The sequence below is a fragment of the Pseudopipra pipra genome, chromosome 3, assembly GCF_036250125.1.
Source record: "Pseudopipra pipra isolate bDixPip1 chromosome 3, bDixPip1.hap1, whole genome shotgun sequence".
Lineage (NCBI taxonomy): Eukaryota > Metazoa > Chordata > Aves > Passeriformes > Pipridae > Pseudopipra > Pseudopipra pipra.
The window spans coordinates 103,141,263-103,285,441 of NC_087551.1; the positions used below are offsets into that span (position 1 = coordinate 103,141,263).

At 35.8% G+C, this 144,179-nt stretch overlaps 1 long non-coding RNA gene across 1 annotated transcript; it reads left to right on the forward strand.

Annotated features, from left to right (window-relative positions):
- The first annotated feature begins 138,919 nt into the window (after positions 1-138,919).
- On the forward strand, positions 138,920-141,381 carry LOC135410633 (uncharacterized). The gene is made up of 3 exons (XR_010428804.1): positions 138,920-139,047; positions 140,487-140,668; positions 141,280-141,381. It is a non-coding gene; the product is annotated as an uncharacterized LOC135410633 (long non-coding RNA).
- Positions 141,382-144,179: the final 2,798 nt, after the last annotated feature.

The following is a 144,179-nucleotide window of genomic DNA, read 5'->3' on the forward strand; positions in this document are numbered from 1 at the left end:
TTAGAGTGGCCCATGTGTGCTGTTAGAGCAGTTCTGTTACAGTCTCTTTCCTACTGCTCCCAACCCCTTCTCTTGGTACATGTCTGTGAAGAGAGGAAAGCAGCATTTCTTCAGAATTTCAAAGTACAAGGGGAAAAATATGATGTTTCCTAGGAAAATGGAAACATTAAAGCTGGAGTTTTGTGATTTTGATTGTGGTCAAAGCAAATGTTTGCAGAAGTGGTCAAGCTCTGTTTCTTTGCTCCTAGGTCACATTTGCCAATGTCTAAGTTTTTGAAATTAAAACAGTTAGAGAAATTAGATTTCTCTAATTATCTGGGAAAAGAAGCTTTGTGTCTTTGTCCTGCCAGATGCCAGATACAAGACTTGCAAAGCAGGTTGTCCTTGATTTTATGAGTAAAATTTCGCATTGTGCTGCTATTGCATTTACATTCCAATGCGTATATCCTTTGCAGCTTTTTTTTTAACTGAAAATTTTATGTATGGTGTAAGTAACACTAAATATGTGTGTTCTTCTGACACTATGGACAGACATTAACATGTATTCACATTTATTTCAGAACTGCTACCCTCCCTTGAGTCACTGGTAATATTCATAGTGTTTTATTAACATTCCCTGCCTGTTGTCTACATTAGAGTACACAGCAAAGATATGATTTATCTTCAGATAAGATGCATATGTTTATCTGATGACATTCATATCTTGTAAAAGTTCTTGCTACTTGCAAAAAAGTCAGGTATTATATATTTTTCTCACATTTCAGGGGAGCTAAGGCCAAAATTCTCATCACCCTACTCCAAAACCAAAAAATACTATCTTCACTGTAGGTTCTATAGCTGCAATAGATAGCAGACCAGCTCTGAAAAAGTCACTAGAGATTACTGCACACCACCATAATAAAATACAGGCTGTTAAAGTAATGACATTTTCTGTCACTCCTCATTATGACTGTTCTCTACTTACTGCATTCTCATAGGTACTCTGATCCTGCTAGAAACCTGTAACTTTTTTGACATGCTCATGAGTAATATATACAGCTATACTGACACTGTTCCTGTTCAAAAAATCTCATGTCTTGTCTGTATATTATAGTAAGTACTGTGAGAAAAGCTAGTTTTGAATTTAATGAACTTTAATCACATCTAGGGCTGGTAGGATTACAAAACCATGACAATATATAGGTTAAGAAATTGACCCTCTTTCCTCAGAACAGGTGTATTGATGAGTTGCAAAGACTCTGCTCTGTGACTTCGTGCTGCTTTGTACCCTCTTGGCCTACCCTTGGAAATGTAAACAATCTCACTTTAAATATATGAGACGGGTCACTAAACTTTACTGATTAATGCTTCTTCCACTGTTCAAAATTATATTTAAATCTCAGAGTTGAAACTTTCTAGGCCTGCATACTTGACAGTAATTAATGCTTTTATTCTGTAGAAGTCCCAGTCTACAAAGTTACTCTAGGCCTAAGGTGAATTTTCTGGGGATAGACATTTAAAGAGACCTTAAGTTTTACATTAATGTTGTAGGTTTGGGGGTTATGGGTAATTTCTATTAGAAGTTCACGATCATAACTTAGATTCAGTCAAGCTAGTGAAATATCTCCATTGTAACTTAATCTGGAAATGTACTGTGCTAGCAAAGGGTGGTGAGAAGCAAAAGGTGCAAATATGACCTTGGACATACAGAGGGTGCAGCACCTCGTAACATAATTAAGATTCCTTGGCTTCAACACATCAGATGAATTGAAATGTGGAGATCTGTTTTACCTTGGTTGATTACAAGAGAAATTTATGGCTATGGTACAAATTCAGTGAAATTAATTCCACTATGCTGATCTGGGGAAAAGGGGAAAGAAGGGGAAAATAAGTTACAGTACTACCCTAATTAGAATGCAAAAATAATGCTTACCATGAACATGTTAAATACTGTTGATGATAAGAAGAAAAATAATAGAATACAAGTATCCATAGTGTTGATAAGTTACTACTACAGCCTGGTGTGCTTTGATATGTGCCTTTAAATTTATGTTGCAGTGATGGATGCACGTGCTCGAATGGGAGCTTGTGGATATACTTACCTAAAACATAAAATGTTTCTGCAGTATTTCATGGCACCCTTAAGGGATTCTCTCTTCTTCCATTAGGATATTTAATTAATGCAAATTAAATATATACTGTAAGTAGATGAATGTACAACTCCTGCTGAAGTCTGTCAGGAAATCTGAATGTGAAATGAGATCTGACCTTCTAGAATAAACACTGTCAAAGAACAATGAAATGCAACTTTGGAAATTAAGGTACAAAAGTTAAAATCCCTACCAATTTGGTTATCTGACATTATTATTTTAAGGTTAATGCAGTGTGAAACAGAATACAGGACAACTATTTATACAATGTAAGCATTAAAAACCCCCCGTGCCTCTTCCCCTCTTTGCCCCCAATCCACATTAAGCTAATTTTAAGGCAAACCATCATGGTTTCTCTTCACTCATGCAAATATTCAGCTCAATGAAAACTAAGTGGTATTTCTTGACAGGTAATCCTCAGGGAATTTTGAGCTGCAACTACTGCACAAAATGAATAAAACTACATTAATTTGTAGAATACATAATAAAGGCGAACAGAAAGTCATCAACTGATAGCTAGAAAAAACAACAGCTAGTGTATCTATTTTTAATGTAGCTGGCCAATAACTATTTTGTTCAGGATATAATCTTGATTCAAAGCATAATATTTAATAAACTATCTGATATATTAGATGTAATTTTGAACTTGAACTATCAAAACTATGTATTGGAACTTCTTGATTCAGATATACAATAACTTTAAAAGTGTCTGCAAATGTGTTTTCAATTTATGACACTTCTTTCTGTGTCCCAGTAGACTTCTATATATCGATAGTGAAACTATCACCTCTCTGCTTTCTAAATTTAAATGTTGTTTTGAATAATGATCTCTAGTTTCAGAACATCAGAAGTAGCATTTCAATAGATTTTCAGTGGAGATTTGGTTTAAGCTGACCATGATATTGAAAATGTCTTTTGTCTTGTCCTTTCCATCATCAAGCCACAATTTCCTGGGTGGCTCCCTGAAGGTGTGGGAGCATGCAGCTGCAGATGAAAATGTCACACAACATAATCAACAGATATAGTCTGACAGTAGAGAAAAATTAATCTTAAAGCCAGCTGCTACCAATAGAAAACTCTGCTCTCTTTTTGTAGGATTAGTTTTGTGGATTTTTGAACTGGGTTAACTTAAGGGCAGATGAATGACTTAGCACAGGGAATGAAGCATTACATTTGCACATTTAACAACATGCCAAATATCAAATAAAAAAACCCACATATCAGATCTGATGAAATGCAGCATCAAAGTTCTCACTAATTCTCTGGTACCATGTCAGTCTAAGAAAATAAAGCTTTATCTATCATCCTCTGTCTTGGAACCTTTATTACTGTAGAATATCTAGAGCTTCAAGAGAAGATTAATTTTAAGACAAAAAAGCACAGTATAGTCTAGGAAGTCTCCAGAAGATATAAATGCAATATCTCATAAGGTAAAAAGGTATGGAAGCTCTTGAATATTTGCATTGAATTTTTCAGATGTCTTTTTTTCAGAATCAATTTAATCTGACACATAAACATAATGAACACTAAGCTGGGATAGTTTTAACTACAACCCCCTCCTCCTCCCTCGCCCCCCCAAAAAACCAACCAAAAAAACTCTCCCAAAAACCCAAAGAAACCTCAAACAAAACCCAAACAAAACCAAATCAAAACAAAATGTCACTCCCCTGCAAAAAAACAAACAATCCCCCAAAAACCCCCAAAACAAAACAAACAAAAAACCTACAAAAAAATCCCCCAAAAACCCAACAACAGAAAACAAATCCTCAAACAAGGTAAAGAACATCAAATAATGTCAACAAGTATAATTTAACCAGCTATTAAACAGATTATAATTATTATGTTCTTCTCTCTTAATTCTGACCTTTTAAAATAAAGACTAAATGAAGAAACAAAGACAATATTTGAAATTGATCCCTGTTGCTACTAGATACGGTTCTACTGAAGCCAATGAAGCTGTGCCTGCAATGAATTTGACTTGGAGTGCAGTTATTTTCTTACAGCACAGTGTAATTTTTGTCTGTTTGCTTGTGCTTATTTTGTTTTAATTTCCTCTCTTGTTGTTATAGATTTTATTTTTAAATAAACTCTGCTCTTTATAGGGACATTTGGTTGTTCTGGCTGGCAATGTGTCCCAATAATGATGATTTTACTTTATCAGCTTCAAGTTCTGGAGTAGAATATTAATATTAGCGAATAACAGCGTGCATACAAGACAGCATAATGAAGAGGGATGGTGTGAGGACAAGCAGCACACTATAATGAGCCCCTAAACCAAAAAATATATACTACTGCTTTAACAAGGGATGTATGTATGGCTGATTCAAGAAGATATGATCAATTAATAAGTCTTTGTAATAACAGAGTGCACAGAAATGGGAAATCTAGCAACACTTTTGAGCCTACTTTAAAAGAGAAAGACATTCTGCAGAGAAATATCATAGGTTCCCTCCTTATATAGCTCAGAAAATGTCATTAATCTCCAGCTCGTGAGAAAAACACATAGAGAGATATGTATATGCATATATAAAAGTTATACATGTTGATATGCAGTGATGATAATAAAGTTATAATCATTAATTTTAGCAATCCACATAATACTCCAGTAACCAAATAGCATTTTGACACCTTCAGTTACTGAAATAGGTCAGGGCAGAAATGTATAACTTTACTTAAATAAGGTGATAATGAAGTTTCTTGAACTGCACAGTAGCAATGAGCTACTTCACACAGCAGCCATGCCTGCTCCTTCTGTGGGGAATGGGCTATGGAGTTTTATGTGGCATGATGGTAGAACGCTTCAGGGGCTGTGTAAAGGGGGAATGTTAAAGAGTAGATGATTTTAAACTATTAGCTCTCTAAATCAGTCATGAAAATGTCAGTAAAGAGGTCGTAGAAAAAATTACAGAGAAAACTTTTAAATTGCCATGCTTTATTTTCTGTTTACAGGAAAATAACAAGTTTTGAAGGAGCAAAATTAAAACTTTGAGTAGCATGACCTTAACTTGTTTGGTTTGTTGATTTTTATAAATAAAACAAAGAATTATCTCATCCCATCACTTGGGGTTTTGTCATTGTTATATTTAATTTGCTAAGTATCTTTGCACTGTAAGTACTAAAGACAGCTTTAAATAGTGAAGAGTTATAAGCAAACCTGGTTGGATGCAGTACATCTGGGTGCTGCAGAAAAATCTCTATTTAACACTTACCACAGAGTATATGTCATGCTTTTGTTTTTCTGCTCTGGCATTTAGAATAAATATTATGTTTATTAACTAGTACAACATTTAGGACTATGGATGAATGCTTGTGCTACCCATGCTGAAAGCATCAGTAGCCAAAAAAGGGTTTAGTCCATTTCATATGTGACATAAATTTGTAGTTTTGTTTCAGAATTCAGTCTTAAGCTACTGGTATCATGAAGACGTGCTATTACCATAATTATTCTACCTGAAAATATGTCTTAATTCTCTGTAGAAACTTCAGCAGCATCCTGCTGACTTTGTTAGAATCTGCTTTTGGTTACAAAGCTGGTTGAGTTAGAGCTTTTTATTAAATCACTAGAAAGAAATGACTGCCCAGTGAGGAAATTTAGAAGAGTTTCTGATTTTTTACATATATTTAGATAATAAAAAGGGTAGAAATATTATCAAGACTCTTACTGAAGTGAGCGAGTGAGCTAGAGTGTGTCACCTGCATATACTGCCCGATGAACAAAGTGATTGGAGCAGAACATTTTTTGTGGTTTTTGCAACTCATTCAACACACATTTCTTCTCCTATACTTCCTTCTACTGTGTTTCAGAGACCACTTCAAATGGTAAGCCATCATTTAAAATAGTTGATATGCTTTGAGGTCTGTAATATGAAGTAAGAGAAATCAGCCAAAAAGCATTCTGTAAATTTGAAGATCTGCAGAAATAAGGTTCTTGGAATGAACTGTTTGGCCCTGGTGTTTCCTTCCACCTTGTAGGTTTTCTCCCTTGCTTTTGTGTCTGGTGAAGGCCAAACGGAGCCTTTTATAAGGGTAGGAATGCATGAAAATGGCAATATAAACTGTCTTGATATTTGGCATGCAGATTGCATAGGTAACATTGTCCTTGATTCCTGTTCTGCTTTCATTCTCTGCTTCTTTAATTTGGAAGAACAATTAATTTATTGAGAAATATATTTTATGCTTAGTGAATTTTATGGAAAATACTTTTTATTACAGAAAAGCATTTCTGTCCATGCTGAAATTAATTAACAACCAGTAAATTTTCTCATTAGTTGCATCTCTATATTTTTGTAATTTAGATTATCTTTAATGTTATATAGGGAACTGTTTACAATATGTTTTGAATTTATTTGTAAAACAAAAAGAAAACAACTTATAAATCCTAGATGTATCAGTGAAAAAAATCTGATTTCAAATTGCCTAAGCTACTCTCAATGACTACGAATATCAGATGTTATCAGTAAAATACCCAAATGTCAGATAGTCTTTCTCCTCAAAGGAGTTTAGCAAGCTGCCACTATTTCTTTAAAATTATTTCTGATCTGTATGGTATAATGGCATTGTTTGAGCTGTAGTTTCAGGCCACATTTTTGGCACAGTGAGATCAGAGCTGACTTTTTTTTTTAGTTATTTTATATGTGTGGTCTTGTCTTCTTCAAGAGCATTATTTAACTGACTTGGTTTTTTTTTTCCCTTTTGATTGTACTCCCTGTTAACTTTCCTTAGCATTTCTTTGAGCTTGTGGAACAATTTCAGTCACATTGAACAAAGTATGAAGTGATCTTAAAGACAGTAAATTCCTCTGTGCTAGAGTTAAAAAGACCTTAATGAGTGCTGCTGGGAAGCAGAGGTTGCTGCTCTCACTTAGCAGAATACTGGACATCAGAGTCCATAGCACAGATTCACAAGAGATGAGGTTTCTGAGTTTTGAACTAATCCTTGGGGTCTAATTGCATGAAATTAATGGGCCTGCCTGTGCTATAAACGCCTCTCCTTGACCAACAGAATATGTGAGTTTTAAAGACAATTTTCTTTTCTGATTTGAAAATTTGACCAAAAATAACAACTTGCTGAAATTTCTGTCTTAATGATAATAGAGTTTGAGATTAATGAAGGTTTCTGAAATACTAACTGTATTTTTATATGTCCGTAGAAACGGAAAGCAACAACACAACTCCTTTGACAGACATGCTAAGGAGTTAAGTAACATGAGAGAACTCATGCTAGAACTATAGAGTCAAGTCTACGCTAGATGGCACTTGAGGCTCCAGTTATTCAGGGTAGGTTGAATTGCAGCAGCTGGAGTTTTAGTTCTTAACATTTTTTGAGTCTGTTTGACACGAGTCATTAGTAATTTTAAAATGAGATTTAATAATTCTCACACAAGTAGTATGATAGTGGGGAATAAATATTTCATGTTGTAACAGATATTAAAAACATTTTGGCATCCTACATATGCCTCTGGAGTAGCTCTGTAGCATCCTTATGGAAGTTCTTCAGTGTATTCTAGAAAAACTATTGCTTAAGTAGCATTCATAATTGCCCTCAGGCAATTTTCACACACTTTCCAGATTACTCTCATATCACCTCTTGTTAGCTGCAGGTGATTTAAACAAACAGCCTTGGAATGTGTACACGGAGCACAGCTGGAGCAGTGATAATGTCTTTCAGATTGAAAGCTTGGCTCGTACTAATGTCATCTTGGAAGTACACATTTAAACAAGAAAGGTTGCTTTGCTGGCATCTGAAAGTATCTGAATTTAAAATATTCTTTTTTTCTCTCTCTTTATTTGATTGGAAGGCATGTTAGCTTTTCTCCTACTTTTTCCACTGCCATATTTTCTGTTGTGGTACTGCCCCAGTAGTATGCCAGCTGCTTATCCTGGAGTGAAGGGACAGGGTGTTTTCTCCAGATTTGCTCTCCAGTACTGACAAACTCCTTCTTTTGACACACATACATGCACAAGCTCCTTATAATTCTAATGCATTACTACAAGACATAGTGAAAGGTAATGTTGTAAATGCAATTGCTGAGTCTGTGATGACAAGTTAAATCAGAAAATGTAGGTTTTGCCCAGTGAAGGTAGGGTGCTGCGGATAACCCTTAGAATGGGCAGGTCTGGTGTTCTGCTGAATGAGGGACATGGTGGAGCAAACCCTCTCTTTCTTCAGGAGATGCTCTTTCTGTAGGTGATTGTTACCTCTTTCATATTTTCACCAAATGTGTGATCTTTAATACATGTGAGATATACATACTTCATAACATCCTATAATAGGATAGGGTAGAGTTTATGAATCTCTCCAGGTTGTACTCCTTTAGTGACCAGTGATTGATGGTTGTTGATCTGTGTCTGCAGGGCTGGGGCTCTGTATGCCCATCCTCTGGAGGCCCCTGCTGTGCTCTCTGCTTGTGCTCTGCATGATACCTGTCATGCAGACTTATTGCATGCACGTTCAAATTGAGACAGACCTGTCCCCTGCTTTCCTTTATCTTAAGCCTACTGTGGGTGTCCTTGTGCATGCTTCATGGCAGAACAGATTCATTTTCCACGGAACTGGCTCTTAGCAGTGCTGAGTTCGATTCCACAGGAAATTAATGACAGTGTTAAGCACTTAGAGATTCCAAAATATCACATCCCACATATGATGAGCAGTTGTGCAAAGGTAGTTATGCTTAGCAAGAGGAATAAGCAGCCTTCAAGGTGAAGAACTGCACTGTGTAGATGACTCTTAAAGCAAAATTTCTAATGGTGAGCTAGATCAAGCTTTCCGTGGAGCATTAAATCTTCTTTATTAATAAAGAAATCAATTATCACACTCCAGTAATTTACCATTAACATTCGTTCTGCATCACTTAAAATGTTGAACAGCCATAATCATAAGCAAAGGATGGAAACAAAGAAAAACTGTCCCCTAATTCCCTAAATAGTGTTTTAATTAAATATGCCACAAAAGGATAGCATTCACATAACAAAAAGTGTAACATAAATCTCAAGGTCCTTAGCTGTTGCCTTAGACATTAACATTTTACTAGTTATTGTTGACATAACTTCAATTTGTCAGGCTCATGTTTTTAAAATGCACCTTTTATGTGACTCTAGATAAGGATTTAGCCAGTATAATAGTCTCCCAAGATGTGCCCCATAGCCTCTGCCAGGGTGGAAGCAATCTTCATGCTGTGCTTTAATATACAGAGCACACTTCAGCTGGTTAGTATTCCTGAAGATGAGCATGTTAATATAGTGTTCTTCAGAAACAATACACATCTCACCAAGACATCACAGCATGCTTTCAAATTGGAAAGGGGCAGGATTCTTACGAGGCGATGAGACAAAAGGGTAAAGTGTGCCTATGTGCCAGCGCATGTCTTACGTCAGAGCCACAGGCAGGAATAAATGGTTAGAAATGAATATGAGAGGTTATAGCTATTAATTCTTTAAAGTATGCTTTATCCATCTAGGTTGGAAGAGAAAATCATGTTTTAATGCCCATTCATTAATAATAAAGTACAGTAAGATCCTTTTAGATTTTTATGCTGGACTAAGCAAGCTCAATGTTTTGCCAGTAAGAAAACTTTGCTAATGTTCAAAGTCTTCACTGGTGGTTTCAGACCATTAGTCTTTCAAAATACTGCCCTGTGCTTGCTCGACAATTCTTCATCTTCTTGGTATTCACATCTCCTTTTTGTTAAACACTTATGAAAGCTTATGCAATGCTGAATTTTCTAAGCATGGTTTGATTAGACCAAGGTCATATGAAGCTGTCATTTTCTTAAGCATTTTACCAGAACAAAGTTTGCATCAATGACATTTTCTTGTTTTGTTCTAAATAAATGATGACAAGACTCTCTAGCTGGCCTGCTGCTCAGGGTTAGCAGATGCTCTTTGTTGTATAGCTTTGTTTCCTAGTGTAACCAATGGCAGGATGTTTGGGTGTAGACTGGGTGCAGTTTGCATCCTTATTTCCGGAACAGATCATCACAAACATTTTTCAGGACTCTTACCCTCTATTCTATAAAACATTCTCAGAAAGTATGGTGACCTTAAATCATATGTAGATAAATTAGAATAAAGAGTGAATTTTCCTTTTATGTGTCACAGCTTCCACTTTCACAAGCACAACCACAGCAAATAACATCCAGTATGTATTGCCAAAGATGGATTTTTGTTTGGGATGTGGCAATAGAAACCTTGGAAACTTGGGAAAGACTTGGTGTTAGTTGGTATGTTTGGAAAAAAAATTTTGAACGTTTTTAGAGTGAAATTAGGCAAAGCACATAGAAACATTCAGTCTTGCTGTTAACAGGAAGATTTCTACAGAAAACAGTGAATAACACCAGCACAGGGCTTGACTCAGTGTTTTGGACTTTGATCTCCAAGTTCAGTGTGGTCTTTCACTCAGTAATATGCAAGCCCCTAATTACTGTAAAAGTCTCTGGCCTCAAAAGGGGGATTTTAAACTATTTATGCCAATTCAGATAATCTAAGAAGAAAACAAATTAAAAACTCTTGAAGAACTTGAATTAACATAAACATACTCTAAAGAGACTTGATGTTTTTTCACAGTGGAGACACACTGCTGAATTGCATAATAATATAGGAGTTCTAAATAGATTTACTCTTCTCATGCCAGAGGATTTACTGGAATAAAGCTTTGTACTGAGAGTAATATGATAATTAAAGTGTTGTGAATTGTGGTGCAGGACAGCTATGGTTTTGCACTATATTTCTGTGATTTAATTCCACCAAATTATACATATGATTCATACACATGTATTAAAGAAGGATGGAAAGAAGCTGAGCAAAAGCGTTCAAGCTTCTTTGTCTTGCAATGACAGCATGAGATGCCTAACGTGGGAGTACAGCCCCTATAATTTGCTCACACGGTAGGTACAAAGAGAGAGAGGCTTTTGCCAAAGGTGATTCAGTGGTTAAGTGAAGAGAATTCCAGTCTGGATGTGACTCTCTCTGTTCCATAGTGGAGGATCCTGGGTCAGTCTGCTTCTGATTTAAAAGGCTGGGTATGATGACTGCTTCAAAGAGAAGTTTGTCCAGACCTTACAAGATGTAGTTTTTGTTGGGTTTTTATGATTGGTTGGTTGGTTGGTTTTTGATTTCTTTTGGTTAGTTTGGGTTTTGATAGTTTCCTGAGGGAAACTTTTCTTTTTTAACTAAATTGTAGGAAGTATCCCTCAGAATCACCACAGGAAAATTTGTTTGTCCTTTATACAGAGTGGGTAAAAGCTTTCAGTGTTAGAAAAAGCCTCTGGAACTGAATTTACTTTCTATCCCAATCCCATTCATATTTAGCTTATCAGCTATTGAGATTCCTATTGTGATCACCTGCTCCCATAAATTACGTATAATTATAACACACTATGGAACAAGGAAGAATAAAGTTTACTGTCACCAAAAGTTTTTTGATCAATCAGTTTGTGGCAACTAGCCTCATCCCTGTCACCTTCTGACATTTGCATATGTGTAACAGTTGAATGCAGGTTTAAATATTTGTATTTATTCTTATACTTTTTTATCATCTTATGTATACTTCTAGTTTATTCTCAGACTAGAAAATAATTTATTTTTTAACAAGATGAAAATTCAAATCAGTAATTGTAAAATGTTATTTTTAAACATGTATGTATGCAGGGTCAAGGAAGTGTTCACTCCCCTGCATTTGGCACTGGTGAGGCCACACCTTGAGTTCTGTGTCCAGTTTTGGGCTCCTCTCTTCAAGAAAGACACTGAGGTGTTGGAGAGAGTCCAGAGAAGGGCAACAGAGCTGGCGAAAGGTCTAGAGAGTCAGTCCTCTGAGGAGCAGCTGAGGGAGCTGGGATCATTTATCACGGGGAAAAGGAGGCTTGGGAGAGACCTTATTTCTCTCTACAACTACCTGAAAGGAGGTTGTAGCCGGGTGGGGGTCAGATTCTTCTCCCAGGCAGTTAGCAACAGGATAAGAGGAAATAGCCTCAAGTTGCTGCAGGGAAGGTTTAGATTGGACACTAGAAGAACTTCCTTTATTGAACGGGTTATCAAGTGTTGGAACAGGCTGCCCGGGGAAGTGGTAAAGTCACCATCCCTGGAGGTGTTCAAGAAATGACTAGGCATGGCACTTAGTGCTATGGTTAATTTTATGGTAGTGTTTGCTCAAAGCTTGGACTCAGTGATCTTGGAGGTCTTTTCCAGCCTTAATGATTCTATTATTCTATGATTTTATGCTGGAAACTAGTGACACTTTTGCTCTTGGAGTGTATTCTGACAAGGACTAAAGTTGCTTTTGAATTGATGTCCATTCACTAATTTCAAATAACATAACTTTAATCTTTGAATGAAAAGTATTATGGAAACAAATAAAATCCTTAATACTTTCATGTTATTATCATAGCAAGGAGACTTTTGATATCTGTGTAATAATAAGTTTTCTTCTGCCATCAGACTCTTAAATATTTGGGGAAAAACACATGAAAAGTGATACAGGTGTAATGCAACTCTAAGTAAATCAATAGTGGGCTTTGTGAAAGATTTCACGTGAACAAGATATAAACAAGCATCCCAGGGTTACTAAATTAGATTGTCATCATCAATTTTATCACGAGGGAATCAATCTCAGGTTTAAAGGAAAAACACAGACTGTTTATGAACATTTAAATCTGTATTTAGCTTGGCCTATGGTTGAGTTTAGAGGCTCTTTACATGCCAGAGGAAGGCAGTAGTGCTCCCTGAAATGCAACAAAAATAGGTAAAGCCAAAACACAGCATTGGCACTAAACTAGGCTGGCATATTCTAGGGCACTAGACATATATATGTAGACAAGAATCAAGGATTAGAAAGATTCCATCTCTATAGGATTAGATCAACAATCTACCTAAATTCAGTGAAGAGGCAGTTGAATAGACCTTAGAAATCCCTGAAAAATCAACCTGGAAAAACTCTTCAGTTCTAGGTCAATATTCTTTCTGGTGAAGAAGAAGTTAATCAATCAAGAACTGAGAAAATACTAGTCCCTCTAATCTTCCTTTGGTGTATAGAATTTGATAGCTAATAGCTATTTCTTTAGTCTGGGTTGCCAAGCTGCCTCACTGAGCTCCTCTATAAATTCTGTGGGTTTTGCTTCATTTCAAATATGCCTCGCTATATGTCTTGTAGGAGGAAAAGAGTGAAATACTTGGTGAAATTAAGGGATAGAGGGTTGGGTTTTGGTGGTTTTTTTTTTGTTTCTTTTGTTTTTCACTTTTCTGTCTAAGTGAAGGCTTTAATCCTAGAGCAGTGTGTTGAGGGATTTGGTATAATGGCAGCTATTTTTAAGGACTATAAATCATGGACTGGGAAAGACTAGTAATCTTGAGGAAGCAGAAATAAATGTCTTGAAAAAAGCCTTACTATTGCCTCTGTACAAGGTCAACAATAAAAGAAAATGGTGAGCAGATATCTTCTCTCTTGGGTGCTATTCCAGGAGCACACTGATATTATTAATGCAATATTGCCTATCAGCAATTGTTCTGGGGAAAATTCCATGAAAAATCCTAACAAAACTTTTGCATTTCTTCACCAGAAATACGAGTCAGAGGCCCAGAGTCCAAAAGGTTCCTGAATATCATAATACATCAACAATTAACTATCAGTTCTCTGTGTGTGATCCCTGGGTTGTAAATGGAGGTCCTTTAGTTACTATTTCTAAGTTCAGAAAGCGTATTGGTCAACAATCTTGAGACTTCTGGGGGCAGTTGTTAGAAGAATTTGTCAAAATGATCTTGTGAAACAAAACCCTTGAAATTATTGAGCCAAAGCAACTTAGTAGAAGAGTTTCCCACCAATTTCCACTTTGATGCTTTCACGCCTATTTGTACAGTTTCTTAAAAAATCAATGGTTTGCATTCTTGAAGTTGTAGAACAGGAAGGTGCTCTTCTGTAAGAACTTATGCTGCCTTGTTTTCTCTTGCTTTCATCTATGAGCTTGTTTGTCTTCTTCTTGTTCAATGTATAAAGCTAATGCAGGGGAGAAGACTGGATTTCTATTACCTAGCTCTCAATTTTTACAAGAATTGCAGCAAATGAGGAACCAGATTTAAAGGTTAGCTCCACCCAGTAACTTTACGATATATTGACAAATTTGAATGTGTCAGACAAACTAAACAACTAAACTATGCCATAAGTGTGGCTTCCTTGAAAATGAAAAATCAGTCAGAAGAAGAGAAAATTGCATGTAGACCTCATAGCAATATCCAAAGAGGGCATACAAGGAAGCCGGAGAGAGACACTTCATCAGGAACTGTAGAGATAGAACAAGGGGGAATGGATTCAGACGGAAAGAGGGGAAATTTACGTTAAATATATGGAAGAAATTCTTTACTATGAGGATGGTGAGACACTGAAACAGGTTTCCCAGAGAAGTTGTGGATGCCCGATCCCTGGTAATGTTCAAGGCTGGGTTGGATGAGGCATTGAGCAACCTCCCCTAGAGGGAGGTGTCCCTGCCCATGGCAGAAGAGTTGAAATTAGTTGATCTTTAAGCTCCCTTCTATGATATAGGTGTTTTATAACAATGGAACTATGCTGAGAATAGAAAGAGATGGAAGGAAATAATTATATCATGTTTTATTATTTATTTCCCTCTAGGGTCTGATTTAGGTCTGGCAAGATCAATTTGTGAAGATATTTTAACCTTCTCTTTCTGAAGTTTGAGTTTTATTTTCTTTCCCTAGTGATTCCCTAAAGAAAAATCCAAAGAAATGACAGACTTTTTTTATTCTCTTGTATAGAAGTTAAATTTTACAGTGAGACATTTACATGACTCTCTTTGGACTAGCTTTTTTGAATTTCTTTAGATGTGCTTCAGTGGATTTTGTGTATTATGAAATTTATAGAGATTGCAAAATCTCTCAAAATATTTATCAACTTCCAGTTGACATAAACTGTTTCAGGCCATGAACCCAATTTGATTTTGAGGAATTCAAATAAGATGATCAGGTTAATGAGTAGTACGATGGCTTCCAGCCATTCTAGAAGAGACAGATCACAAAGGTCTAAGTTGGGGTTCAGTGGTCACTTTGGTCTTCAGAAGTGAATTGTGGCTCTGATGGGTCCTGGTTTGAGGGTGGGGAAGGACCATTTCTTGATGTTTCCTCAATATGTGATTAAAGGACAAGGTTTATCTTTCCTCCTGTGCTCCTTCCAAACAAACTCAATGACTACTCTAAATAGGTTCCAAAGATAAGAACTTGGTTTTAATTAATAACTATATACTAGCTTCCCCTACTCTCTAATGGTAACAAAACTGCTTAAGGGTTCTGAACAATATAAATCAAGATTTTATAATTAATTTCAGTTATGTCTTTGGATATGTATATGTCATATAAGCAAAACTGTGCTGCTGCACTCCATTTAGTTAAATGAGGAATGTCCACTTCCAAAAAAGAATGATTATTTCTGATGTTGCTTTGCCAGTTTTATAAAACCAAGTTTACAACTTTGGACTCTTGAGTTTTTCTTTTTCTCAGCACAATTCTTAATTTCTAAGAAAACGTATGAAGTAAATGGAAATCAAAATAAGGTATTATGAGAAAGATGATCAAAATGTAATAATGAAAAAACAATAGTAGTAATAGCAGTACATGATGATAGGTATTCTGATTTACAAGATGAAATTACATAGAATCATAGAATTGTTTAGGTTGGAAAAGACCTTTAAGATCATTGAGTTCATCCACTAACCAGTCCACCACTAAACCATATTCCTAAATGCCACATCTACATGTCTTTTAAATACCTCCAAGGGATGGTGATTCAACTACTTCTCTGGGCAGCCTGTTCCAATATGCCTGACAACCCTTTTGGTAAAGAAATTGTTCCCAATATCCAATCTAGATTTCCTCTGGTGTAAATTTGAGGCCATTTCCTCTTCCCCTTGTGCTATTGCATGTTACCCGGGAGAAGAGATTGACCCCCACCTTGCTACAACTTTCTTTCTGGTGATTGTAGGGTCTAAGTACTGGCGTAGAATAGGAACTGATAATTAAATGACAATGTGAAAAGGGATAGAATAACCCCTGGCTAGCTGCTCTTAGAACAGTTCTTCCAAGTCCAGCTTTAACAAATAAGGTCCAATTGAACGCCCATTAGGCTTTTTAAAATTCTGAATTCATAAAGAATGCATCTTGTTTTTACGACCATGTCTCAATGAGCCACGACCTTTAACAACGTATTACATCATGAAAAAACCTCATCTGTCTAGTAACAATTTGAAATAATATTAATTTCACTCATAGTCTTTTTTTCTTAAAAGAGGCTGACGGCTACCAGCTGCTATACCTTGACTGTAAAGACAGTCAGAGCCATTATTAAACCTTAGGTATGCCAATCAGCTTCTTGAAGGCTTAAAAAAGCCCAGAAATAATGAAGCTTCTTTGTTCCATAAAAGCATCTGGTGGTAGCAGTAGGGAAGAAGGATCCCACTCTGAAGAACTATAATGCAGGGCAATATGACTATGTTTCTGATTGTTAGTGAGGGATTAGCTTGTCAGCTAGAAATGGTGGACATGCAGGTACTGAACATGGATATCTGCAAATGACCAAAAAGGATGCAAAGAGACAGGGCTTTGTGGGCAGATAATAGTTTGAGAAGCAGATGTGAATAATTCAGAGCTGTAGAGCTGCTTGCCTCTATTCATAATGTGTTTGGGGAAATAGTACTTTGTGTTTTCTTTAAATAAATAAAGTTACATGAAACTGTACATTTGACTGATATCTGCAATATTCTCATTCTAATTGGAATAAACTTTCAAGGCCCCAAATTACAACCAATGGGCTTAGGTCAGAGGAGCAATGGCATTTTTTTTTGCTGCATTTGCATTTCATATAATGTACCAGTACTGAAAGGATTGATTTTTATTTCTTTTAGAATGAAATTATATGAGCCTAAATAATTTTTTTCTTATTGAGGCTACCAATACAAACTTATGGTAATGAAGCTGCACAAGTGTACTAAAATATTTTTTGTTGAGGATTGAAATCCTCTCTCTGCCTACCTCTCCAGGATGAAAAATCATCAAAAGTGCTGGGGATTTGCCCTGCTACTTCTCTTACTTTTTCAACTTTGAAATGTGTGCCTGCCAAGTGAATTGAAGAAGTGAATACGTTTTGTAAGCTGTCATTCTGTATAGAGATTTACAGCTTTCCATTTCTATTTAGAATTAAAGAATGATGGTATAGCCCTTTCCTGAAAAGTCCAATAAAACTAAAGTGATGCGCGCAGTTTATAATGAGAACTAAATGGAGCTTTCAAAATCACTAGTAGCTATGCATCCCTGTCAAGCTGTCATTTATCACACAATCAAGCTTCGAACAGAAACTAAGCCTCAAAATGGCATTGCAGAAATACATTCTTGAAGCCTTGCAGAAAAGTTTTCAGAAGAACAATGTCAAAAATGCTTTATTTCATTTGCTTTTTGAAACTGAATAGTTACTATCTCATGTGCAAATATTTCTTGGACAAATATTGAAAGTCATAGCTTCTACTCTACATATGAATTTTAATTAATTTTTAAATTATATTTTCCAATGTTTAAGATATTTTAATTTATATAGCTCAACATCAGTAATCAAAGAGCTTTTAAAGCTATTTTTACGTATTTTCATGTATTTTGTAGTAAAAAGGCCATTTTTACTTCTTATACAACAGTAAAAAATTCTGGTTTTACATAATCATATTGGTTAAAAAGGACCTCTGCAAGTCTTCTAGTCTAACTGGCCTCTTGAAGCAGAACTATCACGAACATTAGCCCATGACTTTGTTTAGGTGCATCTTGGAACCTGCAAGGATAGAAATTCTACTTCTTCTAAGTCAAAGTGCTGCACCACACTCCTGGTGAAGACACTTTCTCTGAAATCCAATCTGAATGTCATTAACTGTAGAGTATGGCTGTTGGTCTATGCTGTTGCATCTGCCACTCCATCATGTGTGATTCCTTTCAAGTAGCTGTAGGTTCCTCTTAGGAGGACCTTAGTCCCTCTGTCACCAGATTGTGCTAGCCCAGCTACAACCTCTTTCCTCATGCTCTTGATCCCTTACATAGTGCCTTCCAGTGGACCTTCTCTAGTTTCTCCACATCCAATGGAAGTAGAACAGTTTGTTTGTTATTTTTTTTCTAACGCAGCTCAGTAGAAGGTTTTTCTTATGGAATGAGAACAGACTTTGCTTTCCTTATCTTCAACATCGTGTCCACAGTGGTGTCAGCAGGATGCTCCTCTCAGCCTGCACTCTTGAGTGGAGTTATCCACAGGCACAGAAGTGGAAGAACCACCTTACTGAACCTCACAAAGCTCCCTTTGGCCCAGTCCCCGTGTCCAGAGTGGAAGTTCAGCCCTATGTGTTGTCAACCACTTTCCCCTCATTTGGTATATTCTCTCTAAAATTTTTCATGTCTATTATTATCCAAATCACTGATGACAACATCAAAGAGTGCAGGAGTCAGTATTGGTCTCTTTGGTACCCTGTGCATCACCAGCCATCAGCAACCAATTGTCACTATCTCTATAGGGCCTAACACTGTAGCGAACACCTAGTGTTCTCTGGTCCTTTTGAGATTCAGATAGCTTAATAGGAAACTTACTTTCAGTTTATAAGAATACTTTAAAAAATCTTCTGAAAGGACACTAGTGGCAGAACCCCAGTAGTGACAAAAATATTTCAGGATTTGGTTCTTTTTAGGTTGAAAAATTAAACCACATTTCCATGTAGTTTTACTAACTTCTCATTAAACAAAAGATTTTTCTTCAAAAAAACCCCATTCTAAATAATAATACCTTTAAGGCTGCCAAAGTATTCTAGAGACTTCAAGAAAAGCATCAGGAGTTTTAAAAGTTTGCAAGGAAAACATATTTTTTGTTGTTTTTACTTTCTTCTTTCAGGCATGCTATTGTCACTGCTGCCCACAACTACTTCTGCCTGCAGTTTGACTGACTTAGTCATCTTGACTTATGATTTGTCGGACATCTTAAAGTAACCTAAATTGCAGGAACAAAATTGTTTCCACAAAATTATAACCAACACAAGAAAAGAGCAAATCAAGGTCATCTTGTCCTTTTCATCCTAAAAAGCATTGTTGTATTTATAAGTATTAACTAGCTTTTTGTGTAAATAATGTGTATGAATTTTACACTTGCATTTACAAGCTGAATGTTCAAAGGCAACTACAAACTGTTTAAACACAGTAGGACATAGTAAAATTCAGCACAAAGAGATTTATAGTGATTTCTATGATGGAGACTGTAATATGAATATGTTCTGTAAAGGTTGAAAAACAGGAAAGAAGTTAGGTTTTCATCCTTCTTACAAAGTCACTTCTCTTCTTACACTCCAGATACTGCAAAATTCCAGATCTAGAAATCTCTTTTGACTTCCTTAGAGAAGTTTCGTTGCCCTCACAGAGGAAGATGGTTTAACTGGTGACTCTTAGAGGAGTCAAACTGCTTACTGTGATGTCTCTGGGTGATTCTGACCTCTCTTGTTTGGGCCCCTACTTGAAAAAGTATATAGAGATGTTATACGCAAGTGTGACCTTCTGTAGAAATACACCTGTAGAGTATTCACTATCATCTTCTGTCTGTATCTCTGTTCTGCAACTTTTTAGTAGTCATCATTGATACATGAATACGACTTGGGATCCTGAATAATTTATTCACCTGTACAAATGTACTGCTTAGTCCTCAACTTGCATCACAGTGGAAATGTGTTACCTAAACATCTAAAAATGGCAACACAACTTGAATGAAGTAAGCAGTAGCTTAGATCTTCTCTTTTCGCTGAATAGATTGATGTCCCTGGAAGCTGGAACAAACAGTGCAATTCAGCAAGGCCTTTAATGTGTTCTGTGGTGCTTAAGGTCCCTGTGCTACTGGCAAAGGTATTAACAAGAATGAGCTTTCAAGTTCACTGCCACCTGGACTTGCACCTGGCATCTCTGTAGGCAATGATCCAGAGGGTTCTGTGTGTTTTAAAACAACGGGCATTGCTTCCATATATAGCACACAGATATTTCTTCTTTTAACAGCTAAACTCCACTGGCCAACTTCAGCCGTTTTTTGCTTGCCTTTAAAGATGATAGAGTGATGTTAGGGTAGTAGAGACAAAATAATGGAAAAACCAAGCAAAGGAACACTTCAGAAGTGTTTCAAATCCCTTTTGCTCCCTCTCTCGCTTAATTCTGGTGGGAAAAAATAAACCTTTAGAAGGAAGTTCATACATATCTTTCTTTTCCTATTTTTTTATATAAACCATTGACTAGCTAGCAGTTGGCTAAGCTCTTGACAAAGTGATATAATCTTTCTAAAATAAACACTGGCAGTGTACCAGCTGCAAATATTTCTATGTTCAGTTCAGAGATAGGAAATGCAAGCATGGGCAGATATGGCTTGGTCCAAATATTGCTGCATTTTTCACTTAATTAAAAGAATATGTAAGGATCCCTATTCTTTCTGCTGCTTCCAAGTCATATCCAAATCTGCAGGAAGACCCACTCTCATATAAGAAATTGAAGTAGATGTTAACCTTGTGCAATTTTTGATTTGTACCTCACTGCTGCCTTTCCCAACACCTAACCAATGTGTTGGCCTGAGGCATCACAAATATTATATTCATGGTACTGAGAGATGCTTTCTTCCCAGAAAGGTGAGAAATCTAATTGCCAGGTAATGATACAAGTTCTATTAACTGTCTCTTACACTTTTTATGCCAGAATGTCATTTACCTACACTTTAGTGTTTTTGCTCCCATGTATTGAAGGAATGGCATGGGGTATTTTTTAAATTATTGCTTTCTAAGTCTCTGGTTTTGCCTATTTGTTTCTTTGCCCTGTGCATGCTCTCTCTCCTACCTTCCTCATTTGGATTCCTGTAGATACAGAAAATTTTTTGGATGTGAGTGAAGAAATATTAACCACATTTTTTGCAACATACTTGTATATTTGCATCTCCTGTATGCCTCATTTGAGGAAAGCATGGTATTCTATTAGCCCAGACAGTCAAACTTGTCTCCTGTGTCAGCAGCGTAAAGATGGTTGGCATGGCCCAGAAGAACTGTGGTAACATTTTTAGTTCAAAATATGATATATGTGTGCAACAGATAGCTTTTTAAAAACACTAAGCAAGAACACAGGGGAAAAAAATACCCCTATATATGAACAAAATATAGAAATGACTGACTAGTATTAAAAAGAGCAAATAATTCAGCATAAATTAATAGTGAGATCCTGAATAAGAATGTGCAGTTCTGATAGTAACTTCTCCAACAGCTTCTGGCACAAGACAAAGTAGAGAAAATATTGTATCTGTATGGAAAGCACAAAGGGAATAAATACAAAGATAATTCATAGAGAGGCACAAAGCAAAAATGAGGATAAAGAGGGCAAGACATCAAAATCTGTGTAGAAGAAAATTTAAAAGTATGAAGTAGTGATGACAGTATGCAAATGGAAAGTTTTGAAGGTATGGAGAAAACTGTAATGGAAAATGCCCTACCTCTAGGTTAATTATAGCTTAAAGACAATTATGTCAGAGCAGGCAGACAAGAAAAGAAGGAAAGCAATTTATCACATTGGGGACAAAAGCAATTAGTTGAAGGATAAGATTTTGAAAAAATGTAAATAGTGCAGAAAAATAAAACCTTTGTAGAGTGTGCAGTAGCACAAAGTATAAGGACAAGTTAGCAGAATAAAAACAAATAAGTAATTGAAAGCCAAATAGAGAGCAGTGTGCAGATGATTGCTCTAGCCTGAAACAGCTTTCTCAGTTCTATTCAAGAAGCACACCACAACTAAGCAGAGCCAAATTATAATTTAACTAAGAACATATTACCCATAGAAGGAAGTATATAAGAGGTAGCAGAGCAAGGAAAATGCATAGCCTGAAATTTCAGGTGCTGCAGAAAGTGAAGGCACTCATTCTTTCAGCTAAAATGAGTGAACTCATGAAATACTGACACTAAACTCAGGACAAATGATTCTCATGATAGACAACTGAGGCAGAACAAAAGCATTCAGAATAGCCAGTGTGCTGTGGTAGCCTGTCAGCAGAACTGCTGTACCATTCACTTGTGACTTAGACACCCTCCAGCCACATTATACCTAGAGAAGGATGTAATGCTTCAGCAACCACAGCACCTTTCCTGAAGTGTTCGGAGAAGTACAGGGTGGGGAAGTGAAAAAAAAAAAGGCCCCCCTGAGAAAGGAAGTAATGAAGCAAACTGGTAAAGAAAAGGACATTGTTCTAGTCAGAATCTTCACATTAGTGAACAGCAAGATAACCTTTAAGAAACCAGTGCAGCTATGTTTCCTTAAACTTAGGCAACTTGGATATTAAGAAGTTCCACTACCAATTATTTACAATGCAAAAATATAACTCAAAAAACAAACACATTTACTCTATCCCAGCTGAAAACAGGACAATAATTATTTCCAAAGGTAGATATTGACAAATAACACTGTATGTGGTAAGCAATTATCTGATAGGCATGTTTGAATGTATCCATTTACAAATGTTGAGAATACTATTTGCAGTTTTTTAAGATAACTGATTTCAAAACGTGTCAGTCACCTCACAAACATGTGGTAAATCAATATTCAGCAGATGTTTCAAAAATAAAATGTTTATAGCATTACCCTGGAGTGTTGCTGCTATAACAGGTAGTGACGAAATATTCCTTACCATATGGAAATGTTATGATGTAAATGAAGGATTATTCATACATTATAGTGCAGTGAAATGAGCCTTGGGCCCTTCCTCCTCCAAAGACTGCTTGGCAGCTTCTGTATGAGGCTCCGTATCGCCAGCAGAAAAAAAATAAATGCAAATTAGTAGGCTCTAGCTATGCTGTTCCCTTGAAAAGAGCTTTAAAACAAAGATGTTCATAAATGAAACATGCTCCTGCAGAGGATTCTCAGAAAATTCCACTAGAGTTTCATGACCAGTTGTTTCTATCCTGTCCCAAGGTGGAAAAATATGCAGTGGCCAAAACTCAGTGCATATGGCAGGACAATGAGGGTTACAGAAGGTATTAAAGGGGCAGGTACTATCACCTCCAAGAGGATCCTTTAGAAACAAATCATACTTTTCAAATTAGCTTTATGGAATATGTCCTCATTCAGAAAACATTGCAATGGATTAATTTGCCCACTAAACAATACATAAATAGCCTTACGTACCACCTAGTTATGGAAGTTTGTGAAATGAATTGTTCTACTGAACTTCATTTGGGACAACACCAGCCATGAGTCAATTGATGAGCCGTAGAAATCCAAGAGGAGATCTGAAGAATGTGAGAGGGCAACAAGGCACTTGCAAGGTATATAGAGCAGGAAAGGTAAGTAGTGAAAGCTAAAGAAATAAAGTTTCGATAAACTGTAGTTTCTATTCTTTCTGTGGACTAAGAAGTCACCTCTTCACAGTGTTTTGTGCACAAAGCACTGAGCTTGGTAAGTGGATGACATAGCATCTTTGTTTTCCTCTCCAGTCCCACATCCAGGTCATCTCCAAAATGTGCTCTACAGCTGTTGGCATCTGTAAAAATGTGAAATTTCTCCTTGAAAATTTCTCCTTGACAATTTCTCCTTGTTCTTCCAGAAGCTTCCTACCAAATGTTATGTCACACAAGCCAACGATTTATTTTGCACTATTTTTAACAACATTTTCTTAAAGATTAGGTTGTCTGTTTGTCTGTCAGACTCCAGATGAGACCCAAAGGACAGAAAGAGAGATAATACTGAGAGAAAAAAGATAGCCAGGAACTATGAGAGAGTTTGAGAGAGTAGAAGCAGCATGGATAAAGGTGAGATTTTCAAGGAAAAGGGAGAAGATGGTGTTATTGCTGAGTAACAGTATATAGAAATTTTGAAAAACAAAACAAAAGCCCAGACTTTATTATTGCCTCCCCCACAGATGACGCAGTGCAGCAGCTATTAGTTAACACTGCCTCACAGTTGTACTCCTCAACTTAGGCCATGACTAACTATTTACAAGAATAAACTTTAACTCCTTTTCATGGAAAACTATTATCTGGGAAAAAATGCCAAAGATTAACAAAAGCCTCATGATCTAGGGGCTATCACATACTGGTATACCATGACTACCATATTCTTCCCAGATTAGCATTTGTACTTTTCTTTGATTATAATCTTTGATTATAATGAAACCAATCTACTCTTCATCAGGAACTGTGATGAGGACAAGGAGTAAGGGGTACAAATTGAAAGAGGGGAAATTTAGTTTAGATTTAGGAATTAAATGTTCACATGAACCTGTGAAGGTGGTGAGACACTGGACACTGGAACAGGTTGCCCAAGGAGTGTTCAAGAACAGGTTTGATAAGGCCTTGATCAACCTGGTCTAGTGGGAGATTTCCCTGCCCATGGTAGGGAAGGTTGATGATCTCTAAGGTCCCTTCCAACCCATAACATTCTATGATTCCATGATTCTATTCTAAATTGCAAATTTACTTAAGCAAGGAGTCTTTTCAGTATGAAACTGCCTTTGTATTCTTCAATGGCTAAATGATACTTAATTTCTTTGAAATTATAAGTGTGTATGTTTTTTTATCACCAGTACTATTCTTTCAAACTTTAGTACGTGGATAATTTTTTTCCCTAATTTTCTGTGTCTGGTTTGGTCATGATAACATCTTGGATTATAAACATTTATATCAGTAATTTAATATTTTATTAATAAATTTATATTAGTACTTAAATCTATATGAAATGTTCAAAGTTTTCTGTATTCGAGCCCTGCTTCTCACACCTGATTACATGTTTATCTAATGTGCATTATGACCTGGTATATACATTGTCAGGCCTTCAATCTGTGGCATTAAAGTCACAGGAACTTTATAATTTATTTCAGAGGAAGTTCTTATACATTACCTCTTCAGTGGTAGAAAAACAAATTCTGAATGTGTAACAGCACAGCTCCACCAGTGTTAAAGTAGACCTGATCACTTTCTCTGACTCATGGGTCTGATCAAAAAGGCAACCTCAAAGCAAATCTCTACATAATACCTAAATTTTTTTCAACAAGACTTTATACGCATATCCAATGATTTGCCTTTATAAGGAAAAAAAAAAGCTACTGTGATATAGGTTTGCTAAAAATAAATAAAAAGATCTTGTGAAATGACAAGGGAGATAACTACGAAGTCTTCTCATAGCTGATAGTTGTAAAAGTTCTACATTGGAAATAAATAGGAGTTCATCAAAGCTGAAATACCATTTCCTGTTTCTTTTCTTCATTCTGAAGCTAAAAATATGAGGCCATGCTCACCTAGCAATTACTTTCTATGTTCAGAGTAGAGAAAATGCATTCTTGAGACTACCTGTCCTCCCACACTTTTATTATTTTTCTCTTTCTTCATAACCTAAATGCTTGTACACTTCAAAGCTTTGTCTCAGTCTTGTAAGAAATGCAGGAAGTCAGGTCACCAAAATCTGTTTATGTATGAATTAAGCAGGTGAAATTTAGTACATTTTCCGCAGAAAATTCCTGCTTATAACACTTTATCATGTTTTAATTTCACTTCATGATAGTCAGTCTATCCAACCATCCCATGGTGATCAAATTTTATGCCAATTCTTTTATTTTTTATCAGTCCGTACTTCCCTTTGAGGTTGATAGGGTTTTCTGCACTAAAGATTCTTTTCTAGCAATATTATTCTGAAAGAATTCATTATCTCTTTTTTATTTTATTCCTTGTATTTTTAAGGGGCTAATGTCAGCTAATAAATGATAGACAACTAAAGCTTCTTTTTCACAGCATTAATATATTTTTCTAATATAGTTATAAAAATCTTAATGAACTTAAAATGAAATTTTTATTCTACCTGTTAACATAATTATTTAATGTTTCATTGGGTTATGTCCAAGTAATCAGTGACCAGTCGAGGAAACATTTTGAAGTGGTCACTGGTTTTTTTTCTGCATTTCATGAAAACTCTTGGGAAAGAAACCAAAAATAAATAAATGGTTCTGTTTTTCTTTAGTTTTATAGATGCACATGCACCTGAAATCATGCATAAAAAAGTCCAGAAAAGTCAAAACCACAATGCAACTTTTTTATGTGATATCACATGGATGTGGGGGCCTACAGGAGAGTTGGAGAGGTAATTTCACAAGGACATGGGGGAATGGCTTTAAATGGATAGAGAGTAGGTTTACATAAGATATTAGGAACAAATTCTTTACTGGGAGAGAGGTGAGACAGTGGAACAGTTTGCCCAGAGAAGTTGTGGATGCCCCGTCCATGGAAGTGTTCATGGCCAGATTGGAAGGGGCTTTGAGCATCTTGATCTGGTGGAAAGTGTTTCTACTCATGGTAGAGGGGAGTTGGAACTAGATGAACTTTTCCATTCTACCAACTACCCCAAGATAGGATTATCCTTGGCAAATGTTTTTCAGTTTGTTTTAAAGACCAGTGATGACAAAAGCCACACAGCATTTTCAGGTAGGTCATGTCAGACTTTTGTTGTTGTTACAACAAGACAATTATCCTGACTTCTAATTTAAATCTTTTTTTTCTTTGTAATTTAAGCTTTCTACTACAAGCATGGATAAGAGATTATAATTTCCTATTTGGAGTTGCTTTTAACAGACTATAACTTAGGGAGTCCTTCAAGCATTGAATTAATTGATATTGTAGAATGAATTCTTTCCACTAAAAATCAACATTTTCCGATGCAAATTAGTTTAATAAATAAAATCATAGTTGGGTGAAATTATTTAATACATTACATAGTTCTTTAGCTCATAGCATATAGCTTCATATGTTGTAGATAGAGCCCTTGAGATAATTGCAGCAATACTAAGCCAGAATAATAAGGGAAAGAGAATGTGGCATTAAAAAATCAGTTCATATTATATCATATTATATTTAAAAATCATTTTGTCACCAGGTTACAAGAAATGCAAAGTATTATATTAATAAAAAAATCAAAATTATGAGGAACAAATTTGTTCATAACTGGGTAGTAAAGATGGGTTGAGCAGAACATCAGGAATCAAGAGTTTCCAAATGTCAAACCAACCTCTGAACTGGTAATAGGAAGAGTAGCCTAGCCTTCCTGGTCCAGTGATTTTTTTTTTCTATTTCCCTCTTAGTGTCTTCTTGTTGCTATTATTATAATTTTTTTTGTCATTATTGTTGTAATATATTCAGTCATAGCTATCAATGGATTCTTAATTTTTTAAGATGTGCAGTAGATGTGAAATAGATCTGCAATTCACATATTATTCTCACCAATTATTACTAAGTACACTCTTTGTTACTGACTGTACATCATGCTGGCATATTTCCCCAAATATAAGATGTATATGGTTAATTAGAGAGCTCCACTGAGATAAAAATTCACAATTTGAAAATTCACATTATTTATTTGAAATTATTTGTTTAACTGACAATTCATGGACTGGCAATCATTGAAGATTATAGAAGAACCAGTAACATGAATTAGTGTGGCAAAATAATAAGAAGAAAGAAGATTTAGATTAAGATTTTCACCATTTCTGTCCTTTTGAGTAATTTGTAATTTTGCATGTCGCTGACACAGTTCATGATGTATAATTTTACCAGAAGCAGAAGCAGGAATCCATACAATCTCAATTCATTTAAGCTTCACAATGACTCACTGACATTGACCATATCATCTCCCAAACAAAAGTCAAGCAGATACTTAATTAAAAAGAATTCTTATATTTATTATTTGATGGGGCAGCATTATAGAAAGCTTTCATTCAGCTTCCTCACCAGGTGAATTTCACTCTACTGTGATCAGGGCAGAAGTTTTTGGCTTGCTCAGACTGAAAATGAAGTGTTTGGAGGGGTAGTTGGCAAATAACGGCAGCAGGATGCAAAAATACCCACTGTCTAATGTCCTTTCATGGGTTTGTTAATATAATAGGGGAAGAAAAAGGGAGAATATAGCACAGTTTAGTACACACTACCATTTATTTCCTTATCACAGTAGGGATACTGCTGATCTGTAATAAGATTTGACACTTCTTTTTATTAGTCACCTAGAAAAATTTGACTTTGGGCGCTCCTGGCCACCCGTACTACTTGCGAAGAGAAGTCTCCAGTTGAGAGACTTGAGGCTGTGTGGTTTGAATCAGTGACAAAGCCATACTGGCAGTCCCACAGCAGTGGTAGAGCCAGACTGGGAGCAGGCAGGAGGAGCTGAAGAGAAGGAGGGGAGAAGGGGATAGTGACAGTCCCAGGAAGTGAGAGGCCAAAAGTTGGGCAAGTGAAGTCAAGTGCTGAATCCAGTGATCCATTTTTAATATTCCTTCTATGACCATTCAGTTAGGCCCCAAGTATGTGTGTGGGGGGAGAGATTTGCTCATAAATACTTAAAAATCTATTTGTTTGATAGAAATTAATTTCCTTGCAGCTACAACACTGAAAAACGTGCAGCTGTCACTACCTCAAAACTTCCTACACTCTGTAAGGCTATTCTGTCACAGCCATTATTGTACCTTGTCTTCCTATATTATATCGAATCTTTCAAAACTCAAGATTTATGTGATTTCATGTGGTATAAGGTGCTATATATGTTAGCAATTTTAAAGTATATGTTTTAGACAATCTTTCTACAAGGACTTCAGAGGGGAAAAAATGTATGTTCTGCAAAACCAAACATCCTAAAAACCCCCACAAACAACATATTAAGTGAGGATTTATATAGCCCATATTTCTTGTTATATATTGTTCCTTGATATTAAAGTAATTATGCTGTTAACAATTAAAACAAACATAAAATTGTTTAGAAGCCAGTGAAAGCTCTGCAGGTACAGCAATTAATGATTTCTGCAGTATATTTACCTGTCATAAATGCTCATAGCACAAGGATGAATTAAAGACATATTTTAATCAGAATTAAAAATAGACAAAACAGCTTGACACTTTGCTCTCCTCCAACTGTGAGTTTAACTTTGAGAAATATAATAATCCAATGTCAAATATTTTACAAATCTACAAAAACATGGGTATGCTCCTATTCTTATCAATTTATAATTAATATTCATAGTGGAGGAAAAAGTGAATTTTTTCACAGTGGCAGGAAACTCATTTTAGTTGAAAGTTTTGTTTTTCCATTGAGTGCAGTGGATAAGTTTCATACTAGATATCAATAAAAAATGAGATACAAAAGTGCACTAAAGAACAATGTTCTTGGAATAACTCCTGTTCCTCCTTTTGAAACAAAACTAATTCTACTTTTAAATTATTATTTAAATTTCAAATGTACTGTTCTCAGTGTCATTTTATCTACTTAGAAATCTCAGCAAGATAGTTTTATTTGCTCTTTTTGCCCTCTTATAGTGGAATTTAGTTTGCAGCAGCCACTTAGGTACCTATTATCCATTAGCTTTCTAGTCTTTCTTTCTGAAGATGTTATAAAGAAAGTGTGTCTTATTTGATTTCATCTTAAAACGCTTGCTTAAAATACATCGGATGGGTGCCTGTGACAACAGTGAAAGATGACACAACTGTAGATGCTTCATTTTGATAGAGCTACAATTAGTCTACGTGAATCTCATTTTGTGTCATCCTTTAAGACAGAGTTTCTCTATGGCTGAGTACAGCAGACAAATGAACATGCAGAAAATAAAACTTTACATTGAAAATCCCTCCCAGTCCTCCCTTTGGCAGTCTGGCAGTACAACACAACCCAATTCAGTTCTCAGATGAACAACCTCTTTCTTTTTTTTTATTCTGCTTTGCTCTGTAGTAATGCTGACTCGGAAAGGGATTTTTAGGAAAAAAGTGTTTCCACTGTATGTGCCCACAATTCGGCAAAGAGATCCAGAAAGAGAAAAACAACGGTATAAAATGTCTCTCCTTTCCATAACACTACAAAACTCCATGTTAAAAAGTAGTTTATTTTTAAAAACAAGAAAGAAAGCCCTTGGCTCAGTTTTGCAAAAACCTTGATGAAATTACATGCAGGGTAAAATTCTAAGGGGCAGTAGAATTTAGGGGGATGAGAAGCAGGAAGTGCATAGGAGCAAGGGTAGGTCTCGCTGTTTATCGTCCAAATAGATGAAGAAGTAATGGCACTGAGTGTTGTCATGGTTTCTTACACTTTAAAAGAGAAGCTGCAGGCTACACATGAAAATAGACTGAGCTTCTAGTTTCTTTACTAGTTACTTTAGTATATTTATTTTTGTGCCTTTATTGAATATTTATTTTTAATCTGTATCAATTTTACCCATGTACCTCATCTTCTCTAATACTGACAGATACAGAGCAGATCAGTACAGCATGCTTAGCTATTTTTACCTGTTATCTGGCCCTATATAATGTAATCACTGAGCAAAGAAGCACAAGTTTCAGACTCTGTATGAGAAATACACATGCATAACATGCACAGTGGTAACATTAAAATGTGGTATTAGGAACTTAATGGACGATAAAAAATGAAATTATTTAAGCTACCACACCAACCTTCAGCAGGCTGTTTATTTTATAAATGTATCCAAACACTAAAGTGACATCAAGTAGGATGTGAATTCTTGTGGAAAGGGGTGTTCGTTGAAAATGCACAGTCAAGTTTCCCTGAAATATAGTGGAGCATTTTTCAATGTGTAGCTCACAGTTAAAGGCACAGATTTGTACCAGCAAAGCTTTAAGAAGTCCAAAAACATGAGCACTGCTAATCTTCCAAATTGACGCTGCTGTGAAACTGATCTCCAGAGGAGTTCCAAGCTAACAAATAAAATTTGCCAGGATTGATACTAGTTGTTCTTTCCAGATCTCCCTGAGTTGATGCACCTGCCTTTACAGTGAAGCCAATGAAAAACAATCCATGCATAGCACTGTGGAAAGTCAGTGTGCCATCCTGTAAACATCAGCTATGCTAAGCCAAAATCAATGTAAACCTTCCTTTTGGGGAATAGGAAGATATATGAAAACTCTACTCCACTATCTCCACTATGTCTATCAATAAGTGGTCTTAGAGAAGTTGTACCTGGCACTGAAAAAGAGAACAGAAAATATCTTGTACTGCAAGCCCCACTGTGACTATTTTCATCACACGCATTCACACTGCCACGTGAATCTTGAGTTTTGAAAGATTCGATATAATATAGGAAGACAAGGTACAATAATGGCTGTGACAGAATAGCCTTACAGAGTGTAGGAAGTTTTGAGGTAGTGACAGCTGCACGTTTTTCAGTGTTGTAGCTGCAAGGAAATTAATTTCTATCAAACAAATAGATTTTTAAGTATTTATGAGCAAATCTCTCCCCCCACACACATACTTGGGGCCTAACTGAATGGTCATAGAAGGAATATTAAAAAAAAATAAAAAAAAGAAGGAAGTTAAATAAGAACAAGATATAAGTATTACATAAGTATAAGGAAAACAACCTAATTTCTCTTGCACAAGTCATTGTGACATGTAGAGGCTGGATTGTCTGTCCTAGGCTCACTGGTGAATATCTGACACTGTGCACAGTACCTTCCACTCAGAACTGACAAATCTTTTCCCCCCATGTTCCACCACTGTAACAATACCAGATCACAACAAATATCAGTGAGTCTGAGCCACCTGATCTAGTGAAAGGTGCTCCTGCCCACAGCAGGGGAAAAGAACAAGATGGTCTTTAAAATTCCCTCCCAACGCAAACCACACCATGATTCTGTTCTATGACTTGAAGAATCACTACACAGTGACTGAATGACAATGGGAGAAGAGGGTTATCTATAATGAGTACTGCAGGGCTGGTGGGTGCTACAGGGTACACATACAACAAGGCTCTGTCTTTTTGTCTTACTTTTAATCAACTGGGTCCAGTCAAATGCATTTGAGCAGCATCTGCAAAAGCCCCTTGGGTCTCCCAGGCTTTGTAAGACCATCTTAGCTTCAGGATAAGAGACTAAGAGAATGAGGTTCCCAATGTCATGTATCTCAGTCCATTTAATTTCATGTAGTCCAAATCACTCCAACGGGTTACTTTCTTTTGGGGATAATAAGAGCAAATTTTTTTAAATTAAAATGAATCCTTGTTTCTCTTCTAGTGAAAACGGTCCATTGTAAATGAATAAATACAAATATGTTCTTCTCCATGGACTGGTTGTGCATATGTTTAGTTAATACATTACATTTTTAGGCAGGTTTACCTAAGAATATCACAAAATTAATTGTTGAAGTATATTCTGTCTTACCTTTTTCTCCATTTATTAACCTTGTATTCCAATTTTGACTTGAAATCAATCCTTTTGCCATATAAGTTCTGCATAAAGAGATTTTGACTACAGCAAATGGTCACTGAAGTACACAGGAGCTTTTGAAATCTCCACCATGGGAGGTCTTTAGGAACAGGTTCAGCAAACATCTGTCATATACTGATCCTGCCATGAACTAGAGGAATAATCATATAACCTCTTGAGGCTGCTTCTAGGCAATGAGTCTGTTTTATATGTGATTAGGTGTACTCCATGCATGAATTGTGTCAAAACTGTCAACACTACCTGAATTATTTCTTAATAGGAATATAATGTGTGCAAGCAGAATTTAGAAAATGGACAAAAAAAATTATGTCTATATCTTCTTTGTTTCTTTCTTTCTGTTCAGAAAGGAATTCTGCAATTGTGCTACATGGAAAACTCATTCCAAGGGGTTGGAGAATTCTGCAATTTTTCAGCATCTGGTTGGGGTCATGTTTGCCCCATCTGTCTCTGATTTCTGAGGATAAAACAACTGTTCAGTAATAACTAATTTGTTTCTCTATGTTATACTTGTGCTAAGATGGCTCATTTAGAACAAGACATTTTCAGAGTAGATTTCAAGAAAAAGTATTCCTAAATATTTTGCCGTTATTATTTACAATCTTGAAAATAAGTATTTCTTTCATGTGACTGTTTGGGTATTTCTATGCCCTGGTGTCAGCAGTAAAAAGCTATATCTCATCAGTCAATCAACTGGCACCAACTGGCACCTGGCTGTAATAAGGGTCTTTTGTAAAAAAGTTTATTAATATAATAGTAATATTTTTCCACCTGTGACTCTCAACACATGATCATGAGACAGCATCTGCATCTGCAGCCTATATAGAGCGAAATTAATGCTTAGAGAGAAGTAACTTTTTTAAAGTCACCAAGCAGACTTGCAGCAGAATTGGGAATAGGACCAGATTTCCCAGAGTCCCACTCTAGTATCTGATTTTGACAGCTATGCTCCTTCCCTTGATTTTCCCTTCCCTCCCTACCTTCCCCCCCTCCCCGTTTCCTTTTCAGACATACAGTTCTCAGTCTTTTAGATTTATACTGCAAAATGTAGACAGTAACACAGGAACTTGGATTCTGCTTCACTCTTTTTGTAAGAAATAATCTTGTATTAAAGCAAATATAAAGTAAAAGAAGAACATAAAAAATAAGTACTGTATTGATACATATATTTCACTGTTTGATAGAGATAACTGTCTATAATTGCCTGAAAATAAAATTATTTGCTTGCTGTTTTTTGAGTTCCATATTTCTTTCTTATGTCCTAAAATGTTCTTTGGCTCGCTAGTGTGGGCAGAAAAATGAATCAGATAGATTTCTAAAAGAAAATTAGACGAACTGCCCAAACTGTTATTCATGTAAAAATATTATAGTAAAAACCTTGCTTTTCACTATGTTATAAACTGCAGTGCTTCTGTTTATCTTCAGCAGAAAAATATAATTTCACGGTATGCTTCTGTAAATATTACTTCGGATTGAAAATTTATTATTATCTGGTGTGAGATAGAAAATTATCATTTTATTTTAAGCTCTTGTTCAGTTTGTGTATGAAAGTATGCTGTCAAGCCTGATAAATGTTTCTTTATTTTAATTTCTTAAAAGAAAAGTGTAGATGTAAATTTCATTTCCTTTCTGTGGGATTGCCTTTTTTTTTTTTCCTAAGGTTTATAGAAGACTAATGATGTCAATAGATTTTATCATATGTGGGATATTGAGAATTGTTGAAATGTACAGCAATACTCAGCCTTCAGTGCACATTTTTCAGTAAGAGCCTTTTAATGCTTTTTATGGTGACATTTTTTTAAAGAATTTACCCCTGTAATGTATTGTGAGATTACAAAATTTCATTTAATTAGCCCTTTTCTACCAAATGAAATTTAATTATAAGTTAAGTATAAAACAATCACCTTTAATTTTCAAAATAGATTGGGGGATATACCCCAAGAAAGTCAGAAAGCTCTTGTTCTATTGCAGGGTGGCTAGGTTTTTCCTATATGTAGCATTCAGAACCACGTGTTCCCCCACCTGCTGACTGGGAGAGGTTACCCCTCTCCCATTGATTCGTCTGTGTGGTTCACAGTTCTTTGTTTGTGGGTTTTTTGTTTGTTTTCTCCCCAATGGTATTTCTCTAAATTTACACTGAATTTCAAATAATATATTTTAAACTATTTACATAAATGACATTTGTTTATTTAAGCAAAATATAAACTGCATATACATATTTTGATGTCTTTCTGTATTATGCTTGAAATATGTATATGAAGATATCTAATTAGAAGCTATTTCCTTTAAAATTAATCAAACAAACAAAACAAGAATATATAAATATCAAATGAAGAGCAGGTTCAGGCCTTCAACATTCATGTTTGTGCGAGTGCTGGAGATTTTTTGGGGGTAGACATTTCTCTTTGCCTGTTCTGGGCAGTGTGGTTAGATTTGCATTTTGTGTTTATATATTTAGATCTTCCAAGTACATGCTCAGCCTTCTACAGACTCAGCCTGCCCATGGGAACTGAGCAGAAAACGTATTAGGAAGTAAAATTGTCCTGGATTTGGCTTGTTTTTATAGTAAGGCAGGTATAGTAAACTGACTTAATAGATTGTCTTTGGGCTCACATATCTGAAATATAGGGCCTTACCCTTCACTGTGCTGAAATGTGTATTTCTTAGTGATTCTGTGAGAAAAGAATTTACTGTTTGTTCAGCCCTGAGGTTCTAAGCAATCACCTGCCTAATCTGGTCTACCTGAGGTAATTCCAGGAAGCAGTTACAAGGGTATATAAGTACAACATTCTGTCAGGAAATACTCTAAATGTGAACATAACTGTCTGTTGGAAATCGAAGGAAAAAAGAAAGGTTTAACACCGTACATATAAACACTTCATTTTTTTTAAATTTGTTTTGCTTAGGGTAATAATTTGCAACTGCTTGAAAGCTAGAAATAACAACTTGGGAGAGGATAGGATAGTGCAGATGGTACATTCAGGAAAACCAGTTTAAACTCAAAAAAGACTTCAGTTGACTGACTTTAAGAGAAGCTCAATCAATAAGGTCAGTCTGAGCAGTGAAATACTCACCAGATGAAAACAAAGGAAACTCTCCCTCCTAAACTTGGGCCAGGCAAATCCCTTAAAAAATAGACGAAATGGGATGAATAGGTGCATTTGAGGTCCTATGATTTTGTGAGGTTGTATGAGAGAAGTGAAACTCTCTTGTGGCCCAAGAAGTTTAGAAAAAGTTGACTTTGATCTGCTAAGTCAGAATGATTAGATAGGATCAGTAAGGACAAGGACTGGAATGGCAAAACTTTCATTGTATTTGAACTACTGTTCTTCCAAAAGAGCAGTCAGTGCAGTATGTGCACACACATGCACACCTTTGAGGTTCTGTAGGTGGGAGTCACAAGGTTAGTGGATTACCAGTCCAACTGAAAACAAAAAAAGCTAGTAGACTCTTAAAAATGCAAATCAGGATCCCTCACCCTCAAGAAACATATAAATAGACAAAGATACATCAGTCCCTGACAGTGTTTCAGCTATATTGTTGCTGCAGTCAGCATGAACACTTAGTCAGTTGTTAGTCTTCTAACCCTACCCACAAAAAAATTTCTGTGGAGCTTTAGTGATGCTTTCAGTCTTGATTAACTGGCACAGTATGGAGCCAGGTGAGAACCAGTCTTCTTCATTACTTGGTTAGTTCTGCTTTGCAATAAGGAAACCTAATAAATGAACATGGTGTAATAGTTCTCTCCCTTCTCACAATTTCACCCTTGGCCAGGAGAAACAAATTGACCCTTTATTTATTATGGTCAATAGTCTGAGTGGCCCAGAAAAAAACTTCATGGGCATTCTTCAACAAAATATGCATTCCCATGGATTTTATAGTTCTTACTCAGCAATATAGGGTTGTTTTTTTTCAGAATAGTTGAAGTGGATGTTTTTTTCAGCTAAACCTCCAAAAAGACCACCTGTTCTAAGGATTTTACATGTTGTCATATCCAAAGCCACTTTGTTGGACTACAAAGCAGCTGAAGTTGGAAAGTGCCTGACTTCCTCTAGTCTGACCCTTCTCTGAACATAGGATCAGCTAAAACAGGCTGCCCAGGACTGCATTCAGTCAGATTTTAAGTAATTCCAAGGAGGAAGGCTCCGCAAATTCCCTAGCCAACCTGTTCCAATGTCCAATAACCCTTAAATAGGAAAGTTTTTTTTCTCTCACATTTAAAGAGAATTTCCTATATTTCAGGGTTGATTATTCTTTCTTTTCTTGGACACCACAGATCATGATTATTATCCTAAATATATTTTCTGTTCAGCTATTGATAGCAGAAAAAAATAAAGCAGAAGGAAACTCTGAAGGAATAATAAAATAAAAATATAATAAAATGAAAATATAATAAAATGAAAATATAATAAAAAATAAAACAGAAGGAAAACATATTGGGTTAAGTGAAACAGTTGCTTTCTAGATAGCAAAACTTACTCATATCATTTGTACAGACATGACAGGGTGCGCTCTCATCCTGTTTAAGCAGCAAGACTGTGCTCTGCAAAGTGTTTCTCTTTCCAAAGGCTGCATGACAAATTTCTTATCAAACTGAAAACTTTTAAAAATATATTGATTCATATTAAAACTTTATTCCTTCAAGCACCTTGTTAAAAATATCAGCTGATTCCTAGCACAGAGAAGTAGAATTTCCTACAGATTATTTTTCTGCATTTTTATATCCCTTCACATTTTTTTCTGTCACTTCCATAAGATATGCACTTTCAGTTTCCACCTAGAACAAGTATTTTTTTGTTCTACTTTAATTTTTAGCTTCACTTTTCACATTTTATGAATTATCAGACTTTTAGAGATGCCTTACTAGGTGTACTTGGCATGATTTGCATAGGAGTTCTAGTTTTGACAACCTTTTTTTATTTGTTCCTTTTTTTTCTTTTTACCTTTTCATTAAGTGGAGAATCTTTCTGCAAAATCTCATATAAAGATTATTCCAGATTTTCATAAAACTCTGTAAAATTATAATGATGTTGTCATAAAAGTCCCTTCATATATAGCTTCAACATTCACAATTTTTAATTGGAACTCACAACCTAAGCATCCAATGTGCAACATTTTTGAGCACTGTGGAAAAGAAAATATGATATGTAAACATAAAATTCAATTCTCACACTCATAAGGTTATTGCTAAAGTCTTTACTGTCTTATCTCTCCAACATAAAACATACTGTGTCTGTCACCCTCCTGCAGTCTAAAGTCTTAAACCTCGAGAATTTCAGCAGCATCCTAGGAAACATGGTTAACTTTTCCATCATTGGAAAGGCTGAAGAAATTATTGCTCAGTTCCCCATATGAGATGTGGGGAGCCTTCGAGGTTATGTGTAACACAGCAAAGGCAAACCTTGATGCATGTCTTGTATCAACCAGCTTGCATGGAAATCATAAAAATCAAACTTCTCATGTTTAAAAAGACTTATAACCCTCATCGTCAGAAGTTAGAGGCAAAGGCACCAATTTTTATTAGTCTGTACTTTAATATAACCATTATTCTCTGCAGTTTAGTGCACATATTACTAAATGCAGAGCTTATAATATTATACAGTACTGATTCACAGAAATTGCTTTTCCGTCACTGAAATGTGCTTTCATTAGGTATTTGAAGGATAAGAGCAGTTTGCCTTTAATCTATAGAAGTACAATCTTTACATAGTCAAATGACATTGGGTGTAGGGTATGTTTTCATTTTCAGGAAAATAAATCTTTAATTCCACACTCTTCATGAGAATTTTGGCACTGAATTTAGTGTAGTTATAATTTTACTTTCATTTTTAACTTCCTCTTTTCTCAGGTACTACTCTGTCTTGGGGTTTTTGCCTGAATCTGACTTTTAATGGCTGGACTAAAAGCCAAAATTGGCCTTTTGCAGTTTCTGATAAAAAGCAGAAAATAAATTTAAATTAATATTTTAGAATAAATAAAAGTAAATAAATAAATTGACAAATGAAAACAACAGATACCAAGACCACTGCAGCTAATTGTATGAAGTGAAAAATATCCTTGAGAAGAAAACCAGTAATTTTATTCTGGCTTGCTTGGAATATGCTCTCAGACTTTTGTCAGTACTTGTGAGTAGTCATATTCTTGCAGATGATTGAGAAGATGAAGGTATAATAAAAGTAATTAAGATTGAATAATCTATAAGGAACTAAAAGGTGAAGGTTCTAACATTTTACAGTTATCATAATGTGTCATCTTTGGAATTAAGGTTTTATGCTAGGCAAAATCTTTTGACAAAATATTAATCTGCTTCTCCATATTCATCTTGCCTCAAATACTCCTTGAAATTTAGCTGACAAAATTATTCATTACTTCTCATTTTAAAATGCTGCATGTTGCCTCTAGGGCTGCTAAGCAGCCACTCAACGTAAGTCAGAGAGATAACGTATTTTAGTGGTATATGAAGACATTTCTCATCAGCTTCAAAATAAGCTTGCTGTTTTAAGGAAGGTGTGTTTAGATTACATTGTGATGCATTTTAATTTGCCTCTTACAACAAAAATTATAGGTGATCTAACCTGAAAAATATAATTTCCCTTTTTGAAAAAAATAACATTAAAAACATCTTACATAAAGAAATACTCAAGTTTTAGTTTGACCCTGGCTGACACCAGGTGCCCACCAAAGTTGCTTTGTCACTGCCCTCCTCAGCTGGGCAAGGGAGAGAAAATATAACTAAAGCCTCATGGGTCAAGATAAGGGCAGGGAGAGATCACTCACCAGTGACTGTCATGGACAAAAAAGACTCCACTTAGGGAAATTGAATTTATTGCCAATGAAATCAGAGTAGAATAACAAGTAAAACAAAATTTTAAAAACATCTTCCCTTCACCCCTCCCTTCCCTGATGTCAATTTTGCTCCTGATTTCTCTCCCTGCTCCCCTCCAGCAGCACAGGGGTGAGAGGAATTGGGGTTGCCATCAGTTTATCACGTTTCAGCTGCTCCTTTCTCTTCAGGGGGAAGACTCCTCACATTTTTCCACTGCTCTAGTGTGGGTCCCTTCCATGGTGTACAGTCCTTCAGGAAGACTGCTCCAGCATTGGTCCCCTGCTGGGTCACAAGTCCTGCCAGCAAACCTGCTCCAGTGTGGGCTCCTCCCTCCATGGGGCCCCAGGTCCTGCCAGAAGCCTGCCTCAGTGTGGGCTTCCCATGGGATCTCAACCTCCTTCAGGCATCCCTCTGCTCCAGGGAAAACTCAGTACACTTATATACACAAATTATGTACATAAACACTTCATTAAGTAGCAATTAATGACACAATTGCAGCACATGACAACCCATAATGCCTAATGTCATGAATTTGACATTCACAGCATCACAATAAAGCAAAACAAAATTATGAAGTACATTTTCAGGTCCTAGTACTCACTAAACATAATTAGTAAAACAGAACAAAAGCAAAAGCATTCATCTTTGGAGAAGAAGATACTATCTAAAGAATTAGAGCTGCCATTTGTGCTTTATGTTAATTCTGTTATGCCATATACAGTGCATTATATCTATTATTATGATAGGAAGGAAATGTCTGCATGTCATGGGATTTGGATATGCTTTCAAGCCTGATATCTCTTTTACTCCAGTAAGTTAAATAAGCAGAAACATTAAATGCACATTTAAATACCATGCCACCAGAGTGCTTAATTACTGGACTTGATTTTCTGATGATGGATTAAGAATGAACTTCAGATATATAAAATGAGGTCCTCTGACCTGCTTTTAATGGGGTTTGAAGGAGATGACAAGTAACCAGGCTCATTACTTTGATGTCCATACCAAAAGCAACTTGCAGACGCACCAGATTAAGCTGGTGCTGTCCTTAAAACGATGAACTATTGAGCATTACACATGCCATGCATACTGCAGGTTATCAGTGAATTCTTATAGCATGTCCAGGCACAGAGCATGCAGGTTGACAGAGGCATCTGGGAGCAGCTTCAGATACTTCTGTGGTATTCAAGGTCCAAGCTGAGATATGATTCACTTCATTTCTGTGTGTTTATTTCTGGAGGATTGAAACATATCAGTATTTCTGCTATTTTTGGTTTACTTGTGTAATTAAAATATCTGCCAATTACATTTTAAGTAACCAAATGAGAAAAGTGCTTGTGGATATATATTATATATATATATATGTCCATATATAAGTGTAGAAAATTGAATGTCTTCTATGCAGAAACACTAACATACGGTTTTGATTACACAAACAGGAAGGAAAAATTTATGTTGAGAAGAAAGTAAATTAAAAAATTTGGAAGAGGGGGTGTGAAACATGTGGATTGTCAAGTTCATATGTAGTACTCTGTACCCACAGGATGATATTGCTTTGAGCAGTACTATAAAACATGAAAAATATGTGTGCCACAAAGAACTCCAGGAAACATACAGTCTCTTGCATAAAAAGTCACATTGCCCTCATTCCCAAATGAAGCAGGTTCTTTAATTACATTTCATCTGTCTACTATCTTCAAATGGGCTGGATGTGGAGAATTTCCTGACTTTTTTCAACCTTCAGAAAACAGCCAGTTCAACTGTTAGCACCTCTGTTTTCTGATGGAGAAATTACATGTCTACTGAGTCATGGAGAGACCATCTTGGGGTGTCCTCTCAGTGTGCATTTGAGGTTCACTTCTATATAATCTCAAGAAAACACTCTTCGGGTTATTTTTTCACCCTCTTTATTCTGCTTGTTGCATTTGAGCCTGCAGTTCTATGAATGTTTATTGTTAAATTCATAGAGTCATAGAATCATTGAATGGTTTGGATTGAAAGAGACTTTTAGGATCATCTAGTTCTAACCCTTCTGCCATGGACAGACCCACTTTCCACCAGGCTCGTTTGCTCAGAGCCCCATCCAACCTGACCTGGGACACTTGCAGGGATGGGGCAGCCACAGCTTGTCTGGGAAAAATGTTCTAGTGTCCCACCCTGCTCATATTGAAGAATTTCTTCCAATTATCTAATTTAATGTTACTTTAGAACCATTATCCCTTGTCCTTTCACTGCAATCCCTGAGAAACAGTCCCTCCCTGTTTTTCCTGTAGTCCTCCTTTAAGTGCTAGAAACCTGCTATAAGGTCTCCTCAGAGACTTCACTTCTCTACATTAAACAACCCCAGCTCTTTCAGACTCATAGAGGACATGCTCCAGATCCCTATCATCTTCATGACCCTCCTCTAGACCTGCTTGAGCAAGTCTATGTTTTTCTTATTCCGGGCACCCCAGAGCTGGATTCAGTATTCCAGGGTGGAATCCCATAAGAGCAGAGAGGCAGAGTCATCTCCCTCTGAACTCGCTGAACTTACTGTTTTTGATGGAGCCCAGGATGCAGTTGGCCATCTGGGTTGCAAGTGCATCTTCCAAGTCAGATTGAGTTTTTTACCCACGAGAACTCCCAAGTACTCTGCAGGACTGCTCTCAGTTCCACTCATTGCCCAGACTGTGTCTGAGATTGGGACAGCCCTAAACCAGGCATAGGACCTTGCACTTGGTCTAATTGAGCTTCATGAGGCTCATTCAGGCCCACCTCTCTAGTCTGCCAAGGTCTTTCTGGATATCATCCCTTCCCTCTAAAGTATCAGCCGCACCATTCATCTTGGTGTCGTCTGCAAACTTGCTGAGAGTGCATCCAATCCCACTGTCCATGTCCCCAACAAATCTGTATGGCTCTGTTGCCAGGAGAAAAGGCCCAAAACCATTGATTCTGTGTCTTGTCTGGTCCATCATATGACCTTACAAATAGATGTGCTGGCACGAGACATGTAAGGCATGATATGAAGGGCATGAAAATGGGAATGCACGATTATTGTTCTTCATAAAAGTCCTGCCTGCTGAACAGGAAACCATGGAATGCTGTGGTCCGAAGGGGGAGATGGGGCTGTGGCACAGCATGGGTTCAGGAAACCAGGTAGGGTGCAGGTAGAATACTTTATTGAAGTGTGCACGGGGTTCTTTATCAGCTCAGACGGGGAAAGGGCCAGAACATAGGATGGGGCATGAGACAGATAAACGGGGGAACAAATCAGGATAGGGGCACAGGCGAAAAGGGGGAGGAATCGGAGAAGGAAAGGGCAAGTGGTAACTGTCTCCTCTCTTCAGCTTCTTCAGCCTATCAGAGAGGGGAGCAGGGGAAGCAGGGAGCAGGCAAACTCATGGCAAGCCCGGGCATGTCCAGGCTGTGCACTGTGTAGTGTGAATACAATGAAACCACATAACAGTAAAGTCCATATAATAACTGTAAGGTCCATATGATAAAGTCTTGTCAATTGCTATATGTTTTTCTCCACACCTGGAACTCTTCGCATCCTGAATCTTGCCCCTTCACAATGGAATATAGGATGTCATTCATAAATTTTTCCCTACTTTCCTTCAGAACTTCTTGATGCTGTTATCTATGACTATTACCAGTACTGTGGGAATATATAAAAGTCCCTAAGGTATCATATAAAGGTATAGTAAAAGGAAATTCTGGATCCCAAAACTGACAGTCTTAATAGATGAGGCAGAGTGGAAACTAAGGCACAGACAGGGGATAAATAGCCTTCCTGAGGTCATCCTTAAAGACCATGACAAAGAAAATAATCACTGGTCTCAAGCCAGTGCCTCACCTGTTGAGCTATCAAACCCAGGTGGAAATACTTCCAGCTGTGTGAGGTAGGAATCTCCACTAGAAGTTCCCATTATTATTATCCTGTCATAGCAAGTGAAGTTCTTTCAAGTGTTAAAGTCATCCAACAAATACAGGTTTTTCATATTGCAGATTTTCTAAACTATTGAATTATTATTTTAGTAAGATGTATCATGTTCTAAATAGGTTAAAAGGGGAAAACTGTTACGTGTTACTTCCGAGTAGTCAGGTGTGTAATGTACTTGAAGTCCTTTCATTACGGTTACTAAAGTAAATTATCTACTCACATATAAAACAAACTTTATCCAGAAATATTATACTAAGCACCACACCAAGTAGTAAGAAGGCTCATGGAGTATCTGTTAGTTACCACGAATCTCTTTAATAGTGACTCAGGAAGCACAAGTGAGATTGAAAAATAAATTACTGAAGGCCAATGAAGTGGAACAATATTTAGAAAACGTGTACTCTATTTTGCAAAATATATCTGTCTTTTAGAGCTCATGTTTTTCTCCATTCATGCAAAAATAGCTTTTCAAGATACTTTTCCTTGTAATAAAGTTTTGAATGCAGCACATACATTTTTTTCCCTTATAAAAGATAATAAAACAAAACAGAACAAACCAAAACGTTATTCCATAGCATATTATCATGGCATATGAACTCTATACAGAATAAATGTAGATTTCAGAGGAGGTATTAGATGGATTGAAAATTACTATGTCATGTAGAGGAATAAAACAGCCATTGAGACACTGAGAAACATCTCATCTCACAAAAGCTTCTTGTTATTGACTTTTAAATGTGGAAGCCTTTTTCAAGGTTTATGGGCAACAAGGAACTTTCCAGCGGAAATTGGTGTAAGATTGGTTACATTGCATCTTGCAATCGAAATGTATTCCAATAAAATAATTGAACTAACATTATCCTCCAGCTAGATGCTTTCAGAAAATGTCCCTAGTTTGAACTGGTAATGAGTAGAATTATTGCTAGTCTTTCACAAGAAGGGTGATTCATGACAAAGCAGCTAGAAAGAAAGATTCAGTGTAAATGTGAAAGGTCAAAGTGAATGTCATAGAAATAGAAAACCGAAAAATTCTCTTCTGGCTAAATAATTTAAACTCAAATATTACTTATTGTGAAATGTACTGGGAAATCTATTACTTTTAAGATATAAAGATCTTGTTAAAATTACTTTGAAGTCTTTCCAAGACTAGGAAAATTTGTTCACACATCAAAGACTGCAGTTCTTAAAAGATAATTGTCACAACAAAATGTATTTACATCAAAGAAGAATAAAAGTACTTCCTTAGAACCATTTTCCCTATTCTCTGTTGTAGAACTACAGAATCATCAAATTAATAGTCCATGATCTTTTTTAATGAGCAGACTTTCTATCTATAGAAAACATTAGAGAATTGATTATTTGTTTTGTTTAAGTAATTTCCCTATGGGATGGATTTGCAAAATAATAGCAAAATTGAGAATATTAAAGAGAAGCTTCCCATTGCAGGAAAAAATATTCAACTGAGAATCTGATTACATATTAAGTGCTATTTACTTTTTTATTCATCACGTCTTGAACAGAAGTAATTAGGCAACACATAAGCAATTGGGAATCTTGCACAAAGCTGACTTCCCAGGACTAATTTTAAGATACTAATGGCAGAAAGAAAACTTCTTTTCTTTGTCTAAAAACCTTTTGTTCTCCAAGGACTCTGTAGGCACAATAACATCAGTTTAAGAATTACCTTCTTCACAACATGTAGTTTCCGAAGACCAACGATGCAGGGATGTGTCTAATTGGGTTCATCATGCAGTTGTGAACCTGATGGCTAGTACCTCCTACCTTGCTAAATAAGGATCCTGAGCTAAGTCAGCAGAAGTTCAGGCCTACAAGCCCTTACGTGGAATATATTTTTTATTTCAGTATCAAAGGCAGGGTGACCCAACTCAAATAATTTCGATGTCATTGAAAATTTTCATGTGCACCATATGCCTTTCATTAGTGAACGGAATACCTTACCTCAGGGATTGTAATGGGTGGAATACCTGTCTTCTATCTGCTCTTATTCACTGTATTATTTACTTCACTTCACTAGTCTTTGTTTTACTGTGACCCATAACTTTGTCTGTGCTAGTCAATTAAACAGAGCTGGGGCATGGATCTGGGCACTGAAGCATGGCTTGTATTTCATGTCAGCCCAGACACCACACTCAGTCAACATCCAGGAGCAGCCTGGGGGTCAGCAGGTACAACCTGGATATGACTTCTTCATTGTGATGCAAAAGATCCATTGTATGCACAGTGCCTAGTGCAACCAGCTGGCTGACTGTTTCACACCTGAAGTGTCTACTGAGGGTAGGTAGCTGTTTTGGAAGTACATGGTGATAGCACAAGAAGACTTTCAGGTAAGGTTGTATGATGCAAAAGTGATCCCACTTTTGAAGTTTTGGATGTTTTATGCTGATCTTAGCTTTTGAGAGGAGACAAACCAGTCTGCCACACTGGAAAGCAGCCAAAGGATACCACCCCAAAGGGATTTGCTGGAATTTCATAGATGTTGTGATTCTACTGCAATTTTCCTCCAGATCCTTCTGAATTAATTTTTTTTTCTTTCTTTAAAAAATATGCTTTCAAAAAATATGTTTCATATTTTCCCTTGCAAAAAAACCCCCAAACACTTTTTTTTAATCAATATACCTTTGTTTTTTAACAGCTTATAAAATTATAGTGTGATTTGTATATAATTCCCCACTACGGACTGAGGTTTTATGAAGAAAATGTAATAACATTTGGAGTCAAAATTACAGTTACTCACAGCAATGGGAAACCTGTATTTTTGATGTTCTAAATAACATCAGACTGACAGTTAAAAGCTTATATCTGGATCATACTACTAGAGACACATACAGAGCAAGATTGTCTGTGAAAACAACATCATCCATGCACTATGATATTCCTGATGTTCTGGTCACCATATAGCTGAGTTCAATTTCCATGGTTCAAAATAATCTCACCAACTAGAAATTACTAGAGTACATGATGGTTTGTTTCTTCTTCTTGCTGACACCAGTTGAAAACAGCTCTGATTCAGCTGCAATGTCCCACAGGGAGAAAACCACTACCTAGAGTTTCTGTTCTGGTAAGTTTGATTCACCTGAAATATTTCATGAAACTTGAGTCTTAAATGTACTATTTGGCTTTGATAAGGAACACCATGAGTCACTACATGCTTCAAAAAGTTTTGCATCAATTCAACATTCAGCTCTATTCTCCCTTCGTGGGGTTTTGCTTAATGGAGTTGCTTTCCAGGAATTGGATGTTTATGTTCTTCTCCACATCAAATTTTTGAAGCCAGGGAAAAAATTGCATGGTACATTTCAAATGAGGTAAAGCTCAGATTTTTTAGATGGACAAGAATCATTACCAGTATTGCCATAACAATAAACTTATATGCCATCAGTTTTGCAATATCTAGCAAAATCTCAGTGAAAATAAGGGAACAGTTTAACATGAATTTTATGCTTGTATAATGTATGACGGGTTTTTATGTACATTTGAATTACTGCTAAAATGATTAGTAAAGAAAATGTTCTTATTAAGTCTTACTCTTTTCAAATAAACATTACTACCCAGAATGTTGTACTACAGCTTGCTACAGACAGATTTTAAGGATGCTGAGCTTGTGTCTATAGACATTTTCAAACACTGTTTATTTGTTATGACTCCCAAGACACATTATTGTATTACTGAGTTCCTTTGAAACATTTTCCAAAAGCTATGTTTTTGAGCAGCTGAAATTTCACTGGATCATAAAGTTTTAGAGCTGCTTAATCACATTATCACTGGGCTGTTGCTCACTTGGAACATATTGAAGAAGGCAAATAAAACAGGAGTTAGGAGCATCCAAAAGGAGAAGAAGACAAACAAATTTGTGGATATTGTTTTCATGAAGGACTTCGATAACTCTGTGGCTGTTTTAGAGCTTGTCTAGTACAATTTGCTGCCTTTTTAATCATATTGGACTTTGAGCTACATTTTTACTTCAGATGAGTTAATTTTGTTCTCAATCAAGGTAAACTACATTGGGATAAGAAGCTCTTATTCAACTATCTTGGGAGAATTTGTTTAAATTCTCACCTTAAATTATGCTTGGTAGACAGTGATTTTTTCATGACAGGAAAATTTTCTTGTTTTTCAAGTTGATTGTATTTTACTCTTTGAAATAGCTGGAAAGTGCCACCTTGGACTTAGACACAGGAGAAGGAATCTTGTCAGTTATGTCCTCTGAAGAGAGAAAGTTCATTGAGGAAATATTTCTGAAAGATCAAACACAAAGCTGATGATTTGCTATGTTTGTTGTAATTTGAAGCATATGAACACTTAATATATCAGCTACAGTAGACACCGGCTGAAAGACAGAAACACTCCTCAGTGTGGGAAATTTTGGGTTAACACTGAATTAAATAAAATTAAAACATTTTTTTTACCTGTTCTTTCAATCAAGAATGCATGTGTTTAAAAGTATTGAGTCATTTGGGGTGTGTCACATACATCTCTCTCAGTGACACCATAGGTCTCTAAGGTACAGTACCACATTCCTGCCAGGTGGAGAAGCTCAGTTACCCTTCCCTTGAAATTACTTATGCCTGGGGTAGAGTTACGTGTGTGTGGTATCCAGTCTGTAGCTTGCTCTGCTTTCCTGCCAAGATGACCAGACAAGAAGCCATTCTGATCTAGAAGCCAGCAAGTTTCATTAGACTGTTATTTTTGTATTATTTTCCTTCTTGACAACATTTGCCAACTTGAGTATAGCTTCAGAAAGCAAGGCCTACACCTACATGGTAGTAAATTAACTTTAGGGCTGGAGTCTGTCAGGACCTTCTCTCTGCTGGTTTAGTCTTTTTGCCTCCAAACAGGATTTTTTCTTTCAAATTGCCTTGGGAAAAATATTCCCTACTCCTTTGAATTCTCCAACTGAATTTGGGAATAGTCTGGAAGAGTAAGAATTGGCCAAGGACAAAGCTGAATCAGGGACTGCTATGCCAATTTAATAAAATAGAATGTTCTACTGCCAAAGTCTTTACCAGGTACTGACTGCTTTACTGGTATAGGTACCTCTGTAGGTGAGTCCAAGCATGGAGATTAATTCTAACCAACAGTTAAACTGAGACTTAATTGCTCTTCAGTGTTGCAAAAAATGAACAAATTACCATTCCTAGCTCCTAACTGCATCCTTAAGTGACTCTATTACTTTAGAATTCTAGTTGTGAATTTCCAAGGTCATAAATGCAATGTTTACTAGAACAAAGAAAATAATATATTTTCCCAAGCCACACTTAGCAGCTTAGTCAATGAAACATCCTTTTTCCTATTAACCTAAGAGGGCTTGACTCAGGAACTCAGATCTATTTAATTAGTTTCAAATTACAAACTAAAAATCAATAGTTATTTTCAAAAGATAAATATCCTTTTGAAATATGCCAAGACACTTCTCTCAGTAACTTTGCTCAAACAGGAAAAAGCGGTCAGGCTCTCCAATTTCATGCAGTAACATTCCTTTTCTAGCAGTTATTAAATATTTCAGACAAGCAGGCTGATTATCTGCATGTTCATAGGTGATTTAGTACTTCCCAAGGAAAAAGCAAAGCACCACAAACATTGTGACCTCTCAAAATCAGGTAAAATAAAATTGTTTCCACTTGACTACTTGAGTAGATTAAAGAGGGTAATGGCTAAAAGCAGACATGAAAATAAAACAAATGTTCATCCATAGTGAAAAATAAAATAAATATTTACCATAAGTTTATTATTTTTTTCTTCTTATAGTGCAAATCCAATTAAAATTCATTATTGTACAAAATCTGATTATGCTTTGTATGTTCATTACATCTAAAAATTACAAGCCACACTGTATAGGTAACAGTAATATAGCATTAATAATGCAAATATTACTTAAGATTACAGTTGAGAATAGTAACTGTGGGTTATGAGTGCAAGAACAAAACTCTAAAGCTGAAAAAAGATGGAAGCAGAAGAAGCACTGTAAACACTGCCTCTCTCAAAAGCATTATGAACGCCATGCATGATTTCTGTCAAGAACAAGCAGTGACCTAAAACAGAACATTGGTTACATCTAACAATAAATTACTTAAAAGTTGTTGTAACAGAAATACTGAAAACTGCAATAACCTTATTACAATCCAAAAAAAAAAGATGATGCTAATAAGGAAAATAAAACAAAACCCACTAGGAAAAGCCCTCAGGGAATGGCAATTCCTTTTTTCTGAATGGCTGTGTGGGACTCAGGTTTTGGGAGTGAACCTAGGAAGAACTACCACGGCAGGATGGAAGGATTTGAAGCTGGAGAAAGGGGGATGCAAAAATTGAGCTTCAGTAAGCATTACTGAGAATGAATATCTAGGCTGTTTTCCTAAAAATATTATCTAAAGTAGAGAAAAAAATTAAGAGGAAAAAATTAAATTAAATTATTCCAGAATCATATTTTAGTAGTTTAGTCTTCTGTTTCATAACTTTTCTTTCAATTTTATGATATTTTTCATGTTTAAAATGAATTCAGAAGAATGTGAAGTAGTCTTAGTACACCAGGGTTGACACATTAAGAAAAAATTATGTACACCAACGAATCCTCTGTGTGCCTGCAGTACAGAGAAATTTTAAAAATGTTAGGAGTCAGAGTTGATTTCTGCTGGGTTACTCACTAGTAAATGTCTTGGGGAACTATTTTTACATTCTTGGGAGAGTGAAATAGTCTTTTCTTGCAAGTGTCAGCTAGTTCCTCTCTCTGGAAAGAGATAAGAGGTAGAACAGCACATGGCTTTTGTTAATCCCATACTTGGAAAAAAAAGCCGCATAAGCAACTCAGAAGTTTATGGTTGTTTATTCTGTTGGCCTTCTTAACCTGTTACTTTTTCATCAGTAAAATCTTGTTGTTTTTATGGCAGACATTCTAATCTACTCTTACAGATGTTCTCCAGCAACAGAATGCCTAAATCACCAAATAGTATAAAGCAATGCATCAATTATCACAGTATTTCATATTTAGTTTCAAGCTAAATTCTTAACATGCTGGCTAAGCTATTTAGCTAAGTAGTCATTAACTTTTTAAATTTTTTTCCAGCCTGAAAATGTACTTCTGCCATAACTTGTTTTATTTTATAGTAATGATAATGATGATATATCCTGGCTACCATCAAACATTCATCCATACTCCACATGGAAATACTTTAATTTACAGTAATTCAACTTCTCTAAATCCTCACTCTTCCTACATTATTATAAGTCATGAAAATACTCTTCCAATCCTATAAATCACCAAAATATTGTTATTCTGAGGCCTGGACAGTTCCCTCTAAACATGGTTGTACTCAGTTTGCATACATAATCTTTCAGTATCTAGTTACATATCTTCATGATAATCTCTGCTCTGGATATGCACTGACCATGCATGATTTCCTAGCTTGTTAGGATACTGAAAGAAAAAAAAAAAAAAAAGAAAAGAAAACAATCCATTGTATATTGACTGGAAATTAATTCTAATTGTGATCCAAGGTGAATATTAAAGAATGAGATTAACAAATTTAAGGTGGAAAGGACAATATTATTCAGGAGGCTAAGAAAAAATAAAGGCAGGTGAAAACAATAAAAAATAAAATAAAGACAAGGAAAAGCTTATAAAAGAGATAAATGGTAAATGAGAATACAAACAAGTGAAATTTTGTTTCTGACAACCTACACTCTGGAGGTAGCCACTTTATATTATCCACCGCACCTGACTAACAGTAACACCAGCAAGCCTTATGATTAGAGAGTGAGAAAGAAATGCTTAAAAATATTGCCCTTAGGAATGCCACAATAAATACAAAAGAAGGTATTTGTAGACTTTTATAAAAAACAAACCTTAAAACTTGCAATGAGTGATTTTTGTATGTTAACAGGTTTTCTCAGTTTACAGGAACAAATATGACCTTCTAATAAATTTATTTCTAATTTATTTCATTTTAAAGAACCATGATGCTTGAAACCCATGACTGAATACTTGACTTCTAAAGTAAGTGCAGGTTTGATTTCTAGCCCTCTAAAAATTTTGAAGACATATTTGAATTCCTAATTCTAACTCTAGCAGATGGCTATCAGCAGGATTAAAAAAAAAAACAAAACAAAACATAATGAGAAAATTGTCAGTAGTATATTAAAGGCAGAGTTGGAAAATTGAATCAATTGCTTAAAGGACCCCAGAGGTTTGCGAGAGAAGGGCAGAAAAATATGCTAAGGAAAAGTGATGTTTGATATGAGAATTAGAAACAGAAGAATAAGCTGATAGAAACAGGAACTGCTTATACCTATTGATATTACACTTGGGGAAAAAAACTTGTGTTAATCTGTAAAGCCACAACCATTAAGATAAAGAAAAAAAGGTTATTTGTTTGGACAAGCTCTAACCTAATTAGGGAAAGCATCTGAACTTTTTTTTATTTTTAATTCCTCAGAAATTTACAGGGCAAAGGAAGCATCTATATTTATCCCAGTAAAACAGATACTGCACACAAAGGGAAAGAAAGTGGCTGTGGGGTTGTTGTAGGTATTGAAGAAAGCTATCCTCCTGCAACCATTCAGATGGTTCCAACACGGTAGGTGATCATCCTAGAATGTATTTTAGAATTTCTGATAACTTCAACTTCTGCATGCATAAGATTTTATTTATTTTTCTGAGATTCAACTTTCCTAGCCTGTCTCACAGAGTGCATTTGTGCAGTTAAGCAAATGCCTCTAGCTGCATTACCTTCCTAATTAAAAAACCTGTGAGGGAAGGGAGAATGAAGATCATGGTCGAGGTCACACAGAAAATTTCTGCCTCAATTTACAACTTGTTTCTGCAGTATGTATGTTATTATAGCTATTATTATGAGAAAGACCAAAAATCAATGGGTTATTCTTGTGAACCAAAGACCCAGGCTGCACTGTACTTATCACAGGCACTCTGAAAAAGCAAAGTACTTAAAGACATAATTAACTTGGGATGAGTGGCCTGACTGACTTCAGTGCTGTACCTTCTCATGTGAAAAACTTGCTCAAGAGAAGTAAAGAGAAAACACTTGTTGACCTTGATGGAAATTTCTTTTCCCAATTCCTGTCACAGGGTATTAATAATATAAAGCAGACTAAAATTGCCCAAAGTATTTTTTAAAGAAATGATTAACATTAACTATCCACCTCATCCACTTCTATATGCTGCCATGGAAAGGTTAATTAAAATAGTCACAGTTGTTTTATTTGTAAGACAAGATCAAAGTGTTTAACTACATATGGACAAATTTTAAAAAGCGGATTTTACTTCTTGAAAGCTTATTAAACTATTACACTAGTTCTATTAGTCACATCTGTTGTCAAATGCATTGGAAAGTTTTCTCTTAAGACACATCTTTCTGCAAAATGTAGGAATTTCAGTATAAAGATAGTTGCTTTCCTCTGTGTATCATCTTTCTGATTCAGTTCCCTTTTGGTAGCATAATCTGGCTTTTTGTAGCATACATTCACACAAAGGGCTGGCTCCTCCAAACATTGAAACTGCTCAGCACTTCTGAAAACTAGACCCAAAAAGGGCTAAACAATATGTAAGAAATCACGACAGTCTTTTTATTGAGTAGAGATTGCTTATTTGAAAGGTTGATAGGAAGCTACAATAGCACATTTTGAGGCAAATAAGAGCTAATTACCCAGCCGCTCTTCACTTTTTCATTACAGAGGAATAAAATAAATGCTCCAATGAAAGTCTATTCACATGACTGAAAACCAGGGCTGAAATCCCAACCACAAAAATTCAGCAGCACACTTTCTTAGAAAATTATGGCTGGGATTTCATTATGGATTTAGAAATATTGCAGCTGTGAAAAAGTAAAAAATGTTAGGAAACTGTAGAGGGCTTATGGTTATGGCTCCAAGAACCTTGTAACCATAGTTTGCACAATTTCTTGTTTTCAGCTGTTGCAGATGCTTATTTTTTACCTCCATGCCACAAAAAAAGTAGGAAATCTTAGAACTCACAAGACCTTCTTAATTTTGATCTTGGAGCCCAAAATAGAATACAGGAGAAGAACAATATGTGAAGACAGTAGAATGCTCTTTGAATTTCCTTTAATGGTACTATAAGCTTTCTGCAGGAACTGTGGGACTGCTTTTTAAAAGTGCAGCATATGGCACCTTTTGATATAGAGAGGTTGAGCCACCATCAGACACAGTTAGCAGCTTCCCCTCAGACAGATGCACTCATAGTTTTTATTTCCTGCTCCCATACCTCCTGCAACATGAGGAACTGGATTGACTGGCAGGGTACCAACCCAGAAATCTGCTACTTAGAGCAGATGTAGTATCTTTCTTTATCTGAACTAGTTGACTGATGTCCTTTTATGAGTAACAGACAGAAATAGGTTGTCTTAGAACATGATTCATCTGACTTATTTTAGACATTTATTTTAGTGGAAAATGAATCACAAGCAAAGAGTGTTTATTTCTTTCCATTGACATTATCAAAAGACTAAACAACTAGTTCAGACACCAAAGTCTATATTTATCCTGATGAATCCTGTTCATGGAAGCAAAATAATCCCTGCAGGGGTTGAAATGAAAACCCATGGTTGGATTCAGGGAAAGAAGCAGAGTGTGAAAGTCATGAAAGCTCTAGAAAGAGTCAGCTGAGTATGGGTATTTTTGAATCCTGGGAAGAAATTTCATTCAATTTGGTTTGGATTGAAGTATAGATTTAAGTGGCACTAAGTGTGTCTGGAGGCTTTTTGCTGAATGATTGCTATTTAACAAAATTTTACAGTAGAATTTTCTTACAGATGGTAAATAAAACATGTTATTTTCCAAAGATCTTTCATGAATTTCACTTGTCTTTGTTCCTGAAAGCACAGGAATCTGCCTGTAATCCAGAAACAAGGTGACATATAGGCACCCTTCTGGCTGGATATAAATAAATTTGAAAGATTTCATTTCAAGACAATCAAGAACTATAAACTCAGCTGACTATGGGGAAGCACTTCTGGAAGGAGAATGCAAAATACAGAGAATGTAACTAGCTTCGGAGTGGTGACAGAAGATGAATGGACAGGTTAGAAAACAACACACACCAGTAAATCAAATTCTGATTGCAACCATTTCTATTCTTTCCAGACTCCTGAAACAATTATGTTGTGTTTCAACTCACTATAGCCTGAACTGTTATTGTTTTGATTAAGCCAGGCACCTGAAAGCTGCTCTGATGGTCTGAACAGGTAAAGCACTCTACTGTTTTCTTTCAGATACAGGTCTGTGTGTGTAGGGCTGAGACAAATTGCCTTGCGTCTCATTGGCTACACTTACAGTGAAGTTAAAAGGATGAGGGAGCAAGGCTGAGCGCTGCCACATGACTGACTAGATCATTAATTTCATAGCAGAATTCCTGTTGTAGTTTTGTCTTGGGTGAGGTAGCATGAATATAGATTAAGACTTTACCAGGGATCATTTCCATCACATATTTTGGACGATATCATCCTCTTATGGGAGGTAGAAGAAATTAACTGCTTTTGATGCAATGTAATTTATGCTGGTCCACATAATCTCAAGACCAGAGACAAAAAAAATCTGTTGTTTCCTACATGATTATCATCATCATGGTCGTGTTCAGTTTTCCTGGCTGGTGGTGGTGTGTATGTCTTTATATTTGTTTGGGCATTATAGGCTGGGGCTGTAAGTAGTCTAGAGAATATGCTTTCAGTTTTCCAGAATACCGAGTTTGAGTTGCTTGCAAAACATAGTCATGTATTTTTTTTACCTTAGAGGCCCAGAGGAACATCAAAATGAGCAACTGGGCTTTCTGTGGCTGAGGCTGATCGATTAATTCAATGTCTGCTTGTGTCTGCCTTGCACCAGTAAATATGCCAAGGATTAAATCTAGGTAATCAGTTATAGTTAGGCATTGGACATAAATCCGAACTGCTTTATGGACCTGAAATGACACTGACATTTTAAAAGATGTTTTATTAAAATTTTATGGTATTATTTCATTTATTATTTCTCCAATGGCACTTCTACATAAATAGCTACTTTTGTGACATTATGACTATGTACAACTGTGGGATCATAGGTAAACTTTACAGTACATTTATATCACAGGGACAGATTTTTTGAAGTCAGGAGCCTCGTAAAAAAACATGAGGTGTGCCTTTTTTTGATTTTATTTAGAAGTTTATAAGCCAGATCTAAAAATCTAAATCTGATAACTCATTAGATTGGTATTTGAGTCATTAGAACACCCAATTTACTTCCAGTGTGAAAATCTAGGTTCGAATGAGTCCCAACTTGTTTGCAAAACTGTAATTTTCCTCTCAGCTCAAATATATTGATATAGAATTACAGTTGATAATGTACATCTGTACTGCAGTGTAAATAAAGCTGTAAAGGGACTGTAGATCCAGAACATATTTTATTAATTTAAAACATAAGTATCATAAGCTCTTGGTTAAAGTTAAAAGTAAAAACAAACAAGTACTTGCAAATGACACTGATTATTCCATGTCTTGATTAATATTATTATGATTTGGATGTATTGGTTTTCCAGGTTGAGATTTTAATAGTAGTTTCTTTTTTATTATTATTATTTAGTTCACCGATGATGTCATTTCCAGACAGAATTACTGGTTTTCACTTATATAAAATTAGACAAATTTGAACAAAACATGTTCGTCCCTGTTCTTCACTGTGCCAGCAGCTGTTTCAAAGCTGTAAGTGCACTTCTTTGTGCTTATTTTTTTGGGCTTATACCACAGTGTTTGTGTATTTGTATGGTACTTAGATCCATGGTGCTGTGATCATGACTAATATGTTTTATTAGACCTTGAAAAAAAGGATCTATTCCCTTTTCATTCTGATAGTGCTTTTGAACTCTACCATGCAACTTAAGCAATGTATGTTTTGAGATCAGGAACAGAAGACATTTAATCAGGGGGTTTTGCGGTGAAACATAAAGTAAATTCTTAGTATATAGAATAGAATGTTTTATAGACAAATGGCATTTAGTCCGTACAATTAATTTCTTGCCTAAACTATATAATTATTTTTATTTTTCTTTTATTGGTATATCATGCAGTTTAATCAAAGATCATATAATATTACTATGCCTTTGCTTATTTTAATAATCTTCATATAAATAAAAATTCACCTTCAAGTAGAAGTAAGCCAAGCACTACATAATCCTTCTTATTCTCTTTTGAGAGCCAATGTTAGATAAAAAGTGGAGGTTAGAAGAAAGCAATACAAATCAAACACTTTTAAAACCTAGATGTTTGTAACTTAGTCCATCTTCTTGTTATCCTCCAAGAAAGAGTCAATAAGGCTGACTTTTAGTATTCATTTGTGCTTTATATGTATGTTTCTGGAAAAAAGTCATCTAAGCAGAAACCGATCATCTGTTCTTCAGTGTTTTTGCCAGTTTGTGAAAAATACAGTTCAGCTCCTGCAAAAAAAAAGTGTTGTTTTTTTAATTTTTCATTAGTTAATCAACTTTAATTAAAGAACAGGATATAGGACAGAAGAGCACTAGCTCTCTTGTTTTCCCAGTAGTCTAAATAAAATACTTCACACTGTCAAAGAAAGAAGAGTATTCGAAGTTTATACTAGGAATCTAGACAAAGAAATCTAGAAAAAATATCCCTTGTCTGGTGAAAAAAGTGGTTGCTGAATCGAAACAGTCGACTAGGAAAAAAAATTGGAAGGGAAATCTTCCACTAATAAGGCTATTTCTTATGTGATTCCTAAGGATAAGTTCCCAGTTTGTTGGTTTTTGGTTTTTTTTCTTTTCTTTGGTATCTTTATGAACAGAATATAGAGACAGGTTATACAAATGTCACAAAAACAGGTGGAAGAGGAAGCTAGACTTAGGATTTGTGCTTTAATTCAAACGAATACAAGGTCATGAACACAGAAGTGCGGAAAAGGTCATATTTGTAGCATAAGAGGTTTGACAATACTTTGAAAAAAAAATTACTTCAAGAGGGATGAAGCAGCAGAGTGTATTTTACATACATTATGTAAGATAACGTATGGAACATGTATTTTCAGCATGTGTATTTGTGCTCCTATTATTTCATGGATAAATTGGGAAACATCCAATACAAATTGGAAGGGGATTTTACCTTTGTATACACTGTGGAAATAATTATTTATTTAGTGTTCACTTTTGGTAACTGTACCTCAATAAAGGATTACTAACTACTAGAAATGGTTCTGAAAATAAAAGAAATATTAATAGATGAAGAAATATCTCTTATTAATGTATGCATTAGGAACTGTTAAAGGAGCCACCAGAGTCTGCTGGAAGGATTAAACCCAGAATTTTAGGAAAGATAAATTTCAGTGTAAAAATAGACATTTGATTTACCCATGGGTATAGTCTACTGTGTATTTTGTCTTGGCTTGACACATCTATAGCTTCTGCACTAGACAATGGGGATTGGTTGTTTATTTGGTGTTTTTTGTTTGTTTGTTTACTTTTTTAAGAATTAAAAATAAAATCTGGAATTCTTTACTAAGGTAAGATTCACTTTCATATTTTGTAACAATATAAAAGGGATTACCAAAAAACTTTGTGATTGGCATCATGATAAATAAATTTATGCACAGTAGGTCAGAATGGCCCCTCTTAAAGTTCCAACTGCTGTAAATGTTTAAATGCTCTAATAAAATGAGACAGAGTTTACACTGGAATGTAGAATTTTGCTTTAAATGAAGAAAAAAACAGAAGGGAAATATTTTTGGAGGTGAGGTCAATTCATAAGCTATGAATTTATTGTAGAGTCTTGAAAAGAAGGGCTAAATATCACCTTTTTTTGTTGTTCCAACTTCCTCTTTCTCTTTAGATTTACTTTTCTTCCCATCACATCCCCCAATCTCTCAGCTTGCCACGGCTTGTCATTATTTTTATTACCTATTGTCACTCACTTCCTCCTCCTCATTTCCACTTAGTGCTTAATAACCCTGTCATAACCTTGGAATAAAATATAGAATAGGAAAGTGAAAATACATCATTTTCACACTCCACAGTTTCTGCAGGTGCCGCCAACTTGGCCCCCTGAGGCTCACCATTCATGCTGCCCTCACAGCAATCAGCATCAAGATGATTCAGCAGAGCTGGACTGTGAGAAAATTCCTGTGTGAGGGCTTCCTGAGGAACAAGGTGATAATGCTATTATGTAGCAGCTGTGCAGCTGAACCTAAGAGCTTTCACGCTACAGCACCAAATGGAGCAATATTGAATTGTTTCATAATTGGCCCATATGTACTTCAAGTATTCCCGAATTCCAAGCAAGGTATTTGTATAAACTTATGATGCTGCTTGCTGTGGTCAGGCATTGTGTGTATATAACTTAACTAGCTCAACAGTTATCTATTTATATTTAAGTTACAGTTAAAAGTACTAATCATGGAACAGTACTCCACCAGATATTAATTTTCAAGTGGTGCAGACAAATAGGAATGGATTTGTAGAGCGATCAGTTGATACTGTGATCCCAGTGACTTCTGTGCATACATTTTAGAAGGTGTTTACTTCAGACAAATTCTGGCCCATTCATGTGGCCAACTGCCTGTGAGTTCAGTTCCATGGGATTTCATCCATGTTATGGCACTCAAGGGTCATTGTGTGATGTGAAGCAAAGCGTAAGAGGTGACCAGTGGTGACCAGAAGATCCACGTCAAAAGTGAGATAACTTGTGCAGGGCTATATTTATACTTAATTTTTTTGTAGAGAATGCCATATAAATTAGCTTATTACATATACTTTTTCATTTCCTTAAACTTGCTTTATGAACCAGATTTTATACCAGATTTTATACCCCAATGGTAACTTACATTCTCAACAACAGGGTTAAGTTTTGCAGTCTTTAAGTCATTGGCAAAGAAATTATACAGTTTTCAAATAACGCTTTTGAAATTTTGACCAGTGCTTTTTATAAATAAATGAAAAATCATTTAATGAAATAATACATCTTTCTGAAACATTTAACTGCTCTACCTCATATTCTCTGCAAGTCACTAAAATCACTGTGTTTGGAGCTGGAGAAGTTATCAGCCACCTATCTGTAAAAATTAATGTACAGTATCAGAGTTTATAGAAAATAAAGTAGTTAAATAAGTGTGTTTAAGTTCATTTAATTATCTCTACTTTTCTGTAGTATCATATTAAATGAGTACTAAAGGTTTTGGATTTAATTATTTAAGCTTTTCACAATTAAACGTATTTTACACTTTATGAGGTAGTGTAGTATATAGATACATGTTTCATTAAGGATGACTGAATTAATTTTTCATATATACAGTCATATGTTCAGATTCTTTAGGCTTTAATCATACTATAAAGGCAGAACCATGTAGGGTTAATTTTTTTTTTATGTCCTAAATATTGCAGAACACTTTTCTGTCAACACCAAGACTGATTACTGCCATAGACAGAAGTTCCTTTAAAGATCAGACATACCAGCATAAATAAACACTCAGTCTCTAGAAGAAAATTATAGTGCATCATGCAGATTGCATTTGTAATTATTCAGAATGCCTTTCCTTGTTGAGGAACCAAAACAAGTAATCCTAAAATAAAATACATGCATGGGATAATTTGCACTAGTTATAGATTATTTACCTGGGGAACACTTTGTTCAACTGTAATTATCTTCTGGAATACTTTATGAAGTAGTATCTTCTTCAAAAATGTAATGAAGTAAATTATAGGACTATCATTCATTAGGAGAATGAGAAATTCAGAATTACCGTATCTTAGATTGGCAATAATATGCAAAAGTACTAATTTGAAACCTAAGCATAAACATTTGCTTTTAAAGTGTTGTCCTGACTTCAGAGTGGCCAGGGGAGGTTTTGTGTTTCTGAATGGGTTATTCTTCTGCTGACAGAGCAGCAGCATGTTGACTGAACTTGTTCCAAGTCCTTTTCCCTTCTCTTTAGAACACACTTGTAATTCCTGTTACTGCTTCTAAAAAGAACAGATTGCAGGCATTTAGAGCCATTCAAAGGTTCTAGTAAAGCGCAGGTGGGTTTTACAATCTCCACTTAAGGTAACTAGTCTTGGTGATTTCTCTCTCAACATGACTTTAAAGCACGTCTTATTGCTACTCTCTTCACAGGTAGTGTGAACAGAGTGCTTAGGACTTGGAGTACAAGTTGCCTGTTATTACAGCCATGCTGTGTGAGAATTGGGCCAGTTAGTGTACTAGAAATTATACTGATGGAGAAGAAACCATATTGGTTATTTTGCTCCAGGGAGGGAGGAGAGGATGGAGAAGAAAAAAAGAATGGTCTTTGAAACAACAAGTGAGGTTGTAATGAAGATTATTGTCCAAATTCTCAACTTGATTGTCTTAAACAGAAAATCTATCAGATACGTCTGTAAGGATGCATTTTAGTGCCCTAAGTGACTGGAACTAGTATTTTCACAACTTAGACACCCCATTATTAAATAGAATCAAATGCACTGCACTAATGCATTTATCTGCTGAACTATGTGTGTTTATTCACTCTCTGACTACAGAAACTCCCTAAACTACTTCTCCTCTACAATGGTCTATCCATTCAAAAGAATCTAACATGGTTGAAGGACATGGTCTCAGACAAACCTATTACACAGACGGGAATAAAAATTCACTCTACTGACACATAGTTCAAAAAGGTAGGTAGAGTTGTCATCACGAAATTGAGTTGTCTTTTTCAGACATATTTTAATCTTCACCCTCTGTTCTTGTTAAGTATTTTCAGTTCAAACAAGGTTGTAATTATGATCTCATAATGAAAGGACCACTTAGAGGAATACTCATCATCATCATCATCATCATCATGGCTGGGCTTCGCGAACGAAGATTTGGGAAGGCTCTATCCACATTTGTTACAGGCATGTTGGTGACTTATGAGGCCAATATGAGATAGACATATCCGATTGCAAAAGGCACAGCAGAAAGACTCCTTAGATGGTGTATTCTGCAATACACGGTTCTTTCTGCGTTGCCTTTTCTCCTCGAGAGTGATCCTGAGTGTGCTCTCAAAGGCATCAGCAGCATTATAGATAGTGTGTCTCCAGGCCTCCCAATTTGAGGCCAGAGTAGACCAGTTATGGTGATCAATATGGCCAAGGCTGAGATGTTGTTTCAGGGAGTCCTTGAATCTTTTCTTCGGGGCTCCTCTCTTGTGGCAGCCAGTGGCAAGTTCACCATAAAGCAAGATCTTAAGGAGGCGGTGGTCCTTCATCCTTGAGACGTGTCCTGCCCATCGCAGCTGTGTTCTCACCAACATGGCCTCCATACTTGTGACTGCTGCTTGCTCTAGAACAGATGTATTGGTCACATAATCTGACCAGTGGATGTTTAAGAGGAATACTATACCTACCCTGAAAATCCTTTAAAAAATATTGGGCTTTCCTTCTAACAACTTTATGAATGTCTTGTTTGCTTTAAACAGTCCATTAGCAGAATGGATACTCTTATGACTCCTGGAATGTATTTTTAAAAATATGATTAAATTCCTGCAATATGAATGCATGCACTTGCACATAGCAGTGTTTGCAAGCATGTGTAAGCAACCCCTAAACTCATTTAAGATAATGTCACCAGGCAACTGATAAGTAAATGAAATGGAAATGCAAAGCCAAATGTCCACATCCTAAAGCCTTACAGGGATACTAAGCAAGTTCTAAATGTTTGTAAGGAGATCAGAGAGAGTGGACATAAATATATGCACTGAATCACGGGTACCAGAAGGTGGTGTGTCCTTGAGACATATGATGCTTCTTCTGATGAAAGTGAGACCTGCCATACCAAGGTTGCTCCAGGGCAGCTGTCGTGGGGGAGCCCTTTCCCTTCCTAAAGAGTTCTAGAAAAAAATGTATTACTCCAGCTGCTGAAAAAGGGTGCATTTACTCCCTCTTTTGTTTTGTCCTCTCCTGAAATATATCTTGGCTCTCATTATCTGATACAAACAAGTAAATTCAGCTACAGAAACTTCCTTGCTTAATGGTTTTAAAATACCAGGCATGTATAGCAGGGATAGAATATCTTGGGAAAACTGAAGAGTTTGCCACATACTCTGTAAATGTATCTTCTTTCATTTTATTTGTTTATTTTTCATGTTGACATGTTTACTTATTTTTCAGCTGTTGGTAGCTGACACTCTCAGAGTTTGGGTGCCAGGCTTTCTGTAGTGGGACACAAGAATGACTTCTCCTAAGCCAAATTTAATTGATTTCATAGAGACTTACTCCTTTTGGTAGCTCTGCTGGAGAGAGCCAGAAAGGTCTGGTTCTCACCAGTAAGGAGAACCAAAAAAACCACATATACGTAGATCAACTGAAGAGGAAATTAGCTCTGCAAAACCACCTTAATAAACTGCATGTGAAACTAGAAATCTAGGCATAGGATTGTTTAGTAAGTAACTTATTTAGACATTTCAGCACTCAGCAGAGAACCTCTGAACATGGTAGAGTTGAGTGGGTCTGAATTCAGTCCCTTTGCTTATCTTGCAAATGAACAGCGTCGTTCATGTGCCTGTAATATGCCAGTTTAACCATCTGTAAAAAACAAGCAAACATAACAAGTCTTGCCCATGACTTGTTAGTAATTTCACCATTTTGGAAATGGGAGATCTGGAGTCCAATTTACCATGGGGAAAAAACTTCGCAAGTCTTGTGTTTTAGATGAAATTAGCATCAAAATGATATATTGATTTATTAATGGTAGACACTTAGCTAGCAGTAGATGAGTCATACACTGAGGATCAATATCAATAATACAACAGATAAACTACAACAATGGGTGCTTAAAAACTTTGTAAACAATTGGAAATCTCTGAACATCCTTTAAGGATAATGACAGAAAATTCTAATTACCTCCACAATCACACACACACACACGTACATATAGTGTGTAGGGTAAAGAGCACACACAGCTTTCCTCTTCCCTACTTACACAATCTCTAATAGCAGATATAGCCACTTAAAGCCTTGTGACACTTGGTTCTCTGCTCTTTAGTTTATACCAGGACAACTACCATCCAGATGGACCCTTTGTGTTGGAACCAGACAGACGATGCCTAAACAGGGCTTAATAGCTCATGTGCAATAGACCAAAATAGTCCTGAAGTGAGATTTTTTCATGACTCTGCTCTACAGAGACAAAGAAACTCAAAATTTCTGGCACTGCAGTTCAGTGCCAGACAGGTATTCCTTTGTGTACATAATATTCATCAGACTGTTTTAGGGCATGAATTCCTCACCATATGCAAATATTAGGCACCACACTGCAGAGCTAAACGTCCTGTGCAGTGCTCATTTAGCTGAGCTGTGGCAACCACAGAGGGTCAGAGATAGGCTCTACCTGTGCCTTGTGTGTGCCAGGGCAGTAGGATCCTCATCCTCAGCCCTCTACTTGGCACCTTTATGCATTATCAGACATAACTTGGTCTTGTGCACAGAGCTTGATAGTAGCTTTTATTACATCTAGAGCAATTTTGATTTTAATTCAACCAAATAACCTTTCTTTTCTTTGAAAAATCTCATTAATAATGGCATTATTTGTCATACATACTAAAGTTTAATTGCATTGTGTAAAGCCCCACAGTGCTTACATTAAACTGATTTTAATCTAAATGAGAAGTCAATGGGTTTCAAAACAAATTGCACTTTCAGATTTTAATGCCAGTATTTCTTTTACTTAATATTGTAAATGATGCTTTATTTGAAAGTGTTTTCTGTTTACCAAAATTACTGTGCAAAGAAATTAAGTGCTCAAACATGTATGCGAAAGACATTTAAATGACATTTGTAAATCAGAGACTCAATTTGGAAAACTGCATGCCACTTACAACTAAGAACACAGACTGGAAAAATCATACACAGTACAACTCTAATTGCATTCTGAAGTGGGAAAAACAGTATTTTGATTCTTACCACCAATGAGAATATAAAAGCAGAACTCCACTAGTCAAAAAAAAAGTGCCACTTCCCATTTCCAAAGTTTTCCTCATATCTTATCTCTTCTTTCAAGATCATTTAAAGTCTTTTCAGCATACTCCATTCACCAATCTCTGGTCCGATATTCTGGCATTTAGCAAAGCAAGCTGCTGTCTCAACAGGGTATAGTGTGGGTGTAGTGATAATACAAGAAAGTCTAATACACAGGCACTCAGAGAAGTTTCTTTTCTTTTTTCAGGGAGTGACTTTATTTCTTTTAGAAACTTCCCTTTTCCTTAATTTGAGAAATAAAAAAATTAAATCTTTCCTAGAGCTTTGATGAATCTTGAGAGTTAGCAAAACTCCTGGCACTTTGGTGTGGTTTTGGAGTGTGAAATCTGTACACTACTTCATACAGACAAAATGAACACTGATGATTTTAGGCCTGGATTCAAATTTATGTCAATATATAAACATAGTTCCTATATAATATTAGAATTACTCTTTAAGTGCATTGACTAAATGGTCTTACTCTGACCAATAATCAAGCAATGAAAATGTATAGGTTACCACGGAAGGCAACTGCAGACAATCGTAAATCCTGTTATGTGTTTTGTTTACTGAAGATGTGTTGCAGCATACAGTGATAACCTTTGGTGGATAAATGAGGGATAGCATTTGAAATAATCCTCTAAGAGTTTTGAAAAAATTACTTTGTCACTCAACCCTTAATCACTTTCAAAATTGCATGTTTTTTACAGAAACTTTTTCTTGGATATTCAAGACACCGTATCTTTATCATTAAAGTCTTTCCGAAATAATAGTTCAAAAACTACCAGTAGGGAAGGAATTATAAGAAAACTAATCTTAGACTTTTACAAATGGCTCAAAGTCAGAGTAGAATGGTATTAGAGCTATGGAAAACTCAACAGTTCCACTTGCCAAGAGATTTCAACTGTTTCGTCCCCTTGGGGGCTTTATTCAACTCGCTCTGTGCACTTTTCCACTCCCAATTCCACTTCTGTTGCCTTGAGCTCTGTTCATAAATCGTGTGCTCCAGCCTCCTGAACACCTCTGCTTATCAACATCTTTCTTGTATTCAAGGGACTGAAAACTGGGACAATGTTCCAGGTGTGGTTTAAGGAGTGCTGAGTAGAGATAGGGATGATTACTTCCCTTAGTCTCCTGACTGAGCTCATGGTAGTACAGCCTAGGATGTAGTCAGCCCATTGTCCTGCCAGGGACAATGCAGCTTGTGCCCAGAGGATCCCAGGGCCTTTTTGGCAGAGCTGTGGTCCCACCGGCGAGTGCCCAGCCTGTATCACTGTAGAGTAATGTGTAATATGTAAATATATGTGTATATATATTACATATATGTATATGTTATATGTATTTCTATGGAGAGTTAAAGTTGTATGGAACTGTGATATCTTTTTCATTGTGGGAAGTTTATTAGTGAAAAGAAAAAAACCTAAAAATTTGCTTTATGTAAACCTGTCTCTTCCAGTAATGGCAGACAAGAGATAAAATTAGTGCTGCAGAAATGTTCAACTTCATGTGCAATTGTTCTATTAAGAGTAACTATCACAGCATCACTGAGGATGAACTATTACATTCCCAATAGGTTTAACATTAAAGCACCAGTCATGATACATACCACGTCGTAAGAAGCATCCTTACAAATGTAGTTGCCAGGACTGATGGGCAATGAAATTTGTTGCCTCTCTAGATGGTGAAGCTTATTGCTGCAGGAAGTAATTTAGGTTCTTGAAAAGTAACAAAAGGGTTTGAGTATTCATTTGAATTACCAAGAATTGTCACAGTGAAAAACAGCAAAAATATTGGAATATCAGATCTTGTTATTTTGATGGAACACTAGTGTAAAACCATGAGATCAAAAGGAAATAGAAAAGTGAAATTACTTTAATACCATTGGTCTGAATCAATACAACAATTTCCCTAAGGAAAAGAGCTGCTATTCATTGTCTCATTTCAGTGATGATTGAAGAATCATAGGTCACCGATGAAGTGTTCCAACATTTAAAATGCAATGTAGGTAGGTATACAGTTAGGGATAAGCAATAGCAATTATTCAGAGAGAAATTGTGAGGGACGATGCTGTATATAATTTTATCAGATACCTCAAAGAAAAAGTTGCAAAAAAAAGTAAAAAAAAAAAAAAGTCATTCTCTCATATTTCTACAAGACCCAAAGCACAGAGAGAGAGGAAAGTAGGGAATAACATCTATCAAGGAACCTCATCCCATACAGCAGGTGAATGGCTTTTATATTAGACAAACAACAATATTAATAAAATACAAGGGACTGCAGGCACTCATTCTTACTGAGCCTCAAACCATCAGGGGTTGGTGGCAGCAGTGATTATATCAATGAAATCTATGTTCCCTTCAGTGCCCTCTGCTGACTAGCTGACTGATAATTATAAACTGCAAGACACTAATTGTGAAATAACTTTTACCATCGAACTTTAAGTAAATATGTATTTAATGGAAAACTCTGGGACAGGAGTGCAAAAATGTGGTTGCTCTTGCCTGTCTTGTAAATGTATTTTACTTTGGTGAATGATATTTTAAGAATTCATACACTTAGTTTACATATGATAGTATTATCTTTGTTTACATATGATAGTGTTATCTTTGTGGATTCATCAAATAAATGTCATCACAATTGTTATGTCATTAAAAGAACAGTGATATATCTGTAATAAAACCACAAATAGAAACTTGCTTGACCTTAGTTATAAACCTGCCTCTCAAGGTAAGTTTAAAAGCCTCAAGCAAGGCTAAAACTAGATTATTTTGTTTGAGCAAGTAGGATGTTATTATGGACTTGTTTGGACCTTGACAGTCACAATCAGGAGCTGGAATATTTCAAAGTGTTAGACAATTTAGCTGTAGATTAGGATGCCAAAGGGTTCAAATGAAACAATCCACTTGCTGTTATGTATGCTGTGAATAGAGATTGTGATCAGACTTTACAAAGAACTTTAGGAAGGGCACAAACAAACTTTAACAACCAAGACTTACTCAAAAGTGTTTGCCCTCTCCCGCTTCATGGATCATAAAAATATTTGAATGATCTGAAAATCCTCAAATCAAAAGCTTGAGCCATCTAAGTTTCTTCTACTACTGCTAATGCAGGTGGCTCAACAAGTCCAGATACCCTACATATTTTTGTCTTAATGAGAAGTCCCTCTTTCCCCAGAAACATTGCTCTTTCACAAGAGGCCACTTATAGAGGGAATAAAGAAAGAGTTAGCTGATGCCAGCCTTCTCCTCTCTCTGTTCCTGGACCAGCCCCCTGGTGAGGGGATTTTCATGAGACTTTGTTTGAAATCCAAGTGTCACAGCTTCATGTGCCTCCAGATTGAAGGACAATTTAGAATCACTGCTTGTGAACTCATTCCTAGGAGCTTCATTTTGCTCTAATTTTCAGCTACCTAATTTCTGGTGGGATGGATAAAAGGGACAATGTAAGTGGCAAATACAAGCTAGTCCCTCCTGCTGCGAAAGCTAAGAAAGGTCAGCTGGAATGTGTGAATACATGTAGCAGCAATGGAAAGCAATAAGCTCCACAAAACAGGAGCTCCCATTCAATTTATATTTTATGTTCTTCAGCAATGAGCTGCATAGCCTTCCTGGAAAGTTGCCAAAATTTGAATTACATTATCTGTACTGATTTACAGTTCTGTGTTGGGAAGTCTAAAAATTGTATTGCCACCTCTTTGAGTTTAAGAAGTCTGTGAACCCCAGATTTGTCGTTCAAAGTCGTCATTAATTATAATTTTAAGAACACATTGCCAAATTCTGCAGTGCTTATTCACTCTGCCTGTCTCTGGACAGAGTGAACAGAGCAGTAGATATACCCATTTTTTCTACCTTTGCCTCAATGATAAGGTCTGTATGAGATAAATGATACCTGTCATATCCCAAAGTATAGTTTTTGTTGACAAAATTACTTCAAAACATCTCAAAGCAGAAAGGAATTGATTAGCAACCATCAGACTTCGTATAATTTATCCTTTAGCATGCTTCAGTCATTTCTAGTGCAGTGTTAGTCAAGGAACTGCCAGAAGCTGAAACAGTTCAAGTGTCTTCAACTTTTTCTCTGCTGGATAAGCCTGTATTTACTGGATATCGTAAAAGGGATAGAGCACCCATCCTTCTTTCAGCCCCCTTTCTCTCATTCATCCTGTTTGCTCAAAAGGTCATACGACACAGTAAAAGTTGGGGGGTTGCATCACTGTGGCCCTACAATTTCATCACATGGAGCAAGGCCCAGACCAGCCTTGTCTCACAAAAACATGAGGATGGAGTTCTTCATTCACAGGGCTTTTGAAGCCTTTCTTAAGTGAGTAGCAATGGGAGATAGTGGCTCAGAAAATTGCCTTTTAAGGATATTTTATTTTCTTAGTTTCTCTCTCCTTTTGTGCCTATATCAGGAAAAATCACAACAACTTTATGGTAATTTTGATATGGAAATTTTCATGGTAGTTATGACCGTGAAACTCCTGCAGAGTTCAGAAATAAGGATATTAGGAATTTCTTCACAGACTTGATTCCCATCATATTGCCATGCACTGATGCACACAGTATCTCTGTAAGGTCATGAAAGATTACTGATTATCATTCCCATTCTGTTTTTCAGAAACTGAGAGGGAAATTAGTTTATCTGAGGTTGCAGAGGCAGAACACAATTTGTCTCCTTGTCTTTTTTGTTTGAGCTTGTCCTTTACCACAAGCTAATGAAATCTTTTTTGTGTCAGGCATCCACATGGTTTATAAAGGACAAAACGTTCCTTATAGATGTGGGATGTAGGTCATACTCTGGGGCACTGCTGAGAGGGAAAGCTACAGAAAGTTGTTTTTTCCTATGGGCTCATGGACATTTGTTCTGGATGGAGTGAATCCACGTGGGAAAAGGTGCAGCCTGGCTTCAGTTTTTCCTCGCCTCTATATAAAATGCTCCTGGATTTACTTCCAGTGATGTGGAGGGCAGAGGACTGTTCCTGACCTTATTTTTTCTTCCTGTTTTAGTGATTAACTGTAAGGTTTATGGGGGGATTTGTAGCTGACTGAAGTAACACCTGAAAGCCTTTTTCTCCAAGTTTCTTCTGCTCCGTTACATTTATTCACTCAAAGAAAATGTTTCAAATGTATGTACTTTTTCTTATGAGTGAATCTTGAAGTAAGTTTAAAAAAGAAAATAATATGAACATACACATATTTTAAAAACCCTATACTTTCCTGAATGTAGACACTTATCATTTGATACATTTATTCTTTTTTGTCAGCATGGCTTGTTTAGGCCTAAAAAAAACACAACAAACACCAAAAATCCCATGTTTCAGATTACTCAGTGTAGCTGTCAGTACCAATTCCTACAGTCCACTGAGAGCCTTCTTGAGAGAGAACAACAGATCATTCATATATTTTTATTTTTACTTCAGTACATAATTATACGGAGGCTTATGGTAAAGAATTTGATTTTTATTCTATTTTTGGTGCTGATGATTAAAGGGAAGTAGGAAGAGAGACTATATTGATATATAACAGAAAAAAATGAAGGTATAAGGATAATAAACTGATTATATTTCTGAGATATAAACAGACCAATGTCCTGTTCCACAATGCTGATAATTTGAGTTCTAAAATTCTATGCGTTGCATAACACTCTGAGTTTAATGGTGGAAAAGTCTTCTTATTGTAGAAGGAAAGCAGTGTGGGCCCAAATCTATAAATAGTCTTTCAGTGAAAGCATTTCCCCTTAACTTTTTTGAATAAAGAATATAAGATTAAAATATCTTCAGGTTTTCATTTTAATTGAAAATGGACACAGAGGTTGTGAAGGGATATCTGATGAGATTTATCTTCAGAATAAACACAAATACAGATGTTCTCAGAAATGCATCAGAAAAAGAAATAAATGAAAGCAAAATCAAAGATGTCAAAGCTACTGTGGATGGCATTAGTATTTGCTACTGCTAATAATTTTTTATTCAAAGCACATCAGTCACTTCTTTCTCCATGACAACATTTCCTCCCCTTAGAGACTTGTGTCTTTATGACACAGAATTTGTAATTTGGTTTAATGATGAGGCTCAATCAAATACTTGGAAAAGAAGAGAGAGCTGGTTGCAGTTCTATTCCAGACAGCAGCACCACCTTAATGTCCAGTTCCTGGAAGCACTAAACAGTGTGATTATCATCTGCCAGGTGTAGTCCTCTCACTCTTCGTCTCTTTATCTGTCTGGGGAGATAAGGAGGTATATTTACATTGCAGTGCTTTGATCCAGCTTAGTGTTTTACTTTTCTGTATGTTCATTCACTTGTATGTCCAGGCCAGTGAAAGTAACATGAGAGAACTCTATTTTGCAGCTGGAGTGAAAAGTGAGAAGGTTTGAGTCCTGTGGAAGTCATATAAACACTTTCGTTGGGGCTGATCTCAAAAAAACTTAAGCTCCTTAACAGGCAATTCAGTTCTGAGAAGATGCTCCAAGAACCTGTAGTTTTGTGTATGGACGTTAAGAAAAATTGTATGATATAATTAATTTTTTTTCATAGTCCTTAATTCTTGTGGCTTACTTTACAAAAAGACAAAACTCAAGCACTCCAATAGAAAGGCAGTTGAGAGAGAATTGCCTGTTAAAAGATAGATGAGACCAAAACTAGATATACTAAAAATACAAGGTCTTCCAAATATTAAAAATAGAAAAAAAGTGTCCTAAATCTTGCTGGAGAAAAATAATTACCTGTGATAGCACTAAGAAGATAAATTAATTGCCTTAAAAGTGTGCTTTCTTATGTACCAGATATGAATCAGTATTTTTATGGATTTTTCACTTAATGACCTAGTTATGTTGTATGATTTATGTTAACCAGAAACTAAATTTAAATTTTATCCAGACAAATTAAGTTTTGCTTTTTCTTGTGTATTTCATGCCTCTATCAATAGCTTGAAAATGTTAGGTTGTGGAGTTGAATTCAGTTTGTTGAGTAAGCCTAGTTCTTCACCCTGCCTTACTTCTCTAAATCCTCATCAGGGACTACTGTGATATCCACTTCCTTTTCTGATATGAAGGACAGTAGGCCAAATTGTCTTTCTAAAACTTTGTCCACACAGCCTGTAGATGGTAAATTTAATTATTTTTCTTATTTTTCTTTTAAATAAAAGAATGTTTCTGATATTTCTACTTACGGCTGGTAATGGTCACAGAGACTTATTTCCTCTCTTTACTGAGGAATAATTTTATGGGCAATTTTTATTCAAACAGTGATTACCCCTCAACTCTGAGCTTTTCTTTCTCATTGCTGCAGTGTAAGATCTGCAGAATGACATTGAGGAAAAATACTGAAAGTCGTGTGACGACTCCTTAAGAGTATTCTCAGGAACTTATCATGTTCTTAGTCCTTGAAATGATGGCCAAGATGTCTAATGATAGCAAGTGTGACAGATTGCTTGGACATGTAGGTAGATATGCAAAATGAACATAGCTAAGACTACCCTAACTGATCACAGAGTCTGATCTAAATTTCAACAAATAATCTGGAAACACAGTAGTGTTTCCAAGCAGATTTTAAGCAAAAATTTCAGGAATAAGAGCATACATATATAACTTATAACAAAATAATCTACACTTTCTGTCATGAGACACGGTCTCTGTGTGCTTTCCCCACAAAACCTAATGGAAGACTGAACAAACAAACAGGTTTTGGTTTTAAATGACAAGTCTTAATTTCTTTTTTAATCAACAGTCATAACTGAAGTGTGTTTTCAGAAAGGTGCCCAGACACTTCTCAGAATTCTGCCACTTGATTCATCAATTTGTACAAAAATTAATCCACATTAAATTCTAATTTTAACTTAGATTGCTACTATTACAGCCTATCACAAACCATTTTCTGTGACCTTAATAGTTATTGTAATGCTGTACCTGTTGCCTTATTCATAGCGTCTAATTTATACAGGGTTGTTAAAATCACAATACAATATCCTTTCTTTATCTTATTTGGAATTCTGTATTTGATTCAAACATTCTTGACTTATAAGATTCATTTTCCTCTCTATATAAAATTATCCAGTAATAAATATTTTTCTGGCATTGAAAGTAGAGAAGGTTCCCTTCACTTGCTCATACTGAGGAACCTAATGCCATTTAAGATGTCCTAGATTATTTTGCCTGCCTACACAGGGGAAAAATGTATTTCCTATGTCATATCTCCCACATCTGTGCATATATCTTAGGCATGCTGGGAATGAAGAGTCTAATAGCACTGGAAAGTTATGTGTAGAAAACTAAATTGAGACAAGGGACACTCTGTGATATTCATCATATCCATCTTTATCCTGCTAATTATGCTCAAAATGTGAGCTAAGAGCCTACTGTAGTTGGTGAAGTGAGAACTATACCTCTACAGGGGAATTCAGTCCAATCCAATATGGGGCTCAAATACCTTTGCCTCACCGTAAGTATTCAGTGACCCTTGTGATCTCCTGTGGTAATTTACCAGGCCTACAGTTGCCACAAGAGCCTGGTTCTAAGTTCTCTGTCAGAAATATCAGGTCCATGTGGGTACCTTGGATAGTTTAGGGCATAAACACTTGTGTGTAAGCAACTGAGTCTCATTCCTGGTGAATGATTGCTGACCAATATTCTAGGGTCAACTGCCTGCCTTGATCCATGTGTAAAGTTCTACTGACTCACTTAAATTTAGGATTATAATGTCAGCTGAGAGGCCATAGAGAATCAGATATCTATGTGAAGCTGACAATGACAACGTGACAGAAGAACTACAGGATATCTATATCCTTCTGGATCAGCATGCAGAAGCCAAGTGAGATACTGTGAGATACTGTGAGATACTGTGGATCTTCTCAGACAATCATAGATACTGAATCAAATAGCTGAATCAAGTTTTGTGGCTCTAATAGTAATTCAGACCCTTATGTGCCTGCTTCCATCCATCCAAAGATCTAAATGTCTCAAACTAAACCCTTCCACTAGAGCTGATTTGTCTTTTTCCTTCATTCCCCATTAAACTTTTCTTTGTAATCCTAAAGTAAAATTTATGAAAGGTCCCTCAGCAGTATACCTGAATGACACCTGATCATTGGTAGTGAGCATCTTACTGAAATGAAAGAGCAAAAAGCAATCACTGTGCAAGGCTACAACAGAAACTAACCTTTGTTGCAATTCCAGAAAGAGAAACTTATATAGCTAAGGTGAAATTAATGGTCAGAATTGCACATAATGGTTCACTCTTTTTTATGTTGTAAGCCTATACAAATCAAATGTAAATTAAACATCTGTATGTAGAAAAAATGCAGTCCTTCCCTTGAATTTGTTAGTTTTTGGAAAGCAAAGAAGACATTATGAGCTAAAATGACAGAAAGATGACACAACACTCTCTAAATCTTTTAGGCAATAAAAAATCCCAACAAAATGTTGTAAATTGTGTAGTGCACCTGTTTCAGACAAAAAAAGAATATATCCTCTATTCAGATCAAATTAAATTATGGTGGCTACTAAGATTAATAAAATAGTTTCAAGAGTATGTAAAGGCAAATTACTAACATAGGAGAAGAAAGAGCTGAAAAAATTCCTTAGTTGAGACTAGCAGCTCTTGCAACAGCAGACCTGAAAGATTTTTCTATATCTATGAGCAAGATGTAATGAATTAGTGATAAAGTCTACACAATCCCTTACCATTTCTTAGGAAGAATGGTTGACTACATTTTTGAGTTGGTGTATCACTGGAACAATTTTGCTGCAGGGTGTCCCCAACACTATGCATATTCAGGGAGGGATTCATCAAGAAACTCACTGATATTTCTCATGGTCATTGTAGTTTCCTTACTGCACTGATTCCACAGTATCCCTAACTCATACTTATGGCTGTCAATTGAAGGTCAAGTTCCATTTTTATTACTATCAGTGTTGCTCTTTTGGGGTTTAAGAAAAGAAGTTGGAAGTCATCTATATAGGTAGATCAATCAAAATTTCAAATGTTAATAATTTTTGCAACCTTTTCTTCCATATAGATGAACATTTTGAATAATCCTTCAAGCAATGAAACTCTTTTTTTTTTTTTTTTTAATCCCGTAAATTACAGCCAATGGAGTGTGTAAGCATTTTAATGGGCAAACTACATACTTTTGTTAATGCAACAGCAGATCTAGGCACATTCAAAGGATATGTGGTAAGCGGATTTACTGTTGGCTCCCACTCAAGAGTAGCCACTGTCCCTAGACACTGAAGTAATTCCCTCTCAACACCTGGTGAGATGGAAGCAGTGAAACTCCTATTTTATGTTTTTCCATGCCATGGACAAACATGTTTGTGGGAGGTTACAGTTAAGGTAAGATGTAGAGTCTTAGCAGCAAAAGAGTAATTTTGAAGAGAGAAAAAGTATTTTGCATGAACAGATAGAAAAAAGGAGGATTTGCATAATAAATGAGTATTTGACTTAATAGACTGTAATTTCATTTTTCTAAATGTCTTTTAAATCACAGATATGCAATGCAGTCTGGATACCTTGTTGCTCAAAAGAGAGAATGCTTGCTCAGGAAGAGTCCAGAACATGGATGAAAAATTATGTAGGAGTTGTGAAATATGTAAATATGCAGATTAGAATAGCTGAATTAGTTGATTTTTTCCCCCAGATACATAAATGCATCTTTCTCCTTATTCTTTTCCTACTCTATATTTTACATTTTTATAGATTTCTGCTCCCACTGTTAATAGATTATGGCATTAAACCTTGCTTTATTATTCTAAAGTCATCCATTCGCTTTCATTGGAACATTGGATTGTATCATGATGTTCATAGAACAGAATAAAGAATGTTCATTATCCCTGCATTTCTTGAGTGTTTTGTGTTTTAGCATGGAAAATATTTTTGCAGAAAATTCACTCCTGACACCACTTCTCTCAGTAATATGATTATTTTCTCAAATTGTTATGCTTTATGTCACCAAAAAGTGTAATTTATGTGAACTTCTGAGCTATATTAAAATATATATATATTTAATATTGTATGGGATGTTATTGCATTCCCATCTCATGCAACAGTACAGCTTCTGATGATATGAAGTATTATTCTGCTTTTTGTTTAGATTATCTTCACACTACAGTTAAATTTATTGTGTTTACACTTCACTGCAGGATGACAAGTATCTTCAAAAGGCTATTATTGGTACACAATATAAAAAAGAAACCCTATTTTGTATTTCATTACTGTAATAGGAAGAGGAAACATATAAACTGATTTGCTCATCTAGATGGAATTTGAAACAAAGGCACCATGTATAGTTCAGTTTGATACAGGGCACGTTAGAGAAATTGTTTTGGGAACTGTTCCTTGTCTCCTGAAATGAACTGCTTGTTCCTCAGGTAATTACTACACCAGTCTGTACCATGCTAGCAAAACACTGGATGGCAAGCTTAGGCATGTGCTTGGGCTTGATACTCACTACATCCTTATGCCATCTATTTAGGAACTAAGAAGAATTCAGTAGACACTGATTCCTTTCTTATTGGAAACCAGATTTTTCTGTACTATAGAGGAAAAACATATACCTCAAGAGCAGATGTTACTCAAATGCTGCTCTATGATTCCCATGATCTGATAAGTAAGAATGACCGAATAGTTTCCAGCATTCTCTCAGAGCATTTTCTAATACTCTGTAATAGCAAAATCTGCTTTTACAACCTAGATTTTAAAATAACGGTTTCCCATTTCCCATTCCTTTTCAGATCCTGAAGTGAATTGTCCATACTGACAAATAATTTGTACTGTTAAGGTTGGGGCTTTTTTTGGCTAAAGACAACTACTGCTTCTACTGGCAGACCCTAGAATGCCTTGGGGGTTAGTACAGGCCAGGAACAATTGCTGGCAGTTGGCTTGAATGATGCCAAAATGTTTTTAAAAGTAGGAGAGTTTAGTTGTATGGGTGCAAGCACTGCAGAGCCAAATCTTTTCAGGACAAGAGAACTGCTGTCTCTGGCCAAGTGTTTTTGCCATTTTCCATTAGATGAATGTTATATAGCCCACATCTCTGTAATCATAGTTTCCCATCATTCAGCAATAATTTAAGCATTCTTTGATATATATGTAAAAAAAATCAGGGAGGAGAAAAAACTCAAATCTTTATATGTGACAGGCCTGGTTTGCATCTCAGTCCATTATATGATTTTCCTGATATCTATGCAAGAGCATGTGTTGTGTTTGGCAAATAAAGCTATTGAAAGCTTTCCATCTCTCATGGAAACCTGTAGTTTGCATTGCTTTGCAACTCTGGGGAATATTCTCTAGTGGCTGCATTGTCAGAAACAGTCTGCAACATGGATTCACTGGAGCGTTACACATTCTCATAATTTCTTTCTTACATAGTAAAGAGAAATTTTAAAGGGAACAAACTTGCAAAACCAGTGGTTCTTTAATGGAATGAAGACATTTTTACAGCCAAGGTAGACTTAGCTGAAAACGGAGGTTTTAGGTCAGAAATTTTAATTTTGCATGCCTTTGCATTTCTTTCTTCTTTTTTTAACTAGAAACAATTAACTTTCCATTCTCAACCTTTCCAAGAGGTTAAGAAGACTCATTGCTAAACACTGAGACACCAGGAAAAGTTCAGAAGCCAGGTTATAAACTTGCTATTTGTCTGCAACACCTTTGTAGCTTATTCACCACTTTCCAAAACACAGAGACTTCACATTCCCTTCTTGAAGAGTTTACATATTGATAAACACCACAGACTATATGTTTCTCTGTTTCTTTATATAAGCGTCCCCTATATTGTTAGTCATTCTCCTAATATTCAAGGATATACGTGGTATCAAGCCTTTTTTTGTAAAAACACTCCAGACATATAGAAAAGCATTAAAAAGTCACTGTGATTATTTTGGTTAAAAATTTGAATTTTACACCTGCTCTTTGATCTGATATGTTGTTAACTGTGTTTGGTTAATGAAAAAAATATTTCATGTGAAGCATAGGCAAAAAGCACCAGTTATTTGCAGTGGCTGATATGTCAGTATTCAGACTGGTTGCCAGATCTCTGGCCTTGTAAGTGATAAACAAGATGCTTGCATTATGCCAAACTTTAGCCAATTCTGCAACATATTTATGTATTGAGAAAAATAAAATGCGAGTGAAACTCTAACTTTATTCTTTCACAATCATCTTTAGGATTCTGTTTTTAAAAAACTTACTTAAAAAAACCCATTAGCTATATCTCAATTAGTAAATTAAATGTGATTAGACCATGCTCTGTCATTAAAGTATACTGACCCTAGGAAGGTGGAGTGCTGCCAGCAGTTTGAGGAAGGCAATATTTCCTCTCTGCTCAGCACTGCTCAGTTCTGGATCCAGTTCTTGACTCCAGAGTACAAGAGAGACATGGACTTAAAGAGTCATTCCAGTGCAGGACCACAAAGATCACGAAGGTATGAAAGCATCTCTACTATAAGGAAAGGCTGAGAAAACTATGATAGTTTAACCTGAACAAGAGAAGGCCAAAGGAAATAACCTGTAGGAGAGAGAAGATCCAGAACCTTGTCTCTTCTCAGTGGTACCCCCTGACAGGACAAGACACAACAGGCACAAATCAAAGAAACATGACATTTCATTCAATCACAATGAAGTTTTTTCCTGTGGGAGTGACTGAGCACTGGAAAAAGTTGTCCACAGATGTTGTAGAGTTTCTATACTTGGAGATATTCAAAGCCCACTGGACAGTCTTGGGTGACCTGCTCTAGGTTATCCTGTTGGAGTAAGGTGGTCGGACTAGAAGGTCTCCTCTAGTCCCCTTCAACCTCAACAATTCTGTGAAAATCTGGATGGGCAAATATATAGCAATCACTAAATGTATTTAAAGGAGCAACTCTGTATTTAAACAAACAGACGAGAAACCAACCCAACTAGATTTACCACAACTTTCAGTGAATGCAGGGAGTTTAATAAAACAAAACTGAATAGAACAAAATATCCAGTGGACTTCGAATGAGCAGGCAAACAAACAGAAAGGATAAACTTTTAATATCTAATCTTTAGAAACAGTTTCCTCACATAGTCCCTGAAAACATGAATGCAATAACATTATACAAGACATTGCCATCCTGACCTCCACAGGACTGTTTGTAGAATAAGGCATTAACTTTGTCATTTGACATTCTGCCAATAAATAATAATAAAAACAAACCATGAAATTCACACTAGCAGTAATACAGGGAGCCAGAACTAGGGCTGTGATCTATCATGTCTCTGCTGAATGTTTTACTCACTAAGATATAGAAATCGCTCGTTTGTCCTGTGTCTCTGACCCTCCGACTCTTACAGTCTTCATTCTGAAATAATTCAGTTGTAGCTAAAAAAAATGAGACACAGCAGGCATCACTTTTCGTTGCCCCTTCTGTTCCTCATGCTGTAGTTTACAGGTTAGAGTATTCTGACAAACGAGAGGTGAGATTAACCCCCGAGGTAAACCACATCTTCTGTTTTCTGAGTGAAAGTCATAACCATTGAGCTTTAATGCACTGTCACTGTTTAGAAAAGAATAAATCCAACTCACCTATGTCTTCTCCCCAAGGAAAGGACTGTTCTAGAGAAAGCAAAACTAGCAGTGCTTAAGGATGTACTCTGTATTTTTTCATCATGGAAAATGCCCTATTGCCTTTGTGAATACTTTATTTTCCCAGCACTGGGATTTTAAGTCTGAAGAAAATCCTTTCACTGAATAAAAGTCATACTACATATTAAAGAGGAGAAGAAAACCTGCAGAGTTGCTTAATTATAGCAATTTATCTTTTTGTTCCAGTGTGTAAAAGGAATTTTTTGAAGGAAAAGCCATGTGGGAAGAGGAGCTAGAAATAAAGAGAAATAAATCTTTCATCTGCCCACATGTCTTAAATGTGATGTATGCAAGGGAAGAGAAATTCAGAGAATTGATCTTAAGTTCTGAGTACAACAGGATATTTACTCTTTCCTACAAGATTAAGAAATACTCATAGTAAATTACAGCTTTTTTGTGGTAATATCTTGCCTAACAAAAATTAAAGTCTCTGGCTCAGAGGGCAGAGGAGAATTCTAGCAGAGTGTCAAGAGCTGAACATCATGTTCTGTTTTATTCCATTTTCCCTAGTCCTTGAAGTGAAATAAAGATCAGTACAGGAGAGAGAGACCGGTATTTACTTGTGTTTGCTGCTGTCTATGATTAGTGTTAGGCACCACTTCTAAGACTGAACAAAGACATTTGAATTAATTATTTTGCTCCAAAAGAATGAATTTACCACTTGATTTTTTTTCAGTGGATTATACTACTTGTGTATTTTTGTGGATATTTAAAAGCTCTAAGGTAAATTTAGGACACCAGTTGTCTCCTCTACCTGCCCTGAAAGCAGACAAAACTACTGGAAGCTATTTATTTGAAACTACGGAAAGCTATTACTACTGGAAAGTGTTGTCCTGGTGTTAGAATCCTGTGTAGACAAATATTGTATGCATTTTATATACAAATAATATAAAATAAATGTTTAAAATGTTTAGCTACATTATAATCACACTGAGAGATCAGTATTATATCATTTGATTATTTATATGCAGAATATATAAAAAGTGCATGTGCACATGTGCATCTATGTTCGTATATCAGACTCCCAGAACAGTTGAGGTTAGAAAAGACTTTGGAGATCATCTAATTAAACCCTACTGCAAGGTTATCTACAGCAAGTTGTTCATGGGCATATCAAATCTACTTTGATTATTCCAAAGTACAGACACTCTGAAACCACTTTGGGCCACCTGTTATAGTGTCTGACCACTATCACAGGAAAAAGATTTTTTTCTTTTTCTCCTGCTTAAGGAGAATTTTGTGTATTCCAGTTTCTGTCCACAGCCATTTGCCCTGTCACTTGATATTACTGAGGGCTCAGGTCCATTTTTTTAGCTTCTTCTTTAGGTATCTATACACACTGTGCCTTCTCTTCTTCTGGCTGAAAAGTCCCAGCTCTATCAGCCTCTCAGATGAGAGGTGCTTCAATCCCTTGGTCATCTTCATGGCATTTTGCTGGACATATTCCAGTATGTTTGTGTCACTCCTGTACTGGAAGACCCATAATAGAAAGAAAGAAAGAAAGAAGGAAAGAGAAAAAAAAGAGAAAAAAAAAGGAAAAGAAAGAAAAGAAAGAAAGAAAATTTTGGATGGAGGTCCTCATCACAGTATTCCCCAAGCAATAAAAAAAAACAGCCATTCCTCAGCAGAAATAACAAATGTGCTTAAAGTCTGTAAAATAAATAGATAGGCAGATGATAGAAGATAGATAGATAGATAGATAGATAGATAGATAGATAGATAGATAGATAGATAGATAATAGATTAAAAAAGTATGCATTAATTTAGATGACCAGGAAGTCATCTATTCTCTCCTTTGCTCAAAAAAACTGTAATTAGATCATAATGTTAATGCTTGGTCAATCTTGGTCACCTTCAAAGATTGTAACCAGATAGTTACTGCAGAAATGAGTCAAAGTCCCATCTAATCAAGGAGAATCTGTCTTTATCAATAAAATCTGAACCACATCCTTACCAGGGATTAGGAAACAACCGTTGATAAACTGAGGATATCAGTTTTGTGGGGATTTCTGCTTACTGACGTGGCAACACTAAAAACAAGGCTAAAAAAAAATAAAAAGACTAAGAAAAACAGTCAAGAGAAGTAATAAATCAAACCCTGATGACTGCAGAGAACAGATAATAAGAAAGATGAAATGTTTTCTGGTCTATTAAGGAACACTTTCATGAATAAATAGGTTTGATGACATTCAACTTGTACTTTGTAGCTGACAAGGTAGGGAAACAAAACGTTGATAGGTTTCATGGGAAAGCATCCACTTATGAGATATTTGAGAGGTCATGTGGAGTTGTGAAAACTTGTTGTGGGATTTGTAGTGGAAGGGCCAAAAACGAGGAAAGGGAGGTACAAGCTTGAATGACTAAAGAGAATAGGTATAGAAGAGGTCATGGGGGTGCAAGCCAGCAGCTGGTCAGACTGTTTGTCCTGCACATCATTACTTTATAATCTGTCTTCTCTTCTTAATAAATCCTATTCCAAACTGTTATCTGTGCCATGGCACTGCCTAATCTGTATGTGAGTGTGTGTGAGAGATTCATTAGAAAACATGAGGCTGGAGTAGCTGAGAAATAGCTTAAACCAGCACCTGGAAAGATCAATTTTCAAGTACTCAAAATATACTTAAATTAAGAGTTGCATACAAAACACTCAATGAGGTGAACAGAAATAGCTCTTTCAGAGAGAGAGACAGAGAGAGACACGGAGAGAGAGAGAGACATGTCTGAGGCTTCAGTGGCTGGGAAGAGTGCAAAGTTTATTTTATGTCTTGCAGGTGACACACTGATTCGTCCATCCTTGTGTGACCTTTATTTTTCCGCTACAGTATTCCACCACAACGGTGTAGAGTCTGACGCACAACAACGCCCAGTCTTTTCCCTTTTCTGCTTCCTAGCTAGGTCTTCCCATTTTATACTGCCTAACTAAACTATATTCTTGTCAATGATTAATTTCTTCACATTTTCCAGGCCATTATTCCTGTTTGTCAAGATAATTTTAAATTCTAGCACTGTCTTGCTCTTAAATTCTAGTAACTGTACTCAGTCTTCAATCATATTGCTCATTAACAACAATATTCAATTATAATTAGTTCAGAAAAGATCTCATCAAAACCATGAGCTCTGCTGGATGCCTCCAGTTGTAATAATAAATACTGGTTGGGGTTTAACAAAGGTGAAGACTGATAGGGCCAGATATCTCAACAAACACTTCAGTAGTAGAAGAAGAGGTAAAGCTTACTGATGCTATACAATGAGCTATAGAGTTTTGTATATTATCAATTGTTTATCTTCTCAAATTGCCATGTTTGTGCTCTGTACTTGCTCTCTGCAGTACGGTTTCTCACATCTGTTATTGCTCATGAATGAGAAAAAAAATTATGTTTCTTTTTAATATCAGCCAGTATAATTAAGCAGTTAGGTTTTCAGAATGGGAGATTGGGACTGTATCATTCTAATGATTTTTCTAAGCAAGATTAGAAATATGTAATTTTTCTTATCAGTAACTACTCAGAGAAAATTTGCAGAATAAATATATTCGGTGCTGAATGGGTGTAAGTTCAAAACATCTGCTTGACTTTATTGGACTGTCAGTTTTCAGGATGAATAAATATATGGAGAAGATCTTGAATGAAAAAGTGCCACACCTTTTTAAAATAGTTCAGCAATTTAGATGTTGAATGAGAATTGCTATATTCTGACTGGGTTTAAAACTCTGGTGTCCTCTCTTAGATTTCCCAAAGAGATGATGATTTCTTTCAAAAAAGCCATCTTTATCATAGGTGTAGGACACTAGAGTATCATTCCTAGGCAGATTGAAAAAACCCAGCCCAGGAAGATGCCTTGCTCAAGATGACCTAACAAGCCACTTGGAGGGAAATGTGAAGACTGCTGTCAAGCTCTTACTAAGTACCGGTGAAATTTTTTTATTAATTCTCTGTCATACAGCTTACTTTCTATAAGGTTCACTTTGACATCTTATAAACTAGATATCATGATGCTTTATTGAAGTACCCATCAAATCCATCTCCCTCTGAGAATTATTTTTTGAACTATGATTGTAACTACCATATTACTCCCTAATAACAGAAGTAAATTAAATCTGTATATTACCTGTCCATTGTAAAGATCTGCTGAAATTATAGGATAGGTCAAGATCTAACAACCTTCCCAGAGACTGTAGACCTTGGACTTCTTGGATGCAGGGACAGCACCCCTGCAAGGTTCATTCTATTTCACCTCCCATGTTGTAGTCCTCCTTTATTGTTGTCAATGGTTTCTTTTTCTTTTCTAATGGAAAAAAAAGGGGCTCAATATGCTTGCAATTGATGCTTTTCCATTTTGTACTGAATTTAGAGTAAATATTACCTTTTTCTTAGAAGTAAGGTTAAGAAGACCACAAGATTATTCTAATGTCTAAAAGTCAAACCCAAAGAATAGAAGAACCTAAATTAATCTGTTTTTCCAAATTATGAAAGGTTTCCTGCAGAAGTATGACAAATAAATTCACAAAATCATAGGATTAAGTTGGAAAATTCCTCTATGATCATCGAGTCCAAAAAGTTACCCCAGCATTGCCAAGTCCACCACTGAACCATGTGTCCAAATGCCACATCAACATATCTTTTAAACACCTCCAGAGACAGTGACTGCCACTCACCTGGGCAGACTGTTCCAGTGTTTGACCACCATTTCCATAAAGAAATTTTTCCTAATATCCAATCTAAACCTCCCATGGCACAACTCGAGACCCTTTACTCTTGTCCTACTACTTTTCACTTGGAAGAAGAGACTGAACCCCACCTTGCTGTATCTTCCTTTCAGGTAGTTGTAGAGAGTAAAAAGGTGCCCTCTGAGCCTCCTCTCCTCCAGGCTAAACAGCCCCAGTTCCCTCAGCTACTCCTCTTAAGACTTGTGTTCCAGACTATTCACCAGATTTGTTGCCCCTCTCTGGACACACACCAGCACCTCAATGTCTTCCTTGTAGTGAGGGCCCAGAACTGGACACAGCACTCCAGGTGTGGCCTCACCAGTGCTGAGTACATGGGGATGATCACTTCCCATGTCCTGCTGGTCACACTATTGCTGATACAGGCCAGAATGCCATTGGCCTTCTTGGCCATCTGGGCACACTGCTGGCTCATGTTCAGCTGGCCATCAACCAGCACCCCCAGGTCCTTTTCCCCCCATGCAGCTTTCCAGCCACTCTGCCCCAAGCCTGTGGTACTGCAGGGGGTTGTTGTGACCCAAGTGCAGGACTCAGCCTCGTTGAATGTGATAAAATTGGCCTCATCCCATTCAACCTGTCCAGATCCCTTTGTAGAGCCTTTGAATTAATCTGAATGAAATAGAAGGAACTAAAATTGCATTTCTACTTCTGGAATAAAAAACGTAATTGAGGAGTCAACTAAATAATTTTTAAAAGCCCTCACAAAATATATTAACATTAGCTTAAAAGAGCTGTAAGGTACTGCTATGTCAGGATCATACATCATGTCGTGGCTAGACTTTGTGAACGAAGATTTGGGAAGGGCTCTACTCACATTTGTTACAAGCACACTGGTGGCTAAAGGATCATACACAGTAGAAGGCTAAATAATCTAATGTATAAACAAACACTCTAAACCAATGTACTGATGGGAAGGAAACACAACTGATTAAACATGACACATAAATAACAGTATGGAGGTAGAAATTAAGCTAAGCAGATAAAACACAAAATGTGTTACTGAAAGATAACGCAGCACTAAATAACAAAGTCGAAAAGCTTAAAAGTAAATCTAGGTTCGATAATGTGTTCACCCTGGGGATGCCAGAAGGAAAAAATAACATGAGCTTTCAAAGTCAGGTTCAATGGGCTTTAGAATATAAACACAAGGGAAGTCTTCTGTACAGAAACTGACTCCATCAGAAACAAGTGAAAGCAGCTCGAGTGTGGAGGGTGGAAAAGCTATGAATTTGTACTTAAAGGTATCATGAGACTGAGAGGATTGTCTTAACTATCACACAAAGGGTTTCTCTCTGAAGGGCAGACCTCTCTATTCCTCCTAAAAATATTTCAAGGGCAAGATATGTGCATTTTGAGGTTTTGGGGTCCTGTTGATAAAACAGGAGAATTGTCACCCTTCTGGCTACTTGAGTCACGTAGGCACACTTTTACTAGTTTGGTAGATAAGCATTAAAAAAATCCAGGCATATAGGATAGAATGAGTTAGGTGTGAATCAATCACTACTGTGCTGTCAATAAGAAATAGATACGCACTGCAAAATCAGAACCCAGATCTGTCATGTAATTACTGCACATCTTGGGACTGTCCATTAACGCTTGTAGATATTGCTAAGTTTGTCATATATACCAGGCCTAGCTGTGAGGTTTAGATAAGGTTTAGTTCAAATCCGTATTTTTCGTCTAGTTTCTAGATTTTTGGGGTTATAAGGCCAACTCATAATAAAAACTCAGAACTAAATACATAAAAATAAAATAAGTAGCCCTGAAACATATAGACTTAAGAAAATATAAGTAGTTACATATTGTTGACTTTAGACTAAACAGTTTTATTTTATTTTTGTCCAGTGTAAAAAGGTAAATAAAATTTTATATAGGTATATAAAGGTAAATAAAATTATGTTGACTATCCATAAGAACATACATAGAAATATGTTAGGTTCTGGAAGGGTTAAGGGACTTATATCCATAAAGAATTCTGCTCTAACTGATAAATAATATTGAATTCTGTAAATTTTGGTCAGTTTTCTCTAACATACAATTGCTTTAGCTTGAGAAAGCTTTTTTGCACTATAAAGCTTTTTATAATACCTTTGTTTTATTACTAATATATCTATCAGGAAGAATCACTATATATTTTTGTAGGTTTTTTCTTATCAGTAGAACATCACTGTTTTACATATATATAGCAAATTTGACTATAGGTTAAGTTTGCACAGAATTGATTTCATGCTTAGAAAAGACAGAATAAAGCACTGAATTTGGTTCCCTGAAGTGCAGGTGGTGTTACTTATTTATTTGTTTGTTTTGCAAGCATTTGTATGGCTACTGGGAATTCATGAAGAAACAGAGAATCAAAACATTTCATAAAATTTAGCATGAAAAGTCATCTACAGGTGCTTTACTTGGCATTTGGTTTTCATCATTTTCCCATTTAAAAATGTTCAGTCACTCATATACCATCTCACTTGGGTGAAGACCCAAACTGTAGAAATTGTAAAAAAGAATATAGAACAGTCAGAATAAATAATTTACTAATAAACCATAGTATGAAAGTTATTTATACAGCTTTTTGGCTAATACTAACAAACTATAAAAGCAAGGAAAAAAAAGTAGTACCTGTTTGTAAATTTTTCATTATGTAAAAAAACAGGCAAAACAACAAATATTACTTTTAATGAATTTCTCTATCAGTTATAAAAGTGATTATAAATAATCTAGGTTGAAGAATCATGGTTACAAACCTGTAATTTTTAGAGAGAGAAACTTCAGAAAGATCACCACTCAAAGTGGGAATTGGAGGAGACACCAGAAATGGTGTTTACTGTCAGTCTTATATTCTCTTTTCTTGAAGACAGTGGTTCCTGCAACATTGAATTTATGCTCTCTTCTACAAAAAAATAGATTTTTTTTCAATATTTTTAAAATATTCTTGCTAGTTAGTAATGTGTATACATGTAACATGGTGATGAACAATGTGCATAAGTCTTTTCTCTTTGGTTTAGAATAGCTTTGCTTCAGAGAATTTTGGCATGCACAAAAAATTCAACTAGGTCTCCCGGTGATTTAAGAAAACAACTAAAATTTTTTATCTTGCCATTTGCTTTCCATTCATTATTGAATCCCTATAAAATCACCTCAGAAAAAAACCTGGTGAAATCAGTACATTTCTGTTAAATATTGTAACTCCTGTGTGAAAACCTGTATGATTCCTACAAACAAAATTGCAGCTAATGAGAAAGTTTTGCCATTCTGAAAGTTGCTGTTTTCAGGTAGGCTGACATTTTTCCATAAACCCCCAGGAGATACTCAGTAAAGTGTCTTTCTTATGAGTGCTGCATGAGAATTGTGATAATGATTCTGTGAAAAGTTGAGAATGAATGATGTTATTCACAAACCCATGTGATTCAGGACCTCACCATAAATTTTTTCTTGTTTTCTGGGGACTCTGAAACCAGTCCAGCTTCTGCACGAAGGATAGATGACAACTGTTAGTGTGGCTGAGTTCTAATGATGCATTTTCACACCAACTCTTTCTTATAAGCTTAATCTCTAAATTGAGTGCTTGTCGCTTTGGGTTTTATAACTTTGGAATTCCTCTTCCCCAGTTGTTTATTTTGTTGCTAATATTTTGATGTTCAGTATAATGAAATTGTGCTAGTACATTTTTTAGTCTTTGAGTCTGTCTATAATATCAGGCATTATGTATGCACTGTATAACAGGCTGTTTGAAAAGAGATGTTCTGCCTTAATATAATAACCAGCACAGCATCCTATATAATTTAGCCCCCTAGGAAGAACATTCTTGCTTTTTACCTTTCCATGAATATGTATTGCTCGTGCTGCAGTAAGAATTAGAGATATCAGTTATAGCTATAAGCTCCTTAAACTTTTTAAAAAGTGAGCACATGCTTATGCACTGAGTGGATTAGCTGGTTTGTGAACTATTCGCTCCCATCAGTTGACATGGTTGTGACCTCCAACCACTCTATATCACACAGTATGTTTGCATCTTCCTTTAACTGGGCATCAATTCTGGGAATACATACCTACATATATATATTTAAGGGCTTTCATTATCCAGTTAGAGGAAACTGTGCTATTCACACGAACAGTTAACCATATGTTTGTCTTCAAGCTCTTGGAGTAACCTCTTAAAGTTTGTAGGATGATTCTTCCAGTCTCTGTTGCACTTGAAGGCATATTATACAATGGAAGAAAAAAAACAAACCCCAAATATAAAAAATGAGGTCAAGTTATTTTAATAGTTGTTAAATTTTCTCTCATGCCTGGTGTTCTTTGCCACAAGTTTCCAAGCCCAACATCTTCAGAACAATGTATCAGAAAACTTTATACAGACATCTTCATTTGGAGGAATACTATTATTAATGTCGTTATCATCTTCATCACTACTATTATTACAGTTACCATTGTTACCCCTACAAGCAGCATTGCCTAACCTCATTAAGTGAATATTGGATATTGGAAAGCAAAGAGAGTTTTAAGAAAATGTTATCTTTTCTATACACTGAAGTTTCTTGTGATGTACTTCTTCATCCTTGGAGTCACACGCCCTGCATTTCATCTTGAAGAGGCCTGGTAGGTGGAGTACTCTAATTTTAATTTAGAAACTAAATAGCAACAAAGACATAACACCAAATATATCCCCTCGGAGTGTAATAAAAGACTAGATAGATAACCTATTATAAATTAAATTATAAGTGTGACATATTAGCCATTTGTCACCACATGAAAAGTTTGAAGTGTAAAACTTTATAGCCATTGTCTGTTAGTTCAGCAGAGGAGCTTAGCTGGGACACAAGATTCATGAGAGACAGTCATTATGTTAATTTTTATTTAAGAATATAATAGAAAAAAACAAGTCAATAACTATTCTAACTTAATTTTATGAATAAAACTGTATTTATTCAGCAATCATTTTGAAAGAACAAGGCTTTTTGCTATTCCCAAATTATACCAACAGTGAAGCCTTTAGACTATAACTTCTCTGTAACAAGAATAATTGATACACCAGTGAGATTTTAAAATAGTTTTCTCTCTCAGTTCAGAAAGGCCCATTTTCACTGTTTTGAGACTTACTACAGAATGCCATCAGCACTCTTCATCTTATAACTTGAATAATATAACACAAGGATCTTGTATTGGTTAATACAGAAACAATTGTATGAATTGGTGTGGGATTTCCCAAGAGATGATATCCCTAATCAAGATGTGATTTGGTATCTTGGGTCTGACAAAAACACAAAGTACTCAAGGTTCGAATAAAGATTTCTGGGGCACATGCTGACATCTTTTCTTAGTTGCCACCTCTTTTTCTTGCAAATGAGAACTTTGAGATCATACAATGGAGAAGTGTCTGTGATTTCAGTTGCAATGAGATCTGTGAGCTGCTGCTTCTCATGTTGAGGAAGTGTTAACTCTTATGTTCAGTAAAGATAGCTATCATATTGACATTTAAATTATTTCTCTTCAGAATAAGTGGTCGTTCTTTTTTCCTGATATGCTTCAATAAAAATTTAAAATACATCAAGGACCAACTTCTTTTAGCATTTCCATGCAATATTTCAGTGATAATAGTACTTAAATCTTGAAAAAAATAAGAATGATGACACTTACAAAGTAATGATGAGGGCCAAATTGACTTATACAGGTCTTTTTTTGTCCATTGCAGAAACAGTCATTGACTCAGTGCTGCTTATGAATCCATTTGAGGCAAATTACCAGCCAAATGGATAACTTTTAAGCAATGTTTAGGTTTAACTGTGGTATCAATGATTTTTTGCAAATCAGTATTTATTGATATCTGCAGATATACTGAATGTCAGGGCATATTTCTAAGGAATACCAGTTCTACGGAAAATCTTCTGCTCTGTTTGCTCTTAATCATTCAGGTTCAGTACTTGGGGCTTTCTAATCATAAATTTGTGAGAAACTTTTCAGCATTCGTGTCAAAATGGTGAAAAAATACTAATAAGGGCACAGTATTTAATTTTTCCCTTCAAGTCTTCAAATATATTAAATTATTAAGTGAAAAGGATTGAATTGAAATATTATATAACTATATCTCTCTCCTTATTGAATTTAATGGATACAAATTATTTAACTTGCCTGACTATTAAAAAAATCAACCACTTTATAATATTTTTACATAAAAGAGGAGCAAATGTCAACTGGTTGAGTAACAATCTTTCCCCCCTAGACTTATGCCAGGATTAATCTGAAGTTGTTTAAAGAAAGTAAATTTGCATATCCAGCCCTCGTAATATCAGCTCAGATCTTCAATGAATACATTCTTTCAAAAATATAAGAACTGGAAGCCTTATTTCCCAAATTCTTATGTGAAATTTGTGGTGATCTGACCTTTCAATGGAACATTAACCTTCCCTGCTCTTTTTGTACCAAATACTATGCAAAATTCAGTATTTTAAGTGCAAAGAGCATTTTCTGTTCATTCAGTTTGCAGATTTTTTTTTGTTTTTGTGCAAAAAGCTTTTTCTGTCCAAGGGCAAATCTTACAACAAATTTGCTGCCACACATTTCTTGTTCTTCAAACAAACCTGAGTAGAAAAGTCAAAATGTGGTGAAAAAGAGACAAGGAACCACAGATAAGAGAATTTATTATTCTTATTTGAAAATAAAATATTTAACTGGTGTGTTAGTTGTCATATCTTGTTCATGTGCAAAAGTAAGAGTACAGTAAAAGTATCTGTGCAAAGTAGTTGAATTTAACCTGTGATGAGATATTCTTAGTCATCTCCTCTTTTTTTTTTTTTTTCATTGCTTTTAGGCAAAAATGTGGTCTTAATAATCTTTTTTTGTTATTTTTTAATGACTGCTAGGTGTGGCAAAATTCAGTTGATGCTCTGCCACTACTCCTTTACTCTCTCAAAGTTGGTTTTCAGAGTAGTAGACTGAATTAATTCTATCTACTCTAAGGTCTACTTATTTCCCTTAATTGTAGGGGTCTAGAGAAGAAATCACTCTTTTTTAAGTGGCAAGATTCTCCTTCTAGTTAGCAAACAGAGACAAGTGGTTTTCAAGTAGGAAGACCTACTTCTATGGAAGTAACGGCTACTGTTAAGGTGCACTGAGAGTGGTGTCTCAGTTTTGCATTCCAAGAGGGCAGATTGCTAACCAAGAGACTAGCATTCGTCATATCTGCCTCCTGCCTCCTGCTAAAGTGATCAGTGCCTCACTTGGAGTTGGAATGAACACTTCACACAGGGTTTCTAAAGAATTATAAAACTCCTTCATGTTATGCACAGAGCCATCACTTGGCATATAAATGCAGACTAGGAAGCAAAGTTTGCAAGCACACCAAAAATAACTATATTCTTTACCAAGTTAATGCTACTATCTTCATTGCCTAACAGCATATTCCTGTTAGAGGAATTTCTTTTGTTCTCAATCAAATTATCAAATAAGTGACATCAACGCATATCCTGTGCATAGCTTAACCGTTGTTAACTTGTCTATATCCGCACCTCCCACCTAAAATGCCTAATTAACTTCTATGTAAGGAGACAAGATTATCAATTCCCAGGCCAAACCAGAGGGCAGATTTCTTGTATATTTAACACAGTTTTAAATAGATACAAAATTAACATTTTGGTTCCCACCAGTTTGCCTGGCAGAATACACAGAGTATATTCACTGATGAAGAAATGATTGGAGATAGAGTGCAGTATGCTGATCTATAAATATTACCTGAAAAGACATAAGGCATCTCAAGAAATCCATATGGGAAGTTCCACATGTTGTTTAAATACTACTGTATATATAAAGGATAGTCTTTCAAGTTTACCTACTTGATGACACTGTATTTTATTTATAAAAGCTAGTATACATAACCACTGTTTGAAATGCCAGTACAGGAGTTAATAAGTTGTAGTTTACTACTACAAAGGGAATAATTATTTATACCAGTGTATACCTGATTAAGAGGACTTGCTTAGCATAGCTAGATTTCTGCCTGAACTCTTCATGCTTCACATAGACTGAAATGTCCAAAATCTTACTGAAGAGGAATATACCACATAAATTTATAATGGCCACACAGACCTTTTTATTGCAGTCTGAATTGATTCCTGCCAGCAGTGTGAGTATAGGACTTTTTCTGATTTTCTTAGTGGTACCAGATGATTTATCCACATCAGAAGAAACAAATGACTTTGTTTAAACTTTTCTGTTTTGTTTCTACACATGCACAAGCTGGTACTGCTTGATTCTTTTTGCACAAGATGAACCCTGAAATTTTAATGACTCTATTGTCCAAACTTGGCTATGATTTTGACTGATGGTGAGACCCTACCTGGAGTACTAGCTCTGGGGTCCTCAGCGCTGGAAGGACATTGATCTGTTGGAGGAAGCCCTGAGGAGGGCCACCAAGAGGATTAAAAGAATGGAGCACCTCTTCTGTGAGGAAAATCTGAGAGAATTAATTTGTTCAGCCTGGAGAAGAGAGGGGTCTGAGGTGACCTAATTGCAGCCTTCCAGTACCTGAAGAGAGCCTACAAGAAAGATGAAGCGGGACTTTTTGCAAGGGCATGTAGTTATAGGACAAGGGGTCAAACTGAAAGAGAGTAAGTTTAGATTAGATAATGGGAAGAAAATCTTTACTGTGAGAGTGGTGAGGTATTGCAACAGGTTGCCCAGAGAAATTGTGAATGCCCCATCCCTGGAAGTGTTTAAGGTCAGGCAGGATGGAGCTCTGAGCAACCTGGTCTACTGAAAAGTGTATCTGTCCCCAGGTCATTTTATGGTTCTGTGATTGGTAAACATCTTTATGTTATACCAGCAGAGGTATAGGATGACATCTGCAGTAGAAGGGAACTGTATTCAATGACTCTTGCCTTTCTCTAGTCCTTCAGTATTTATTTCATTCAACTACATAATTTCTTATAGTTAAAAGTGAAAACACTCTGAGAAGAAGAGACCAACTTCAGATCTCTCTATTTCTGCTAAGTGATCTCATCAATAGGCTTGAGACACATGCCTATTTCCTTGATCTACTGATTTTTCTGTTATTCTAATCGTAAGGAAACAGCTTCAGTGGAAGTGGTGCGTGGAAACCTGTATCTCCCTTTCCTTTTAGTCTGTAAACTAGGATTTAAGGCACTTTTGGAAGGTGTGAGGTGCAGATTAGAAAGTCTCAGGCAGAGCTGAAAATAAAACTTCAATCTGCCAGCTCCTAGTTCCGATCTGTATGTGATGGTGCAGCAATTGCTCTTTGAGTCACTGGTGCCATAGGGGTTTAGGTAAATCTTGCTTTGGCAGGCAGAGTTCAGAGTGTCTTTACTCATGTGAGTCCCGTTTAAAACATGTGATTTGTGGAGTCAAAAAGGTCCTTAGCATGAATGATCAGTTGAGCATCCAGTCTATGCAGGAATTAAATGCTTCTGGGCATTTGCAAAAACAAAATTTAAGCACTGAGGGAACTCGAATAAATTTTATTAGGTTCTTGGATTGTGCACAATCTTGCAAAATCTATGGTGTGAACATAGTCCAAGCGATATACTCATCATGTCACAAATATTGTATGAAGCTGATGAACTATCTGAGGGGTGGTTTATGTTTTTTACCAAAATTTACAACTGCCTAAAGTAGCAATTTCTCCTTTTGCATCAGGAAAAACATTTAACCATCCCACCACAAGGATGTGATGGCACTTATGATCAATTTGTCATCAAGAGTAGCAATTTCCAGTCAAGTTTGACAGGGAAAAAAATTAAAAATATTTATACTTAAGTAATGGAAAAGCCATTGTTTATATCTCTGTATTTGGCTGTACAAAAAACCCCCAAATATCTATACAAATATATAATAATATATAACAATAATAAACTCTTGGATGTTTTAAGCTGTGAATGACAGAAGAGCGCAAAAACCTCCCTGATGCTCAGGGGGTTTGCCACTTTTAGCAGTTCAGTTATTAGATTGGAGACAGTGCATGCAGCAGAGGAGGAGAGGAAATGCGTGCTATTTATATAACACATATATAACATTATACTCTTTAAAGGGGTGCTATAAAAAAAAAATAGAATTCTCTACTTGCTTTCTTGTGCTGGAGATAAGAAGTAGTTTACTAACACTGCAACATAAATCTCCCTCAGCAGCAAATTATTGGTTTTGCTTGCCAATCAACCCTATATAAACAACGAACCTATTTTTTTTTTACAAAACATTGTGGAGGCATTGTTTTCTTTTAAATGGTTATTTAGCTTATGGAAAGAAGATTTATTCTGTTTTACCAAGAGACTTTGATGCTTATATTATTCTTCCTAGAAGACAGATATTACGTTGACGGTATAATATCTCTCAGAATGGAATCACTGCTATTCTATCCATGAAATTACTGTGAGAGTGGATATTTATTCATTTTAACTAGAAATACACTGGAAGATTTTGCTGAAAGTTCCCCACAATGAAGGTAGTTTATTTTGTTCATATATAGATGTCTAAAGAGACATTAATATATAAATGATGTACTAATTAATTACTTGCATTTTTTTCCACATAATTTTAAAATATGTAAAGTATTGCATAAAGGAGCAAAGGTTTTATATAAAATTTATTTTCATTTGATCCGCCAATATTTTACTCTAGCTCATGTTCAGTTTCCCTCATGCTTTCCATAGACATTCATTTTTTGCCTTCATGTAAGGTCATTTTATGAAGTGATCAGTATTTCAATCTAGAAAGAGGAGAACTAAAATAGACACTGGTTGCAAAGGGTATTGGGGAGGTTCTGTATAATGTATACATCATCCAGCAAATTTTGCTCTGGGATATACCTGTACTACATCATTTGTTTAAAGGGCAATTTCCATTCCAATGTTTTTCATTTTTAACTTTTTCCAAAAACTTGTTTAAATATGAACATTTTATGAAGTAATGCCTGGAGGTTCCTGTAAGTCTTTATTGTGTCACCTTTTAAACCTGAAATAACTTTCTAAGGTAAAAATTGCTGTTCTTTTTCATAAGCCTCACCTTCTTTTTTTGTAACAGTCAGACTGAGAACAAATAGCTTTTTGCACAGTTCATGATTTTTCAGATTCCTCACAATTTTATCATGCAAAATAATAAAGAATATTCAAATCCATGTCTCTCTTATTTATTCATTACCTTTTCTATATTGACAAGTAATTTAATTATAAAGTTTTAAAATATTTTCTGACCTCTACCTAGAATATAACTGATCAGTGATTGCATAAGTTCTTAGCATACTTTCAAATACTCCATTTTCTACCTGAAATATTCTGTGGTGAGTTTTCTAAAGTGATCCCTTTACTCTCATGTGTTAGGTGTTTTGTGATAACAAGTCAATATTTACTTTTAGTCTTACTACTCTAATTGATTTTCATTGTGGTTTTTACATAGTTTGCAACAATTTTGAACTTTAAAAAGATAATTAACATGGCACAGTTTTACCCTGGGATTTATTGGTGATATTACTGATGTTATGTAAAAGTCTAATTACTTGATCATGTAGCAGAAACTAGAAGTTCAAAAAAGTGTTCAAGGCTAGCCTGGATGGAGATTTGAGCAATCTGTTCTAGTAGAAGGTATTCCTGCCCATGTCAGGGAGTTGGAACTAGATGATCCTTAAGTTCCCTTCCAACACAAACCACTTTGCGATTCAGTGATACATGGAATCTATCTAACAATTGTTTACAGTTTTTCTGGACAGAAGAGTCTACCTGCAGTATTGATAGCAAAGTCAAACTTGTGCTAAAGTCACATTCTTTCCCTTCAGAAAAGATTTATCTCTGAATGTCTTTTGCAATCAGGTAGAAAGTCCAAATTTATAAAACATATATCTCCTTCTAAGTTTCTTTCCCACTGACAGCTTTTTGTTATCATCTTCTCTGCATCATTTCCTCTTAAAATCCTTTAAGTGTTCCTCAGCTCTGCTGTCACAGAGATTACTGTCTTTAGAGATGCATAAAACATGCAGTAGCCAATTGACAGTGTAACATTTTTATGTGATTGGGCAGCAGTGTTTGGGAGCATATCTTTTAGACAGAGACCAGTGACAAATCTCATATTTTCAATCTTGATACTTAGCCTGCAAAGTTGACTCTACTTCTTCTGTACTCAAGGGTACAGTTTTAAACTTGATTCCAGTTTTGAGGAAACCTTGTTAGTCACTTTGGACTCCTCTGTGAGTATTGTCATAGACGATTTTGGATTTCAGGATTTTGCTTGATTTGTTATGATAACTACATAGAAAAAATGAATAGTAATTTGCATTCTAATTGCTCTTTAAAAGAAATCCTGCTTTATTCATTGCAGAAGGACAAATCTAATCAGATTGTGAATATATCCTTGTCTGTTACTTAAGCAAGATTACTCAGTGTCCACATGTGTTAGTGTCAGGGATGACTACAGTGTGCCTTACAGTTATGTGTGTTAAGAACCTCTTCCTCACATGCCTTGGTGATAATGCATGGTATAGATGGCTTTATACAGCAATTAAAATCCCCTATATTATGCTACTAAATATATTTGAAATAAAATAAAGTTTTTCCAACAAGAAAGGTCAAACATTTAAATTTTGTAGAAAGATATACAAAATATACAATAAAAAATGACAAATTCTGCATCTGGAAAGGAGTAATGCAACAAATATAAACTGGGAGTGGCTGGAGAGCAGCCCTGCAGAAAGGGATCTGAATGTGCTGGTCAACAGCAGGCTTAGTATGAGTGAGAAGTGTGTCCTTGGCAGCCAAGAAACCACATCCCAGGATGCATCAAACACAGCATCACCAGCTGATTGAAAAATATAATTCTCGTGCTATATTCAGTTCAGCCTCCCCTAGAATCCTGTGTGCAGCTCTGGACCCCACAATTTAAGAACAATGTTAAGGTGTTCAAACGTGTACAGAGGAGGACAACAGCGATGGCAAAAGGATTATAAAGGATTTACTGTGAGGAGTGGCTGAGGACTCTGGTGTTGTCTAGTCTGGATTAAAGGAGGCTGTGGGATGATCACTTTGCTCTGTACAGTTTCCTGAGAAGTGGAATTGGAGAGACAGGTGCTGAGTATTTCTCCCTGTTATCCAGTGATAAGACAATTGGGAATGGTTCAAAGTTGCACCAGGGCAGGCTTAGACTGGACAGTAGGAAGTGTTTCTCTACAAAGAGGGTGGTCAAACACTGGAACAGGCCTCTTCAAGAGGTGGTTTGTGTCTCAAGCCTGTCAGTTTAACATGCCCTTAATAACATGTTTTAACTTTTGGTCAGCCCCAAAGTGGTCAGGTAATTGGACTAGATGATCATTGTGGGTCCATTTCAACTGAAATATTCTGCTCTGTGCTATTCTATCCCAGTTATAGTGGGTGTTTTTTTCCCTTAGGGCAGCCACTGGCTTGGATAGAGGGTAAATCCAGGCTTGAAGTTTATGTTGGATGAACTAAGGCTAGGTATGAAAGAACTGGAAAACATGTATATGTAACCAAAGGTGTATATCTTCCTTCAGTTGAGGAACAGTTGAAAAAATTATCTAAAAACAAACATAAACCTAGAAAAGTAAATATGTGTCTCAAGTAAGTCCAATCCATGCTTACATTGACCCTTGTGATATCTGTCATCATTTGCTTTACTTGCAAATATCTCTACCTTGTGCTCAGTTATGGCTGATCTAAGACCAATTAAAACTTTTTGTAGTGCATCTTTTTGATCAGATTTTACACAGCTATTCTCATCTAAGATCATGTAAATATGAAACCTCCCACAGACAATGGTAGAAAATGTGAATGATTTTTGTACTGCTGACCTTGTTGCTTCCATTATACATTCAAGAGTGCCAGAATTATGACACTTGTAAGTGTAAATGTCACAATTGCTGCAGGAATTTTATGTGAGTTAATCTTATCTTAATATTCATAATGGTTCCTGAAGCCATATGGTTGTTCAGATAGGAGAAAAATACCAGAGCTCTATAACAAAGCAGAGAAACAAAGCAGAGTAATAGGTCTCTTTCAAGCTTGGCAGGTGAAACTACTGATTAGGGAATCATTTCGCAATGCCTTTACCAATTTTTTGAAGCAGCAACTGATCTTAGTGACATTGATTTTCAGGTGTGGGTTTTTGGTATCTTAAGTAAGGTATCACATTTCCAGCTGTGACTAGTTCCTTACGGTTTGAAAGAAGGTGAACTACTACAATTTTGACAGCTTTGGTATCTCTTGCCTGTCTGAACAACACCACTTGTATTGTCAAGAAGGCTGAGCAGGAACAGCTACATCAGAATCACCAGCAATAAAAGCAGGTTCTTAAAACAGTGCAAACTCTTAAATGAAAAGGAATTCTTTGATTTGAAGGATTTGCTGGTTTCCTTAAGTAGTGGCAATTCAATGACAGTAGAATAATATCCAGAAGACAAATACTTAATTTTAAAAAATATGCTAATTTTTAGTTAAAGAAAAAAGAGATTCATTTTTATAGACAGATCTAGCACCACATAAGCTTTAGGAATTTAAACTTAATATAGCTCAGACCAGGTGAAATCTCTAGGCTTTCAATCTTGCAAACACTGTTACATGCCCTGATAGGTATACTTACTTTCTCAAAGAAATTCTTGATGTTCATAATTCAACTAGCCAATAATTTCTTTCGTTTTTCCTTTTTAATACTAGGATACCAAGAAGATCCCCAGAGAGGCCAAAATTTGCCCTCCTGAGGCAGGGTAACAATATTGCTATGTGCAATCCTCACTGCCCTAAAGATCTCAGTCGCCATCACTTTGTGGTCACTGCAGCCCAAGCTGCCCCCAGGTTTCACATTCCCCACCAGCCCCTCCTTGTTGGTGAGAATGAGATCCAGCATAGCACCTCTTCTCATTGTCTCCTTTCTCACTCAGAGAAACAAGTTGTCACCAACACATTCCAGGATCCTCTTGGATTACCTGTGCCCTGCTATGTTGTCCCTCCAACAGATATCAGAGTGGTTGAAGTCCCCCATGAGGACCAGGGCTTATGTGTGTGGGGCCGCTCCATTTACAGAGGACCTCATCCCCTCAATGTTCCTGGCTGGGCAGCCTGTAACAGACCCCACTCTAATATCACGTGACCCTGCCCACCCTTTAATCCTGATCCATAAGCTCCCTGTTGGCTCCTCATTCATCCCCAGGAGGTGTTCTGTGCACTCCAGCTGGCCACCAACATAGAGGTCAACATTGTCCCCTTGTCTCTCCTGCCTGTCCTTCCTGAAGAGCCTGTGATTTTCCATTCCTACCCTGCAGTCACAGCAGCCATCTCACCACATCTCTGCGAGGCCAATAAGATCATAACCTTGCGGGTGAGCACAGGCACCTAACTCCTCCTGTTTATTCCCCATGCTGTGTGCATTTGCATAGAAGCATTTAAGTTTGGGTCCTAGTGAAGCTGACTTACTGTCTGGAGTGGCTGGAATTCCTTTATGGTGGTCTTCAGGTGCTCTCTTACTCACCTGCCCACCCTCTTCGGGCTCTGGGCACCTCTTGCTAGCACTGGCATTAAACTGATATGAGTGGGATGGATTGAGTTTCACTCCTCTGGCAGTCTTAGTTCAAAGCCCTCGTCACCAGCTTGGCAAGCCTATGACTGAAGATGTCTCAGATAATAGCAGAAGATAACAAGAGGAGGATAATAGCAATGTGAATAAAAAAGGTAACGCTCTCATAAATAAGTAGAGAGTTCATATCCCCAGACTGTTAATATGACTTTACATACAGGTTATAGTATCTTTGGTCTGGAGAGCTGGCTGTAGGGCTTTTCAACCTTAAATTGCAATTTTTGTGGCAGATGTGATTTTGTCACACCATGCTATTTTAACATGGCCCACTGGATTCATGAAATTGACTTGCTTTGAAGGCTGGGCATATCACAATATTTCATAGCATAAGACTTAGGAAATTACAGTACTCATTTAAACTCTATTTTTTTCATATAGCAGACAAGCATTAGTAGTCTGTATATTCATTCTTTTTCTCAGCTGCACAATTTCCTAAGGGCCTTGGGGTATTATCTATAGTAACTCTCAAAGCTCTTTCTTAGTCAATATTCAGGAAACCAGTTACTCCTTCCATTTCTTCATTTTTTGCTATAATACCTGATTTCTTATACTCATTTGTTTGTATTTAATTGCTGATTTCTGCAAATGCTCCACGAATAATTTGTCTCATCTCCCCTAGAGCTGTTAATTACAGTTACCCCTTCATACAATTTCTAAATTAATTGCAGCACATTTGCTAATTGTTTCTATGTCAATGGTTACATGTTTAGTTTCAGCAACTGCTATGTCTTTCTCAAATACCTAACAAATTCAAAATACATGCATCAAAGTGTGTGTTTTCCCAAACGTGGCATTATTATTAACTCAATTCTTTCACGCTGATGTAACTCTACCTCAAGGATGGCATATTAGCCTAGGGGAACTGTTTTGGCTCTCGGCTGTTCATTCTTTGGAATATTTATGATTATTCAATAGGGCACTTTTCTCCTAGTACTGTTTCTTAACAATTTTTCATAGCCTCAACATTGTTTAGTAACAATTCCTTTTTGTTTTCCACTCTTTTTCTGTGCATTCATTTTTATGATAACGGTAACAACTGTGCAAAAAAACTATAAAAGTCTGTCACTCCCATGTAGAGACCAGAAGGAGTAAACATCTGTTCTTGCCATCTCTACAAGTGCTGAATTTTCCTGGATCATTGTTTTCAGTATTTATTTGTTGCTGCACTTTGCTTTAAACTCAGCTCTTTCACTGAGCTTTTATGGTTGGCCACATTTTGTCTCTGGCATTCTGCTTTATTCAAACACCTGTATTTTCTTTCAAAAGGTGCTCTGAGTGACACTAAATGCCTACAGCCTCTTTCTCCTCAATAGCTCTGTGAATAGCTTACATCTTTTAAGCCTGTCATCCTGATTACCACGTTTTTACCACATAACATCTGAGACAAAGCTGATCAATAGAATAATGGTTACTGCCCTGCAGTCTGTGAGGAGGATTTGCAGCTTGGCCTCCATAAGGTTGTCATCATCAATAGCGAGGGAATGGTTGCACGGCTATTTGCAGCAGTTCTCAACATGTGTTAATTAAATCTGTAATAGGCTGCTAGGCCGTCAGATTTGCAGTCCTCCTGGACAGTGCTCATGTAGCAGTTCAAAATATTGTAATTAAATTGGGGTGCAATGACTAACACACATATACAAATTTAACATGGTTTCACATTTTCTTTTTAGGTTAAGTAAGCCCTTTGAATGCAAAACTACTGTTCCAAAATCCTCCCTTATCTTATTCTGTGTATTTGTATTTGGCATTTGGCAATCACGTTTCAAGGGGCAGAACCCAAAAATCTATTCCTATATCAGTCATCCTGTGAAACAATTACATTGGAATTACAATTTTCAGGATAGACCTTCAACAACAGTAACTTAAAAGAAAAAAAGAATGCAACAAAATTGTTTCACACAGTTTTATTGAAAAAAAATCAATTAAAAACCCTGATTCAGAAATTGCTATAAATATAGTTTGGAATAGACTCAGAAGAGGAGATTTCTATGATTGCATTTTAAAAAAAGCCTTTAACTCCTTTGGCTGCATCTAAATTGTTATTTATGAATGTATTTTGTTATCACTTCTCTCTGAGAGAGAATTTTTATTTTTTAAAATACTGATATTTGACTAAGTCTATGCCCAGACCTGTGTTTTATGACTACTTGGCAAACTATAAACATTAATCATAAGGAACAGAAAACTTCAGAAGTAACTGAATGTGGTAAGTAGAAGCACTAAGAAACAGTGGTTGGATGGAGTGTTTGAGACAGAGTTCAGGTTATCAGTAGCCTTTTATCTGAAAAGCCTTTGCACATGCTCTAGTAAGTGAGTGACGTGTGTTTGGGTGAAGATCCAGCTCCAGGAATCAACTCATGAACGGCTGTCATCCATTTATTGTCCTGTGGTTGGATAGATGTACAAGAGAAAAGCGGTGACATTTGGTTTTCCCAGGAGCAATAGCAAAATGGGGCACAATATCTTAAAGTTTTGTAATACTGTTCAATCTTTTGAACACAGTTTTGGTGGCAACTGGCCAGCTGTGTCTGTTGTCCCTGTTTCTTTCCTTAGACTGCTTATCCTTGAATGAATGGAGTTACTAGGGACTAGGATCTCTCACTCTGTGTAAGTAACATCACTCCACTGGGAAGTGTAAATGAAATGTAGTGATGGGATTCCCTTCTCTTTTTTTTCAAGACTCTATCACCTTGGAAAGCCCCTTAAGCAACTTAAACACCTTCTGGAAAGCCATACACCACTTCTGTCTCCTTTTGCTACTTTGCTAAGGCAGGGACCAAAGCAGTCTACCTCAGCCTCTTCCATTGTCCATCACAACACTGGAGAGACTTTGAAGACAGTTTTATCCCTGTTCTATGAAAGGGCAGAGAAGAAGAGCATTTGCTAAGGTACAATACCCATGGGTGATCTCAGACTGAGAGAGGCTCTGGGTTCTGCAGTGCAATAATGCCAACTATAAAATTACCATGATCACAATTTATATCCTGCTAGCACCAGCACTTGCTACTGCTGGTGTGGGTTGCTGCCATAGTTTGCTGATGCCAAGTAGCACATTTAATCATGCTGCTATTGCTGTTAAGTGCTATTGCCCATCACCAGTCTGTGATCACTCTGAGCCTAGGATTAGAGGAATGTCCCTACCCCTAGGGTGGGTGACACTGGAACAGAAATCAACAGCACTGACAGGACAAAAGAGGTACAGGTATCTGTTGTGCAAGTGTTAAAAAAGAACAGCTGTGGGTCTTAGTATGAGCCCCAACATTGACCTTAGTAGCACATCACAAATAGAGGTTAAGGCTTCCATTAGAGGAAATTTTGAGACGAAAAGAGAAGAGAGATACTTCCTTTAAGTGCAGATGCTGTTTGGCTGAAGCAAACCTGGTAAGGTGAGATGGTTCAACATATAAGGTTTGCAACAGCTGGTCCAGGATTAGGATGACCAGAAGGAAAAGGAGGTGTCTACCTCCCCACTTTGTTACAGAGTTTAGACCTAAAAAATATGACTATAACATCTTTTGTGCCCAAGTGGAGACTTCGCATGCTGTCACCGAGGATCCCCAGATTCCTGTTCATTGCATTCATAAAGTATTTCTGTTGCCTCTGTACAAAACAGCTAGTGAGGAAACAGATACTTCATATACTGCACTGTATAAATACGTTCACCAATCAGACTTCTTGATCTACTGAATAATTAAACTAATTCTGGCAATAAGTTATGAGGGAGAAATGATTCTAAATTTGTTTACAAAAAGTATTTGTTAGTCAGTTGGAATAATGAAAAAACTGCTAGATGCCATAAAGGGTCTACATTTGTGTATAATCTGTTTGTCATTAATAATTAGATTTGGTCTAGTTGTTTAGTTATATGTGCTAAGCTATTAAGTATTATGCATATTATTATTATGTGCTAATACACATTGTTATAATGTGCTTATATCTATGTTATAAAGAAGAGGATCCTCATTTTTGAACCAGCCATACAAACCAAGAGGCAATTAGGCTAGGTATTTCATGGCACTTTGACTTGTACTATAATTGAGATAGTATTTATAGGGTATTACTAACTCCACAATTGCTAGATTTTATGTCTCAGATTCTACCTTATAACAATTACACTTTTACAAAGTAATTACATTAATTGATTTATTTGTGCACCACAAAAACAGACTTTCTTGTACTTTGGGTTTACATAACGTGCAAAGTCTAACTCAATCTTTTAACTGTTTTAAAATATGCTGTTGATTGGAGTAGTAGAGATCTAACCCTTATTCTTCACCACAACAGAAGGATATAGATATAGTTAATCTATTGATTATAGATATTTTGATAAATATACATAAATTACTATAATATGCCTGTCTCCTCACCAGTCTATTGCATGTGAAGCTCTAGCCTTGGAACTGCGAGCTGAAGGCTCACACTGTGACTGAAAGGAATTTTTTTTTTCTGCTAAGGTACAATGACTCTAGTGACGCATGTACCATTGAAATAGAGTTTTGCAAGAACTGTTAAAAAGACAATCAAGAATTCATAGTTCAAAAGTTATTTGCCTTTGTAGCCCCAGATGTTTTGTGTCACTGATCTCCTTCCTCTGCATTGTACTAACACAAGTATTTGTTGCTCTGTGAAAGGTTGCTGAAAAACAACTCAGAAGAATTAAATTAGTTAATTCTTGGGGCTAGTTTGCTTGCGTAGTTCTCTGGCACAGCTAGAAAAAAATACCTGTGCATGTATAACACAGGAATTGTACAGGGAGGGTGGGGAAACAGATGAATGGGGCAGGATAGGAGTGGTGGCCATTGCTTAAACCATCCCTAAGTTTTGAAGAAATGCATCTGTAGTTCTGACTATTCTGAGTAAGTCACATATCTCTGGCTTCTCATATTTCTGTAATTCAGTTTCATACGTAAGTCTTCCCTTCTGCATTTTGAGCTTTGGTCTAGGATGTCAGGCACATAATGAAGTACCACTGCACCACACTGCATCCTCACTTCCATCCAAACAGCCCAGCTCCATGCACACAGAGGTAATTGTGTGCCAGGGCACAGCCTTTCAACCCTGAGGATGTTCTGAATGGGTGAGGTGAAGTCTATACGAATATTTGATGACTGAGGATTTGTAACAATGACTTTTCTGCGTTCCTTCATACTATTGAAATCCAATTTAAGGAATAATTTTCTGCTTCTGAAAGGAGTCAATCTAAGAAATTGGAAAATTTAAGGAAAGAAATGTCTATGAAATTTTTCACCTCTTGATAATCACTTTGATACTCCCCTCGGAAAGCAGTAACCAAAAGTTATTGCTGTTTGTGAATTTTCTGACTTCAGACAGGTCTGTGTGAAGTGAGTTACTGTCCAGCCCTGCTCACAGTGAGCCACCTTAATCACTATTGCTTTCTGCTTTTATTCTTTTCAGCAAGAATGTGAAAAACTAAATAAAAATTTAGGAGATAGTGAAGGTGCATTAGGACTGAAATCTCACAATGAAGTCTCATACCTCTTTTGAACAAAATTTTTTTAGAATAAACCACAAAGGCAATGACTTTTCTGTTGACTTTCGGGTCATGAAAGTACAACTATTGCCCATTTCTCCAAAGCAGAATGGTTTATCTCTTCAATACTGGTCTGAGGGAACATTTCAAGGGCTGAGAATCTGATTGAGATTCCAAGCTCACTCAAGCTTCTACCTTTGCGGACAGGAGTATAATTTTCTTTCCTTCCACCCTTCCCACACTTCAGTTGCTACAGAAACTTATACTCACTCTTTTTTCTACTAATGCAGTTTTTAGTCCATTCTGAACACTGCTTTTGCTTTCAAGGTAAAACTACATCTTGAATTCTTTCAGTGCTCATGGTCCTTTCAGCTTCTCGGTTTCCATTTTTATTTTGAGGGAATTTTGACTTTTCAATAGCTGTCTACATACTATCTACACTATCTACTATCTACACACTTTCTCAGTGTCCTTCAAAATGTTATATAGCTTAATCATCTCATCTTAATTCTTAGTAGTAACAATAAATATGAATTTTCTATCCTCTTTTCAAGTGGTAGTTATAGCCTGTAAGATAATTCATCAGCCTTTTCTCCCTCTTTGGTACAGTTTTCAGGAATCTGGTCTGCTTTCTTTAACAAGGTGTGGTGGTTTGAAAAACCTTTTCTCTGAGGTAGTAATGGTTTGCCCCACTGATAACACTGGACCAATCAATAGTCCACATGCGCCCTACGGAAATTACATACCCACAGAAATGGAAGAGAAGGTAGGGAAGATAGTTTAGAAAGTAGGTAGCCATGATCTGAGCCATGAGGAGGTAGGGGGCCAGTGAGCCCCTCTAGGGGCCAAGGGCCCCCAGCCCCTAGCCAAGGCTACGGGAGATCTGGTATAGTGTGAAAGCTGGACTGGGTCCCATAATCAAGAGCTGGAAAAGTTTCCTTACTGTCAGCAGCAGCAGAAGACACTGAAAGTGGCAGCGGAGCAGTCCTGAACAGAGACAACAGTGGCTAAAAGCCAAAAGATAGCCAGTAGCAGTGAGATAACGTGAAGCCGGCTGAAAGACGCAGAGATGGTCCTGCAGGAGGGAGAGCTGGCAACAAAACAGAGGAAAACTCAACAGAGCTGGTTTGGGGTAAGACTGTATTATTTTCCCAAAAACCAGAGACTCTCTGAAAAGGAGGTGTGGACTTCCAAACCCTTAGGGAGTCCCAAAATGCAGCAGCAGCTAGAGAGAGGGAGAAAGGAGCTGAAAAACCCAGAGTTATCCTGAGAGCTGAGCCAGGACGGAATGCGGAGGAGGTGGCTGTGACCTCTGCTGCTGCTGTTGCTGTTTCTATCAAGCTGTCGAGCTGGGACAGAACAAGAGCGTTGGTAAGACTGAACTGAAAGCTGCCTTCAATGTTCTAACCCAGGAGGAGTGAAGATCTACAAGGAAATCCCCTGAAGGCTCGGGCTCAGGGTTGAAATTTCCACAAAGTAAGAACAAAAATCCTGACTGCCACACTTAAATCTGCTGCCTCAGGAAAATGAAGGACACTAACCAATGCCACAAAAAACTGAAATGAAGGAACTGTGGCCTGAGAAGTGATAGAAAGAATTTTCTCTTTTTGTCTTGGACTTATATTGAAGAAGAGGAGAAATTTAATTTAATGTAAATATATAAGTGGGTGTAAATAAACCTTTGTAAATATTTTCCCCTTCCCCCCATAACGAATGGTTGTGTTTTGTCTGAAAACTCTCCACATGGGGTGAAAAAGATATCAAGTCCATACCATCACTAAACCCTCTCACAGAAGCAAACTGTGGGAGGGGGGGCTTGAACTTAAAAATTAGATTCTTGGGAGTTTCAAACCACCACACATGGTATCCAGATTTATGTACAATACTCTAGGTTAGGTCTCATTAGTTCTGTGTATACAGTGACAACAGCTAACGATCAGAATGATCTCTTCAGATACAGTCTTTCCTCCTCTATCTTTGCTTCAGTCCTTTCAGGTATTCTGTTTATTTATTTTTGTAATTACTCTCAAATTTGGATCTGATGGCTTTACAAATTACATTATCAGTCCCACCAACACTGGCAGATCCAAAAATGGTACAACAAACTAGATACTTCCTGCTCCTGGCAGACTTATTTATCAGTGCTCAGCTTTGCATTGACAAGAGACCTGCTTTGCACATGCAACGTGACCAGTGCTGTGTGGTGTTTTCAAATGTCCGGTGTCCAGGGCTGACATGTATAGAAACTCACTTGACTGTAGCTTAAAAAAATATGATATTAGTCTTATGGTAAAAATTATATTCCAGCAAGATTTTTTAGCTCTCCATCAAATGTTCTTCTTCTGTAGCCAAAATGGTAAAATTTTTCAGTAGGTCTGATTGTACTTTAAGATAGGCAGAAGAGAGAACCTTTCCAAACATATCAGGCCATATAAACAGCACTGAGAACTGGATCTCATCACAGTGTTCTCTGTTGTGTGTTTGATTGTTTAAGAGAACTGCAACTGCGCGGTGTCACAGAGGATAAATCACACCTCTTAATGAAAATTTAATATTTTGCTGCCAAGGTTTTAGGAGGCAAGAAGCTTTTAACGCCCAATCAACCCCGAGAAGTCAATCTTGCCTATGTGGAAGGACACTAAAATCAAGAAGATATTTTTAAACACAATTCAGTTCCTAAGTTGCTTGGCAGGATCTTGTACCCTAAATTACATAAGAGGTTACTCAACATTTATTTTCTTTTTCCAGATAAATACTTTGGTCCTCACTGTCTTATTCTGCATGGATCATAATGGGTGTGACATTGTTCCACACTTTCTGCTTCTGGATATAGATTTGCAAATGTCACATACACATGTTATTTCACCTATACCTTTTAGCATGGAGCTATCCATGAACAGAGGATCCTTCCACTTTTACTTACATTACTTCAAAACAAATCTTTAATTTTTTAAAAAATCCCTTCTTTATTTTTTTTTCATTTTCAGTCTTCAGATATGTAATTCACTCTTAGGTTGAGATATTGTATTGGCATGTATAAACTTGGGTATTTTACCTTACTAATAAAACCAGTTTACCAAAATTTCCTAGTTTAAAAGCTAAGTCATTCAAATCAAATAACCTGAGCTTTTAGATCTTTTGATGTTTGTATCCAGTGATAGTATTCCTGGTATCCATCTGCATTTTGTGCTCTGGGGATGTTCCAGCTAAATCCTAAGAGACTTCTTAAAGTTAACTAAAATGGCAGTTATAAAAATAACTTTAAATTTAAAGTCTTAGTGAGTATTGATTATTAACCACCTTATTTCAGGCTCTCAGATGAGTTGTTATTTATGACTACAGATGTTTCTTCTGTGAAATTGCAGCAAAGAAGTTAAAGATAACATATGCAAATATCTGCATTCTTCCCAACTTCAAATACCTTAAATATGATGGCACTATCAGTGCACTGAATTAGTTTCACTGGACAAGATGCAGTAAACCTGAAATTCCTTTATTTCTGTAAGTTGGAGATGACTTTTTCTTTTTTATTCTTTCTTCAATGATTACTGAATATTTTTGCTTTGATAATGGAACATCATATTGTGCTTAAGGATTTTTTTTTTTTCTTTTGATGTATTTTTATATGTTTCATTTATAATATATGCATGCAATTTTGACTTGAGTGGGATTGATGCAACATTCTGGGCTACAAATGTTCAAAAACTTACTTCAAAATGCTTGTACAAAACACCTTGGCAAAAATTTACTCATTGCAGAAAGGCTAAGTGTTACTATAAGTTTTGTTTAACTGATTTACTCTATCAAACTCCAGTCACTCATTTGAAATTGTCTTATGGCAAGAAACAAAAACTTAGGGAGCTCTGCTGCTGAAAATTGGTTATGAACCAATTTAAAAATACAATAAAAATTTTGGCATTAAAAATCCATAATTAGCATATATTGGAAATACAAAACAGAATGACTATTTTCCTTTGGTAAAGGAGTAATGAAATAAACCAGAACTTGTCATTTAATCAAAATAAGGATGTACAGAGAAAAATAGTTACAGAGTGAAATGACAGAGACCTAGGAACAAGAATCTTACATGCCTTTGGATAATTCAAGACACAATACCATCACATTATATGTGAATAGTGGTTATTGCCAACTGTATTCATATCCCATTGTCTGGTTAAATCTAAAGGAAATATTATGAATATCTCGCATTTCATCCCAAGAATAAGAGGAAAAAAGCATGTATTACACTAACAATACACTGCAACTGTGCTGAGAGAGGGATTTGGTTTTCACCAAATATTCAGTGTTCAGTCTACAGTAAACTGATCATTTGCAATATTTATTGTGAAGCATGTGTAATAGATGCCAAAAGATGCCAGGTAGCAGGCAGAGATCTGCAAATTTCTTTTAGTATTTTATTCTGCTGGCAAATCTTGCAGGTACCTGAGAGATGTATCATTTTACTCCTTCCTAACTGGTATTTTTCATTTGTCACGTTATACAGCTGTGCAGTTGTGTCCCTGTTGACGCCAGGAAACTGATTAAACCAGCTGGTTTATGGTTTCTACTGGCTGTAGCTGAGTATATTCTATTCTGTAACATATGGCACCTCAGGGCAGCGTGTTTGCATGGAGCTTGGGAAACAGGGCTGGGTTCATGGTGTGTTCATTTGCTGAAGCATATATTTGTCCTTGCTTCTAAACTGGCTGGCTGTGAAAGTCTTGTTTAAGGCTCTTATGTACAATGATTTTCTGTATTGTTTAGTTGTTTAGCATCCCGTTGATGTTTCTTTGCTGACATGCTGTGACTTCTGCTAAAGTAAGACAGTACTGGATAACCCTCATACACTGTTCTTTCATTTCATATTTCTGCTATGAAAAAGATTATTAAAACCTAAATGTCTTTCTGGTGCGTCGTCCCTCACATTTTATTAAAGAAATAGGTAAAAAAAGAATATTTTAGGGTTTTTCTTAGCGTGACAGCAAAATTATGCTCATATCTTAGACTTTCTCCCTCAATTCTTAAACTTTCTGTTTTAAACAAGTTTCTAGACATTGTCTTTTCTGTGACATATTTATTAGAATATTGTGATTTTTGTCATATTTGATTTCCTTTAATTTATATGTTAATGAGGACTGTTTGCTACTTGATATCCTACAACTCTATTGCAATATTTAGTGCAGACAATTTTCTTATTCATCTGGAGTACATTTCTCATCTGCATTTCAGGAACATCCAGTTTGCTTTAGTGATTCTTTGCTTCTACCTCTGTGCTCACAAATTTGGAATAGTCTTTATCTATTTTTTATCTTATGTGTGAAAGAAATTGTAACTAATTTTGTAAAAATACATATCACTCATGTATTTCATTGTCTATTGCAATATAACTAGTTGATTAAATACTACTTTATTTTTTCCTTTTTTTTCTGAAATATATATGTTGTTATACAACCATGCTTCTCCTTTGGGTTCGTTTGCCCTACAGTTAATTCCCAGTATGACAGATTATACAGCTTAGATATATATACTTACACTTATGAATAATTATAAGGGACCCTGCATTTGTGGTTTCTCTAGGACTTATTGCGTCACTGTTTTACCTTCTCTCAACTATATTCCTTTTTCTCCTAAGCAGTCTTTCCTACAGGATGATATATCCTTCAACATTTGTCTCTATTGATTTTCATTTCCCCATTATATTTCAGTTAAACCCTTTTGCTCTCCACTTCTATTCACAAGTTCGGTTTTTAACAATTACTTATCACTGTCATGATCACTTTATCAAACTGGTTGGAATTGCTTTTGTCTGGAAGTGCAAACTTGGGTCTCAGCTGCAGGCTTAAATATCTATCAGCTGGAAAATTCGTATAAGTAGCAAAACTCCACTAGGTGATCATCTGAGAATTCTCTTCGACTTGTTTCAAAATTAGGTTTACATCATTGACTGAATTTGGAAGACTAATTTTTTGGCTCTCAAATATCTTCAGATCATAGACACAGCTATGCAGGGACCCAAAACACCTGTGCCACTTTCTACCCCCTCACAGTAACACTGCTGCTGTTCCTCACAGAGAACAGAAAATTGTTCTGTGAAACTGGCAAGAGCTGTTGAAATAATTCCTCTTGGAAATCTTAACAGGCTAACAAAATGTTACATCTCCTGCAACTTCCCATGCTTACCCTTGCGAACAGATTTGCAAAATCTTTTTGGCTTCTGTATCTGAGGAAAGAAATCTATCTTATGCTGTGTATTTTTGTCATTTGACAAGTGCTCTTTCTTAAAGTATATCCCAAGTACATCCTGAAGATATCTCCATTGTACCCAAACATTTATTTCCATTTAGATCTTCGTTTTGGGTAGTTTGAGTGATGTGTGAGTTTTCTTCCCTAAGAAGGAAGACTTTTACACTTTTAGAAATAACCTGCTTCAACATTGGGTATTTCTCTGATCTGAGGAGGTCAGTGAAATGTTTTTTAAAAAAGCTTAGTTTTTATAGAATGAATTGTTTCACTGATGTTACCAAAGACAAAGTCACTGCCATCTAACAAGGCTGAAAAAATTTAATTTTAGTGATTCAATAGGAGTTAACAGTCACCCTTTCTTCACAGTTTATATCTTTGTACTGAAAATAGATGTTATGCTGTTCACCAGCAAAGAAGATGAAATGGCTTTCCTTAAAGCCAAAAAAGATATGAGATATTATCACATATCTGTTAGCTTTTCTACCAGCCTCATTTTTCTCTGCAACAATAGGATGGGAGTACTTTCTGAGAGAGAACAATAATCATCAATAATGGTTCACAGTTCTGCAGGATGACTGTCCATTTTTTGAGCAAAATGGTTGAATTTCTTTTCACTAGCGACTGAGTCACTCTAAGTACTTTGCAGGTAAAACTGTTATTTGACTCATGTAACTAAGAATAGCCAACAGAATTAGCCTTCAGGAGTTGTTCCAGTGTTATTACTCATTCAGGTGGTCATGCTGACATCAAAGGGGCTACAGTGGCCTATACATTATTCAGCAAGGTCCGTAAGACTGAGCCTTTAAACTTTTGCTGCAATACACTCAAGAGGTTTTTAAAAGATATTTTAATTATAAGGTTGAACAGAAGTGCCTGTGTTAGACATTTGATTCCAAAATACTGTTATGAGGGAGACAAGAAATAAGCATAGTGGCTGTTCTCTCTGTCTTTTACAGGCAGAAAAATAGTGACTTGCCCAGAGTAGGATGGGTGACCAACTTTGAAAGCATAATTAAAACAAAGGAATTACTACATCACATTTCTACATTATATGCAAAACCATATATTTCTCTTTGTGATTTTTTTGGTCTTTGCTTTTAACATATATGTATTATATGAAGACTGATTTAAGCTTTTTGCTATTAAGTCAGCTAGAAATATCATTTACTAATACCTCTATCTCCCCTTTCTTTTCTTTTCTCTTTTTAGTCATAGGTTTTCATTCTGAGAGGAAATTAATTTCTATTTTGGCTATAAGTTAGTCTATTGTGGCTATAAGTTAGTCTTTTAAACAGTGAATTCCTTAGAATTTTTTGGTGATTAATTTTCCTGAAATTGTACAGAGGAAAATATGCATTCCAGACCGGACTGTTCTTCTTTAGACAATCTGATATAAAAAAGATTTTTGAATCACTTGTATTTGGAATAATATTTCTCATTCTTTTTTTGTATAAAGCATTTTTTCATTGAATTGCATTTACTAAATAAATATTGATGATCATTAATTATTAAAATACTACTATTTTATTGTTCTTGTAAGCTTTTATTGGCCACAGTTTATCAATATCTTGAAGTCTTTCTGAATTTTATTTTATTCCTCTAATAAATATTAGTTATATTATGACTAAATACTTAAGTACTTAAATTGTTAAGTATTAGTTGGTTGGTCTGGGAGATAATAAATAGAGATGTAAACACTGCCTTGTAACATAACCTTTGCTAAAATACCTGTGTGTTTGAAGTGTAATACTCACTTGTGTACAACAGCATCTGACATTTATACTGATCCATTGAGAGTTTTGCTTTCATCAACTTTGGCTGGGGCAAAAGAAGAATCTCTGCCAAGTAGAATCATGGCATCATCCTCTGTGATCAAAGCAGCTGTGTTCAGTTTCCAGCCAACAGCAGACAACTTTTAGTGAATCCCAGTTCTTTCCAGCTTCTAATTTACTGAATAAATTCACACTGCAAAAGCATCACTAATGATGTTGGCAACCAAAGACTTTATGCAGTCACACACATTTGTCTCTCTAATATGTGAGAGAATAAATATTTTCTTACATTTTTTTCCCCTGTACCTGTGACCTAGCAGCAGTACAGAATGCGTTCCTTCTTTCTACATGTACTTTATAGAATTTTATGTAATTTAAAGAATTATTATTGTATTCTGTAAATAACATGTATTTTTCTTGCATAAATGGCAAGTACAAGAGTGTTCTGTCTTTCACCTCTTTTGTAGTGCCTTTGGGTCAAGTCTAGACCTGAAGTAAGAGTACAGCACAATATACAAATATGCTCTTATGCTTATACCAGGAAGTGGCTCTTTCCGCAATAAATCACAGTCTCATTTTGCACTCTTTGTAGTGATGTTTGGTACCAAATTGATCAAATGTCAGTTCCCCAGTTGAAAGCTTTAAGATGGCACATCTGCATTGGAGAAAGTGCTGTTTGTTCAATTCCATCTTTTGGAGCATTCAGGAGAGCTAACAAAATGACAACTCTTTTCAGCTGAAATGGACTCACAAAGTAGTGCAAATTGAATGTTTGCTTCTAGCACATAGCCTTTCATTGCTTTGTGTTCTCTGGTTTTACGTGCAGGGGAATCCAAAGGCAGACAATTTTCTACTGTATCTCATCCACCTCTGCATTCTAGGCTTGCATGGGTTTGATTTGCTAGATTAAGTTCTGAGTTTGAAAAAAAAAAAGTATTTTATCTTAAACCCATTCTGAGTTTAGCTTGATCTATTCAAAGATGTAATGTTTATTAAATGGTGAATTATCTCTATAATGACATAGTTCAGAGCTCATTCTGAAGCAGTATTTCTACAGTATGTGTGCTCTTTTTCCCCCCATTAAATAAATGTGTGATTACTGAATCCGAAAAAATCAGTCCGAGAAACTGCTCAGAGACTTTTTTTATCTTTAAGCAGCAAGGTATTTGTTTATTCAACGTTAGGTGCAAGCCAGCTTGCACTGGACAAACTTGCTTGACTTGAAAGTGCAAAACTAAGCCATTTTATACACTTTAGATACATAATTACATCATTTATTATACATACTAATAAGTAAGCTAGTCTCTGGGCGGAGTCTTTCCAGGCATGCACAGTCTTCTACTGTGGAGGTCTTCTCCTCAAGCCTTCATGCCTCTGGTGATCACCATGGACGTCTTCCTCAATTTGACCTCTTTGATTAGGTGACCTGAATTCTTCAAGCTTGCAAAATCCTGGCTCTGGGCCTTCTAGATGTTATTCAAACATCTAATTTACCTAATTTATTGCTGTGTGTGTACTGCTCCTATTCTTTCTATAGTAAGGCCTTTGGTCCAGTGAGCAGAACAGAACATGATATTAAGTAGTGCTCCTAAAATGTTCTTCTAGCAAAACAGGTATTGAGGTTTCTTAGCAGGCCAAGATATCTCAGTTAACTCTTTAAGGCCTGGCTCCTGTTTCATTACCCCAAAAATACATTAAAAGGAGAAACTCTATTTCATCTTATAAAGATAGTAGATTACTATGATATACATCATAGCAAAAGTTAGTGAGCTTTTTGAACCAGATTTTTGAATCAGGTGCTGGTAAGGTTTTTAAACAAGTGAAGATAATTCAGAACAAGTACATGTATTTTTTTCCTGCTTCACTAATACTTTTGAACTACACTAAATACAGTATGAGCTACGTATCGGTAAGAAAAATTGTGAGAAGTATTACTATTGATAATCAAATCATTTATTATTAATGAGAAAATTAGATGAGGGGATAAAAAGAGCTTTTAAAAATGAATGAGGAGATTATAGAAATGTGTTTAAAGAGGAAATAAAATTTTCAAATAAACAGTTTTTCATCTGTTAAGTAAGTATTAATTCTTCAAATTAGTTAACTGATGCTCATATCTAATATTGTCTGAAACTACAGCACACTTCACTGTATTTCCTAATAGTGCAATCTATTCACTGAGTTTTTATTCTGTTATGTCATGGATAACCCAGTCAATGTCAATACAGATAATTTAATTTAAATTTACTTGATAAGAACAATGTTATCAGGCTTTTGTGTTTATTGAGAAAATATGGAAACAGATTATTTACTAAGAAAAATTTGTAATGATTACTCAATTTACTAACAGTTAATTTCCACATTCATATTAGAGTGATTGTCTACATAAGTGTTTCATTTGCACAAAGATTTCAGATTAGTTACGTCTGTTGATACTGTGGAATGGAATAATCATCAGCAAGGATTGGATTCATCTTGCATAAAAGGAGCTTTCTGCAATGGGTATCCATGCAATCTAACCCTGTTATCCTAGATTCCCTTTTCTAGTCAATGAATAGAATCAGACGCTTTTATGGAAAAGTGTGTGTGACCCATTCTCAGCATTAGATGAAATTCATTTCACGTCCTAAATTCTACTGTCAACATTTACTAAAGATGCATTTTTTATAGAGCAAACTGATAAAGATGTAATCATCTGCTGTGTGAATATCCACACTTGATGAGAAGCATTCCACCAAAGAAATAAGCAACTTTGTCACTGTCTATCTCAGTCAGTGGAGGCACTCCATTTTCTGAAGAGTGCTCAGTTGTTCTCTTTTGGAGAAATGTGTGTAGGCTACTGACCCTGACAGGCCAACATTCTGTGAACAGGCTGTGAAACATTCAATATGACCTAGTAAGTGATGGTGAAATTTTGTGACATTTTGAAAATTATTTTCTGGTCACAGTGTTCTGTGTTGTTGCCAATTCATCACAGATATTAGCTGTTACGTACTGAAATGGGAAACTTAAAAGGAACCTAGTCTTCATCCCCCGCACCTGCAGTGTATTCTTCCAAATAGGCAAAGAAAGGATATGTCTTCTACCTACGTCACATTCACTAGTCATTCAGTTGAGTCATCAGAGGGAAAAAAAATGAAAGTCTTGTGATAAATACAATTAGAAGCTCTCTCCATGATCATAATAATCATGGAAAACTATCTAAAAGAGGGATAAATCTTCATGTAAACATCCTTCTCTCTTTCTAATCTTTAAAGAGAGAATATGAACTGCATGTTTAACTTTTATGATGTGAAAAGTATTGCAGACAAAAAGTATTGTTCTGGGATTTATCAGATATGAGTTGCAAGCTGCACCAGAACAGTCCATCCTGAGACTCAGGAAAACAGGTAAACCTATGAAAAAACTGTCTTAGCTAAATGGTTTAACAGTAGAGTTCCAATACAAAGAAAAAGTCATGGAAACAGAAACGAGCTACACAGGAGGAATTTAGAAACACTGCCTCCGTGTGTGAAAGTGTTGCTGGGAAAGCCAGAGCTCATGAAGAGTTGACATTTTCAGTCCAAGTTGCATCAAGGACATGATATTCTATTACTACATTAGTAGACAAATACTGAACAAGCAAAATATGAGCCCGCTACTGAATGGGACAGATGATATAATAAAGACGGACACTATCTAATATCAGTAGTCAGAAGGAGGTGGTGCAGTGTGGTCTTGTCAGATTTTCAGATGACACCAGAAAGGCAACAGTAAATATGCTGGAGAGCTGTGGTGCCATCAATCTAGACAGGCTAGAGAAATGGGCTCACAAGGACAAGTGTAAAGTCCAGGACCTGGGAAAGAGGAAGCCCTTTGCAACAGCACAGTCTGGGGACTGACTGGTAAGCAGCCCTGTGAGAAAGGCCCATGGGATTCTGATGGACAGCCAGCAGTGCACCCTTGGCAGGAAGGAAGGGATTCAGTTGCTCAGACTGAATATAAGTTAAATTTTCCCCTGTGAAGACAGTTAAGCAATGGAAGGGGATTGACTGGAAAGGCTTCCTCCCTGGAGATTTTTGAAGACCAACCGAAAAGCCCTGAGTAACTTTTTCTGACTTTAACATTGACCAGGCTTTGAGCAGGAGGTTGGATTGAGAACTTGTTGAGTTCCCTCCCAACTTGTGACTGTATAATTATCTTTTTCATGGGAAGGAAATTTTCACAATCTCTCCTTTATCAATAGCTCTCTAAACTGCTCAATAAGTGGAAAAGAGACTTATAAAGAAAAGAGTAAATATGAGTGAAGACTGAACTCTGCTACTGCTCCCAGTAGTAAACATCCATGCCTCTGAGAGATAGCTAGGACTTTGTCTTTGACTGCCTCTCATTTTAAATGTCTGTCAAAAAAGATCAATTTTGACCCCAGTGTCAAGATTTTGTTCAATTCCCCGGTGTATTCTTCCTAAGTTGTTAGTTTTCCAATACAGTTCAGAAATTCTTTCCATTCACTCAGCTGTTTTGTGCCCCAAGCACAGATGTCCTTCATCACTGATCTGCTCTTCTCAAGCAAACCTTCATATATGTCTAAATAGATGAAGGGTTACAGAGGAGTAGATGTAGCACTGGAGGGAAGTTTAATGATGAGCTGATGCCTTAGTGAAATTTGAAGATGAGAAAGACAGAAGTCACCTCTGCTATGCTTAGTCATTAGATAACTTCAGAAAACTACTGGCAACAATTAGGAATAATGCAAAGTGCCTTATCTCACACATACTGTACCAACAGTACAAAGATAAATATGTACCAATGTTTATCTTTGAAGCAAGTGTCAAAATATAACACATCCTTATTTTAATAATGTATCCTATCTACCTGGTTTCTTGTTTTTAGAATTAGAGTAAGTCTATCTCATTTCAATTCCCAAACTGTCAATAGATGGTAATCAGTGAGATTATGAGTGTGCAAATTTACATATTTATAGGAAAAGTGATGATTATTAACATGGAGAACCTTCTTTTATTGATCACATACCGCTACCTTTTAACAATGAAAGTAAATAATATAGACAGTATTTTAAAGTGAAAGCTTGGCAAAAGTAAGTGAGGGCTGAGAGGGATTTGTGTTAAAACCACATCTAACCAGCAGTCAGACAGCAGTTAATAGGATAGTTTGATTTTCAGAGGTACTGACCTTCAGCAACTGTGACTGATTCCAATGAAAACTACCTGCACTTCCCACCCTTCGGAATCAGACAGCATATATTTAACAAATAGGAAAACCTCTAAGTAGTTTAACTTCACCTACTTCTTAATATCTATATAGGGAATTAACATGATCTTAATATCATGTTGTCTAAGGACTTTGCAGTTATTAATTGCATTTGTTAATCTTTATATCCCTCCTGAGAATTATGAATGTGCTATTATCCCTACATTAAGGATAATGAACTGAGGTACACACAGACCGGATTTCACCCTTACAGTAAAAGCAGTAGTTACGCCAGGAATTGAACCTATGCTATAGAAATGTGATGCTAACATTTTCTCCAGTACTGCTTCCCCAAGCGATGAGTTGTTTCTTTTATTCTGATTATTTGAAACTGCAAATGTGTTTAGAAATGAAAACACATCAGAATATCACTGCAGCATTGCTTAACTTTCAGATTTTCAAGACAGAGCTCAACTAATCAATCTTCTACTATGGACCTCAAGTCTTATATTCCATTATAGTAATCTTGCTTTATGTCTTGATAAATTTATTTTTTATGTTAGCTAATTAATCTTAGTTATTTTCCTTTCTCATCAGTGTTTCATATACCATTGTTATTTGATAAACTTAAATGAATTTTAAACTTAGTTGATTTTTCTCTATCCTGTTCAAATGTAGACAGAGACTGGCAAAGTTAAGAGCTAAGACGTAAATTTGGATTATAGACTAAGAGTCTACAATTGTCTATTAGTCTGGATTGTGGACTAACAACACCTTGAAAAAAAACCCCAAACACTCAAGAAACACAATTTATTGCACTTACAGCTTTATTCTATAACTCTCCCTGAGGAACAGGAAGTAGAGGACAACACCTATTCCCCAGGATTAGTTTAGCATCTTTCTATGTTTGTTCAATTCCCCACTTTTAAGCATCAATTTTGACTTTTACATAATTACAGCTACACATTTGAAGAGAACTACCCTCTGGCCTTGTTTCCCTCTCTATGGATTTCCCTCTCTTGTTCTACCGTCCCTCTTCCTTATGTTCTTTGAGGTTCCATTCCATTTTTTATGAATCCTGCTGCCTCTTCCTCTGAGACATGTGCTTTATCTACTTTATGGGACTCAGTAAGAGCAGTGTAGCAATTGATTGGTAGGTCAGTCAATAGTTCAGCAATTGGTAGGGAACTGCTGAATACCAAATAATTGATTTCCTTCCCACTGATTCCTTCACAGCTGGTTACATTTTAGTGTGTCATTACAGATAAAGGGAGATAGAAAATGGAAACGAAATGTATCTATATGTATATTACACATAGATAAAATATCATATATTTTTATGTTTAACAACTTTCCATTCTAAGGTAAGAGCAGATAAAAATTTGTTTGGGCAGCACAATCACAGTCAACAACACAGAACACAAATGACAGGGAGGGAGTACATCAGATAATGAAATCCATTAACTTTATTATTGAAAAATGTTGTGATTTTTTTACAGAGCTGTTGTTCAGCAAACTCCAAAGAAATAATGAATTTGAATAAATTCTATTGATTTTACTATTTTTTAATTACTAGGGTTTTTTAGATTTAGAATAAAAAAAAAAATTCTAACAACCTTTTCACTTCCATATACACTGTTAATATGATGTGCATAATATGATCTACCTTGATTCTAGATTAAGAATTTTACCTTTCAGAAGTTTAAAACCTTCAGTTTAGCCCCAGATTTCACACACACACACAGATTTCACATACACACAAAATCAATGTCCTGAGCTATTGACCAATCTGGCCTTGTCTGTCTGGATGCATAAGTGAATGAGGCAGGCGTGAAACTGATTGGGAAAATCTCTTGGTAGAGGAAAAAAATAAAGATCTCCAAGAATTGTATTCCAAATCCCATTTTCTGTAGACATTAACTTTAGATGGAATTCAGGCATTTAGACCTATGGCTTAAGTTTTGAACATATTTATGTCTACATTAGATTATGTCAGATGAGAAGAATATTTGACTAATCTGGTAGTCTTTTCGAATGGAGTGACTGTGCTGGTAGATAAGGGAAGATCTGGTGATGTCATCTACCTTTATTTCTGTAAGGTCTGTTGCATGGTCCTATAAAACTTCCTTGTCATTAAATTAGAGAGATACGAATTTGAGGGACTATTCAAGTCCAAACAGTTGCAGTTTATGGCTCAATGTATAAATGGAGATCAGTAACATGTGGTGTCACTGAGGAGTTGGTATTGGGACTGGTACTGTCTAATAACTTTATGATGATTTAGGCAGGCCAGGTGACATTGGAACAATACAGAGATGCTGCTTGCCACTCTAGGCAGAAAATTCATGCAGCCAAAGCTCAGTTGGAGTTGAAGCTGGCAGGAAGATTGGGGGACAATAAAAAGAGTTTTTTCAAATACCTTAATGGCAAAAGGCACTGTAGAAATAACAACATTGTAGAAGTAATAACAGGATGAGGCTGGTCACCTCACAAACAGGGACAGAGACAAGGCAGAGGTGTTTAACACATTCTCTGCCTCTGTCTTCAACATGGATGATGGACCAAGGGGGTCTCAGTGCCCTGAGCTGGAGGACCACAACTGACAGAAAGAAACTCCCATCTGACCCTGAATCTCCTCCATCTGGATCCCTATTAATCTATATGGCCAGATGGGATTCTCCCCAGAATCCTTAAAGAACTGACTGATGTCATTTCAAAGTCTCTCTCAATGACTTTTGAGTTATCTTAGGAATCTGGAGAGGTCCCAGTTGACTGGAAGCTGACTAACATTGTCCCGATTTTTAAAAAGGGTGAGAAGGAGGACCCTAGAAATTACAGTACCCAGTGAAATTATGGAAAAGATTGTTATAGGAAGTATTGAAAAACACCTGGAAGACAACGCAGTCATTGGTCTCTTCTGTTATCCCTCACATATTTTTGGCTTGGATAACCATTTTGCCTTATGAAACATGAAACAAAGTATCCTGATTGTTAGTAATAGGGTCCAGGCTTTTCACCAAATTTGCAGGACCTAAAAAAAGAGGCTTATTAGGCTCATCTTGTCTGAACTGGATGTCCCTGCAGCTCTATTTTATTTGTTTTAGCTGTGGCAGCAGTTTTTCAAAGAGACTAGTCAGCTATGGCTACTTGGTTTCAGTTTTATTTATCTCTATGGTGTCACTGTAATGGCACCATAGTCATAGAATCATAGAATGGTTTGGGTTGGAGGGGATCTTAAAGATCATCCACGATGATTTGGTATAAACACAGGCCTAGGACGATAACAGAGGCATTGAGAAATGGAGATACAGAAGGTTACTTAGAAGAGTACAGGCACAGAATGGTAGGAAAGGGCACACAGGCTTAGCCCTGGCAACCCCATGGCTATAATTTCTTCAATTAAAGAAATAAGGACCTGGACCTAGACAAAGCTAGTTTTAGGGGTAAGAAAGAAAACCAAGAAATAATATCCATTATCCAAAAAAGCCACTAAATATATTAAATTCTCATGTTTCATGAGACCACAGATCAACAAGAAGCAAATAAAGGTGCAAAAGCATGCTAGCAAAATGACAGGTGGATCTAGACATGAAGCGAGGAAATCATTAACACCATCATTATATTACTCCCAGCTGATACCCTGTTGTGATACATTCCATTGCCAGAAGAAAATGGCTTCAGGACCATTCAGGACCAAGAAAATGGCAGAGGAGCACTGAAGGGTGAGCACAACATCAGAAAGAGAGGTAGAAAACAAGTGTATATATGAGAATTTGAATTGTATTATTACCGTTATTGAAATTTTGTCTGTATAGGAGCATCCTTTCTTTTTCTATGATAATTGAATTGGGACTAATAAAGATCTGAAAGATTCCAATTATGCTAGCAATAGATTCTTGTCTTAATATAAAAGATATGTTTCCTCTTTGCCCATAAAAAAGATTTTGAGCATAAAGTTTTGATTTCATGCTGGTTAATGCTATCAAAGAAAGCTACTTTTTCAGTTTCAGCAAGGCAAAACTAAAATGACTGTGGCTAGTGTTCACTTCAAATCTTTCTGCCTGTCGAAAAAAATCCATTGCATCATTGGAATGGTAAAAATGTCTAACAAATAGTGATTACAAGTATTTTGAGGAACCTGCAGACAATTTTTTTTTTATTGCAGTCTACTGTGTTTATACACATACACATACGGACCTGCCTACATACATATGTTTGTATCTTTAATTTCCCTGAGTATCACTTCAAAATTATTGTTAGAAGGAAAATAAACTAAAATGAAGCAAACAAAACACCAAACAAAAAAAACCCAACCCAAACCAAATAAACCAAAACAAAATGCAAAAGAGTCAATTTAAGTTACACAGTACAGTTAATTTCATTGATCCTATTTTCAGTGAAGGCAAAAGAGCAACATCTCTGACCATGAGATATTTGATCAGTTCATTAAATGATTCTTTAGAACATCTGAATATGTCTTCTTACTGCTATCAGAAAAAAAATCTCAGTAGTCATTGACCACAGCAAAACTTTTGGGTGAATATGAATATATTTTTGGCCACTGATGTGCTCATCTTTCAATACTGACTTTCCTACAGAAGGGGTACAAGTAGTGCTTATATTTATGATTACCACTTGGGGATAGAAACTAAAATTCACCTGGTTCATAAACAGGTATCTGAATGCTGCTGCAAAAGGCACAGGATGATAAATATGATGCTGGAGATGATTGTAATATCGTAGTGTGCACGTATGAATAGCCAACATGTCCCACTAAGATTCAACTGGAGTGTACCAGGAAGACATCACTGGTGAAGGAAACATTGTCCCAACAGGTTTTAGAGATCAAGATTAAAAATAAATTTTCTTGGCAGGTAGAGTCCTGTGTGTTTAATAATGCTGAAGATATGCCTCTTCCCATAAATCCACCTCTGACTCTTCAGTTACCAGGTATTCTGTAAAGTGTGTGATCTGTCTTTTATACAGGCATTCCATTTGCATTTGAAAAAACTGCATTTTTATTGATTTATCATCTACACTCTATTTATTTATCTATCTACACTTATTTTCCACTATTTCTCTATTTTATTGATATGTTACCAAAGAATAATTGTGATGATACCAGTTTTTCTTTATTTCATATAACTTACCCTTGAGAGCCTGTTACTAAATTTATTTGTCAGTAGAAAAGCTGGTGACAAATTATTGAAGGAATAGTTTCATGGGTTATTTTGCTCCTAGTACAGTAATAGTTCATAAGACTTTGATCTGTAATTTTGTAAAAATAAAACTATTTGAATTCTGTTTCCTCACCCTGAATGTGAAAACACATTTTGAAATCTTTCCTTTGCAGTGTTTATATTTCTTTTTGTCCCTCCTTTCTTCCATTTTCTTTTCTTGAAAGGCAATTAGCATTCTTCTTAATGAATATACTTCAATTTTAGCTCTTTGAAGTGAACAGTAAGCAAGATTTAATGATGTATTGAAGCTGAGAAAATCCACCAATAAAAGACTAGAAATTCTGGAAGTATTTTTTAATAGAATGTTGAAACTCTATTTAGCAATGGTGACTCTAAGCTAAAGTTTAGATAGAGCTATAAAATTTATTTTTATTTTTACTTTTATTTTTGTTTTCATTTTTATTTTATTTTAGTCTTTATTTTTACAGCTCTCCTCAGCATCTGCTGCTTACTGTTTCCAGGAACAGTGGGGTAGACTCCATAAACTTTAGTCTTACCTACATTTACCATTCTTATATTTTCAAATTACACACTTTCATATTACATTCATTCATTATTTCATGTATGTAAACTTCACTCAAGGTTTTGCTGAGATCCTTTGCATTTTGGGGTTTTTTTTCAGGTAATCTACTTTTATGCCTGGATCATAATGTTTTAAAAATCAAGATATGGACTGTTTCCGATGTTCCTCTTCATTGTTATTTATCATGGATATTTCAAGGAATGTGAAGATAGTCAAGACATCTAAATAAGTTAGGAGTATTTCAGATATTTCTCTTCAGAAGAGAGATATTTGTGAAATCCATCATGACTTTCTCATATACAGTTTGAGTAACTCATATTGAAGAAAGACTAAATCAATGTGCAATTTATAAATACAAGAGCTTTGATAGTCTACTTATACAGAAAACTTACCTTAAAAAAGTACACCAGATAGACCTGACCTGCCTAACTTAGCCATCTAACTTGCAACTAGGTTTTGAATATCTGATGAAATATGTGCCCCAAGACAGTGACCAAATGCATGTGAAGAATAGTTTTGCTCTTTTTGGCTTCTGTATTCACACTAAATTTTGGAAAAATCTTGGTCAAAAGCTTGTCAAAATTATGCAAATACAGCATAAAAATATATATACATGGATTATTATTATAGATACTAGAAATTCTGCAGAAGACAGCAAGCTCACGTGCAAAGCCTGGTATGCTTTATGGCAGATATTCATCTAATCTGTTAGCAGAAGACTGTGAATAAATGGTCTGAGTGGTCTTTTCTACTACATTAGAAACCTTTCCTATTAGAAAGGTATTCATACTGAAACCTTCTTTACCCTAACTAATTCTTTTGTTCTGTCATGGCAGTAATTAATGTCGACATTGGGTTTCTTGCTTTCTCTTTGTATATACCTTTTCTGAATTTAAGGAGTTATCCCATAAATGCAGTCCTTACTTGTTTAGACTAAAATATTAAAATGGATTTCAACATTTTGAAATTTTTTTTGAAGGACGTTTCCCAAATTTTTGATAATTTTTGTTGGTTTAATAAATTGATTTAATTAGTTTAATTGATTTGGCTTAACTCTCTTCAAACTCTCTATTTTTTTATGTGGCTATCCAAATTTAGATCAGGCATTTGATCTAAATTTATTAATACTGAATAAGTCAGTATTTATGACCTTAGATTTATAGGCTGCATTTTTGTTTAAATATGCACAGTATTATATTTTCTGGGATGAGAGTGCTGACTAACACTAAGCTTCATGTCTATTTTCAGTGACCTTGAGAACTGTATTATTGCATAAATAAATTTTATCTCACTCTGTTTCTATAAAAGAAGCTTTTCAGTAATAATTAATATTACTTTGTCTCTTGCTAGAGTGCTTCCTAGTTGTTTTCTGCCCTTCAAAATATTTTACGTTCACATTTTTTTCCATGAAAATATTTTTTTCTATTTTTCCAAGTCCTTTCTTCAGGAAGAATGTGATTCGTACTTTTGCAATACTTTTGAAAATATTATCTGAACCATTTAATTTTTATTTTGCCCTAAGAGTACCTATCATCAGTTTACCTCTATTCTGATCATCCTGAGGGAGAACTGTCACTAAAGCTTGATCAGTATAAAGAACAATGGAATAATTTTTTTATATCACTTGCACTTTAACTTTCATTAAGAGGGCTTAATGGAGTATTGTAACATTTTGAAATAACATATTAACTCATAATAATTTTTATCATAATTAGAATTCCTAGATTATTCTTATAGGTAGTCTTATCAGTCAAAAATTTATCTACATTTTATTTCTTTATATGATCATACTTATAACAAAGTACTTCTGTCTGCAATGATGCTCATTTCATTGTTTTTTGTCCATTTTCCATAATTTTAGAAGGTTTTGCAATATTCTTTTGCAAAAAATATCTGAGATGTCACCAAAATTTGTAGCTTTCACATTTATGACTTTTCACTTCAATCCATAGCTCATAAATTAAAGTATTGAATAGTATTCAATCTCAAATGGATTTGACCTGAAATATCCTCAAGGAGCTGGCTGATGTCATCACAAAGCCTCTCAGTGATTTTTGAGAGATCTTGGGAACCTTGAGAGGTCACAGCTGACTGGAAGCTGACAAAAGTTATTGTGATTTTCAAGGGCAAGAAGGAGGACCCCAGAAATTACTGGCCTGTCAGTCTCACTTTCCGTTCATTAAACATTCCTTTACTATTTTCTTTTTGGTCAAAATAGAACTAACATGTGAACTGTCCTGACCTACACTGGTTTTGTGATCAGCTTTTTACATACTTAAAAAACTTGTTATTCTCCTTCACACTCTGCTAATAGTATCTCGTTTGGAGGCTTCAGCATTCTAACTGACTCTTTTTATGCTAGTCCACAATATTTTTTTTTCATATCCATGTCCCTTGATGTGATCTCACTTCCTTTTTACTTTTTGGCATTAAGATTGTTTTCTGTAATATCTGGACAACTCTAAAAGTAGAACTTCCCTCCTATTCTGTTTCTTTCTTTAACCTCACCCCTATCTAGGATATCACAGTTACATCATTTGTTCCACGCCTCCTTTTTGGAAATCTATCACAATCAAATTTCTTTTCTGATCTTTTTGTACTAATGTAATTTAATGCCTGTGGTGGTTTAACAGCATCTGGGAATTAAACTCCAAATAAACCACTCCCTTTACAGCATAGGAGACAGGCTTTCTGACTTTTTCTGTCTTTCAAATTCACCACCCAAATATTAATTAAAGCTCAAAGACTTTTTGGCTGGGTTTTCACTGTAACTGCTATCAGAAAAACAGTCCTTGGTGAATAGTAATAAAGACAGATTACCCTGGACTTCATTACAGCATAGTGAAATTTCTGTTACTTTTGATAATTAATTAACACTTTGTTTATAAATGGGCATTCACTATCCTAGAACAGCCCCAATGATGGTTTATGGAAATAAAAAATTCTCAGACTTTTAAGATATTATCAAAGCTAACCAATCTTGAATGCTGCATATAGTTGGTACCAGTATTAAAGTAGTGAGAACGCACTCACAAGTCAATGAACACTGGAAAACAGCCAGGTCCTGTTCTTAAGTGGTTTGTCCATGAGTACTCCAAGCAGAAATAAAATGAGACAGCCAAATTTAAAGAGTCCTTAAAACACACATTTTAGTGTGGGGGAAGTAAAAAAAATTACAGGACCTTCTAATGACATATGTCCTTAATCAAGTCCTAGACTGTAATGTTCTCTTGAAGGACATGTGTGATTATTAAAGAGAAATATTTTTAAAGGAAAAAGTAATTTAAAAATTACATTAAATGAAGAGGTGCTGTATTAATTGCTATTAAATTTAGTTAGTATTATATTATATGTATAAGTATACAAATATATAAATCACAAAATGATAAATTTTGGTGAAAAATATTTAATAAGGGATATATTTGGCTCAGAGCTTGAGGCTGTCTTGGAAGAACCTTTGCAAGTTTAAAGAGGCAAAAAATATTTCAGTGAAAAAAAGTGACATGCAAATAAAAATTGAAAAAAAAATTATTAATTCTTACTAATGGAAATGTAATGTTTTGGTGTTTTATTGGCAATTTTTTTTTCTGTGTGGTTCATTGGAGTTTTTTTGCTTGAGGAATGCTACAATCTTATGACTCAGCATCTGTCTCTTGTGTCGATTGCTAGGACTGATTGACAAATTTTTAGAAGAAAAAGGACATTCTGTCTTTGAAGAACACTAGTTTTAAATCAGATTTGTGTTATCAATGGTTTTAGAAGTTTGGGGGTTTTTTTTCAGTTTGCAAGTTCTGACCAGAAAAACAGACAAATCTATCCTAACTTGGTTATTCATCCAGTGCTTAACTCACTCATTTTAAAACTTTATTTTCCTGAAATTTTTCATGTCTGATTCTGATAAAGGATTAAAACAAGATGTTTCTATGTCATAGTTTAAAACCCTGGATAATGAATAATGACATTCCAGAATAGCTAAAAGAATGTCACTACCAAGAAGTAGAAGAGATGAAACAGAAATACTGTAATTTGGAGTGTACAGAGCACTGATACGGAGCTTTTCAAGGCCAGAAACAAATCACTAGGTCAGAAACTAACAGCATATAAGCATTTTCTTCATGTAATCTGGGAAAGTCATTTGCCTTACATTTCTAATGCACAGACTTTAGTTTCCATTAGCTCTACACATGTAGAAGGAAGTCAGGGTTGTTCCCCATTATCTATACATTTAAATACATAAATTGAGTAATACAAATTCTAGATGGAAACAGGTAGTTTTATTCATTACTCAAGGCCAAAACCATAATAAAAGAATCCAGAAAATACTGATTTTTATATAAGAAATTTGGAGACTATAAGAAAAAGGCTTGCCAAAGTACTCATTTTGTCTACACTACACTGTATTTGTTCTTGGTACAGAGATATAACATACTCTCTATCTGTAGATAACAGGTTTATGGATTCTCTTGATGAAGGAGCCTTGCCCTTGTAGATACTCTACACAAAGTTATGTTTACCAAGGAACAGCAAAGAATGTGCAGGGAGATTTATTTTCTGAGGTATTTGTCTCTCTCTTTCGGGTTTAGGTTAAAGACAGAACATGACCTTACATTATGAGATAAAAAGCAAAGTATAAAATGCTATTATTAAAAACAGTTATACAAGAAATGAGTTTTTGTACATAAGTCTGAAATAATATTTACAACAACCTATATTAACTTAACGAATAAACCAGAAATAATAGTTATTATAGATGACAAGAAAATCGTTCAGGGACATTGTTAAAAGTTGTTATTGTTCCCCAAACTCCACTGAAAGGAGAGTTTTTTAAATTCAATGTTAAACTTTAGACACACTATGTATCTGAACAGAACAAGTCTTTGTGTGCAAGAAGATCATTAATCACAGGCCAAGATTTTCTCAGAAAGTATTGTCAGTCTGTTTACATGCCTCAGAGTGGCTGCCTAATCTCTACAAGTGTCTCTTATTTAATAGAAATGAAAATTTGTTGTGATGTCTAGCTCTTAAAATATAGTGAAACTTATGAAAACAATTTTTAAATAAAGAATAGCATAGCATAACTGACTTTAGCATATATTAACATAGCATAGCATACTGTAAACTTTTTCCAGAACTTCAATTGGATATGAAAAATAGAGGAAATAATTGTTATACATAATGTAAAAATACCCTGATAACAAATTTATTTATATATATATGTGTATATATATGTATATGTGTGTGTGTATGTATATATATATGAGTATATACATAAACATATATGTATATAAGACACATATAAATCTTTTTAAAACTGCATTTATCAGAAATCCATTGCTTGTCATGTTTTTGACAGGAACCTCTATGGAAGCTTATAAGGTCTATGCAAAATAGTTGAGAGCATCAAAACTTCAGTATTTGTTTTATTCTTTTTGTATACATGATTATGGATATGCTTTGGGTGGCATTTTTTTTAATAGAAATTATTATACTTTTTGCAAAAGATGAATATAAAATTACTGACTATAAGAATGTCTTACTGCTGCCAGAAGACCTTATGGCACCTCTAGCATGCTGTTTCTGTATTCAATATTTTAGGACTAATCTTTATACATTTATATATATATAGGAAATGAGACATATGATGGAAAGGGAAAAACAGGGTTTTTTTTAAAGCTGAAAGCCAGGACTGGCTCAACAGCAAGTGGCAATGTTTATTCAGGAAAAATGATAGTTAATATACTTACCTTGGAATTCGAAAAGAGGGAAAGCTTCTCTCCAGATGTGTGTTTCATAAGCCTTAACTGACTTGTCTGTTCACTGATACACTTTGTTTTCTTATTCTTTTCATGCTTTTCTCCAAGGGGAGGTGATATATAGAAGAGATTTGGGCTGTAATTTTAAATGGAAATTCAATAGTACAGAACTGAACCATAATTCACAAGAGATTCAGTTTTTTTTAAAATTTCTGGGGAGAAAAGTATTGACGTCCTTTCATTTTTTTAGTTTCCCTACATTTTTCATGTCTCAGGAATCTGTAATTTAACAGTCTGTGTAGTGAAAACTTGATTTTCTTGTTCAGCCTTCATCTTTAATAACCAGGTCTGACCAGCACATAAGCCATCTCAACAGCACAGTTTGAGGACAAATTTTAAAAATAATTAAACATAAACTTCTTCAGTGTCATGTAGAAAGTCTGCATAGTAATTAGTTTATGAACGTAGTTCTCCCAAGTAATGTATAGTTGCTTTAAATATGTGTATAGAAAAACCTCAAACCCTCAGCCAAACATTTTTCTTTTCCAATAATTAAAAAATATTGCAAGCAAAGGTCATGGTTTCTAAGCCTTTCTTCGCAACTGTTATTCTTTGTAAAGTAAAGCTAGCCATGCTTAGCACAAAATTTAAGATCAAATTCATGCCAACTTATTGTTTATAAAGAAAGTTAAATGTAAAATTGCTGAACTAAGAAGCTCTCACAAAATGAACAAATGAACAAAACTGTCAATTTTTTTCAGTTTTTTTAAATTATATCCCATGCCCAATGACAAGGAAAACAGTAAATGATAAAATAATAATTATGAAATCTGAAACAGTATATTTCTTTGAAAAGCATAAATGACAGAAGAGTTCAGGAACCCTGAAATAGCAGCTGCAAGCACAACAGAACTTCCAGGTCCTGGGTATCATCTGTGTCTTATGCTAATATTTGCTTGCAAGTGATTTTTGTCTCTGCAGGAAATGCTGGATTATGAGTTCTGATTCCTAAAGAGAATGTGAACGTGATGCACTGATTTTATTTTATATATATGGATTCTTTTGATTTATAGAAGCATATTTAGCTTCTTGATAGCACTTAATGATGGTAGTGAAATAACTACCTGAAGTAGTAGAAGAAATGTGCTAGAAACATACAAAATATATTGCTGACACCTAAAATCTTTCTGACACAGTTCTACACCTTTTAAACCATCTCTGGCTATTAAATAAGACAATCTGACTGTATCACTAAAATAGAGGCTTTATTCTTCAGTCCTCTACGTCACCCAGCAAACAGCAGAATGGCAAGCAATGTTTACATTAAGGCATTTTTATCACACCTAGCACAAGAATTTTCAGGTTACAGGGAAGGAGGCATGCATGGATCTATTTTACACACTGTTACTCATGGTTTTCAAACTTATACACTCAAACTTTTTAAAAACACAATTATTGCTAGATATAAATCGACATATATTTCATAAGTGGTGTTACCTTAAACAGTCTCTTCTTTCTTATTTTTAATTTTGGTTACAGGTATTCATCACAGATATCCTTCCCCTGGAGTTAGCAGCTTCTCTTCTCACTTTCCCAGGCTTCCCAAGGCCTTTGATGGATTAAAGCATTATCTCTGAGGCCTCTTGCTGGGCAGCTGCTTCAGGCTCCCTAGCCCAAACACCTGTTTGGTTTCCCACAATAAATGGCTGAAAAGAAGCAAAGAGAACTGAAAACAGCCTTAAAGCTGTAGACTTTAAGGTGTCTATTATGGTGACAATATCCCGGAGACAAATGTAAAAAAATCTACTTATGAGGCTCAATTAAGAAATCATGAATGGAAATGGTATATGAGATTACATCAATCTTTCTAAACTTGCAATCCACATTGGAAGATTAACAGGGAACTTACTGTTGGAAATGGTCTTGAAGTGAAATAGAAGATCCCAAATTCCTCCATCTACTCAAGGGAGACTTTCCATCTACTCAAGGGAGACTTTCATGTTTAACCTCAAAAATGTAGTTTCTTACTGTACTGGAGAAAAAAAAAAAATAATTTTATCCTAAATTCAGGAGTCTAATTATCTAGCTCCCTAAAGAAAGTAAGACTTAGATGACAAGAGTCTGGATGTGTTGGTTCCTCCAACCTATTTGTGAAGCTGCCTAATTCCATAATTATCTCAATTCTGTTTTCTGAAGCTCTTCAGCCACCTGAGCTACAACATTGACCACCAAATTGCAATGTACAGTATATATGAGTCAACAGCTTGTGACCGCAATTGGACTTAGGTGCTTAATGACCTAAATCTGTGCTTTTAAAGTCTCTCAGCCTTTGAAAGGGAGTAACTTCAAAAATGATTACTAGAAATAGAAATCAACCCAAGTCACAACTGTATTAGACATGATATTGCCTGAACACTTCAGATGATTGAATCTTGGTGCTGGGAATGGTCTCTGCCACTTTGTAATTTACTAGAATAGACGGAGCCTAAATATATGCTTCTAGGTAGAATCCTAATGGCACCAATGTGCTCAGTGTCAGAAAGTTGATACTACCTGTGGAGCAGCAGTTCTCACAGCACAGATATCATTTAAATCTCATTAAAATACAGAAATAGCTCATTGGTGAGGGATTTAACTTAGATTTGAGAAATATAGCTTCGAACACCTATTTTAATTCATCTGGGCTGAGATTAGAGCTGATATTTCCTACCAGTGTGGCTTTATCTGTATATTACTCTAAGTTTGGGAACTGTCAGCATCTCTTTTCAATGTTAATAAGTCTTCAATATCAGTCTTCCCAAAACATTCTACATTTATTAGGATTCATGTTCATTCTAGTTTGTAATGGTCCAAAACTTTATACTGTTAGAATACATTTAAAAAAAAAGACTGTAAAAGTTATAGCCCTTAGTAAATTATAGCTCACTGGTCAAGGGTGATGTAGAAGATGAAAGACGACCATTGATATGAGGGGTGACAGGGGACAGAAGTCAGGACACCCAGCTCTAATTGGGAGAGGTACTACTTGCAGTGGTGGAAGCCCCCTTACCTCCCCCCATGTTTTGACAACCTGGTTGAAGTATTTTAAATCCAAGAAATTTTAATATTAGAATTCTCAAGTGAAAGAAAACAGCTAATTCTCCCCTAAAAAGTGTGATTTACATTTGTGCTTTCAATGGCAGCTTCCACTTTCCAGTTTTTCTGTCTTCTCACTTTGTGAGATACTGAACTTTCCTTATACATCATATAAAGACTGTGATTAGGATTTGCAATGATGATCCATCTCTTTTGGACCTAGACAGTCTTTTTTTAAGCCAAATGACCTAGAAAAGACACCACCTTTTATTACTAGGGCTATAAAACAAAAAGAAGGTGATTCATCCATCAGGATGTTTATTTCTCTACAAGAAAAAAAAACGTTTAAAGTTATGACGCTAATAACAGCAAAAAATTAGAAAGTGTCAGTATGAAAAACATTGTTCAAATACTCTATAAATTCCAGAACCAAAAGTATTTTATGAGCTTATTAAAGTGAACCTTTAATTTATATACTTTATGTTCACACAAAGCTAGTAAAAATGGGCCCTGCTTCATCACTGACTCCACAGTGCTATGAACATACAAAATAAAGAAAAAGCCTTGTGATTTCCATATCTTAGTTTCTTACTGTTTTTTTCATAAATGCACAAAAATATGACTATCATCTTCCAGAGTTATTAAGATTTATTTTGTTTTTCTTGACAAACTAACCTCAAAGGTATAATAATGATTATTCACCTAACCAGATAACTTTCTTCAGTACAGCAGGTCATGCACAAGGCTGGAATATCCAGGCTATAAATAAGCTAATTTTTCCTTGATTTTAATTCAGGGTGGTCCAGATTTATCACCTGTAATTGTAAAAAAAGGACTATGGAATAACTAAATGAGTTATACTGTAGAATACTGCATTAAAAGTGAGACAGTTTAAGTACTTTTATTAATGTGTCTTTGTGAGTATGTTTGGTGCAGGGGAAAGTATCTGATTATTTTCTTCAGAAGATGTAAGATTCGGATCTGTGCATACTCCAAAAAAGGACCTGAAGTTAAGTATAGCTTGGCAGTACTTGCTGTAGCTGTATTTCTATACAAAGCAATCCCATAACTGAGTCTGGACTTATAAGGATAGTGGAGAGAACTCACAACTTTAAACAGACTCGCTCATGCAGTTAGAAAAAATAGAAAGTTTTTCAGGCATACAGACCCTCTTGAAAGAATTAATTATTAAAATGAGAAGAATTCACTCTTAAAACCTACAGATATGCAAATGCAATTTGCAGATGAATATTCAATATTTATTTGCTCTCCATATGAATTGTCCATTGTACTAAAAATGCTTGAGCTCTCCAGGTCTTGGTTTTGTTGGTCATGTGCACCTGCAGTCTGAACAAACAAAACATCAGTCAGACAGATTGATGGACTAAATAAATTCAAAAGAGTTTATTGAGCCTGAGAACAGTGAAAGAGTGGGTGTTAGGATGTGCAAATAAAGACATGGGAGATATCAACTATACTGTATGCAACCGAATGTAGTAATTGGTTTTCCTTTGATGTTGGGGGTTTTTTTAGTATTCTGTCAGGGATGATGTTTTAAATGCTGATGACTTTCATTTTCTGCAAATTAAAATTGGACATCAAAATAGTAAATCATCCTCTGGAACACTGGTATATTTATGTGTATTTAGAATTTCCTAATAAAACTACAAATTTTAGTGATTTTGGAGAGAGTTTACTTGTCACATTTCATAGTATTCTGATTCTTTTTTGACATACTTCACTAAAGAAGTGTTACAATTCATTTTACAACCTGAGTATTTTTGCCTTTCTTTATGTACCAATTAATGACTGAAGACCATCTTTTTATGGTTCTGCTATAAACTAAACTCCCTATAGGTAAATTTCTGTAGTCAAGATCATTGCAATATATTTAAAATTATTCATGTTTTCTAAGAGTTTCTAAAATGCCATACAGAACCTAATGAAGTTTAGACATGAACTGAAAATAAAAGTATTTTATGCAATTATGTAGCCAATAAAAAGCAACTTAAAAAATGTGTTTATTCTGGGGAGAAGGTGAAGGATATTCTGAAATGATCCATAGATTAGTATAGAGTACCTACAAGACAAATTACTGAAAGTGTGACTGATGTAAAAATTTATTAGGTCAACTGTTAAGTAAAATATTGTTTTTTATAACTACTATTTCGTGGATCCCAGCAGAAATGTTAATCTGGAAATATTTTGAGCTGTTATATTGTTCTGTGAACATGTAAATGTGAAAAATTCCTATACTGTGTTGTAAGTGCTTAATGCATAAAATTTTCTATTCTGAACCACCTGTGAGTTAGAAGTCTACAGCAACATAAAATGGATGATATATCCCTTTCACTATGTTGTAAAAGACTTTTAGCTTTGCAATCAAATACCAGTATAGGTCCTTTTTAGCCATCAACACGCTTGTAGCAAGCGTGGATAGAGTCCTTCTCAAATCTTCATTTGTGAAGCCAACTGCGATGATGATGATGAATATGGGTACTAAGTCTAAATAAGCTTTTTAAATATCACACTAAATTTTCAAAGACTTTATGAAAATAACATATGCTTTTAGAATATAACCATGTAAGAAAAGGATTGATCTTAGGATGGGCTTCATTTTCAGACAATGTAACATATTCAAAAATAAAGTTCCTCTAAAAGATTATCAAGATGAGTGCACAGAAAATTAAACTTTTAGATCATGAATAATTTTTTTAAATAAAAGGGGAGGAAAACAAAGAAGTAAATGCAACATAACTTCGATTGTACTAATGCTAATTTCTAGTTCTTCTAAGTGTTTTTGTTTACTATGGATTATGGCACTGTATTTCAAGATAATTTCCATTTAAGTTATAAACTATTGGGAGAGTAGTTTCATTCAGAATTTCTATATGGAAAAATCTCCAAATGTATTTTAATATAGGACACCATAGTGTTGAACAGATGTGGAGTCAGTAGTTATGAAAAACAAGGTGAAAAGAAGTTGGGAATATAAATACAAAAATTAAATAATAAAAAAATACCATAGATTATCTGTTTGGGGGTTTTTTTTGTATGTATATAAAAACACACAAAGAGGTATGAAAACCACATGTATATGTATATATATATATATATATATATATGTATACACACATGCACACATAGCCTACACATGCATAAACTGTTATATAAAGTGTTTCCCCTTAAGACGGAGTGTGTTTTCAGGAGCTAAAAATTAGCTAGATTCCTAGTGCATTATCTCAGTGTTTGCAGGTATTCCCAGTAGAAGGAAGAGGGAGGCTTAGATAACACTGCAAAAGCTGATAAACTTATCTATTAGAAGTCTATTTTAAGGCTGACTGCTTAATGTATCCAGATCCTTTCCAAGGCCACTTTTTTTTACTATTGTATTTATTATATTTGCAACATTTAAGATCGAAATATTACTCTTAAAATCCATTTTGTTTGTCATAGTCTATAGAAAAGCTTGCTTGGCTTTTTTTTTTTTTTTTTTTTAAATTTTTATTTGTTGACTCAAATTTGGAGTAAATGAGCTCAAATGTATTTCCTCTCACATTGCAGCCAAAGTCATTGGGATCTTTTTAATGATTCACTGTTTTGCCCCTGCCCAGGTATCCAAGCAAATAAAAAGGAAGACTTCTTAAACATGGTCTAAACATGAGAGATATTTACATAGCCAAACTGAGACACCCCAGAGAAGGAGGTAACAGAGGTTGTAACAATCTGTGTAATGCATTTTGGTTCATCATGTGCACTGCAAGCCAGCTCTAGTCTGAGATGATGTTCTTCACGGGCATGGCAGTTGTCGCCATCTCTGAGGCAGAAGTGCTGGTGGGATTTAGTAGCACTTTGACTCTTTCAATGTGTGGTGTTACACAGAGATGCTGTACATTGCTGAGACAAATTTTCCTGATGTGAACATAAAGATTCATTTTCCCCTCATGTATTTCTTTGTCCTCTCACTATCAGGCTTTTTGTTCTGCTGATGGTCTTGATAATTCTTTTCTCTTCCTCCTCCAGTGCAGATTCAGTGGTTTTGATAACAAATTATGAAAAATGTATAGCAATTCAGATGAGTTCTCACCAGCACCTTCCACAGCTGCATTACTGCTTACATACTGGAGAGATCTTTTATAATGCATATGTCATGTGATACATGATTAATCTTGCCTTTTTTACTGTGTTATCATTCTGGAAATGGCTATATCTAATAGTCAGTTAGAGGTCTTTCCCCTGTTCAAACAAAGATAGGGAGGCATGTACAAAAAATAATTCTATATAGGAATTATTTGTTACTATCTTTTAATGGCGTTTCTGCCATTTTAAATGTAAAAAGTATTTGGCTACTTCTGATAAAGCTGTGAGGGAGAGGTTTATTTCAGCTAAATTTAGATGCCATGGCGTAACTTTTGGGGAAATTTATCTCACCTGTTGTTGACCCTGTCTACCTTATTTCTTGCTTCCCAAGAGAAACCAGGGTAAAGTGTGAAGATATTAGATACAGCAGTCAGATGATTCCACTATAAATCAACTTTTTAAAAAGAAATTGAAAGATTTGAACCTAAATTCTGATTATTTTCAGTGACACTTATGGTAAGCCAACCCTGTAGGTTTAAATAAAACTTTTTTTGTGGACTGCTCTAAGAATCAGAAGCACTGGGAGCTGTGAAGCAAAGTTCTCTAACATATGGTCCAGCTGACAAGTATTCATACCAGAGAACAGTGATGAATTATAAAAATGTGGTATCATACATCAAGAAGTAATATTGTTATCTTTGAATGTATAATTTCCGGAAGTTGTGTATTTTGTGTCCTGCAGCATTTGGTCTCCACTGAAGAACAGCACATAATATAGCTTATCTTCCTCAGGAGAGCATACTGTGTTAAACCATGTTACGTTTTGTGGTATAGACACATCATTATATCAGGCATAATTTTAATGACAAATTTGAGATCTAGAATTAAGAACATAAGTAGAAGTTAGATCCAGCGAAGAGTTAAGCATTTCCAGAAGGTTTTTCATCCTGTCCAAATGTATATGTTTAAGATAGGTGTGATGAATTGCCATCTGTCTCTTTCTATTCAGAGCAGATGACTAGTTCAAAGTATGTGCCAGACTGTTACATAAACAAAGATGCATTAAAACAGTTTAAGGAAGAATTTAAGCTTTTGGTATCAAAAGCTTCAGTTTCTAGACATGTTGAGAAGAGATTCATTCTAGACTGCACCTAACATATAATCAGAATCTGCAAGCTAGCAACCCTTTTCTCATTTCAGCTGATGGGCTCATGAGGGTAATAGAATTGAAGGGAAAGTGCTTTGTGAAAGGCACTGAAAGACTCATTCGAGATGCTGTGCAGAACTGTTGTTGAAACTCTGAAACACTTATTTACTTGATATCCTCCCTAAATAGTCATATCATTTCAATAGGCAGCTCTTTGCAAATCAGACTAAGCTTTCTTTCTGTTTCAACAGGTTAGATGACCTGGTAAGATAGATATGAAACAGTATAATTGAACCATTTTGCTGTCCAAAAACATCCCCACACCAGAAGAAAATGTCTGGGGAAATCCCTACCATTTGTTAACTCTCATCATCAGCTAAAGAAAGCTTCATGCATCATGGAGTAGTAAACCCAGGAGCACCCAGAGCAACAAAAATGCTCTGTGAAACTTGTCTAGTACTTCTCAGCCATAAATGAGTGGGAAAAAATTGCCTATAAGGTTTTTTCTCTTGCTCAGTTCTTAAGAGGGAAGGATTCTGAAGCTCATCATAAGATTCATTTTATTGTACACACTATGCTATAATATTTTCTGCCTTGTAATTCTTCAAAAGTTTCTACTTCTTACATCTATGCATACAAAGACATCTACAATATAGACAAATGGGTCTAAGCTACCTACCATAGAGTTCCTTTATGGAAACTGAAAAGATGGATATAATTCCTCTCTCTCCTTTTAAATATTAACTTTAGGGTGAGTAAATGAGACCTTCACAGTACTTATGTCTCTCTATTGTCTGTAAAGGGAGCTTGTTTCATTATACACCTCTGCATGTTATCCAATGAAGCCCATAAGCAGTGGAGGCAGACAATTTATAAAAAATATTTTTGTTTTATTTTAATACCTGAAGACTCTAAACTGACATTTTGTCCTTGCATTAAGCTGCTTTGAACAGACATGTTTTCCCTTACACAAGCACGTTTGTTAGAAGTTCCATTACAAACACCACTTCAGTACTAAAAAATTGAGTCAATGGTTTGTTACAAGGCCTGGGCAGTCCACTGTATAAGCCATTCCCTTTGATAATAGTATCCCAAGGAAAACTCGACATTGCTAATTCAGATATAACAACTGTGAAGCAGTATCATGCCATTTTTTAGCATTGTGAAACATGCTATCTTCAAGATGAAACAGAAAAGTGTAACATTGATCACTCAGGAGTACTAAAAATCCGGTCATGATCATATTAACTTCCTAGGTAAGTAATGGCAGTCTGCGTCCATCCTGCTAACAAACTGTTGGAACATCCCCTGCCCTAACAGAGTCATTCAAAGCAGCTGTCACAGAGGTCATGGAATCACAGAACTGCTGTTTGTGAGGGACTGCTGCAGGTCATGCAGTTCAGCTCCCACTTGAAGCAGGACCACTGACAACAATAGATCAGGATGCCTGCAGCTTTATCTTACTGAGCTTCAAGTACCACTCTAAAGATGGAAGTTTTTCTTCAGTTGCTCTGGCAAACCTGCTGCACTGCTGCATTGCCTTCCTAATGCTGAATATTTTCCTAAATGTCTAACTTGAACCATCCGATCCACAATTTGTTCTTATTCCCCTTGTTCTCACCATCATTTTTTTACTGACCAGAATGACACTTGACTGTAATTGCCTTTCAGCTCACCTTTTGAGTCTCCTCCAGGCTGCAAGCCCACCTTTTAGTCTCTTCCTGTTTTCAGAGAGAACAAGTCCGGCTCTGTCAATGGCTGTTTTTATTTCCAAGGGTGTGAATAATGGTCCAAATGATGGAGATTAATGAGATCATAAGGCTGGAAGTGACCTCATTTAGCTTGTCCATTCTGCCTCAAGTAAGATCAATTGCATCTATACCATTCTTGGCAGATTATTTCTCTAATCTAAACATCTCCAATGATAAAAGTTCTCTAGATTCTCTAGATTGGAGACTGACATTTCTAGTAGAATATTTAGAGACAGATAAATCTGGGCCCAGGGGCCTTTCTCCTGCTGTAGCCCTATAGTTGCAGGGCTGCTCGATTTTTATGCCCTCTTGCTTCAGCCCTATGCTTCAGCCAGCAGTGAGGATGAGCACATCCCCTCCATAGGCACACACACTACAAATAGCTCACACAGCAGTCCACAGATGCACAGAGCTGTGCTCGTGCTGCTGCCCACACACACACACGGTGAACAACACCAATGGCTTGATCCCATTCCTCCCCTCCTGGGTTAAAGCTCACTAGTGGAATACATGCATGTACACACTCACATATATTTATATGTTTTTATACATACATATATATATATATATGTACACATGGGCTTTTTTCGTATAGATAGGTTTAGACATTTGGTCCACCCAGCTGATGGCTCCCAGACCCTGGTCTCCCCTAGCTGCTGTCACACAGAGCTGGGGCCCCAAACTCTGCATCAAATTACCATTCCAGGATGTTGTTAAATAAACCTCTTCTCCCAGCGCTCAGCTGAGTTGGTTGTAAGTTCTCTAGTACATACACAGAGGCTCAGAGGGGAAATGTAGCCAACCCAAAGATAGAAAAAGGATTTAATAAGAATGTAAAATAGACTGCACTGATCAGGTGCAGGGCTTTCCAGATGAGTATACTGACTAACCTCAATGTTCCCTTTTTGGTCCTTTCCCTAAACATTTCACATATTCCAACAATTCCTTTAAAAGAGCTCATAAGTTTTGCATAGTCTGAATGCTCTCTTCCCACTGCATTCCAAGATAAATCCTACACCTTTGTAGGCAATACCTCCTTTATTCAGAGACATTCTTTTTTTGATGCATTTTAGTGGGTTTCACACTAGAGGCAATGATCTAATTATTCTCTTCTGATTTTTTTTTTGAGTAGCTTACCCAGTGTGCTCCTTATTAGGTTACTATAGTTTCTTCACCTAACATTGTCCTTTGCTCCTTGCCAGGTCTTTGTGTTCATGTGATTAGCCTTCACTCACAAACCATGGATAAGCATTCAAAAAAAATCATGAGATACATCACAGTGAACTGTTGCCACTACAAAAAAAAAAATAAAATTGATTGATACAATAAAGAGCTTAGCAGGCTTGTTTTAGATGGCATGCCTAGAAAGGATTTTATCCCAAAGGTAGTGTTCATTAATTTTTCAGCCACTATATGATACCTGAATAAATGTGTAACATTTTTAGAGAAATATATCCTAAATGAGTGGAAACAATATTTTCAATATTTATCCTAAAATACAAAACTTTACACAGAAAAAAAGAGTGCAAGTATGCATGCAACTGAATTTACTGCCAGCTGAATAATAAGCTTAAGATCATAAAAGCAGTGCTTTATCTTCAGACTTAGATTGCTTTCACTCCTGTGCAAACCTTAACTAGCTAACTAAATGATTCAAGTGCTTAATCCTTACTCTTGCCTTCATTCTGCTTTTCTAAATGTGCTTTCTTGTTATTTTTGTGGTGATCATTTAGACTGCTTGCATAACATGCAAAATGATTATATTGGAATGTCTCCAGGGCATTGAAACTTCCATTTATACATTTTCTACACAGTATTCACCATATACTTGAGTGCATTTTGGTATTGTTTTAAGTAAAATTAAATATAATACCCAGGCATAAATTTACTAGGTTCTCTTCTAAACTAATACTAGAAATAATGTGGTGTTGTTGTGTTTTGGGTTTTTTTTAATTGACATCCTGTTCCTACTGTTCAAAATTATTTTTCAATCAGGCACAGAGAGTGCAGAGGAAAATGAATCAGTGGAGAATATTCTGAAATGGAGCTTCATTTAGAGGATTCAGCAATAAACTCAAGGGTTTTTTTATTTAGATATGGCAGACTCAATTAGCATCTCATTAGCAATAAGCTGTATAAATAGGCATGTTCAGCAAAGAGGGAAAAAAGTCAATAGTCTGCTGGCAGCCACTCAGTATCCTAGCACCAAGTTTTCAACACATACAGAAGCTCTAATTAGAAGCTTGTCCGTGTGCATGCATCACTCATTAACTGCCTCTTTACTGAAAGGGAATAATGAATTGAGCCCTTTAATCTGACATTAATAAATTGCCACCATTTTGGGAGTATTTGAATGTAAAATGGGGATGTTCATTATCAAAATTATGTTTGATGAGTTGGGTTTGTTCTGGCTCATTGAGAAGGATAATTTTCATACTGTTAGGGCTCCTTCCTAAAAATGAGTCTGGATGCTTACGGCTTCCCCCACAGAACTTTAAGTGAGAATCTGAATCTATGAAGACCAACACTATAAACTACATATGTGTATAAACACCTGATAGGCAATGCAGTCACTGATCACAGCCAGAATGGCTTCATGAGAGGAAAGTCCTGATTATCAATCCTGGTGACAGGGTAACATACCTAGCTGATCAAGGGAAGCCAGCTGATGCCATCCTTTTGGATTTCAGTAAAGCTTTCAATACTATCTCTCACGGTATCCTTCCGGTCAAGGGAGGGGATTGTCCCGCTCTGCTCTGCACTACTGTGACCTCTTGTTGAATACTTCTTGCAGTTTTGGTCACCACAATATAAAAAAGATATTAAGCTGTTAGAGAGCATCCAAAGGGTGGCATACAAAGATGATGAAGGGCTTTGAGGGGAATCCATGTGAGGAGCAGCTGAGTGCACTTGGTCTGTTCAGCCTGAAGAGGAGACTGAGGGAAGACCTCATTGCAGTCTAGAGCTTCCTCGTTAGGGGAAGAGGAGGGGCAGACACTGATCTTTTCTCTGTGGTGACCAGTGACAGGACCCAAGGGAACTGCCTGAGGTTGTGTCAGGGGAGGTTTAGGGTTGATATTAGAAAAAAAGTTCTTCACCCAGAGGGTTGTTGGGCACTGGATCAGGCTCCTCAGGGAAGTGGTCACAGTTCCAGCCTGCTAGAGTTCAAGAAGCATTTGGATGATACTCTCAGGCACATGGTGTGACCCTTGGGGATGGTCCTGTGCAGGACTGGGAGTTGGATTTGATGATGTCTATGGGTCCCTTCCAACTCAGCATATTCTGTGATTCTGTAATGACATGTTCCCTGCACTTTGTGGTTAAGATGTGCAAAAGTAATTCAACATGACTTAGGGAGAAAACCACTCTTCTCCTGTTTACAGCATTTCTGTACAACTTGAATCTCTCAGAAGGAATTCAGTTCTATATGTATGGAAAATATCTGACAAATACTTTGGGCCTAGACAAATTGTCTGTCTATTGTTCTGAGTCAGTTTGCTCTCTTACTAGGTTTTTTTCTGGCTGAATTTTATCTTTTGTGTGAAACAAATAGACAAAGTGGACTATAATGCTTATATATGGCAGAAGACACAAATCGCTGGACCTTGAGCCACATATTGGTCACAAAACAAGGATCAAAATTGTGCTTTTCAAAGCTGCATCATGCTACTAATGAGGTTGTGCCAAAGACTGATACGTTATCTGGTCCTCTCTTGGGTACAAAGGTACCCTAACCCCATAGTGCAGTGGAAGAAGCAGAAGCTGTTGCAGTTTTCCACGTGTGAAATGCTCTCAGAAACTCTTCCCTTTGACTCTAGTTATGTGATGGGTATGCTTTGTGTCCTTAGCTATCCATACAGCTACCTTCATGTGTGGGTTCACATGGCTGATTAGAGATGTTTACACTAGAGGACAAAAACTGATAAAGAGTAAGCTAATAAAGCAGAACTGTTGTACTATATATAAAAGAACAGCTAACTCTCTGAACAGGAAATATAAAGATAAATTCTATATTGCTCAAGTTAAAAGCAAGCAAACTTTATTCATCTGTGACTGTAACACGGCTATAAAAATGTGCTTACCAAACCTGTGAAACAGCAAATACAAATTTTTGCCAAGGTAGTTCTACCCAACAGGCAAGATCAACTCTATTGTGGAGAAATATCATAATGTTGTCTTTAAATATTCAAAACTCATGTAAAAAACTCCATTCTGACGTGTCTTAATTACCTATCAAAGTAAATTTAACAGCATCTTGAAGAAATATTGTGAGAATAAAATAGGAAGAAATGCTTATTTACCTTTGATCACATTTTCCCAGTGAACTGCCAATTCATTAGAATTAGAGACCATGCACACTCAAGTATGGTTTTTGGAAACCATGTTTGTAGTACCATGAGCGCAACAGTCTATTACTAATTCGTCTCATACAATTCTTTCCTGGTTTTGAATATCTTTTCCAAAGAAATAACATTATAGTCATTGTCTATATTTTTCTTAATAAAATTTCCAGTCTCTGTGACAAACTGAATAACTGCATATAATATTGTGTTTTATACAAAGACTTGTGTTCGTGCTTTTTCTTCATGTGACAATGTTTATTATATATAAGGGGTATCAAAAAGCTGTTTCCCTATATTGATTTATGTTGTATTAAGTATATTCATATTTTCATAACACCCAAATCAGACATTTTTTCTATGCCAAAAGGTTCTCACATAAATGCATTTTGTATATAGTTTCTGCAGAGGAATTTTAACAAAAATGATTACTCTCTAGAAATAAGGATAGGGTTTTTTATGTACTACATTTATCTGGTTTGGATAGACCAGAAATGGTATGTATCTTTTACTTTATTTTCCCTAGCTCTTATAAAGTTATTGGGTGACCAATGG